Source organism: Erythrolamprus reginae, chromosome 1 (genome assembly GCF_031021105.1).
Source record: "Erythrolamprus reginae isolate rEryReg1 chromosome 1, rEryReg1.hap1, whole genome shotgun sequence".
In the NCBI taxonomy this organism is placed as follows: Eukaryota; Metazoa; Chordata; class Lepidosauria; order Squamata; family Dipsadidae; genus Erythrolamprus; species Erythrolamprus reginae.
In genome coordinates this window covers 35065664-35188869 of record NC_091950.1, presented here as the reverse complement: position 1 = coordinate 35188869, position 123206 = coordinate 35065664, and the positions used below count along the sequence as shown (strand labels likewise).

Here is a 123206-nt window from a genome sequence, read left to right as displayed (position 1 = left end):
TGTCACTTACCACTTTGGGAAGACAACATGGCAACCGTTTTGCTATTGTTCTTGTTCTTAAAGGGAATTGTATAAACACAGAGCATTATTTCTTGACAATGTTTCTAAATAAACTACGGGGATGGGGGAAGTATCTCTTGAGGTGTTTTTTCCCCCCTGTTTCTGTAAGCAAACTATTATATGGGTATGATTTTCTCTTGATTGTACACTGGCGCTTATCACACGTCCCTTCTCCCAGACATAAATGTGAGCGTTTTGTCGGCCATTTTAAGTAACAGCATTTTTTCATAGCTATAGTGAAAGTGTTGCATCTATTAAAACAAAAAACCAGGGCATGCTGTATCCAACTGAACACATGTTCGTGGCTAATGTATGGAAGAGCAACGAGACCTCCTCTGCGTGTCCTTCTTTTCAAGAAATGAACTCTGCCATGGTAATATTTCAAGATTCCTAACTGTGAAACCAGGCCAATTCATGTTGGGCCATCAAAAGATGCTCCATGACTTTGTTAATATTCTCCTTTGTCTTGATCTTTGTCTTATTTCCATAATCCTGACATTGTTAACATTTTTCCAATTGTAACGCTGCAATCCTAAATTTCTGCTGGTTTAGAATGAATGGTTTTTGCAGAAGACCCACGTTATGTCTGGCTATAGTGCAAAATGGGAGAAGTAATGGTGCCCAATGTAAGCGGAAATTGGTGCACATTTAATTCATTAGCGTGAAAAATTAGTGATGGCCTAGGTCCTCGTACAGTTGTATGTATTCTGTGTAACTTTGCTACTTTCTTTGGAAGATCTAGAGCAGTGATGGCGAACCTATGGCACGGGTGCCACAGGTGGCACACGGAGCCATATCTGGAGGCACATGAGCCGTTGCCTTACGTGCATGTGTGTGCCAACCAGCTAATTTTTGGCTTGCACAGAGGCTCCAGGCATAGTTCCCTCTAAGCTGAGCAGTGAGCAATCGCTCACTTAAAAATCATCATCAACTCAGAGTTTTCCAAACCTGCCCAGAAGCCGAGAGGGAAATTTTATTATTATTTCTGTGCCGCCCAGTCCCGAAGGGACTGCCGCTCAGACACTATACTTTTCCGCCCACCCCCCCAAAAAATTAGAGACAACACTGGCTCCAGGAGGGCGTTTTTGGCTTCCAGAGAGCCTCCCGGGGAGATGTGGGAGGGCAACTTTACCGGGGAAGCTCTTGGAGCCTGGGGAGGATGAAACACAAGCCCACTGGGCCCACCAGAAGATCAGGAAAAGGCCGTTTCCGGCTTCCAGAGGGCCTGCAGGGGGTGGGAGAAGCTGTTTTCAGCCTTCCCAGGCATTGAATTATGGGACGCATGCTTTTTTGGCACCCAAGGAAAATAAGGTTCGCCATCATTTATCTAGAGCCATGATGGCGAATCTATGGCATTGCCGTATGTCAGCTCCAGTGCACATGTGCGTCCTGGCCAGCTGATTTTCAGCCTTGGGAAGGCCGTTTTTGCCATCTGGAGGCTTTAGTGTGAAAAATGGCTCAACCATCAAACCAGAAGTTTGTTTTTTCAATCTTCTGTTTTGCTCATTAGGCCATTTTTTGCACTCTGGAGGTTTCAGGGGAGCCTGAGGCTGAAAAATGGCCCAACCAGGGAGGAGCATGTAAAGTGTGGCGCACATGGAGGGGGTTGTTGTGGTGGCACATGCTAGTGCCCATTTTTGGCAGGCAAGAAGGAGAAGGTTCACTATCACTGATCTAGAGGCTTGCTTGGCAATGCCATAAGATAATGGTTTGTTATAAGTTTACATCCAGCAATGAACAAGGTAGCAAAGCAGTAAGTTAATATAATTGGGAGAGTTTGGAGACAGCTAAAATGTTGTTCCAGCAGAAGACAAAGTACAGATGGGCCCTGGTGTTTTGATGGTGTAGACCTGAGTTCTCCTGGAGTCCCTCAACTTGGATCGAAGGACCTGAAAAGAGACAGACTTCTTGAAACTTAGTAGTTTCATGGCAGTTAGAAATAGTTAAAGTTGTATGGATTGGTCTAGCTCAAAATGGGATTGTGCTGCCCCTGTAGGCTGTGGGTTTTAGAGTTTGACATCACTTTCATGGAGATTGTGGTGGATGGTCGTTCACAGGTTGGGACTTCCACTGCTTCTATGTCAATGCACGTCACCCATTTGGGATATTCCGATTGGTGCTATTTTAGAGGAAGTCACCTCTGGAAATTATGTTTATCACTCTCTGCTAATGGATCTTGCTTCCCCATTGGAGGTGACTGATTATTTAGGCTAATTATGTACATAATACATTTTCCACATTTGTTCATTATGGTTGCTGTCATTATATATATATTTTTAATCCAACCAAAGAAAGCATGCTGATCTCCATAGTGTTTGCTTTCAATTTTTCTCTCTCTTTCTCTCTCTCTCTTTCTCTCTTGCTCTCTCTCTCTTTCTCTCTCTCTCTCTTGCTCTCTCACTCTCTCTCGCTCTCTCGCTCTTTCTCTCTCTCTTTCTACCTCTCTCTCTTTCTTTCTTTCTCTCTCACTCTCTTGCTTTCTTTCTCACTCTCTCTCACTCTCTCTCTCTTGCTCTCTCTCTCTCTCTTTCTCTCTCTCTCGCTCTCTGACACACACACACTCCAAACAGTTGTGTTTCACAATGGAAATAGGTTTTTTTCCCCTTTACCACTGTATCATATCATTAAATTACTAATGACTTCTTTCATTCTGTTAATGAGGAGTGGAGATAAGCCAAGAAGGAGCTGAAGAAAAAGATCATGTGTAACAACAGGACAATATAAATAAATAAATAACCCTCCAAAACAAAACAAGAAAAGACATGTCTGTTAATAGGTTGCTGGTTCCCACCAAGGTTTCCTTCCCTGTAGAACTCATTTTTTTCCCTCTGTGGTGATGATATTCTTGATTTGTTCGCCTTTGTTTATGTCTGCCTGATTTATTCAATGGGCGCCATTTTGCATTCATGTTGTTGATTTTCTTTGCTGCAAAGGAGTCAGGTTCCAAGATGACACATATCTCCTTACCGTTTTACATTTCTAAAGAGGCTGGGTGGCTGGGCCACGACAGCCTTGTTTTCCACAGACATCGGCGCTGCTTTCCTTACAATGTTCCTGATGCTTAGAATAGATTCCTAGTGATGCATAACATGTCATTGGCAATTGTTACCTCTAAACACCTACCCTCCAGGCCCACCGGGGTCCTATGTATTGTTCTAATAAAAAGAATAGGTGGAGAACTACAAATTTCTGCTGCCTTTTGGGTGTATATTTAAGGAAGTGTGTGTGTCTGTGTGTGTGTGTGGATGTGTGTGTTGGATTTGAACAGAAAAGCTATTATATCAGCAATATTCAATTCAAGGTATAAAGTCCCATATGGCTCAGGGCCAGACTATATACGGGACCGCATCTTGCCACACACCTCCCAGAGACCAATAAGATCACACAGAGTTGGCCTCCTCCAGGTCCCGTCAACTAAGCAATGCAGGTTGGCGGGCCGCGGGGGAGGGCCTTCTCTGTGGCTGCCCCGGTTCTATGGAATCAACTCCCAGCCAAGGTCCATACTGCTCCCACCGTAATGGCTTTCCGTAAGGCCACAAAGGCCTGGTTTTGCTGGCAGGCCTGGGGGCTATGAATTAACAACTATCATGGCCAAATTGTATGAATGCTATGTATGTATGCTTTAATATACATTATTTAGTTTATTATGGGTTTTAACCTGGGGTGGTTTTTTTAATTAAATGGTATACAGTGATCCCTCGATTTTCGCGATCTCGATCTTCGCGAAACGCTATATCGCGATTTTTCAAAAAATAATAAATTAAAAATACGTGCGGAGGGAGGGAGGGAAGGAAGGAGGGAAGGAAGGAAGGAGGGAAGGAAGGAGGGAGGGAAGGAGGGAGGGAGGGAAGGAAGGAGAGAAGGGAAGGAAGGAGAGAAGGGAAGGAAGGAGGGAAGGAGGGAAGGAAGAAAGGAGGGAAGGAGGGAGGGAAGGAGGGAGGGAAGGAGAGAAGGGAAGGAAGGAGGGAAGGAGGGAAGGAAGGAGGGAAGGAAGGAGGGACGGAAGGAGGGAGGGAAGGAGGGAGGGAAGGAGGGAGGGAAGGAGGGAGGGAAGGAGAGAAGGGAAGGAAGGAAGGAGGGAAGGAAGGAGGGAGGGAAGGAGGGAGGGAAGGAGAGAAGGGAAGGAAGGAGGGAAGGAGGGAAGGAAGGAGGGAGGGAAGGAGGGAAGGAGGGAGGGAAGGAAGGAAGGAGGCGGGCATTCTAAAAGCCGAGAAGCCGTTGCCACAAGCACTGCTGAAGGAGGACTCGTGCCCCAAGAAAGCTGGTGAGAGGGGCGAATCGGGCGGGCGGGGGGTAGCGGCGAGGAGCCCGGAGGCGCTGGGGGGGGTGGCCGGCATGAAAAACAACCATTGCCAGCCTCCGAACTTTCGTCGCTCCACCATCTGCGCATGCACGGCCATGGAAAAAGGGCGTGCATACGCAGATGGTGTTTTTACTTCTGCACCGCTACATCGCGAAAAATCGATTATCACGAGAGGTCTTGGAACGGAACCCTCGCGATAATTGAGGGATCACTGTACAGTATTTGACTTCTTTTTAATTGTTTTTGTATTTCATATTGTTGGGATTGGGCAGGATAGAAGTATAAATAAATAAATAAACAAACAAACAAACAAACAAACAAACAAACAAACAGACTGTGCTGTCCCCAGTGATGGGCTACCAAAATTTTCACTACCATACTGTGGGCGTGGCTTATGCATTTTGTGTTTCAACAACTTTCAGTGCAAATTGGGTGCTCTGGGGTGGAGCTCTATTTTCGTCACCCCACTGCGTTCCCCCTGTGCGGGCACTAGCCCACTCCTGATTATCTAGTATATAAAGTGTATGTACACAAACGCACGCACAGCTCTTCTAAAAATATACACATTCAACCTCATTTACTGTGATAGGAAAAACATATCTAGAGCCCAGAAGGGAAAAGCGATGGAGGAAGAGTAAGTCCAAATCCGAGCAAACACTTGTAAGAGCTTTTATTAAGACTTACAAAGTGGCGCTCAAGGTGGCAAGATGCGCGTATCATGCCGCCTTGATTGCATCAGCGGAATCCCGCCCGGCCGCTCTGTTTAGGGTGACCCGCTCCCTTCTTAATCAGGGGGGAGTTGGGGAGCCCTTGCAGAGTAGTGCCGAGGAATTTAACACGTTTTTCGCTGATAAAATCGCTCGGATCCGAGCAGACCTCGACTCCAATTGGAATACAGAGTCGACTGACAACGAGTCAGTTGGGGTGACTGGGGCACGTACTTGTCCACCTGTCTGGGAAGAGTTTGATCTGGTGACACCTGATGAAGTGGACAAGGCCATTGGAGCTGTGAGTTCCGCCACCTGTTTACTGGATCCGTGTCCCTCCTGGCTGGTTTCGGCCAGCAGGGAGGTGACACGGAGCTGGGTCCAGGAGATTGTCAACGCTTCTTTGGGGAGGGGGTCCTTTCCGGATCCCTACAAGGAGGCACTTGTGCGCCCCCTCCTCAAGAAGCCTTCCCTGGACCCAGCCATTCTCAACAACTATCGACCAGTCTCCAACCTTCCCTTTATGGGGAAGGTTGTTGAGAAGGTGGTGGCGCTCCAGCTCCAGCGGTCCTTGGAAGAAGCCGATTATCTAGGTCCTCAACAGTCAAGATTCAGGCCCGGCTACAGCATGGAAACTGCTTTGGTCGTGCTGATGGATGATCTCTGGCAGGCCCGGGACAGGGGTTTATCCTCTGTCCTGGTGCTTCTTGACGTCTCAGTGGCTTTTGATACCATCGACCATGGTATCCTTCTGCACCGGCTGGAGGGGTTGGGAGTGGGAGGCACTGTTCTTCAGTGGTTCTCCTCCTACCTCTCCGGTCTGTTGCAGTCGGTGTTAGTGGGGGGTCAGAGGTCGACCTCTAGGTTACTCCCTTGTGGAGTGCCTCAGGGGTCGGTCCTCTCCCCCCTACTATTTAATATCTACATGAAACCGCTGGGTGAGATCATCCAAGGGCATGGGGTGAGGTATCATCAATATGCAGATGATACCCAGCTTTACATCTCCACCCCTTGTCTAGTCAGCGAAGCAGTGGAAGTGATGTGCCTGGAGGCTGTTGGGGTCTGGATGGGTGTCAACAGGCTCAAGCTCAACCCGGATAAGACGGAGTGGCTGTGGGTTTTGCCTCCCAAGGACAATTCCATCTGTCCGTCCATTACCCTGGGGGGGGAATCACTAACCCCCTCAGAGAGGGTTCGCAACTTGGGTGTCCTCCTCGATTCACAGCTCACATTAGAGAAACATCTTTCAGCTGTGGCGAGGGGGGCGTTTGCCCAGGTTCACCTGGTGCAGCAGTTGCGGCCCTCTTTGGACCGGGAGTCACTGCTCACAGTCACTCATGCCCTCATCACCTCGAGGCTCGACTACTGTAATGCTCTCTACATGGGGCTACCTTTGAAAGGTGTTCGGAAACTTCAGATCATGCAGAATGCAGCTGCGAGAGCTATCATGGGCTTTCCTAAATATGCCCATGTTACACCAACACTCCGCAGTCGGCATTGGTTGCCGATCAGTTTCCGGTCACAATTCAAAGTGTTGGTTATGACCTATAAAGCCCTTCATGGCACCGGACCAGAATATCTCCGTGACCGCCTTCTGCCGCACGAATCCCAGCGACCAGTTAGGTTCCACAGAGTTGGCCTTCTCCGGGTCCCGTCAACTAAACAATGTCGTTTGGCGGGCCCCAGGGGAAGAGCCTTCTCTGTGGCGGCCCCGACCCTTTGGAACCAACTCCCCCCAGATATCAGAGTTGCCCCCACCCTCCTTGCCTTTCGTAAAGTTCTTAAGACCCATCTCTGTCGTCAGGCATGGGAGAACTGTCACATCTCCCCCGGGCCTATACAGTTTATACATGGAATGTTTGTGTGTGTGTTTGCTTTTAATAATGGGGTTTTTAGTGTTTTTTAAATTATTAGATTTGTTTTTTACATTGTTCTTGTTATTGTTGTGAGCCGCCCCGAGTCTACGGAGAGGGGCGGCATACAAATCTAATAAATAAATAAAATAAATAAATAAATAAAAAAATCAGGAACCCAACATTGGCTGTCCCTCTCCTTTTTTCTACACAGCAGAAAGAGGCAGAGATTAGAATGGGCAGTTACAGCCATCATCTTCCCTTTTTAAAATCTCCTCTATGGAAATCTATTGTTCTGTTCCAGCACCGAGCGCCCCCAGGAATCAGATGCAGACCACCGGGTTTAAATAATAAAGGGTTTACTATGTACAAGGAATATTTACAAGTAAAGTCTTTTCAAAATGAATCTAAAGTCTCTAAATGGCTTTGCCAAAATGAGTAGAGTCATATCAGCTGAGTTCCAGAAAGAGGTAAGCATGGCAATAACTACCCAGCTGGAACAATGTTCAGAAATAGAGACGTACAGACGTTAGCTTGAAGTTTAGAGCTCTTCAAGAAGCCAAGATTGTGTCCTTTTAAAACACAAGCTGCAATAACTAGAAACTAGATGCTAGAATGAAACACGTTGTTCTCTGCACCAGAGTGACAAATGCTTCCATCTTAAACATAGTTCCCTCTAAGCTGAGCAGTGAGCAATTGCTCACTTAAACATCATCATCAACTCAGAGTTTTCCAAACCTGCCCAGAAGCCGAGAGGGAAAGAGTGAGAGGGAAGGAGAGAGAGAGGAAGAGAGAGAAACAGATAGAAAAAAGAGAGGAAGGAAAAGAGAAAGAAAAAGAATGGGAGTAAGGAAGAGAGAAAGAAAATCAAAATCTAGTTTGAAACTAGCTCAACTATTTAAGTGGCATTTTGATATTGATAGAGTTGCCCTATTATGAGCTCACTGTTTTAGACACACAGTACAGTATTTTATTTTGAAATTCTCTGAGGCAAAACAGGGTGGGTTGTTTGTTTGTTTGTTTGTTTGTTTGTTTGTTTGTTTGTTTATTATTTCTGTGCCGCCCAGTCCCGAAAGGACTGCCGCTCAGACACTATACTTTTCCGCCCACCCCAAAAAAAAATTAGAGGGAACACTGATCTTAAATACCCTGAGGGCGTGGCCCAGTGATCAGCAGTGTGACTCACGAGTAAACCTCCTTCTATAGAGCCAGTCCCGCCTGCTAGCTGCCCTACGTGCTCTTGCATCAAGAGGAGGCTCCTCATCTTCTCCTCGGTCACTTATCTCAGGAAGTGCAGAAGGCCCTGATTGTTCTCAAGACTTTGACACCACATTTTCTTCATTGTCCATCTCGGGCGCTAGGAACACAGGATGCCTCTACCGCACCTCCACAATCTTCTAAGTCCATGACTAATTGTGCAGAATGCAAGCAAACTACAACACCCATGCTGCTGAAATTAGATTGGAGTAAGTATTGGCCTCTGATGATTGCCTGGACAGTGGACAAGTTCCTGCAGTTTTCTTCGTAAAAAAACTCAAAAGTGATTTGTCCATACCTGTTTCCTAAGGCTGAGAAAAACTCTGCTGGCTTTGTTCCTAAGTCTGGACTAGAACATATGACTTTCCGGTTTCTAGCCTGAAGCCTTAACCACTATGTCAAACTGGTTTTTCACACGAATACTTTAGCTGTGTTTCAGTTTTACCTGTGAGAATAGCCAGCATCAAAGCTTCATAACAGATTTTTTCTTTAAAATGGTAAACATCAAAACGAATAGGAAATAATATTTGGAGGCATTAACTGGCAATATTCAGTCGCATTCATTTCAATAGTCATCATGAACTCAGCGTTCCCCCATACAATGAAATGGAGAAATCTATAGGCCTGTTCATTTAGCTCTGGCTCCATGTCTTGTTACTTTCCACATGATGGCAGTGTAATCATGCCTTATTTATTATTACAGTATTTATTTATCTATCTATCTATCTATCTATCTATCTATCTAATCTATCTATCTATCTATCTATCTATCTATCTATCTATCTATCTATCTATCTATCTATCTATTTATTTATTTGATTTGTATGCCGCCCCTCTCCAGAGACTCGGGGCGGCTAACAACAGCAATAAAACAGCATATAATAATAATAATAATCCAATACTAAAACAGTTAAAAACCTTTATTATAAAACCAAACATACATACAGACATACCATGCATAAAATTGTAAAGGCCTAGGGGGAAAGAGTATCTCAATTTCCCCATACCTGGCAGCCGAGGTGGGTTTTAAGCAGCTTACGAAAGGCAAGGAGGGTGGGGCAATTCTAATCTCTGGGGGGAGTTGGTTCCAGAGGGCCGGGGCCACCACAGAGAAGGCTCTTCCCCTGGGGCCCGCCAACCGACATTGTTTAGTTGACAGGACCTGGAGAAGACCCACTCTGTGGGACCTAACTGGTCGCTGGGATATAGGTGGTGTTCTGCAAAGAAAATGTTGCTTTCTTCCAAAGCTTTATACCATTTTTACTGCATTCCAAATTAGAACCCGGATTCACATGATCACTCAAAACCACGATTCATTTAGGTTTGATTAATGGCATGAATTTTAAATATGCCGAGTTTGCATTACTTGCAACAAAAAAGCCAATGAAATCACATTCTATCTTGGTCAACTACTAGTTTGCATCTCATGGTACGGCAAGAGTATCAGATGAATATATACTGCTCAAAAAAAATAAAGGGGGCACTCAAATAACATATCCTAGATCTAAATGAATGAAATGTTCTCATTGAATACTTTGTTCTGTACAAAGTTGAATGTGCACAACAGCATGTAAAATTGATTGTCCATCAGTGTTGCTTCCTAAGTGGACAGTTTGATTTCACAGAAGTTTGATTTACTTGGAGTTATATTGGTTAGTTTAAGTGTTCCCTTTATTTTTTTGAGCAGTGTACTATAGATATACTGTATAGAATTTATTTGATCACGTGACCCCCAGGAGACTGAAATCATTACAAATACACGCCAGTTAGCAAATAGCCACATTTTGTCCCTCCATGCTGGCTCGGGAATTCTGGGAGTTGAAGTCCATAGATCAATGGTGGCGAAACCTTTTTCTCTCTGGTGCCAAGAGCACGTGCACTATTGCTCATGCATGAGTGCCCACACCCATAATTTAATGCACGGGAAGGGTGAAAACAGCTTCCCCCACCCCCTGGAAGCCCTCTGAAGGCTGGAAGTGGCCTCTTTCCCAACTTCTGGTGGGTCCAATAGGCTCGTGTTTCACCCTCCCCAGGCTCCAAAGGCCTCCCTAGAGCTAGTTGAAGTGTTGGCTCTCCAAAACTGTCTCTTGGTTTAATGCCAGAAAACAAAGAAGTCAGATCTTTTCTCTGTTCCCTCTCTGTAAGTGACAAACAAACATTTGTCCTGCTATCTCAACTTCTCCCCAACTTGTTGCCTACCAGACATTCTAGTAACTTCCACCAATTGCCAATATGATCTTCCTGGCTTGATTTACCAGGAGTTGCAGTCTGGACAGCATTGACGGTCTCTTCCTTGCCCTTCCCTGGCAACCAAGAACTCCTATAACGGTGATGGCAAACCTTTTTTTCCTCGGATGCTGAAAAAGCATAGGCATTTGCTACTGTGCATGCATGAGTGCCCACACCCATAATTCAATGCCTTGGGAGGGTGAAAACAGCTTCCCCCACCCCTGGAAGCCCTCTGAAAGATGGAAATGTCCTCTTTCCCAACTTCTGGTGGGTCCAATAGGCTCGTGTTTCACCCACCCCAGGCTCCAAAGGCTTCCCTAGAGCTGGGGGAGGGAAATAAAATCCTCTTCCCTCCCCCTGGAGGCTCTCTGTAAGCCAAAATTGCCCTCCCAGAGCCTCTGTGCAAGCCAAAAATCAGTGACCAGCACACACAAGCACGTTGGAGCTGAGCTAGAGCAATGGCTCGCATGCCAGAAGATAGGGCTCCATGTACCACCTGTGGCACCAGTGCCATAGGTTCACCATCACTGCTATAGGTTGTAAAGGTGTCATAGCTGCCCAACCCAAGGCCAAAGTAACTGCTGAAGTGAATGTTTTTTCCAACATTCCAGAGTTCTGCTCCCCATACTTCCTGTTGGCATCCATTCAAGTACGAACCACGTCAGATCCAGTTTATTTCCAGTCTTCTGGATGATGCTACCTGGAAAGACTACTCATACTCATCTTAGCAGGTTTTCCTCTGGCAATTAATTCAACATTATGTTTATCTCATTATGAGCTAACTAATTGTCACTACATTCTTTTATTACTTATACAACCAACTATTATTAACATTTCCAAAGGATAAGAAAAGAGCATATTGTAATACTTTAAAGAACAGCAAAAAAAAATCAGATGTGTCTATAAAAGCTTTTGTCCTCAGTTTAAAGACTCTTCAGACTTTTTCTTTCTTTCTTTCTTTCTTTCTTCCTATCTCTTTCTTTCTTCCTATCTCTCTCTCTCTTTCTTTCTTTCTTCCTTCCTTCCTATCTCTTTCTTTCTTTCTTCCTATCTCTCTCTCTCTTTCATTCTTTCTTTCTTCCTTCCTTCCTTCCTATCTCTCTTTCTTTCTTCCTTCCTATCTCTCTCTCTCTCTTTCTTTCTTTCTTCCTTCCTATTTCTTTCTTCCTTCCTTCCTTCCTTCCTTCCTATCTCTCTCTCTTTCTTTCTTTCTTTCTTTCTTCCTTCCTATCTCTCTTTCTTTCTTTCTTTCTTTCTTCCTTCCTATTTCTCTCTCTTCCTTCCTTCCTTCCTTCCTTATCTCTCTCTTTCTTTCTTCCTTCCTTCCTTCCTTCCTATCTCTCTCTCTTTCTTTCTTTCTTTCTTTCTTTCTTTCTTCCTTCCTATCTCTCTCTCTCTTTCTTTCTTTCTTTCTTTCTTTCTTCCTATTTCTCTCTCTTCCTTTCTTCCTTCCTTCCTATTTCTCTCTCTTTCTTTCTTTCTTTCTTCCTTCCTATCTCTCTCTCTTTCTTTCTTTCTTTCTTTCTTCCTTCCTATCTCTCTCTCTCTTCCTTCCTTCCTTACCTCTCTCTTTCTTTCTTCCTTTCTTCCTTCCTTCCTTCCTATCTCTCTTTCTTTCTTTCTTTCTTTCTTTCTTCCTATCTCTCTCTCTTTCTTTCTTTCTTCCTTCCTATTTCTCTCTTTCTTTCTTTCTTTCTTTCTTTCTTTCTTCCTTCCTATCTCTCTCTCTCTTCCTTCCTTCCTTCCTTCCTTATCTCTCTCTCTCTTTCTTTCTTCCTTCCTATCTCTCTCTCTTTCTTTCTTTCTTTCTTTCTTCCTTCCTTTCTCTCTCTCTTTCTTTCTTCCTTCCTATCTCTCTCTCTTTCTTTCTTTCTTTCTTTCTTCCTTCCTATCTTTCTTTCTTTCTTTTGATTTCTATGCCGCCCCTCTCCAAGTACTCAGGGTGGCTTACAGAATGTAATATAAACAGTAAAATACAAAGACAAATCTAATTTAATTAAAACTACAACGTAAAATCCCAATATTTAAAAAAAAAACAATCATACACATTCAGATCTCAACCGTAGGTCACATTCACTAGCCAGGGGACCAAGACCTAATTGCCCCAAGCTTGGTGAAATAAGTGAGTCTTAAGACTTTGTTACATATTGTATCAGTTATTAACTGCAACTGAATTTTCATTGTCCCTTACTTCTGTTTCTCCTGGCTCCTGTATAGATACACATTATCGCTTCATTAAACCCCACAAATCAGTTCTGTGCTCAGCGAGGCCTTTATTCCCAGAAGTAACGCATGAAATGAAATGGTCCTAATAACCTTTGCTTTCCAGTTTCTTCCCTGAACTACATTTTCTGCCTTTTGGTGCCAGACAGAAAAGACACAAAAGGATGGGGGCGTATTATGAATTTTATGACGAGCGGGACGGTCATGTTAGACATTTATAGTTTTAAAAAAGTTATCAGAGAGATGCTATCATGCTAGTAAAGCCTATAGGCGGTCTTGTAAACAAATAAAAGTTGGTGTTTCGAAACATTTCAGTTCCCCAACCCTTTTCTTTTTGGTTAGTTATGTTTTAATGGCTTCATTGGGTCAAGAAGCCTGGTTGCAGGAGGGGGTTGGGGTGAGGGGTGCGGACAGCTTGACTTTTCGCTTCTCATCCATCTTCGGCTCACCAGACAGAGGCAAAGAAGCTTCTTGTGAATGAGAAGCAAAATGCCTTCAAAAAAAACCCAGAAAGTCCAATTGACTCTTGGGGGTAAAAAAGGCACCTTTGGGACAACCACAGCCTGGATGACTGAGAATCTCCCTCGACGGTTCTTCCCTTTTCTCGCAACCTTCCTTTGCCCTTGGAGGAAGGAAAAAAAATCGCTCTGAACTACACCTCGCCAGCAGGGCTCGCTGCTCCTCGCCTTCTTATTCCCCGAGGCTACATTTGCTCCCTCCTAGGCCTTTTTTCCTTTCCTTCCTCTGCTTCAGCTCTTCTGATTTCCGCAGTCCCGTCTTTTTCTCCCAGCTGCTCTTCCTACAGAACATGGCAAGATCCTGCCATCCTTCCCAGTTGCGGACAAAGGCAGAAGCCACTTAGAACAAAGGAGAAATTTCCTGACAATTAGAACAATTAATCCCTGGAATAGCTTGCCTTCAGAAGATGAGAATGCTCCAACACTTATTTGCTAGTATACTTATTTATCCATTCATTCATTCATTCATTCATTCATTCATTCATTCATTCATTCATTGCATTTATATGCTGCTCACTCTGAAACGGACTCTGAGCAGGCTCTTATAACAATGGTTATAAATATAAGTAAAAAACATTAAAAACATCACTAAAATCACATATATATTAAAAAAAACATACTATCAATCTTACTTCTTACGGTACTTACTTACTTACTCACTCACTTACTTTACTTACTTGCCTGCTTACTTACTTTATTTGTTTATTTATTTAATTTGTCAAACATATATAGGATAGTACTGTAATAATTTAATAATAATAATAATTTATTAGACTTGTATGCCGCCCCTCTCCAAAGACTCGGGGCGGCTCACAACAACAATAAAACAATATAGGTACAAATCCAATAATTAAAACTATGACTAAAACCCATTATCTTAAAAAACAATCAATATTACACAATCATAACGATACATAACTTTTAATAGTCAGAGGGGGGGCATGTACTAATAGTAGTTTATATAAACATAAGTAAAAAGTAACGATAAAAGAGGACAATAGGACAATAGGGCAGGGTAGCCACAGTGGTGCGCTTATGCACGTCCCTTACAGACCTCTTAGAAACAGGGAGAGGTCAACTGTAGACAATTTAAGGTTAAAGTTTTGGGGGTTGGGGGAAGAAATCACAGAGTCAGGTAGTGCATTCCAGGCATTGATCACTCTATTGCCGAAGTCGTATTTTCTGCAGTCGTGTTTGGAGCAGTTTACATTTCGTTCAAATCTATTACGTGCTTGTGTGTTGCTGTGGTTGAAGGTGAAGTCGTCATTAACAGGAAGGACATTTTTAAAGGACATGAAACAGGAAGGACATTAGCCAGAATTGAAAAAGATAGCTGCTAAGGTGGAACGGTGACGTGTGCTCGCCCCCGTGGCTCTGAGTGCTAGCAGAGAAAGAAAGGAAGGAAGGAAGGAAGGAAGGAAGGAAGGAAGGAAGGAAGGAAGGAAGGAAGAAAGAAAGAAAGAAAGAAAGAAAGAAAGAAAGAAAGAAAGAAAGAAAGAAAGAAATTTCCTGACAGTTAGAACAATTAATCAGCGGAACAGCTTTCCTCCAGAGGTTGGGAATGCTCAAACACTGAAAGTTTTAAAGAAGATGTTGGATAATAACCATTTGTCTGGAGTAGTGTAGGGTCCCCTGCCTGAGCAGGGGGTTGGACTAGAAGACCTCCAAGGTCCTTTCCAAACTCTGTTATTCTATTCAATGCTTCCAAACGGGCCCATCTCTGGAGCTAGAAGAAACGCAGGCTGGGCGCGCCCTTCGTGGGCACCGAATCCACCTCCCGCTTTCCCTCCCTGACCGCCCAGGCTCGCCTCTCCACGGTCCCTTCCCTCCCCACCCCGCGGGCAAGAAAAAAACTTCCCCATCCAACGAGGAGAAGGCGGCGCCAGGCTCCGGACAGGCGTGGAACCCGACGAATGGCAATCTATAAAACCGTGGGCCTTTTTTTGGGTCTGCCCCTTTCCTGGCGAGGAAACCACTTCGGCTGAACTCGAGCTCCAAGGGAGGAGGAGAAAAAAAAAAGATCCCCCCGGTCCCAGGATCGAGAGCAGGTAGAGTTTGGGGCGCCTTCGCTCTTTAAACCCCGATCGGGCTCTGCGTTTCCTCGCGTGGACTTCGGTCTTGCGTGGCTAAGGCGCAGGCAGGGGTTGGATCAGGGGACGCGCCCTGGAACGCGGAAGGGTTTCGGAGTAAGTTACCTAGCATCGGTCTCTCTCTTGCGAGGTGCAGGAGGAAAGCCAGGGAAGAAGCCCACCCCCTCTCCGGACCCCGGATCCCTTTCTCGCCCTGTAAACGGAGAGTCAAGGGAGGCTCTGCCCCCTTCCTGCCCCTCGCCCCCAGGTGGAAGTCGGAGAGTAGGAAAAGGCGCTGCGTAAAAAGTGACAGGCAAATAAAACGGCTTGTGCAACGCGCCACACCTCTGCAGGAAGAAAAGGGAAAACGCTCTTTGGCAATAAGAAGCTAGTCCCTAATGTGTTGCCTTGGATCAAAAGGTGGGAACGGATGGGCTTGTTCTTGGGCAACCAGGTTTGGTGATTTAAGTTTGAGCATATCCACCAAGTTCTGCCGCAGGTGGAAGAACGTGGTGAAATAAATTATGGATGCGGAGAGGGGTGGAATACAAATCTAATAAATAATAATAATAATAATAATAATAATAATAATAATAATAATAATAATAATTATTATTATTATTATTATTATTATTATTATTATTATTATTTATGTATGTATATATGTCTGTATGCAGTGAAGGGCTACCAAAAATTTTACTATCTGTGGGCGTGGCTTACGGGCGGCATACAAATCTAATTAATCATCATCATCTTACAGTGCAAATTAGGTGCTCTGGGGTGGAGCTCCATTTTTGCTACCCTGCTGCATCATCTCCCCATCCAGGCAGTAGCCCACCTCTGTATGTATGTTTGTATGTATGTATGTATGTATGTAGGTAGGTAGGTAGGTAGGTATTGATATATTAGATTTATTAGATTCATCCCTTCCAGCCGCAGCTGTATGTTGTTGCTCAATGGCCCCAGGCCTGGCAACAAGACTGTGTTTTAGGGCCTTTCAGAAGGCCAGGAGGGTGAGGGGCAGTGCGGATCTCTGGGGGAAGTTGGTTCCAGAGGCCGGAGCCTCCACAGAGAAGGCCCTCCCCGATGGTCCCGCCAGCCAACACTGTTTGGCTGACAGGACCTGGAGGAGACCAACTCTGTGGGATCTGATCAGTCGCTGGGAAGTCTGAGGCAGAAGACAGTCCCATAAATAATCTGGTCCTAAACTATGTAGGCTTAGAACCAGATTGTTTCTTTGCTAGTAAATAAATCTCATTGAAGGTTTATTAAAGGTAGCCCCAAGGTCATGTGATCACCTTTTGTGACCTTCTGATCAGCAAAGTCAATGGGGAAGCCAGATGCGCTTGTCAACTGGTTTATTAACTAATGAACTGTAGTGATTCACTTAAATTGAACAGGTCCAAAGACGGGCTACAAAAATGGCGGAATGTCTTAAGCATAAAACATATCAGGAAAGATTTAAAGAACTCAATCTGTATAGTCTGGAGGACAGAAGGGAAAAGGGGGACATGATCGAAACATTGAAATATGTTAAAAGGTTAAATAAGGTTCAGGAGGGAAGTGTTTTTAATAGGAAAATGAACACGAGAACAAGGGACACAATCTGAGGTTAGTTGGGGGAAAGATCAGAAGCAACATGAGAAAATATTTTACTGAAAGAGTAGTAGATGCTTGGAACAAACCTCCAGCAGACGTGGTTGATAAATCTACAGTAACTAAATTTAAACATGCCATATATCCATCCTAGTAAATAGTATACTGGCAGACTAGATGGACCATGAGGTCTTTTTTTGCCGTCAATCTGCTATGTTTCTATGGTTTCTAACAACTGTGGCAAAGAAGGCTGTTAAAATGGGGAAAACTCACTTAACAAATGTCTGACTCAACAACAGAAATTTTGGGCTCGGTAACTGGTCGTAAGTCAAGAACTACCTGTACTGTGTTTCTGCTGTGTCCCTTGTGCCAGAGGGGCCCCTGATCCATAAACTGGTCAAACTAGTTGTAATCTTATTTTTTCAATTTAAAAATCCTGCTGGTTTTGCTATATGTCAGATATCTGCAAACCAGCTTTAAAATTGTTGGGTTGTTCTCCCCACCCATCCCAGTTTTTACAGTTTGAGCAACTTTTATCGTTACTGTTGGGGATGAAGGGTGTTATAGTACAACATATTTGGAGGGCATCACATCAGAAAAAGAAAATCTACAATTAAATACCTCTCTTGCCTGGGAGGCCCTTTCAGTCACTGAATTGTGCCTCTTGTGGTGTTTATGCTGTGATAGTGTTGCCCCACACCAGGTAACAATATGAATGTGTGTTAAAACTAAAAGTCAGGAGTCTTGTAGCATTTTTAAAAATATCAACATTATTTTTTTTCAAAGGCATAAACTTTGATGTATGGGAGTTCTCTGTAGTCTCATGCTTGATCTTGCTCTTAAAAGTTTTTTCCCCCCAAAGAGATATTGAGATCTGTAATGGAATGTCTTAGGAGAAGAAAATGCCCTGATATTTTATGTATTTAAATACAGTATATACTTCTGAGAAAGGAACCTTAGCTTTCATCAGAATCTCGAAGGAGTCCATGGCACAAAACAACAGTTAAGTGATTTGGGGTATTAACCAATTTAATAGGTCCTTCCTTCTTATTTATTTATTTTTATTTATTTACTTTGTCCAATACACAATGAGGGTTTTAGTGGGTATATATTTATATACTCATAGTAAAATACATGATGAAGGTTATAGAGGAGATACTCATAGTAAAATATATCTAAGAAATAATAGAAAAGAAGGTATAGAATAGAAGAAGAGATATAGGAATAGAAGAAAGGTATAGGAGAGCAATAGGACAGGGGACAGAAGGTGCTCTAGTGCACTTGTACTCGCCCCTTACTGACCTCTTAGGAATCTGGATAGGTCAACTGTAAATAATCTAAGGGTAAAGTGTTGGGGGTTGGGGATAACACTATGGAGTCCGGGTAATGAGTTCCATGCTTCGACAACTCGGTTACTGAAGTCTTATTTTTTACAGTCAAGTTTGGAGCGCTTAATATTAAGTTTAAATCTGTTGTGTGCTCTTGTGTTGATCTAGCTGTGTTGTGTTATCATTGTTGAACTTGCACATATCACTATGAATGTGCTAACAAACATTTTCCAATGTCTTGGAAAATGTGGAATTTATAACCTGCCACCTGCGTTTAACTTGCACTGGCATAACCACTTTGCCCTCCCCTCCCTCACTTAAATGTTTATCTTCCATCAGTTTAACCATTCTGTGCTACTGGTGAAATGTGATGCAGCTGACAAAGCTTATACCTTTCATAAAATATGTTAGTTGAAAAGGTGCCTTTTCAGATTTCAATTTCCTCTTGATTTGTGGCCACCACAGACTTAACACAGATCTCTTCTAGTAGTGTAATCTTTTATTGAAGTGTTTAGTTGAACCAGGGGTGGGCAGCAGGCAGGACGGGGTGGAACACAGTTCCACCGGCAGAAATGAAGATGTGTGCGCAGCTCCAGCTGATCGACAGCTGTCACTTCCTGGATTACTGGTCTCAGCTCTGCTCTCCTTTTTCCCTGCTGCTACTGCATCTGCGCTCCTTGCTTTTTTCCTCTTTCCTCCTTCCTGGCCTCGAATGAGCTTCCCTCTCTCCTGCCCGGCTCCCCTCCAGCCTCACGCGGCCACCTCCCTCTTGAGGTTCAAGCAGAAGGTGTGGGTGTAAGCGGCACTGCAGCATTTATGCTTCTGGCAGCACCCGTTCACCTAGCTACCCAGTCTGAGGTGGGGGGGGGGGGCGACCCAGGAAGGAGAGCGTGGGAAATGCGAAGCAAATTGTCACCCCAGCGAGTGACACTTATTTATTTTATTTTATTTTATTTTATTTATTTTATTTTATTTTAATTTAATTTTATTTATATTTATTTTATTTTATTTTATTTTATTTTATTTTATTTTATTTTATTTTATTTTATTTTATTTATTAGATTTGTATGCCGCCCCTCTACGAAGACTCGGGGCGGCTCATAACAGTAATAAAAAACAATATAGTAGTGGAACAAATCTAATATTAAAAAACATTATAAAACCCTATCATTATTTTTTTTTTAAAAACCAAACAGCCACATTCATACCAAACATAAAACAAAGTATAAAAAAGCCTGGGGAAAGGTGTCTCAACTCCCCCATGCCTGGCAGTATAAGTGAGTCTTGAGTAGTTTACGAAAGACAGGGAGGGTGGGGGCAGTTCTAATCTCCGGGGGGAGTTGATTCCAGAGGGCCGGGGCCGCCACAGAGAAGGCTCTTCCCCTGGGGCCCGCCAAACGACATTGTTTAGTCGATGGGACCTGGAGAAGGCCAACTCTGTGGGACCTTATTGGTCACTGGATTAGTGCGGTAGCAGGCGGTTCTGGAGGTACTCTGGTCCCATGCCACTGGCAAGGTTGTAAGTCGAGGACTTAACAGTTCACTGAACGATGATGATTGTTCAAGCTATTCCCACCTGGTCACATGACCAGCAAGCCACTCCTACCCAGTCACATGACCATTAAACCCACAGTGTGGCAGTTAAAATTTTGACTGCCCATTACTGGTTGAACCCAGTTAGTTGAAGTGTTGGCTCTCCAAAACTGTCTCTTGGTTTAACGCCAAAAAACAAAGAAATCAGATCTTTTCTCTGTTCCCTCTCTGTAAGTGACAAACAAAATTTGTCCTGCTATCTCAACTTCTCCCCAACGTGTTGCCTACCAGACATTCTGGTAACTTACCCCAATTGCCAATATGATCTTCCTGGCTTGATTTACCAGGAATTGCAGTCTGGACAGCATTTACAGTCTCTTCCTTGCCCTTCCCTGGCAACCAAGAACTCCTATAACAGTGATGGTGAACCTCTTTTTCCTCAGGTGTTGAAAAAGCATAGGCATGTGCTACTGTGCATGAGCGAGTGCCCACACTCATAATTCAATGCCTTGGGAGGGTGAAAACAGCTTTCTCCACCCACTGGAGGACCTCTGGAGGCCGGAAACAGACTGTTTTCCAACTTCTGGTAGGCGCAGTAGGCTTGTGTTTCACCCTCCCCGATTTCAAAGGCTTCCCTGGAGCTGGGGGAGGGTAAAAACGTCCTTCCCCACCCCCCTGGAGGCTCTCTGGAAGCCAAAAACTCCATCCCAGAGCCTCTGTGAGAGTCAAAAATCAGCTGACCAGCACACACATGCACGTTGGAGCTGAGCTAGGGCAACGGCTCGTGTGCCAGCAGATATGGTACCGCATGCCACCTGTGGCCCCCGTGCCATAGGTTTATTTATTTTATTTATTTATTTATTTATTAGATTTTTATGTCGCCCTTCTCCTTAGACTCAGGGTGGCTTACAACATGTTAGCAATAGCACTTTTTTTTAAACAGAGCTAGGCTATTTCCCCCACAATCCGGGTCCTCATTTTACCCACCTCGGAAGGATGGAAGGCTGAGTCAACCTTGAGCCGGTGATGAGATTTGAACCGCTGACCTTCAGATCTACAAGTCAGCTTCAGTGGCCTGCAGTACAGCACTCTACCTGCTGTGCCGCCCCGGCTCATATTACCCAGGTTACCCATCACTGTCCTAAACATTGTTCCTCATAATAAAGAAGAGATTCTAACATCCTTGCCATGAAATTGCTCATCTTTTTGTATGTACATGACATATGTTCTGTCCTACAATCTCTTCGTAGTGTTGTAGGCTGAATTCAGGATTCTCTTTGTTTTGGAGGAAAAACATTTTCGATGGATGTTTTGTGTGTGTGTGTGTTTGCCTCTCTTGACCTCTTTGAAAAGGGTTGGCATTCAGATGTGGCAAGTTTCTTTGAAGGCATTTCTTTAAACGTGGTTTTATTTGCATTTCTAATATAATATGAAGAATTTGATAATCTGAGTTGGACCCAGCTTGGAGCATTTGAGTTTGACAGTAGATCTCTCTCTCTCTCTCTCTCTCTCTCTCTCTCTCTCTCTCTCTCTCTCTCTCTCTCTCTTTCTTTCTCTCTCTCACTCTCTCTCTCTCTCTCTCTCTCTCTCTCTCTTTCTTTCTCTCTCCTCACTCTCTCACTCTCTCTCTCTCTCCCTCTCTCTCTCTCTTTCTCTCTCTCTCTTTCTCTCTCTCTCTCTCTCACTCTCTCTCTCTTTCTCTCTCTCTCTCTTTCTCTCTCTCTCTCTCTCTCACTCTTTCTCTCTCTCTCACTCTCTCTCTCTCTTTCTCTCTTTCTCTCTCTCTCTCTTTCTCTCTCTCTCTCTCTCTCACTCTCTCTCTCTCTCTTCTCTCTCTCTCTCTCTCTTCTCTCTCTCTCTCTCTCACTCTCTCTCTCTCTCTCACTCTCTCTCTCTCTCTCTCTCTCTCTTTCTCACTCTCTCTCTCTCTCTTTCTCTCTCTCTCTCTTTCTCTCTCTCTCTCACTCTCTCTCGTCTCACTCTCTCTCTCACTCACACACACACACACACACAAATATTTCTTTGGAGAGAGGTTGTGTTTCAGCTTTGGAGGCCTGCTTAAAGCTGGACACTGTTGCATTAAACTCCTCCCTTCGAGCAGTGCCTAGTCCCAAGAAAGGAGGAGAGAATCTGGCTGCAGGAGGACCGAGAGGTCAGTGCTCTGTTGGTGTCTGAGAGCAGATCAGTTTAAAATCTTTCTGCTCTGTTTCTCCAGATCACAGCCTTGGCAGCCATGTCCCGGCCCCTCACCGACCAGGAGAAGCGTAAACAGATCAGCATCCGTGGCATCGTCGGAGTGGAGAATGTGGCTGAGGTGAAAAAGGGCTTCAACCGACACCTGCATTTTACCCTTGTTAAGGACCGCAATGTGGCCACCCCTCGGGACTACTACTTTGCCCTGGCCCACACTGTGCGGGATCACCTGGTGGGGAGGTGGATCCGCACCCAGCAATACTACTATGAAAAGGACCCCAAGGTGAGTGGGAGAGACTGGGAAGCTAAAAATTCATTAGTTAGCTTAAATGGTCAAGCATTTTATGTAAGTCTTCATTCAGCATGGAAAATGTTCCATGTAGCTCTGAGGGGGCATGCTCAACCATGTTCCATGACTGACAGTAGGAGTTCCCTCTGTTGTTATTTTTATTATTGTTGTTATAATTATAATTATATTATATAATTATATTATAATTATATAATAATAATAACAACAACAACAAAACAACAACAACAACAAAACAACAACTATTATTATTATTATTATTATTATTATTATTAATTAGATTTGTATGCCTCCCCTCTACAGAGACTCGGAATGGCTCACAACAGCAAAACCCAGTATAAATCTAATGATTAAAAAATAGTTAAAACCCTTAATATAAAACAGTCATACATCCCAGACAAACCATACATAAAACGGGACGGCATGGGGGAATCAATTTCCCCATACCTGATGGCAGAGGTTTTAAGGAGTTTGCAAAAGGCAAGGGGGGTAAGGGCAATCCTGATCTCCGGGGGGAGTTGATTCCAGAGGGTTGGGGCCGCCACAGAGAAGGCTCTTCCCCTGGGTCCTGCCAGATGACATTGTTTCATCAACGGGATCCGGAGAAGGCCGACTCTTTGGGACCTAATCGGTCGCTGGGATTCGTGTTAACATTTAGAACGAAGAAGAACCTTGACCCAAATCAATATAATGAGATTTTTTTTAAAAGAGAGTTGGAGATAGCAAAGTAAGTACTATCCTTCCCAAGGCTTTGGGAAAGAAAAATAGAGTTCTTCATCCAAGACAGAAACAATATATTAGTCACGTTTCAAATATCCGATGTCTACCAGATTAGAAGGTATTAGCTTCTGGTCTCCTCAGTGTCGCGGGTTTACAACTGAAAACAGCTTGCAGCTTTGGCTCTAGTGGCCGGGAATTCTGGGAGTCGTAGTCTCATCCCAATTGGAGGTGGAGACAAAATGGCTTTTTTTTTTCACAAGAACAAGCCATGTCTTGTAAACTTCTTCGAAATACCTATCTGGCTAATGCAAGTGTCTGGTTTTTATTAAAAAATTGCTTGTTTGTTTGTTTAATTACTATTAGATCAGAGGTCTACAAACTTGGCAACTTTAAGACTTGTGGACTGAAACTCCCAGAATTCTCCTGCTGGAGAATTCTGGAATTTGAAGTCCACAAGTCTTAAAATTGTCAAGTTTGAAGACCTCTGTATTAGATGAACTCAATCTGATTAAACAAGATCCCCCCATGTAGATAGAAAATCCTTATGTGTTCAACTGCTATAGAGAGAACACAGTTACTCTTAACATTGTTTTTCCCTTCCTTGCCCTAAATAATGAAAGGAATTCATTTATTCTAAACAAATAATATGTGTTACTACTTGTATTTAAAAAAAAACAACAATTTCATCACACAGAAAACACTGGCATATCTGGAAGGGGGGAAAGCCAAGACAGGAATGTATAATTTGTCATAATTTATTTATAAATATGCCCGAAAAAGAAATACATATTACTGTATCAAGTAGAAGAGCTGCTCCTTTTTCATTGATTTAAGGGTCGATGTTACTCTTTCTATAATTAGTGGATTCAAGGACAGCCAATGTACCTGCCATACAATACAGCAGGTATACATAGATAATAACCCAGTGAATCAGAGAAACAGTGTACCGTATTTTTTGGAGTATAAGCCTCACCAGAGTATAATGCAGCTGCCAGAGCAATCATGGGCTTCCCCAGGTATGCCCATGTTACTCCAACACTCCGCAGTCTGCATTGGTTGCTGATCAATTTCCGGTCACAATTCAAAGTGTTGGTTATGACCTGTAAAGCTCTTCATGGCATCGGACCAGAATATCTCCACGACTGCCTTCTGCCGCATGAATCCCAGCAACCGATTAGGTCCCACAGAGTTGGCCTTCTCCGGGTCCCGTCGACTAAACAATGTCGTTTGGCAGGGCCCAGGGGAAGAGCCTTCTCTGTGGCGGCCCTGGCCCTCTGGAACCAACTCCCCCCGGATATTAGAACTGCCCCCACCCTCCTGGCCTTTCGTAAGCTCCTTAAAACTCACCTCTGCCATCAGGCATGGGGGAACTAAGATAACTTCCCCAGGCCTGTATTGTTTATGTATGGTATGTTGTGTGTATGTTTTCTTAAATTATGGGTTTTTAGTTTTAATTATTAGATTTGTATTGTACATTGTTTTTTCTATTACTGTTGTGAGCTGCCCCGAGTCTACGGAGAGGGGCAGCATACAAATTTAATAAAAAGTAAGTAAGTAAGTAAGTAAGTAAGTAAGTAAGTAAGTAAGTAAGTAAGTAAGTAAGTAAGTAAGTAAATAAGTAAATAAGTAAATAAGTAAATAAATAAGGTGCAGCTCATCTGACTAGCGTCTTTAGTCTGCTCAGCTTCAGCACATAATTTTATCCCCTGGTTAGGGCTAGAAAAAATTTTTTCAGAGGACATAGCAATGAAAACAAGCCTGCAAAGACTTAGGGCTGGAAAAAAGTTCTTCGGAGGGAATGAAAAAATCCTGCAAATGGGAAGTTCATTAGCACCTTGTTAGGGGTGGGGGGGAAACTTTGAAAAGCTACATTCAAAGTATAAGACACACCCACATTTTCAGCCTCTTTTAATAATATAATATAAATATAATAAATATAAATATAATATAAAATGCACTCTGAAAAATACGGTACTTAAAATTAGCTTCCGCAAACTTTAACCCTCCAAATTAAAATGCAGATTTTGAATTGATTCTGTACTCTCCCAGTTCCTAATATAGAGCCGAACAATATACTGATGGAGTCAATCAATAGGTTCTGGGAGGATTGAAGTTAAAAATGGTTAAGGCAAAAAAGGAAACAGGGTGAGATTATGTCACATACTGTGTGGTAAGATTTTTTTGGGGGGGGGAGAGTTCACTTTGGCTTTGTGGGGAGAGCAAATTCCATATTTTATTTCAAAATCTGTACTGGGGGATGCAAGGAAATGCTCATCCTTGTCTTTCATCTGTTGTCTTTGTACTGAATGTTCAGGACATCAAGAAAAAAAAAAGCACACACATTTGAGTAAATTAAGTTTAATCGAACCCTGTATTTGTTGAAGAGCCTGGGCTTGCTCCTTTATTTACTTCAGTTAGGCCAGCCAAATCTATATATTACTGTTAGATGTTTGACTCCTGAAATGATTTAAAAAAAACCATTTGCTTACTAAACAGTGAAAAAGCAAAGCTAGCAGGAGAAATGCTTTCAGAGGGCAACATACAGGGCTAGGAATGAATGAATTGCATTTGGTTTTGCTAGGCTAATCCTTGAAAGTGAAATAGAATCATCTGGGCCAAAGGTGAGTTTGAGACAATTTCACAATCTGATAAAGCGGTCTGTCAAGTGAATCTGTGTCCTTTCTAGGTAAGGTCCACCAAGTTCAACATTCTTTGTACTCATCCTAGAAATGAAAAAGCGAGTCCACAAGTAGGCCATAAAAATTCTTAAACACACCCAGGAGCATAGCCGCCCCATATCTTCGGAGAAGGGGGGCATACACATCTAAATAATATTAATTATTAATTAATATTATTTATTATTATTTAGATTTGTATGCCGCCCCTCTCCGCAGACTCGGGGCGGCTCACAACAAAGTGAAACAATAATAATAATAATAATAATAATAATAATAATAATAATAATAATAATATCCTGAAGGACTCAGGGCGGCTTATAACATAATAACAATACAAAAAGATACAGCAATAAAAAAAAGAAGTCGAATCTAAACTCTAAAAAACCTAACCCCAATAAAACCCATTTATATAAAAGCCAATCACATCTTATGCATGCGCACCATTCATAAAATAAAATTTGGCCATGAAAGATGGACAATTCATGGCCCCCAGGCCTGCCGGCAAAACCAGGTCTTTGTGGCCTTGTGGAAGGCTAGTAGGGTGGGAGCAGTATGGACATCGGGGGGGGGGGGGTAGTTGGTTCCATAGAGCCGGGGCAACCACAGAGAAGGTCCTCCCTTACAGTCCTGCCAACCTACATTGTTTAGTCGACGGGACCTGGAGGATGACACATGCAAGCGGCAGCAAACAGCCGTAGAAGTGGGCCAGCAGTGGCCTCCTGCTGGGCGGGGGTGTTGGTGCCACTTCTGCAAGGTGAGTCAATAATTAGACCCGAAAAGAAGCCCTAGACTAGTGATGGCGAACCTATGGCACGGGTGCCACAGGTGGTACACAGAGCCATATCTGCTGACACGTGAGCTGTTGCCTTAGCTCAGCTCCAACATGCATGCGTATGCTGGCCAGCTGATTTTTGGCTTGCACAGAGGCTCCGGGAGGGTGTTTTTGGCTTCCAGAGAGCCTCCAGAGGAATAGAGGAGGGTGGTTTTATCCTTCCCTGGCTCCAGGAAACCCTTTGGAAGATGGGGAGGGCAAAACACAAGCCTATTGGGCCCACGTGAAGTTAGGAAACAGGCCGTTTCTGGCCTCCAGAGATTTGGGAAAACTGTTTTCACCCTTCCCAGGCCTTGAATTATGGGTGTGGGCACTCGTGCATGGCCAATAGCGCACACCCATGCTCTTTCGGCACCCAAGGGAAAAAAGGTTCGCCATCACTTCCCTGGCTATTTTTTTCAGCGGTCAAAAGAAAATAACACCTTGTCTTATTTTCGGGGAAACATGGGTATTGTCTCAGCCATATAGACTATTGTTTTAAAGAAGACCCCCAGCATGCCACTCAGTAGCCAAATGAAACTTAGAAACTTGGTCCCTGAAGAGCTTTTACACCCTGATATGGGCTCTGCATTCCAAAGACTTAAATTCTTTGGGGTGCCATTGACTGAGATCATTCCAAGGCATTGTTCCATTGGTGAACGTAAGAACTTAAGAAGAGCCATGCTGAATCCGGCCAAAGCCCATCGAGTCCAGCATTCTGTGTCACACAGTGGCCCACCAATTGTCCATGGGGATCTTGAGCAGAAAGAGAAGGCAAAACCCTCCCTTTCCCTTGACCCCCAACAAATGGTACTCAAGGGAATCCTGCCTGCCTCAACCAACATAGAGGCGGCACATGGACATCCATGGTGGGTTTGTTTTGCTTGTTGGAGGAGGTTCTCTTTAGGGTCCTCCAAATGTGGACGAATTGCAGTCGTGGAATCAGGAGTCCCAGGCTGAGTGAGATTTTATTATATACTGTGATTTTTTCTCTCCTAGAGAGTCTACTACCTTTCCTTGGAATTTTACATGGGCCGGACCTTGCAAAACACCATGATCAACCTAGGACTACAGAATGCCTGCGATGAGGCAATTTATCAGGTAAAGAAAGAAAGCTGCTAGCCATGTCCTTCTGAAGGTGCAAGTCACAGTCTCTCTGATAAGCTACCTATTCTGACACCTGTCTAGTTGAGATGGTGATACGGTTGTTCCAGTTTGCAATAGCACTTAGATTTATATACCTGTCTACAGTGCTTTACAGCCCTCTTTAAGTGGTTATACAGAGTCAGTGTTTTTCCCTCAACAATCTGGCCCTTCATTTTACCAACCTTTGAAAATAGAAGGCTGAGTCAGCCTTGAGCCGGTGAGAATCAAACTCCTGGAGTGAGCAATGAGTTAGCCTGCACTACTGCATTCTAACTATTGTGCCACCACAGCTCTTACAGTTACACTAGATTACAGTCTCGCTAGAGGACATAGTGAAGTAAAGTTTTCTTGAGCACTATTGATCAAGATGGCATCTAATTTCATTGTGTGAGGTGTGAAGACAATAAACTAAACTGAACTGGAGGGAGGGAAGGAAGTGTTTTTAATAGGAAAGTGAACCCAAGAACAAGGGGGCACAATCTGAGGTTAGTTGGGGGAAAGATCAGAAGCAATGTGAGGAAATATTATTTTACTGAAAGAGTAGTAGATCCTTGGAACAAACTTCCAGCAGACGTGGTTGGTAAATCGACAGTAACTGAATTTAAACATGCCTGGGATAAACATAGATCCATCCTAAGATAAAACACAGGAAATAGTATAAGGGCAGACTAGATGGACCATGAGGTCTTTTTCTGCTGTCAATCTTCTATGTTTCTATGTTTTTAACTAAACTAAACTAAACTAAACTAAATCGCTCCAGTCTCCGGAGAGGGACAGCATACAAATCTAATAAATTATTATTATTATTATTATCATTATTGTAAACTAAACTAAACTAAACTAAATTAAACTACTTTCCAGCTGTATTTGATCTGCATCTCCCTTAATACCAGGTAGAGGAATAGAAGTAATACAGAGTATAGAAATTATTATAATAATAGTAATGGCAATAGCACTTAGACTTATATACTGTTTACAGGTCTCTCTAGGCGGTTTTACAGACTCAGCATACATCGGAGATTTTACTCCATTGAAAAATAAATCAGAAGCTCTCACAGTTGACTGCCTTTAGCTGAATCAAATAACCTCTTTATAATCCTATCAAAAATATTTACAGTACCATATTTTCTTCATTACAGCAAGTTGAAAGCACACTTCTTGCAGATACCTCATGGAGAGAGACATAACATAATGGAGATATAGCAAACTGAGACTAGCACAATAGAGACTTAATACTGTTCTGTCGAGCTCTCTGGTGGAATCCTCCCAAAAATGCACAGATACAATTTCAGACACACACACGTTTGAAAATTCAAAACAATGTTCTTTATACCGAAAATGCAAATAAACCAAGCCCTCTTTTGGTATAGCAAAGAGCACTGGTCTCCAAATAAACTGGTAATTTGTACAAGTCCCTTATCAGTTCTGTGATACTTAGCTTGCAGCTGTGAGGCAATTCACAGTCCTTCTTCTTTCACAAAGTGAAACACACTTTGCTCTGGTTTAGTTTCAAAGCGGGGAAAAATCAGCACACAAAGGTCAAAGTCAGCAAAGCAGGCACGAAACACAAGGATCAGATAATCCTCCACAATGGCCAAACCCACAGGCTGCTATTTATAGCAGCCTCACCAATTACCACAGCCCCACCCAACCACAGGTGGCCTCATTTTCTTTGATAATAATCTCTCAGTTGTTGCTGCCTATGCATCGCTCTCCACATGCGTGGCTGTATCATTAACTCTTGTTCTGAATCCAAGGAGGATCTAGATAATTGATCTCCTTCTGAGCTGTCTGCCACACTCTCCTTCTCCCTGTCACTCATGTCTTCTTGGTCAGAGAAGCGTTCATCAGCAGATTCCACCGGGGGCAAAACAGGCCTGCAGCATGTGGATGTCTCCCCCACATCCACAGCCCTTGGGGCAGGAGCGGGGCCAGAGCTAACCACAACAAATATAGACTGCTCCAAGCTTAGTTCCTGTACATAGCATAGCAATACTGATAGCACTTAGACTTATATACTGCTTCATAGTGCTTTTACAGCCCGCTCTAAGCGGTTTACAGAATCAGCATATTTCCCCCAACAATCTGGGCCTTCATTTTACCCACCGAGGAAGGATGGAAGGCTGGGTCAACTCTGAACCAGTGATATTCGAACTGCCAAACTGCCAGCAGTCAGCAGAATTAGCCTGAGATATTGCATTCTAACCACTACACCACCACGGCCCAGACCGTAATAGCATAGAAATGATAGCAAAGAAAAGAATATGGGATAAACGTTAATAGGAATTACTCACATGTAGGTTTGTTAAGTTTCACATCTCGCTTTTATATCTTTATGTCGCAAAATAAAACATCTTCCCAGCCCTTACAGGAGATATTTATATAGCCATCAAGTCCAAGGAGATATAAAGAAGCCACCAAGGATCCAAGGCTTTTATGTCTCGCTTGATTCTGAGTTAATATAATTGGCTATGATTTTAAAAAGAAACTATGGATGGATACCTATGAGATATAATTTAATTTGTTACATTTATAAAGCACCCAATTCCTGTTGGATTCTGGGCAACAAAATTAAAAACAATATTAAACAATTTTAAAAACCCTATAAAACATTCATCAATTCTAGAAGAGAAGACAAGAGAATTAGAAGAGAAGAGAAATAGAAGAGAAGAGATGAGAATACAATTAGAATAGAATAGAATAGAATGGAATGGAGTGGAGTGGAGTGGAGTAGTGTAGAATAGAATAGAATAGAAAATAGAATAGAATAGAATAGAATAGAATTTTATTGGCCAAGTGTGATTGGACACACAAGGAATTTGTCTTGGTGTATATGCTCTCAGTGTACATAAAAGAAAAAGATACATTTGTCAAGAAACATGTGGTACAACACTTAATAATTGTCATAGGGGTCAAATAAGCAATGAAGAAACAATATTGATAAAAATCTTAAGGATACATACAAGCAACACGTTACAATCATACAGTCCTAAATGGGAGGAAAAGGATGATAGGAATGGTGAGAAAAAACTACTAGAAATAGAAATGCAGACTTAGTAAGAAGTTTGAGGGAATTATTCGTTTAGTAGAGTTATGGCGTTCGGGAAAAAATGTTCTTGTGTCTAGTTGTCTTGGTGTGCAGTGCTCTGTAGGTCAGAGATAGATGCTGTTGCTCAATGACTCCAGGCCTGTTGGCAGTGCCGGGTTTTTAAGGCTTTCTGGAAAACCAGGAGGGAGGGGGCAGTACGCATCTCCAGGGGAAGCTGGTTCCAGGAAGTTGGAGCCGCCACAGAGAAGGCCCTCCCACCCCTACTCAGATATGACATTTTCTGCTGATAATGTACCTGCCATCATCTCTTACTAGTGAGCTTGCGAACTAGGGCTGATATTGATTGAAATTCAATAATAACTTCTCCATAGTTTTCCTGCTTATGATCTAATCTAGATCATAGTCTATGGAGAGGGGCGGCATACAAATCAAATCAAACAAACAAACAAACAAATAAACAAACAAACAAACAAACAAACAAACAAACTTTCCTAGATTGGAATTGTGTCCTCTTCAAAAATTTCTATCAAAGCTGGATTCTGCTAGCCACAGGACATGTAATCACACGTGAGCATTGAGGTTTAAATCGGAGCAAAGGCTGTTCTGGATTTTGGGAGGGAGGTACAGTGATACCTCGTCTTACAAACACCTCGTCTTACAAACTTTTTGAGATACAAACCCGGGGTTTAATATTTTTTTGCCTCTTCTTACAAACTATTTTCACCTTATAAACCCACTGCCGCTGCTGGGATGCCCCGCCTCTGGACTTCCGTTGCCAGTGAAGCACCCATTTTTGCGCTGCTGGGATTCCCCTGAGGCTCCCCTCCATGGGAAACCTCACCTCCGGACTTCCGTGTTTTTGTGATGCTGCAGGGGAATTGCAAAAACACAGAAGTCCAGAGGTGGGGTTTCCCATGGAAGGGACCCTCAGGGGAATCCCAGCAGCGCAAAAATTGGCGCTTCGGCTGGCAAAAGGGGTGAATTTTGGGCTTGCATGCATTAATTGCTTTTTTCATTGATTCCTATGGGAAACATTGTTTCATCTTACAAACTTTTCACCTTAAGAACCTCGTTCTGGAACCAATTATGTTTGTAAGACAAGGTATCACTTTACTTATTTTCCATTTGTATCACTTTTCATGCCTTGGAGCCTCTCTTAATTCTAAGGCAGGGTTGGGCATCCTGTTTCCTTAGCATGTGGCTTCTAGATCCTCTTTTTGTGGCCCGCTGATGCCACCAGCCATGATTACTGAAAACTGCTAGCAAAATTTCCTGTCATTTTCACTTGGGAAACAAATGAGAAATCCAGTGTCAATTCTAGAATGAGGCATAGAAAACAGTTAAAACAAAAAGCAAAGATCTTTTCAGTTCTCTAAAAAAAATTACTCTTCAAAAAATATTCTCCCGCCTCCCCAAAATGTTAGCAGTAAATGCGGCCATCGGAATATTATCCACCACTGCTGTAAAAGGTATTATGTTTTCTGTGAACTTGTATGTGAATGTGTTTATTAATAACGGCGTTGTTAGAATGCTTGAATAGAATAGAATAGAATGGAATAGAATAGAACAGAACAGAACAGAATAGAATAGAATTTTATTGGCCAAGTGTGATTGGACACACAAGGAACTTGTCTAGGTGCATATGCTCTCAGTGTACATAAAAGAAAAAGATACATTTGTCAAGAATCATGTGGTACAACACTTAACGATTGTCATAGGGGTCAAACAAGCAATGAAGAAACAATCAATATTAATAAAATTCTGTGCTACACTTGATGTGTAGAATCCAACATTCCACGCAAAAGAAATCTATGCAGGTTTCCTCTCTTTTTCTTCACATCTTCAGGGTAGCCAGAAGAAAAATATGCCCCCATGTTCACACCCAGTCAGTTAATGAGAACTTGTTTTGGTTACCAAATAGCCAAAGAGGATACTGTGGTTTATAGAGTAATTCTGCAATAAGGCCTTCTGGGGAAATGGCTGCTTTTCTTTAAATTGAGGGTAAATGAGCTTGACTTTCTCTAAGTGGCAACTTTTCCTAGCTCACATGGGGCAATATATGTTGCAAATTGGCACCATGCTGTGGTTCTTCTTTCATCATCAACCTAATTAATTCTCAGCACTTCTTTTGATTTTGCAGATGTCCCCATTATTTGTAGATCTGTTGAAGAATTAAATCCAGTCTACATTTCATTTCTTTTTCTGCTTGAATGCCCTCTGGAGTGATACCGTTATTTGTAATGAACCACTTTGTGAAGCAATGTTTCAAAATAAAACTTTAGAAATATGCAAGTGATGCATGCAGTTAAGCTATGTTGCCTTGCAGAAATTTGATTAATCCACAATAAAATTGCATTTCTCTTACAAACATTTTCCCATTTCAAACCTGGCCAACTGTGGTGAATACCTTCAGAACCACTGTGCAGCTCTCTGAAACTGATGCTATGAAAAATTGAGCAAGCTTGGACAATTGGAAAAAGCCTTTCTCATGTTCGTTATTTGTATTTATCCATTTTTGAAACTGTATTTATACTAGTACGGTGTACTGCATATAGTCTTTTGGGATTGGGCGGCATAGAAGTTGAATAAATAAATACATAAATAAAAAAATATATACTGTATTTACAGTAGATCTTCCAGCCCTCTTTGACTTTTACATCTGAGCACAATTTTGGTTGGATTTCATTTGTCTCTTTGTATGTGTGTTTTTTTAGCTAGGGCTGGACATAGAAGAGCTGGAAGAGATTGAAGAAGATGCTGGTCTGGGCAATGGAGGTCTTGGCAGGCTGGCAGGTAAAGCGGTCCTACTTTGCATACACGTCATTGCTAGTATGTGAAGTGTTAATATCACTTTATAAGGCCTTGGTAAGGCCACACTTGGAATACTGCATTCAGTTTTGGTCGCCACCATGCAGAAAAGATGTTGAGTCTGTAGAAAAAGTGCAGAGAAGAACAACAAAGATGATTCAGGGACTAGAGGCTAAAACATATGAAGAACAGTTGCAGGAACTGGGTATGTCTACTTTAATGGAAAGAAGGACCAGGGGAGACAGGATAGCAGTGTTCTAATATCTCAGGGGTTGCCACAAAGAAGAAAGAGTCAAACTATTCTCCAAAGCACCTGAGGGTAGATTAAGAAGCATTGGGTGGAAACTAATCAAGGAGTGAAGCAATTCTTAAGGAGAAATTTCCTGACAGTTAGAACAATTAATAAGTGGAACAGCTTGCCTCCAGAAGTTGTGAATGCTCCAACACTAGAAGTTTTAAAGAAGATGTTGGATAATCATTTATCTGAAGTGGTGTATGGTTTCCTGCCTAAACAGGAGGTTGGAGTGGAAAACATCCAAGGTCCCTTCCAACTTTTTCTCTTCTCTTCCCTTCTCTTCCCTTCTCTTCCCTTCTCTTCTCTTCTCCTCTGCTCTGCTCTGCTCTTCCCTTCCCTTCCCTTCCCTTCCATTCTTATTGTATTCTTATTTTATTCTGTTCTATGTAGCAGTGGCCTGTCAACCGCCTGTGCCTACTTTTGCTTTTCTTTTAAAGTCGAATTAAGATTGCAGCAGGGATGGACAAGGCAAGCCATTTTGGGGGTTCATGACTCCCATGATGCCTTCTTCATTACTAGTCATCCAAATTTGGAAACAATATTCCATTTGAGCGATTGTCATGCTTTTGGAAAGAAGGGATAAAATGTGTAATGATCACTCGCCCCCTCTCTCTTTCTCTCCTTCCCTCCCCCCCCCTCCAGTGATGGGCCACCCAAATTTTTACTACCTCACTGTGACTGTGGCTGTGGCTTATGCATTTTGTTTCAACATCTTTCAGTACAAATTGGGTGCTGTTGGGTGGAGCTCCAAATTTTGCTACCGGTACTGCGTACCTGACCATACCCATAGGAGCCCATCACTGCCCCCCTCCATCCTTTCCACCCTCCTTCCTTCCCTCCTTCCCCCCCCCCCTCTTTCTTTGGCTCTCAGATTTGTCTTGGCCCTGCCCATTTTTGATTTAGTTTTATCCACTTTTTGATTAGCACAATTCGGAGAGTTGAAGTCCACAAGTCTTAAAGTTGCCAAGTTTGGGGACCCCTGCTCAAAGGGCTTGACTCCGCATTGAAATTGCTACATCCCCCTATATTGCTTATTTCTCCCCACTCCCATTAAATCACCCTAGGGCCTAGACCCAATTTCTCCCTAAACACTTGGTTGAATGAACCGGTGTGGAGGTATGGTGGTGGTGGATGCTGCCCAAGGAGCTGAGCCCAATTTTGTTTCCCTTCCATAGCCTGCTTCCTCGATTCAATGGCCACTCTTGGGCTGGCAGCCTACGGTTACGGGATACGCTACGAGTATGGCATTTTCAATCAGAAGATCAGAGAAGGATGGCAGGTAATTACAAAGCCTTAAACTATTGGAGGTGGTTCCCATCCAACTCCAAGTGCTGGACAAGAAGGCTATTATTTTATGGCACTTGAAGATTACAGAAATACTTATTTATTCATTCATTCATTCATTCATTTATTTATGTATTTGTTTGTTTATTTGATTAATTGATTAATTGATTGATTGATTGTTGATTGATTGATTGATTGATTGATTGATTGATTGATTGTATTTCTGTGCCACATAGAAACATAGAAGTCTGACAGCAGAAAAAGACCTCATGGTCCATCTAGTCTGCCCTTATACTATTTTCTGTATTTTATCTTAGGATGGATATATGTTTATCCCAGGCATGTTTAAATTCAGTTACTGTGGATTTATCTACCACGTCTGCTGGAAGTTTGTTCCAAGCATCTACTACTCTTTCAGTGAAATAATGTTTTCTCAGGTTGCTTTTGATCTTTCCCCCAACTAACTTCAGATTGTGTCCCCTTGTTCTTGTGTTCACTTTCCTATTAAAAACACTTCCCTCCTGAACCTTATTTAACCCTTTGACATATTTAAATGTTTCGATCATGTCCCCCCTTTTTCTTCTGTTCTCCAGACTATACAGATTGAGTTCATTAAGTCTTTCCTGATACGTTTGATGCTTAAGACCTTCCACCATTCTTGTAGCCCGTAACTCCTGAAGGACTCTGGGCAGCTTACAACAGGATATAAAATTAATTTTTTTAATTATTATTATTTATTAGACTTGTACGCCGCTCCTCTTTGAAGACATTTAAAAACATCATAAAAGATGAAGGAAAAAAACCAGTTTAAAAAATCATATACAAATATATAATTCAAGGCCGGACCTCGTAAAATTGCGCGATCAATGGTCCCAAGCCTTCCAGAAAAGCCAGGTCTTCAATGCTTTCCGGCAGGTCAATAGAGTGGGGACAGTCCGGATCTCAGGGCATAGTTGGTTCCAGAAAACCAGGGCAGCCACAGAGAAGGCCCTTCCCTATGGGCCCCCCTGCTGACACTGTTTAGCTGACAGGACCTGCAGGAGACCAGCTCTGGGGATCTTCCTGGTCACTGGGAACCAGTAAGGAAATAACCAACACTTTGAATTTAGCCTGAAGGCCAATAGGGAGCCAGTGCAGCTTGTGGAGGACTGGTATAATGTGAGTGTACCTAAGTGTACCCACAACCACTCACATGGCTGCATTCTGGACCAATTGTAGTTTTTGGACACTCTTCAAGGGTAGCCCCATGTAGAGTGTGTTGCAATAATCCAAATGTGAGGTGATAAGGGCATGAGTGACTGTGCAGAGAGCCTCCTGATCCAAGTAGGGTTGCAATTTATTTATTTATTTTTATTTATTTATTTACAGTATTTTGTCCAATACACAATGAGGGTTTTAGTGGGTATATATCTATATACACATAGTAAAATACATGATGATGGTTATAGAGGAGATACTCATAGTAAAATATATCTAAGAAAGAATAGAAAAGAAGATATGGTAATAGAACATATCAATGAAAGAATAGAAGAAGAGATATAGGAATAGAAGAAAGGTATAGGAGATATAGGAGAGCAATAGGACAGGGGACGGAAGGCACTCTAGTGCACTTGTACTCGCCCCTTACTGACCTCTTAGGAATCTGGATAGGTCAACCGTAGATAATCTAAGGGTAAAGTGTTGGGGGTTTGGGGATGACACTATGAAGTCCGGTAATGAGTTCCATTCCATTACATTAGTGAAGTCATATTTTTTACAGTCAAGTTTGGAGCGGTTAATATTAAGTTTAAATCTGTTGTGTGCTCTTGTGTTGTTGTGGTTGAAGCTGAAGTACTCTCCGACAGGCAGGACGTTGCAGCATATGATCTTGTGGGCAATACTTAGATCTTGTTTAAGGCGTTTTAGTTCTAAACTTTCTAGGCCCAGGATTGAAAGTCTAGTCTTGTAGGGTATTCTATTTCGAGTGGAGGAGTGAAGCGGTCTTCTGGTGAAGTATCTTTGGACATTTTCAAGGGTGTTAATGTATGAGATGCGATATGGGTTCCAAACAAATGAGCTATATTCGAGGATGGGTCTGGCAAAAGTTTTGTAAGTAGTGTGAGATTGCCAGAGCAGAAGTTACGTAGGATTCATAGTTCCCTCTAAGCTGAGCAGTGAGCAATCGCTCACTTAAAAATCATCATCAACTCAGAGTTTTCCAAACTTGCCCAGAAGCCGAGAGGGAAAGAGTGAGAGGGAAGGAGAGAGAGAGGAAGAGAGGAAGAGAGAGAAACAGATAGAAAAAAGAGAGGAAGGAAAAGAGAAAGAAAAAGAATGGGAGTAAGGAAGAGAGAAAGAAAATCAAAATCTATTTTGAAACTAACTCAACTATTTAAGTGGCATTTTGATATTGATAGAGTTGCCCTATTATGAGCTCACTGTTATAGACACACAGTACAGTATTTTATTTTGAAATTCTCTGAGGCAAAACAGGGTGGGTTGTTTGTTTGTTTGTTTGTTTATTTATTTATTTAATATTTCTGTGCCGCCCAGTCCCAAAGGGACTGCCGCTCAGACACTATACTTTTCCGCCCCCCCCCAAAAAAAAATTAGAGGGAACACTGGTAGGATTAGGTTTATATTGTTGCAATGGGCTTTGGCACTTAAATCTTTTGTTATTAGTATACTAAGGTCTTTAACCGAGTGGGGATTATCTGTGATAATTTGATTATTCAGTTCGTATTTGGAGTTCAGATTCTTCTTCCCAATGTGTAGGACAGGCATTTGCTAGTTGAGATTTGGAGTTGCCATGTGTTAGACCACTCAGGTCTTTTTGGAGAGTAGTTGTGTGATCGGTGGTGTTGATGCACCAGATGAACCCGTGCAAAGGTCCCCATAGCCACAGCTGTTAGATGTTGGTCCAATTTTAGCTGAGGGTCTAGGAGGACACCCAAATTGTGAACGCATTATAAGGGGGACAATTTCTCCCTGCCCTCCATGAGCCAAGGATGGACAGTCAATACAGTCGATGCCATCATACTGCAGCCAAATTCATTTCCGGCTCTACTTTTGTTCATTTAAGGAATATATTTATTCAAAGAACTATATAGAAAAGAGTGAACGTTCACAGTAAAGTTTGAATTCTTAGATTACAAATAAGAGAGGGAAACCTGTAAATGGTTAGATTTATGCTCTGTCTTTCTTTCAAAGGCTTCAAGGGAGGTGGATCAAGATAATGATTAACAAAAAATAAGTAGACAATAAATTGACAAGTACATCACTGGTGTTGGGTGAAAGGTTGCAACATGCATTGGCTAATTCTTGATTCAGTGAGGCAACTTTCTTCAGGTAACAGACAGGAAGTTCTGTTGGATCATCAATGTACAGAAGTGAGGTTCTCAGTGTAAAGAAGAAATGAAATTATCTGTTCTTAAGCAAGGAGAGGAAAACTCCATTTTTATTTTTATTTATGTATATTTTTATTTATGTATATTTATATATGTGTCACGTGTTTTGGCTGAATTTGAAAATTAAGGGAGACTAGGATAGATCTATTTTGGCCTTATTTTGGCCTCATCAGCTAGCCATACCCTCACTAGGACTTGAACCTGCAACCTTTGCCTTGTAAGGCAGAGAATTCACCTCTAGGCTACAGTATCCAATCCCTTCAGCTCTGTACCAGGGAAGGGTTACATATTTTTGTGTCGAATCACCCTGGTATATTGAAGGAACATCACAGCTCCTTTTTTGCCTCTCAGCCCAACCCAGGGCCATTCCCAAGGCAGTTAATTTATTAATAGCTGACAAACTATATTCTGTATGTGTTACGTGAATTTGAAAATTAAGGGAGACTAGGATAGATCTATTTCGGCCTTATTTTGGCCTCATCAGCTAGCCATACCCTCCTTGGGACTCAAACATGTATAGGATAGTAGTAGTATAAGTAGTATAAACAGTTTATAAGTAGTATAAACTACTACACTGCTCAAAAAAATAAAGGAAACACTCAAATAACACAACCTAGATCTGAGTGAATGAAATATTCTCATTGAATACTTTGTTCTGTACAAAGTTGAATGGGCACAACAGCATGTGAAATTGATCGTAAATCAGTATTGCTTTCTAAGTGGACAGTTTGATTTCACAGAAGTTTGATTTACTTGGAGTTATATTCTGTTGTTTAAGTGTTCCCTTTATTTTTTTGAGCAGTGTATTATAGTCGTATAAACATAACATAAGTAAAAAGTAACAATAAAAGAGGACAATAGGACACTGGGACAAGGACGGTAGGCACAGTGGTGCACTTATGCATGCCTTTGTACATATTGTACGTATTGATGTACAAAGTTTTCTCAACTTTGTACATCAATATTCAACTAATGAGTGCCAATTAGCTGTTCAAGAGAGTTTAAAAGAGCCAGTGATTTAAATTGAAATTTGCGCTTTCCATATAAGAGTTCCATCCATGGAGGGTTGCTACCAGTTGGGACCAGTTCATCCGAACCGTCAGCTCCGACTCTAAGCCAAGAGCAAACCAGTTCTCTGTCTGTGAAAGTGGGTCCACCTACCCATCCCTGAGTTATACTGACCTTGATCTCTGCTTCCAAAGCCCAGCTGATCAAGGGAAGCAGATTGAATTGCTGCTCTGCAGCTGTTTTCCTTGCTCCTTGTCTAGTTTGCAATGCGGAAGTTCTATTTCCTCGGAACTGCGCACGCATGCACTCAGCGAACTGGTTGTAAAGCTGGAAGCAACCCACCCCTGAGTTCCATCCCTGATCATGTCCATGAAATGATACGGCTGCACCGGCTAAAAAAGCCAACACAATCCTAAGCTGCATGAACAGGGGGATACACTCCAAGACCAGAGAGGTAATAATACCACTCTATAAAGCCCTGGTCAGACCACACCTGGAGTATTGCATCCAGTTCTGGTCACCACACTTCAAAAGAGATATAGAGACTCTGGAAAGGGTGCAGAAAAGAGCAACTAAAATGATAAGGGGACTAGAGACCAGGCTATACGAGGAAAGGTAGCTGGAACTGGGCATGGATAGTCTAGTAAAAAGAAGGGCTAGAGGGGACATGATAGCTGTATACAGGTACTTAAAGAGTTGCCATGGAGAGGAGGGGGGCACACTATTTTCCAGGGCACCAGAGGGTCAGAGGAGAAACAACGGTTGGAAGCTGACCAAGGAAAGTTTCAACCTGGAGATAAGGAAGAATTTCCTGATAGTGAGAGCGATCAACCAGTGGAACGGCCTGCCAGCGGAGGTTGTGAACTCCCCAACTTTGGACATTTTCAAAGGGAGATTGGACTGCCATTTGGCTGGAGTGCTGTAGGATTTCCTGCTCAAGCAGGGGGTTGAACTTGATGACCTGTAAGGTCCCTTTCAACTCAACAAACAAACAAATAAATGAGTGAGTGAGTGAGTGAGTGAGTGAGTGAGTGAGTGAGTGAGTGAATGAATTAATGAATTAATGAATTAATGAATGAAAAAGTAAGTAAGTAAGTAAATACGTAAATAAGTAAATAAGTAAGTAAATGAATGAATGAATGAATGAATGAATAAGTAAGTAAATAAGTAAGTAAGTAAGTAAATATGTAAATAAGTAAATAAGTAAGTAAATAAGTAAGTGAATGAATGAATGAATAAATATAAATAAATAAATAAATAAATAAATAAATAAATAAATAAATAATTTCTCCTTGTCCTGTATAGCTTGAAGTATCTTACTAATGCTTGGCCTTTTCTCGTTGCAGGTGGAAGAAGCCGATGACTGGCTAAGACATGGAAACCCCTGGGAGAAGGCTCGTCCGGAGTACATGCTTCCTATTCATTTTTACGGAAGAGTGGAGAATACAAAGACGGGTGCGAGATGGGTGGATACTCAGGTAATGTCTCTTGGAGAAGGGAAGCACATTTCAGTCATGATAGTTGTGGGGCGGGAGAGTTTCAGGTGTTCCCTGCAACCGGGGAACAGTGAGCTGGGGTGGTTCAGAGTGCAGCACTGCAGGCTACTTCAGCTAACTGTGAGCTGTAGTTCAGCAGTTCAAATCTCACCACCGGCTCAAGGTTGACTCAGCCTTCCATCCTTCCAAGGTGGATAAAATGAGGACCCAGATATGTTGGGGGCAATATATGCTGACTCTGTAAACTGCTTAGTGAGCGCTGCAAAAGCACTAGGAAGCGGTATATAAGTCTAAATGCTATTGCTATGCTATTGCTACTAACTACTATTGCTTCATTGGGCAAGCTTAAGCAGATAATTCTTTTTTTTTAAATTCATTTGTCCAATACACAATACATATGGAAGAGAATAGACATGAAGTCATATATATAAAGATAATATGTAAAAATAGAGGAGAAGATATATGAAAGGAAGAAAATATATATGATATATGAGATAAAGGAAAGACAATTGGACAGGGGACGAAAGGCACACTAGTTCACTTATGTTTCAGTTTCAGTTTATATAGATTTGTATGCCGCCCCTCTCCGAAGACTCGGGGCGGCTAACAACAATAAAAAACAATGTAACAAATCTAATATTAAAAAAGTAATCTAAAAAACCCCAATTTAAGAAACCAATCATACCAACAAACGTACCATGTATAAATTCTATAAGCCTAGGGGGAAGGGAGAGGTCAATCGTGGAGAGTCTAAGGGAGAAATGTTGGGGGTTAGGGGTTGACACTATTGAGTCCGGTAATGAGTTCCACGCTTCGACAACTCAATTGTTAAAGTCACATTTTTTACAGTCAAGTTTGGAGCGGTTAATATTAAGTTTGAATCTGTTGTGTGCTCTTGTGTTGTTGCGGTTGAAGCTGAAGTAGTCATTGACCGGTAGCCAGATTGCAGAGGAGCATCGTGCCTGATGAGCCATATACTTTGTATAAATAAGATTAATATCTTAATGTATCACAAAACCTAAGTTTCTGTTTAAAATCCATATACCACTTTTGTTTTCATTAAAATGCTTAAGTAGCTTAGAACAATGGTCCCCATTCTTTTTGGCACCGGGGGCTGTCTTTGTGGAAGACAATTTTTCTTTTTTCTTTTTTTAAAATAAAAAATAACTTTTATCCCAAAATAAATGGTGCAATCTCTGTCTTTAGGTTGTTTTGGCTTTACCCTACGATACTCCCATTCCTGGTTATATGAACAACACTGTTAACACAATGAGACTCTGGTCTGCTCGAGCGCCCAATGACTTTAACCTCCGTGACTGTAAGTATCGTCAATGGCGGGCTTCTTTCTTCTTCGTTCTGTGCCTGGAGGAATTGTGAGACAAAATTGTTCTCTTCAGACGTAGGCAGACCTACGTTTTGCAAGCCACTAAGGCCCACTTTGATCACACTACCAAAGTCTGAAGGTAGTTTCCCCCATTGGAAAACAATGATGGAAGAATGGAAGAGCTCATGTCTACAGCATTTGTTTAAAAAGCATCAATTGAATGGTTAATTTGTATTAAGTTGATATTCCTGGAGGCGTCTGTAATATGGTAAATGATTTAGCTTTACTACAGAGGTCCCCAACCTTTTTTGCACCAGGGACCGGCTTTCAGCTAGACCAGTTTTCCATGGCCCGGTGGGGGGGGGGGGGGAGCTAGCTGTCAGCGGCGCCGTAAAAGGGGCGATCAAGAGAGGAATGGGTGAATGAATGGACGGAGGGTGGGAAGGAAGGAAGGAAAGAGGGAAGGTACAGGAACAGAAGAAGGGTGCAAAGAAGCAAAGAAAGGTGTGAAAGGGGAGAGTAAGAGAGGAAGGAGTGAAAGAAGGGAATGAGGGAGGAAAGAAGGGAGGAAGGAAAAGGAAAGCAAGAAATGGAGGGAGGAAAGGAAGGGAGGAAAGGAAGGAAGGAAGAAAGAAGGAAAGAGGGAAGGTACAGGAACAGAGGAAGGAAGCAAGGAAACTTATGAAAGGGGAGAGTAAGAGAGGAAGGACTGGAGGGAGGGAGGGAAGAAGGTAGGAAGGAGAAAGAAAAGAAATAGAGGAAGGAAAGGTAAAAGAGAGAAAGAAAAAGAGCAAGAAAGAAAGAAAGAAAGAGAAAGAAAGAAAGAAAGGCAACTTCAAAGAAAGGCTCACTGAGCATCTCTCACTCTCTCTCTCTTTCTATCCCTCTTTCTTTCTTTCTCTTCCTTTCTCTCTCTCCTCTTCCTTTATCTCCTCTTTCTCTCCCCCCTCTCTCCCCCTTTCCCTCTCTCTTTCTCTCTCCCTCTCTTGCTATCTCTCCCCCCTTTCCCTCTCTTTCTCCCTCTCTTTCTCTCTCTCCCCCCTCTCTCTTTCTCTCTCTCTCCCCCTCTTTCTCTCTCTTCTTCTCACTTTCTCTCTCTTGTTTTCTTTCTGTCTCTTTTGCTTTCTCTCTCTCTCACTCTTTCTCTCTTGTTTTGTTTCTCACGCTCTTTCTCTCTCTTGTTCTCTCTCTCTTGCTATCTCTTTCTCTCCCCCCCTTTCTCTCACTCTCTCTTTCTCACTTTCTCTCTATCTTGCTGTCTGTTGCTTTCACTCACTCTCGTTCTCTCTCCGTTCTTCTCAGCGGTGACGCGCGCACGCCCTGCCCGCCTCACATTTGCCGAGAGGACTTTCGCCCCGGGCTCTCAGCAAGGGGGCTGCATGAGAGGCGGGGCCGGCAGAAGGTGATATTCAATGTCGGGGGCGCACGGGCGGTTTTGCGCGCGCTCCCTATCTCCCTGCTAGCCCCGGGCTCTCAGCCGGCAAAGGCTTTTCTTATTTTGAATACAGTATTCCGAGTGGGCTAGCAGGGAGATAGGGAGCGCGCGCAAAACCGCCCGTGCGCCCCCGACATTGAATATCACCTTCCGCCGGCCCCGCCTCTCATGCAAACCCCCTTGCTGAGAGCCCGGGGCGAAAGTCCTCTCGGCAAATGTGAGGCGGGCAGGGCGTGCGTTCCGGGTGCGGGAGGAGCTGCGGTGAAAGGCAGGAGATGGCAGAGGAGCAGAGGGGGCAAATCGGGCGGGCGGTGGGCAGCGCGGAAAGGCCGAGGGGACCCTGGCGCCGCGGACCGGCTGAAAACCCCCAACGGCCCGGTCCCGGTCCGCGGACCGGCGGTTGGAGACCCCTGCTTTACTAGATAAATGGTCTAAGCAATGGAAACTGCAGTTTAATGTTTCCAAATGTAAAATAATGCACTTGGGGAAAAGGAATCCTCAATCTGAGTATTGTATTGGCAGTTCAGTGTTGGCAAATACTTCAAAAGAAAAGGATGCTTGGCTGCATAGCTAGAGGTATAACAAGCAGGAAGAGGGAGATTATGATCCCACTATATAGAATGCTGGTGAGACCACATTTGGAATACTGTGTTCAGTTCTGGAGACCTCACCTACAAAAAGATATTGACAAAATTGAACGGGTCCAAAGACGGGCTACAAGAATGGTGGAAGGTCTTAAGCATAAAACGTATCAGGAAAGACTTAATGAACTCAATCTGTATAGTCTGGAGGACAGAAGGAAAAGGGGGGGGGACATGATCGAAACATTTAAATATATTAAAGGGTTAAATAAGGTCCAGGAGGGAAGTGTTTTTAATAGGAAAGTGAACACAAGAACAAGGGGACACAATCTGAAGTTAGTTGGGGGAAAGATCAAAAGCAACATGAGAAAATATTATTTTACTGAAAGAGTAGTAGATCCTTGGAACAAACTTCCAGCAGATGTGGTAGATAAATCCACAGTAACTGAATTTAAACATGCCTGGGATAAACATATATCCACCCTAAGATAAAATACAGAAAATAGTATAAGGGCAGACTAGATGGACCATGAGGTCTTTTTCTGCCGTCAGTCTTCTATGTTTCTATGTTTCTATTTTTTTTTAAATATATTTTTATTGGTTTTGCACATTGAAATTAACATAAACAAACATAAAACGGTGCACAGTGCATGTGCCCATCACCCGACTGACAATTCCACCACCATCAATTGCGGGGGGTTCAAATATTTACTAGTTTGTATTCTTTTATTTCCTTAGCTCTACTTTGCATTTGTTTATTATTGAAAGAGTGATTGGAGTTTGTTTTTCACATTTTCATCACAAATTCTACTCAGCATATAACCTTTCACCTTATTCCATCGTACCATCAGCTTCTCCAATTTATTTTCGTCAAAATTGTTTAATCTTCTTTCCATGATTTCAAAATGAATGTGATCCACCATGTACCAGTACCAATTCTGTAATGTCTATTTTTTAGACTCTTTCCAACCCAATACCACTACCGCTTGAGCGCTTTCCGATGCTGCAGTTTTTATTTCTTTGAAGTCTCTTAATTCTCTTCGGTTAACTAATATCACTATTTCTTTTGTAATTATCCATTATTGTATTTTGAAGTGACTTTTCCATTGATCTTCGTATTTTCATTATAAGCCCATCAGGCAGGGATTGCCACTCCTGGTGCCCTGCGTATGCAGCTCCACGACTCTGGTGGGCTCGGACACGTGTCCAAGCGAGATTTTGCTTCTTCACAGGAAAATCTCATGAGGGGATGCGCTTGTGAGATTTCGGTGATTTTTTTTTGCTTCTGCGCATGCACAGAATTCCGTAGAATTCCGCACATGTGCAGGTTCTCCGAATTACTCAAAAGTTTTGCTACCAGTTCTCCAGAACTGGTCAGAATCGGCTGAAAACCCCTTTGTATGTGACTAATGCTTGAAAGTTCTGGAAGTCCCAACATCCGCAGTCTGCATTGGTTGCCGATCAGTTTCAAAGTGTTGAATTCAAAGTGTTGGTTACGACCTATAAAGCCCTTCACGGCATCGGACCAGGTTATCTCCGGGACCGCCTTCTGCCGCACGAATCCCAGCGACCGATTAGGTCCCACAGAGTTGGCCTTCTCCGGGTCCCGTCAACTAAACAATGTCATTTGGCGGGACCCAGGGGAAGAGCCTTCTCTGTGGCGGCCCCGGCCCTCTGGAACCAACTCCCCCCAAAGATTAGAATAGCCCCCACCCTTCTTGCCTTTCGCAAGCTTCTTAAAACCCACCTTTGTCATCAGGCATGGGGGAATGAAGATATTTTTCCCCCCTCGGCTTCCACAATTTATGTATGGTACATTTGTATGTATGATTGGTTTTTAAAATAAGGGTTTTTAGCTTCTTTAGTATTGGATTGTCGCACGTTGTTTTTATTACTGTTGTTAGCCGCCCCGAGTCTACGGAGAGGGGCGGCATACAAATCCAATAAAATGAAAATGGAATGAAAATGAAATACCTGAAGAACACTAGGTTGAGGAGAACTGGGACACAAGACTCCCTTTGAAGAGCTGAAAGGAAACTTGAGAGTTCACATAGCAAATTTACTTGTAAAAGTTAAGCCAAGGCCTTGTTTTGGGAAGAAGAAAGGCCAGAACATTCTTAAAATAAATCTGTGCTAAGTAGATAAGGGAAACATTGTTTTTTCAACTCTCCATTCCCGTCTCCCACTGATGCTAAACAGCCATGCATGCTTTATTTCAACTTCCCCGTGCAGTTAATGTTGGTGATTACATTCAAGCGGTGTTGGACAGAAACCTGGCAGAGAACATCTCCCGCGTCCTCTATCCAAACGATAACGTAAGTTCCAAGCACTGTGAAGTGTTGCCTGTTGGTGGGAGGGAACGGAAGAACTGGGGGGCTATGGCCAGTTTAAAGGGGAACCGTTGCTAATCAGTCAGAACCAAACGTGGTAGCAAGTTGCCTTTTTTTGCATGTGTTGCAGAGCTAGTTGTCTGAAGTCATTGAGTCCATAACTAAGGGGGGGGGGGGTCCATCCTTATTCTAACAAAGGGAGACCAATCAGGACTTAAAACAGTTTATGAAAGGTCAGAAGGTTGGGAGGAGTGTGAATATCCAGGGACATATCATTTCAGAGAGCAGGAGCCATCCCTGTAAAGAAATGCTTCCTAGGTCCAAATTTTTAATATTAGATAAGCCAGTGATGGTGAACCTATGGTACAGGTGCCACAGGTGGCACGTAGAGCCATATCTGCTGGCATGGAAGCCGTTGCCCTAGCTCTTCTCCAACATGCATGTGTGTGCTGGCCAGCTGATTTTTGGCTCGCACAGAGGCCCTGGGAGGGCATTTTTGGCTTCCAGAAAGTCACTGGGGGTTGGAAGAGGATGTTTTTACCCTCCAGTGAAGCATTTGGAGCCTGGGAAGGGCAAAACAGGAGTTCGGAAACAAGCCATTTCCGGCCTCCAGAGAGCCTTCGGGGGGCAGGGGGAGCTGTTTTTGCCCTCCCAGGCATTGAATTATGGGTGTGGGCACTCGCACATTCATGATCGCACATGCAAATGCTCTTTCAGCACCTAAGAAAAAAAAGGTTCACCATCACTGAGTTAGACTATATAGGGAAGTGATGGCGAACCTATGGCATGGGTGCTACAGATGGCACACGGAGCCATATCTGCTGGCATGCAAGCCGTTGCCCTAGCTCATCTTCAACGTGCATGTGTGTGCTGGCCAACTGATTTTTGGGTCGCATAGAGCAGTGTTTTTCAACCACTGTGCCGCGGCACACTAGTGTGCCGCGAGACATGGTCAGGTGTGCCGCGAAGCTCAGCAAGAGAGAAAGAGAGAGAGAGAGAGAGAAAGAGAAAGAAAGCAAGAGAGAGAGAAAGAAAGAAAGAGAGAGAGAGAGAGAAAGCAAGAGAGAGAGAGAAAGAGAGGCAGGGAAGGAGGGAAAGATAGAAAGAGAGAAAAAAGAGAGGAAGGAAGAAAGAGGGATAGAGAGAGAGAGAGGAAGGAAGGGAGAGAACGAGGGAGAGAAATAGAGTGAAAGGGAGGAAGAGAGAGAGATAGAATTTTTTGTCCAAACTTCCCCCCCCCCCCGCTAAAGGTGCCCCATTATTTTGTATATGTAAAAAATGTGCCGCATCTCAAAAAAGGTTGAAAATCACTGGCATAGAGGCTCTGGGATGGCATTTTTGACTTCCAGAGAGCTTCTGGGGAGGATGAGAGTGGGTGTTTTTACCCTTCCCCAGCTCCAGGGAAGCCTTTGGAGTCTGGGGAGGGTGAAACACAAGGCTACTAGCCCCATCAGAAGTTGGGAAACAGGCCATTTTCAGCCTCCAGAGGGCCTTTAGGGGGACAGGGGAAGCTATTTTTGCCCTCCCAAGGCATTGAATTATGGGTGTGGTCATTTTTGCATGCATGATAGGAATAGCCCGCACACTTTTGGAACCCGAGGAAAAAAAGGTTTGCCATCACTGATATAGGGGTTTTTAGTTTCTAGAAAAATGTGTACAGAGGTAGGAGGCACTTTGATTCAGTATTTAATATGTTAGAAATATTGTTGTTATATACAGTATTTGAGGGAACATTAAGGAGGGAATCTAATCCAAAAATCATTGGTATAGCTGGATGACAAAATTACAAAGTTCTGCAACAAGGAAAAATGATTTACATAGAAATTAAATAGGTTTGAATTGAGATATTTTTTTTGTGATTATATATGAATTACTAACAAAATATTGCATTTTATTGTACTGAAAATAGAAGGTATATTGTACGGGATCAATGAGAGAAAAAAAATTACCCCAAAAAAGGAATGCTTCCTATGTCTAGAGGTGAGGTAAATGCAGAGCCCGCACGGAGGCTTGGAGAGGGGTGGAAATGGACTTCCAGAAGGCCTCCAGAGCCCAGGAAAGGTAGTTTTTTACCTTTTTTTAGGCTAGAGGAAAGCCTTTGGAGCCTGGAGAAGGCAAAGAACACCCCTCACTATGGTGCAGGAAGCTGACTAAGCCACACCCACCATGGCCCTGCCCACCCAGCAACTGGGCAGAGAACCAATTGCTGAAATCTTTGAAGCCCACCCCGCCTAGGTCCCACCAGATGACTCTGATTGATAGGTGGGACATGAAGCATACATGGTTTATTTGCATGCACAGAAGAAAAAAACAAGATGCCGCTGATAGAACCAGCTCAGGGGTATGGCAGGTCTGGTTCGAGACCCAGGTTGCCAAGTTACTATCAGTTCTATAGAACTGGGAGGAACCCATCTCTGGAACAAGTGCTCTCTCAAGTAACTAAGCTAAAGCGCACCCGTCTGGGAGGCTTATAGATGATAATCCACACCTTGAATTGTCCCAGAAGCCAACTGGGAAATCATGTGAAACTTGTGAAACAATGTCGTCATGTGACACACCCATCAGAGCCCACTCCAATGCATTTTGGATCAGCTGTAACTTCTGAATGGTCTTCAAGGGCAGTCCTTATGTTAAACCGAGTCTGAGGAGAGGGGCAGCATACAAATCTAATAAATAAATAAATAAATAAAGTAAAAAACCAATCAAGGCATGAGTGACAGTCTGAGCTAAAATCCCTTTAGTCTGTCAGCAAAGGGTCAAGTTGTATTCTTTATTATTTTATTATTATTATTTATTAGATTTGTATGCCGCCCCTCTCCGTAGACTCGGGTACTTGGGTATTCATCAGCATGTAGATGATCTCTGACTCCAGACTGATGGATCAACAGTGTTCACATAAAAGTTGAACACTTGTTAGAGGAAATGTCACAACACTTCCTCTAGCAAACCCACAATAGAACTACAGTTTATCTCACTATATAAAGAGGAAGTTGAAACAGAGAGGGACTTATGCAAAATTACTTGCTTTCTACCAATGGCATTTAGAGATTTAAAATATTTCAGTTATTCCTAGAATAACAAAGAGCCATTGATTGCCCCCTTTCTCCCCATAATTTATCTAACTCTCTCTTCTTAAGTTATTAGAGGTAGTCCTGGACTTACAATGACAATTGGGATGAGAATTTCAATTGCTAAGCAAAGTGGATGTTAAGTGAGTCCAGACCAGGCCCAACTTTATCATCATTTTTACTGTAATAATTAAATGAATCACACAGTTAAATTATTATTTATTTATTTATTTGTTTGTTTGTTTGTTTGTTTGTTTATTTATTTTGTCCAATACACAATGAGGGTTTTATTGGGTATATATCTATATACACATAGTAAAATACATGATGAAGGTTATAGAGGAGATACTCATTGTAAAATATATCTAAGAAAGAATAGAAAAGAAGGTATAGTAATAGAACATATCAATGAAAGAATAGAAGAAGAGATATAGGAATAGAAGAAAGGTATAGGAGATATAGGAGAGCAATAGGACAGGGGACGGAAGGCACTCTAGTCAAAAACCAGCTGGGAAGATTACAAATTATTGTAGGATACCACAACTCGGGACGTGCATAAGTGCACCTTTGTGCCTACCGTTCCTGTCCTAATGTCTTTTTTTATCTTTTCTATCTTTACTTTATACTTATATTATGTTAAGCATACTACAATACAATACTATATTTGTATGACAAATAAAATAAATAAAATAAACTAGTCATAAATGTGAGCACCTGTATCACATGACTATCGGGTTGCACAAACATCCTAAAGGCCGAGACAGGTTGTAAATAATTTTTTTCTGAGGTTGTCGTAACTTTGAATTCATGTTAAATGAATAGTTGTAAGTTAAGGACTACCCATACCTCCTTTTGAGAATTGAAAGTCTTAGAGAAATGAAATGATACTGGCGAGATAGCTTTTGTCTGGTCCATGGGTCAAGACACATTAGAGGGACAATTACACCATAGAATCCCACGAATGCCGCACGAATCCCAGCGACCGATTAGGTCCCACAGAGTGGGCCTTCTCCGGGTCCCGTCAACTAAACAATGTCGGTTGGCGGGCCCCAGGGGAAGAGCCTTCTCTGTGGCGGCACCGGCCCTCTGGAACCAACTCCCCCCGGAGATTAGGATTGCCCCTACTCTTCCTGCATTCCGTAAACTCCTTAAAACCCACCTTTGTCGTCAGGCATGGGGGAATTGAAACATCTCCCCCTGGGCATGTTTAATTTATATATGGTATGCGTGTGTGTATGTCTGTTAGTATATGGGGTCTTTTAAATCTTTAAACATTTTAAAATTGTTAGATTATTTATGATTTGTTGTTACATGTTGTGAGCCGCCCCGAGTCTTCGGAGAGGGGCGGCATACAAATAGAATACATAATAATAATAATAATAATAATAATAATAATAATAATAATAGAGGTGGGTTCCTCCTGGTTCAGACCGGTTTGCACAAACTGGTAGCAACCTGCTGGTGACATCACAATGACATCACAGAATAGGTTCTGTCAGGGCCGGTCTGTGGATGCTGCCATCTTTTTAAATAAAAAATAATTTGGTGTGTGTGTGTGTGTGTGTGGAAATTGTTTCTGTTTTTTCTTTCTTTCGTGCATGCGCAGAAGCTGAGTTTTCAGCACTGCGCATAGGTCGCCATCTTGTTTTCAGCATTTTGGGGTGGGGGGTTGGCACTGCGCTTGTGTAGGCCTATGCAGCACGGGAAGAGCGAACCATCAGCAAGGTAAGTTAGAACCCACTCCTGGACAATTACTCTAATCAATTTCTCCCAGGTTTTGTCTACAGCTGTAATAAAGATTTGATTTGTGGGCTCACCATTGGATGAAGGAGGCAACCTCATGCTGGCTCACTGCAAGGGAATGGGAAATTGCTGAAATCAAACAGATGGTGCCACCTTTTCTTCAAGCCTCTCCTTATCCTTGTAGCTAAAACTTAATTTGAGGGCTTTGACTCTACCCAAACTGCTTTTCTTATCTGCTTATACAATGTCATAGATGCCTAGGCCAGTGTTTCCCAACCTTGGCAACTTGAAGATATTTGGACTTCAACTCCCAGAATTCCCAGCCAGTTGCCAAGGTTGGGAAACACTGGCCTAGGGGACCAAGAAGAGTAATGGCAATTTAAGGAAATGTAGCGTGCAGTCAGGTACTTTATTTGCCACGATAAACATGTGATTAATACAATTAATGGAATTTGATCTTCCTCAGATTCACTTTGTATTTTTTTTTTACCAAATTGACATTCTTTCTTCATCTGGTAGTTTTTTGAAGGCAAGGAGCTGCGTTTGAAGCAGGAATACTTTGTGGTAGCTGCCACCTTACAAGACATCATCCGACGGTACAAAGCCTCCAAGTTTGGGACTACCGAAACTGTCCGGACTGCTTTTGATTCATTCCCAGACCAGGTCATTGCTTTTGGGGTGATATATCTGGGGGGAATTGGATTGAAGCATATCATGATCTGGCAAGCAGAAACATAGAAACATAGAAACAGCAGAAAAGACCTCCTGGTCCATCTAGTCTGCCCTTATACTATTTCCTATATTTTATCTTAGGATGGATATATGTTTATTCTAGGCATGTTTAAACTCAGTTACTGTGGATTTACCAACCACGTTTGCTGGAAGTTTGTTCCAAGGATCTACTACTCTTTCAGTAAAATAATATTTTCTCACGTTGCTTCTGATCTGTCCCCTAACTAACCTCAGATTGTGCCCCCTTGTTCTTGTGTTCACTTTCCTATTAAAAACAGGAGTAGAACCTGGTAGTGAAGAAAGATACTATCTTGGGTGTAGAAAACCAGTGGGATGTAGTCAGGAAGTATTAGGCTAGGAAACAGGAAGACCCATAATGATATCTTGACTCACTCAGCCTTAGAAGCTCTTTGGGTGGATGTTAACCAGATACTGTCACCCCACTCAATCTCACAAGTTTATTTTGGGGATACAATTGGAGATGGGAGTGTTAAGTGGGCCAACTTAAGTCCTAGAGCAGGGGTGTCAAATTGGTGGCCCAAGGACATGCGTCACATGCAGGCCATGCCCACCCCACCTCCATGGATGGGGAAAATATCACGAAATGTCACATGGCGGCAACATGACGCAGCAAGTTTGACACCCATGTCCTAGAGGAAAGGGAAGATGAGAATCTAACAAATAAAACAAAAGTAAATTGAGGATACCGTATTTTTTGGAGTATAAGACGCACCTTAGTTTTGGAGGAAGAAAATAAGGAAAAGAATCTGCCTACCAGATATTCATGTGGCTAGCATCCTTAGTCTGGTCAGTTTCAGCACATTGTTTTATCCCCTGGTTAGGGCTTTAAAATATATTATTCAGAGAGAGCAACAATGAAAGAGCTTGCAAGCCAGTAAGAGCTGGGAAAATCATTAGCACCTGTTTAGGACTGGGAAGAAACAATCGGAGCCAGTAGAGCAATGAAAAATAACCTGCTTAGGATTTGTAAAACATTCTTCGCAAAGAGTAACAATGAAAGAACCTGCAAAATAAGAGCTGGGAAAATCGTTAGCACCAAGTTAGGGCTAGGAAAAAAAGCTTTTAAAAAAACCTACATTCAGAGTATAAGACGCACCTGGACTTTCAGCCCCTTGTAGGGAGGAAAAAGGTGTGTGTTATACTCCAAAAAATATGGTAATTTGACTACTTACACAATTTAATCAGGGCTTTTGCCCAAAAACCTTTTTATTAAGTTCCACGGGGAGATATGTGATAGTAATAATGAGGGCATGCAATCATGTATTTATGCATTGGTTTCCCTAGTTGCACTTAACTTTTAGGTCCTTACTTCCAGCGAGTTGATAGATTCAGTTCCATTTTCCTGCTTAAACTTTTCCCTCTGAGAGTTTTTTAAAATATTTCATTTCTTGGTTTTCAACAGGTCGCAATCCAGCTAAATGATACACATCCCTCCATGGCTATTCCTGAGTTGATGCGTGTCTTCTTGGATATAGAGAAGCTGCCCTGGTCCAAGGTTGGGGTCACTTTTCTGTTGCCACTTCTATTTCTAGGGTTTGCAAGACCACTCTGTTGTCCAGGGGCCTTCATTTAATTCAGCTTCCTGCCTAATTCTGTAGTCTCTGTGCCATGGCTTCAAGTCTTCTTTGCTTCCTATTTTCTATTTCCAGTTTTCAGACAAACACAAGTTGGCTTACAAAATATGCTGAACCCTAAATCTAAAAAAAAAAAGCTGTTGTGTGAGGCCCAAACAAATAAAATGCTTAATTTGATGACATGGTTCATGCAACACATTAAACCACATTTTGGCCTAGTCTAGCATACTGTGTAAACTGAATCATATAGTCATTGTCTTAGGTTTCAAAATTTGGAGAATAGGAGTACTATCTAGGTGAGACCTGAATGTTTGAATGTTAGTAATAGGGTTATTGACTGTTTTTATATTTTATTTTTGATACTGTAATTTTTACATTGTTTATATGTTGTTAGCCACCCAGAGTCCACTGGAGTTCGGCGGCATACAAATCTTGTTAAACAGTAGATAGCAGTGGCATGTCCGGAGCCTTAATGCGGGAGTGGAGTGCCCCTCTACTTGCCTTTGTGCTTTGATACTTGATATTGTGCAGATATCAAATGAATAATAAATAAGGCAATTGACAAAGTTGACCATAGCCACCGTCATGATAACATGCTATAATGTGAAATGGATGGTCTTGTTACCAGATGGATTTAGTTGGTCAAACAATATGGATCTATGTCTACATTCAAGGAGGTGTGTAGTGAGGTATTCCAAGGTTCTGCCCTGGACTTACTTAAGTTCAACATTATGAATATGATTTCAACAAGAAAGATAGGATGCTTATCACATTTGCATATAACAAAAAAAAATGGGAGAGTTGGCTGACACTACAGAAAATAGTCTTGAGAAGAATCTTGATATCTAATAATATGCATAATTCTCAGCAGTAAGAAATGTAATGTAATATTTCTGCATTTTGGTAAGAAAACTAGATATCCTCAGATACAAAGTATGTGGCTTAGGAGTAGTAGTTAGGGGAGGATGTATAAGAATAATCACATAAATTGTTTTTCTCAGTTTGCCTTATTGTCTTTCTCTTCAAAAACACAAGGCCTGGGATATCACCACAAGGACCTTTGCTTATACAAACCACACAGTTCTTCCTGAAGCTCTCGAACGCTGGCCAGTCGAACTGGTGGAGAAGCTGCTTCCAAGACACTTGCAGATTATCTATGAAATCAATCAGAGGCATTTGGATGTAAGTAGGCTTTCATTAAACCTTCTCTGACAGCTCTTAATTTTCTAGATGAATTTAAGAAAAGGTAAAGCAGGAGTCTCCAAATTCGGCCATTTTAAGACTTGTGGACTTCAACTCCCAGAATTCTTCAGCCAGCAAAGCAAAGCTGGCTGGGGAATTCTGAGAGTTGAAGTCCACAAGTCTTAAAGTGACTGAATTTGGACACCCTTGAGGTAAAGGAACGGTTTTATAAAAACTGACTCCTCCCCCAAGTCCCTTTTCAAGCTGGAAAAGTTGGGTTGAGCTTTTGATTCAGTCAAGAAATCTCTGTTCTGGTAGCCATGTTGAAATGGAAAAAAGTTCTCCCAGTAGCATAGCATTTGCCTTTAAAATGTGGTTAGTCCAAGGATCCTTTCTTGCTAAAATCCAAGATTGAATTGGATAATTGAGAATGCACTTGAACAGGATTAACTGATGTTGCTTTTCACCTTCACACATATTCAGAAAATCAGAGCCCTGTTTCCCACGGATGTTGACCGCCTCAGGCGGATGTCCTTGATTGAAGAAGAAGGGGTCAAGCGCATTAACATGGCCCACCTTTGCATTGTTGGCTCTCACGCTGTGAATGGAGTTGCAAAGATTCACTCAGATATCATCAAATCTCGAGTGTGAGTAGTGGTGTGTGTTTTATTTGTGTAGAGCAACCTGGGATAATTTACTTTTACTTTTGCCAACAGAAAAGTTTTTGATTTGATTTAGACTTCTGAATGTTCTACTGTGGGATCAAGTTTGAGATTTAGGCTGAATTCTGGGTGCCACTAAGTTTGTGCTAATATATAATTTTGTTCGTTGCTTCGATAATTTTCTACCTTCCCAAACTCTGTATTCTATCTGGGGACAGCAATTTCATTGTCTTAAATCTGTGATTTGTTTCCAACTAACTTTTGACCTCTGGATCCAAAAATAACCACAGTTTTTTCTATCACGTCAACTTTTTAAGCTACAGGATACCCTCAAAAGTCATACAAATTGTGCATATAAACGAAAGGAAAGTAAAAACTTACCAAATATACTGTTTACAAAGAATAATTTTATTTATACAAAGGCTGTAATAGTTACTGCAAGTTAAATTGTATTCACACAAATAGTAGTTTTTTTAAATCAAATGGTAATTGAACTTATTAAGGTAAAAAAATTTGCTTATACCTTTTCTGGAGTATTTAATTCTCACTTGATGCTCCAACAATAGTCAGCCATCATATGTACATCCCATCTACCTTGATACCGTGCCTCCATGAACTTCAAATCTTGGTGGATTTGCTCACCCTCCTCATCACTGACTGCACCAAGATTTTCCAGGAAGTTAGCAAGATGGCTATATAAAAAATGCAATTTGATGCTCATGTTGCAACCTCATAATTATCATAAGGTGTAGAGAAAAACTTGATGTGGTAAAAGAAAACTAACTACAGTTTTGAAACCAGCATGCCTAATTAACTATAAAAAAGCTCAAAAATCAAACTCAACAGAAATTGTATTACAAATTGTTCCCCAGTGAATTAAATTCTTGACTATTGCCATAAACATTCCTTGCTGACAGACAAATTTCCTCAAAGTTACCTCATCTCTAGTATTTTGACACCTTCATTTTCAATTTACTTCAGAGTTTGTGGGGAGTATCACAATTAAACGTCCATACGAATAATTTTAGGCATTTATATTCACTATTAAGATTCACTATTAAGGGCCACTTTTGTTCTTCTGTAATGAACTGGATATTCAACATACTTTACATAGTTACTGAATTAACCCATTTTCAGTGTACCTACAATATACTGAATCATATTCTATTCAAGGTTAAAAACGAAGACTCTGCATGTATTCCCATTAAATCTGCTAGTTCTTTATTTAAATGACCTAATTAATCAGATCACGTGAACATAAACATTAATTGTGAAATGATTTTGTGCTACATATAACATAAAGACACAAAAACAGGATGCTGTTGCTTTCAGACTCGCTATTTATGCAAAAATTAAGTTTATTTTTTTAAAAGTGTGGGGTAGTTGTTGTTGTTGTTATTATTATTATTATTATTTATTAGTCTTGTATGCCGCCCATCTCCAAGAACTCGGTATTATACAATTATATACAATTAGTATTAATTGAAAATTTAAAAAGATTGGATGGCCAATGTTTTCCGGCACATCTGTTTTAACTAGTAAATCTTGAGGGTTTTCCATGAACATATTCTTATTTTTTGTTCAGGTTCAAGGACTTTGCAGAATTGGAGCCAGAAAAATTTCAGAATAAAACAAATGGGATCACTCCTCGTCGTTGGCTCCTGCTTTGCAACCCAGGACTTGCAGAATTAATTGCAGAGGTAAAAAAAATGTTGTTGTTCTGCTTAGCAAAATGATTGTTGTAATAATTCGTACGTGCTTTTTTTTTTTTTAAATGTTTTTAAATCGTTCCTGATGTATAATCAGGCCGTTTCCATTTCCTTTCAAAGCTCTGAAAACACTTTGTAAGTAGGATATATGCTTCTGCTGACTACTCGTCCGCTATCGTTCTGGTTAAATATATTTTTAGGTGTCTGTGGAGATTCTCAGTCATACAAGTCATGGTTGTCCCTAGAGCAGTGATTTTCAACCTTTTTTGAGCCGCGGCACATTTTTTACATTTACGAAACCCTGGGGCACATTGAGCGGGCGGGGGGGGGGGGCTAAAAAAAAGTTTGGACAAAAAAATTCTCTCTCTCTCTTCCTCCCCTTCGCTCTATTTCTTTCTCCCTCCCTCTTTCTCTCCCTTCCTTCCTCTTTCTCTCTCTCTCTCTCCATCCCTCTTTCTTTCTCTTCCTTTCTCTTTTTTGCTCTCTTTCTCTCCCTCCCTACGTCCCTCTGTCTCTCTCTCTCTCCTTCCCTCCCTCTGTTTCTCTCTCTCTCTCTTGCTTTCTTTCTCTTGCTTGCTTTCTCTCTCTTTCTCTCTTTCTCTCTTTCTTTCTCTTGTTCTCTTTCTCTCTCTTGCTTTCTTTCTCTCTTTTGCTTTCTTTCTCTCTGAGCTTCGCGGCACACCTGATCATGTCTCATGGCACACTAGTGTGCCACGGCACACTGGTTGAAAAACACTGCCTAGAGTGCTTTTTCAAAAGGCAACTTGGACTTCATTTTTCCTTGAAGATGCTTCGCTCCTCATCCAAGAAGCTTCTTCAGTTCTGACTCAATGGTGGAGGATGGAAGGATTGCAGTCATCTGGTTGTTTGCACTCTAAGAGTCATTGAGGCCACTCAGAGGTTTATCTGTGCCCTCCGGGCCCCTTGAATAGTTCAGATTAGTGTGGAACCTTCTTGGAACTGCTGAAAGGACTGTGGTATAAACAGGATATAGATGGTGGCGTTTCCTTCCCCTTCGTTGACAGAGGGTGTAATCAGGAATTTTGCTTCTGCGCCCATGCAGGTAGCAAAATCATGCACGGAGACACAGGTGCGCCCGTGTTCTGGCGAGTTTTTTTGCTTTAGTGCATGCAACATGGGTACACCTGCATCTCCGTGTGCGATTTTGCTACCTACCTGGGCGCAGAAGCATAATTCTGCTCCAACTCACAGTACCTCCAGAGCTGCGAATGTGAGCCCAATTAAGCGTTTTGGCTAGCAGCCCACTCATGGCTGTAATGTAGATCTGTGATTTTCAACCTTTTTTGAGCCACGGCACATTTTTTACATTTGCAAAATCCTGGGGCACACCACCAACCAAAATGACACAAAATGACACTGTAATACAGTGTTTCCCAACCTTGGCAACTTGAAGATATTTGGACTTCAGCTCCCAGAATTCCCCAGCCAGCATTCGCTGGCTGGGGAATTCTGGGAGTTGAAGTCCAAATATCTTCAAGTTGCCAAGGTTGGGAAACACTGCTCTAATAGATAACATTGTGATGCATTGTATATCACCCTCTGTGGGGGCCTCTTATAAAAAGAAAAAGGTCAAATATCTATATACACCATCAGGATAGACATAACTAGCTGAGCCTGAGACTTCATCTAGCGGTGGCAACATTTACCTCCAGTCCTGACCAGGATTAGAAATCAGAGTAGCAGCTTCAACTACTTGCCGCAGCTACACAATGACAAGTGCATGGCAGCCCGGGGACCTTCCTGAGTGTGGATGAGAAGCGGCCTGCTATTGGTTCATCACCAGTGGTCGGGATGAATCCTAGAAAGTGATTGGTCAGTGAGCGTTCCCTATGCCTCCACTCTTCCTGTTGCTGATAGCTGGAGGGATTGTGAGAGGAATGTTTATGTTTGGATGGAGGCAGCTGGCTGTAGTTTGGGGACCCATGTTTAATTTTCCCACGGCACACCTGACCATGTCTCACGGCACACTAGGGTGCCACGGCACACTGGTTGAAAAACATTGATGTAGATGACCTCTTTGACTTCTTTTTCAAACCAGTGGTCCTACCTGTCCAGAATGTGGACTTGGCTGTCTTCAAAAGAAAGGTCTTTGTCCTTCATCTTTGGGTAAAAAAGCACCTTTGGGACAATCTTTGTAGGTCTTTGTACCATTTCACAACCTGCAGAACTTGTTGAATCATAAAAGGAAAGATGGCGGGTTCTCTCGAGTGTGCTTGGTTGGTTTTTGCAGACATTTCATTACCCAACAAAGTAATGTCATCCTCCATCATCCAGGTATTGATAATGTTACCTGTTGGGCAATGAAGGGCCGTTCTTCTTACCTGCTACCAGAGCTCCCTCGGATCTGCATGAGCAAGCCAAATCTCACGCAAGAACGTGGACGAGAGCGAGATTTCACCTATTTTCGCCTATATTTTCGCATACAAATCTAATAAATAAAAAAAATAATAAAATATTTTTTTTGCTTTCATGATTGCACGGAAGCAAAAAATCAGTGATAATAGCCAAAATCTCGCTCTCGTGCTCATTGTCATGTGAGATTTGGCTTGTTGCGCATGTGCAGATGCCAAATCCCACATGGGATGCATTGGGGGGGGCGCAGCTGCGCACGCATCTGGGATTTTCCTACCGGAGCTGCGCACCTGGAAGCACCGGCTACTGTCCGTCAGTGCTGTTGGGTGATGAACGTAACCTCAGAGAGAATGAAGGATTTCACAGTTCAACCCTGAGCCTAAAGTAGCAAGGCTGGCTGAGGAATCCTGGGAGTTGAAGTCCACAAGTCTTAAAGTTGCCAGGTTGGAGACCCCTGGCCTAAAGTATCTTTGAGAGATCGGTATGCTTAGATTTATTTGCAGAAAAAAACAATTGCTGCCAACCTGCCTTCCATTGAGGATCTATATACTGCACGAATCAAAAAGAGGGCGGGGAAAATATTTACTGACCCCCCACATCCTGGATACAAACTGTTCCAACTCCTACCCTCAAAACATCGCTACAGAGCACTGCACACCAAGACAACTAGACACAAGAACAGCTTTTTCCCCGAACGCCATCACTCTACTAAACAAATAATTATCTCAACACTGTCAGACTTTTTACTAAATCTGCACTTCTATTCTACTAGTTTTTCTCATCATTCCTATCATCCTTTTCCTCCCACTTAGGACTGTATGACTGTAACTTGTTGCTTGTATCCTAAGATTTTTATTAATATTGATTGTTTCTTCATTGCTTATTTGACCCCTATGACAATCATTAAGTGTTGGACCACATGATTCTTGACAAATGTATCTTTTTCTTTTATGTACGCTGAGAGCATATGCACCAAGACAAATTCCTTGTGTGTCCAATCACACTTGGCCAATAAAATTCTATTCTATTCTATTCTATTCTATTCTATTCTATTCTATTCTATTCTATTCTATCTATCTATCTATCTATCTATCTATCTATCTATCTATCTATCTATCTATCTATCTATCTATCTATCTATCTATTTGACTTCTATGCCGCCCAATCCCGAAGGACTCGGGGTGGCTTACAGCAATAATAAAAATACAATAAAATAGATACAAAAGATAAAAGAAGTTGAATATTTCTAAGTCTAATATGTTATAAAACAAAAAAACCCATAAAAATATAAAAGGTAGTCACAGTCATACACATGCACACCATTCATAAAATTGGCCAGCTAGGATGTAAACATTTATGGTGCCCAAGCCTGCAAACACAGCCAGGCCTTCGTGGCCTTACGAAAGGCCAGCAGGGTGAGAGCGGTACGGATATCGGGAAGAAGCTGGTTCCATTCTTTTTTGAGACGATGCATATGTGAAACCTCTTTCATCTTTGTACAGAAAATAGGGGAGGAATACGTGAAGGATTTGAGTCAGCTGACAAAGCTGCATCGGTTTGTGAATGACGATGTTTTCATCAGAGAGGTGGCCAAAGTCAAGCAGGTAAGCGGAACGAAAGGTGGGGTGGCGATTTCCCCTTTGCATTTCCAAAGTGCTGTACAGATAATATTTCATTGCATTTTGTTTATATGTGGCAAATACAAGAAGATTCAAATGACAAATACTGCAGAGCCGAGTGATGGTGAACCTATGGCACAGGTGCCACAAGTGACACGCGGAGCTATATCTGCTGGCACGCTAGCTCAGCTCCAGTGTGCATGTGTGGGGTGGCCAGCTGATTTTTGGCTTGCACAGAGTCTCTGGGAAGGTGTTTTTGGCTTCCAGAGAGCCTCCGTGGGGGTGGAGGAAGGCATTTCTACCCTCCCCCGGCTCCATGGAAGCCTTTGGAGCCTGGGGAGGGCAAAACACGAGCCCACTAGGCCTACCAGAAGTTGGGAGAAAGTCCATTTCCAGCCTCCAGGGGGCCTCCAGGGGGCGGTAGAAGCTGTTTTAGCCTCTACAGCAGTGGTTCTTAACCTTTCTAATGCGCGACCCCATAATACAGTTCCTTGTGTTGTGGTGACCCCCAACCATAGGTCTAGTGCCAATTCTCCCAACAGCTTGAAGCTGATTTGCAGGAAAGTCAGAGGGACACCCCCACTGTAAACGCCTGATTGGTCAGATTGTAAAAATATGTTCCAAGCCGCCAGAATAGAAGCTTTAGTTCTTAACACCAGAGGAAATTGGTCTTTTCCCATGGTCTTAGGTGACCCCTGTGAAATGCTCATTCGACCCCAAAGGGGCCCCAAACCCCACTGCTCTACAGGCATTGAATTATAGATGTCGGCACTCGTGCATGCACGATAGCATGTATGCACAGTCTTTCGGCACCCGAGGAAACAAAGGTTCGCCATCACTGGTATAGACCATCATTTTTATACCCAGCTGCTGTGGCCTAGAGGTGGAGCTCTTGCCTCACAATCAGGAGGTTGTGAGTTTGATCCTAGGTAGAGGCAGATGTAAGGGTCTCCTGCATGGGCAGGGGGGTTGGACTAGATGACCTGCAAGGTCCCTTGCAACTCCGTTAAATCTGAAGTAATGAATCATGCCAGGACCAGCTTAGGCTAAAATAGTGATATAGAGAGCTGAAAGTGATATAGGGAGCTCTCTCTGCTTAAGTAGTTACTTGAACCCAGTACTCTGGGAAATTATTGTGTAGAGAGAGAATTGGGAGATAGATGTATAAAGGTTATCCAGAAAGTAAGGTTAAAAGGCATATAATAATTAAATAATAATAATTTATTAGATTTGTATACCACCCCTCTCCGCAGACTCATAGCTCTCGCAGGGAATGTTCACAGGGGAAGTTAGTATTACTATCATGTAGTGGGAAGCCAGCAGAAGAGAACGAGCAGAGCCAATGGTCAGTAGATTTATTTATTTATTTATTTTAGTTTTATTTATTTATTTTGTCCAATACACAATTTATTTATTTATTTATTTGTTTGTTTGTTTGTTTGTTTGTTTGTTCTATTTTCTATGCCGCCCTTCTCCTTAGACTCAATGAGGGTTTTAGTGGGTATGTATATATATATATACAAAACTATGCGAAACGTCGCATAGACATGCAAAACATTACACAGGGCAAAACCCGAACTCAGAACAATCTACATATATACATATACATACATACATACATACATACATACATACATACATATATATATATATATATATATATGTCACATGTTTAAGCTGAATTTGAAAATTAAGGGAGACTAGGATAGATCTATTTCGGCCTTATTTTGGCCTCATCAGCTAGCCATACCCACTGGGACTTGAACCTGCAACCTTTGCCTTGTAAGGCAGAGAATTATCCTCTAGGCTACAGTATCCAATCCCTTCAGCTCTGTACCAGGGAAGGATTACATTTTGTGTCGAATCACCCTGGTATATTGAAGGAACATCACAGCTCCTTTTTTGCCTCTCGGCCCAACCCAGGGCCATTTCCAAGGCAGTTAATTTTATTGATAGCCGACAATTCTATCTGTATGTGTCACATGTTTAAGCTGAATTTGAAAATTAAGGGAGACTAGGATAGATCTATTTCGGCCTTATTTTGGCCTCATCAGCTAGCCATACCCACTGGGACTTGAACCTGCAACCTTTGCCTTGTAAGGCAGAGAATTATCCTCTAGGCTACAGTATCCAATCCCTTCAGCTCTGTACCAGGGAAGGGTTACATTTTGTGTCGAATCACCCTGGTATATTGAAGGAACATCACAGCTCCTTTTTTGCCTCTCGGCCCAACCCAGGGCCATTTCCAAGGCAGTTAATTTTATTGATAGCCGACAATTCTATTTGTATGTGTCACATGTTTAAGCTGAATTTGAAAATTAAGGGAGACTAGGATAGATCTATTTCGGCCTTATTTTGGCCTCATCAGCTAGCCATACCCACTGTGACTTGAACCTGCAACCTTTGCCTTGTAAGGCAGAGAATATATATATATATATATATATATATATATATATATATATATATATATATATATATATATATATATATATATATATATATACACACACAGTATACACATAGTAAAATACATGATGAAGTTTATAGAGGAGATACTCATAGTAAAATATATCTAAGAAAGAATAGAAAAGAAGGTATAGTAATAGAACATATCAATGAAAGAATAGAAGAAGAGATATAGGAATAGAAGAAAGGAATAGGAGATATAGGAGAGCAATAGGACAGGGGACGGAAGGCACTCTAGTGTACTTGTACTCGCCCCTTACTGACCTCTTAGGAAACTGGATAGGTCAACCATGGATAATCTAAGGGTAAAGTGTTGGGGGTTTGGGGATGATACTATGGAGTCCGGTAATGAGTTCCACGCTTCGAAAACTCGATTACTGAAGTCATATTTTTTACAGTCAAGTTTGGAGCAGTTAATATTAAGTTTAAATCTGTTGTGTGCTCTTGTGTTGTTGTGGTTGAAGCTAAAGTAGTCACCGACAGGCAGGATGTTGCAGCATATGATCTTGTGGGCAATACTTAGATCTTGTTTAAGGCGTCTTAGTTTATTTATTTTATTTATTTCTTTATTTTGTCCAATACACAATGAGGGTTTTAGTGGGTATATATCAATATACACATAGTAAAATACATGATGAAGGTTATAGAGGAGATAATCATAGTAAAATATATCTAAGAAATACAGTAATAGAAAAGAAGATATAGGAATAGAATATATCAATGAAAGAATAGAAGAAGAGATATAGGAATAGAAGAAAGGAATAGGAAATATAGGAGAGCAATAGGACAGGGGACAGAAGGCACTCTAGTGCACTTGTACTCGCCCCTTACTGACCTCTTAGGAAACTGGATAGGTCAACCATGGATAATCTAAGGGTAAAGTGTTGGGGGTTTGGGGATGACACTACGGAGTCCGGTAATGAGTTCCACGCTTCGACAACTCGGTTACTGAAGTCATATTTTTTACAGTCAAGTTTGGAGCAGTTAATATTAAGTTTAAATCTGTTGTGTGCTCTTGTGTTGTTGTGGTTGAAGCTGAAGTAGTCACTGACAGGCAGGACGTTGCAGCATATGATCTTGTGGGCAATACTTAGATCTTGTTTAAGGCGTCTTAGTTCTAAACTTTCTAGGCCCAGGATTGAAAGTCTAGTCTCGTAGGGTACGAGTGGAGGAGTGAAGGGCTCTTCTGGTGAAGTATCTTTGGACATTTTCAAGGGTGTTAAGGTCTGAGATGCGATATGGGTTCCGAACGGATGAGCTGTATTCGAGATCATCAACTGGCGTTGTGGTGAAGGATAGAGAGGAGTGTCTGGGAGATGAAGTCCACAAGTCTTAAAGTTGCCAAGTTTGGGGACCCCTGACCCAGAGCAAAAAAGGGTTTCGGCTGCTTCCATTTTCTTTTCACTTGGTTATAAAAAGAAAAGAATGGTCACACCTCCCTTTCTCTTCACAGGAAAACAAAGTCAAATTTGCCCAGTACCTAGAGCAGGAATATAAAGTGAAGATCAACCCAGCTTCCATCTTTGACGTGCATGTCAAGAGAATTCATGAATACAAGCGGCAGCTCATGAATTGCCTACATGTGATCACCATGTACAACCGTAAGTAAAGTTGTGGCTGGTACATAGCAAACAGAGACACTCTGCTTATAGGTTTTCTGCTTGCATAAATTTAACGGCGCTGCTTTAAAATAGAATCAAACGGTAAACAAAAATACCTCCTCATTTTTAAAGAATTATAATCTGAAACAAAAACTATGCCTGTCCATGGGAATAACAGAACATTTTGGGGTGCTCATTTGGATTAAAGTTGGTTGCCAAATCAGAACCAGAAGCACACAGAGATGACTGGATTCAGCTGGATTCAATAACTTCTTTATAAACACGATAACAGATGAATTCGCAATACCATTATCATTATTTATTATTATTATTATTATTATTATTATTATTATTATTATTATTATTATTTATTAGATTTGTATGCCGTGACTCGGGGCGGCTTAGCAGATTATTTCTTAATAATAATTTCTTAATAATAATAATAATAATAATTATTATTATTATTATTATTATTATTATTATTATTTATTAGATTTGTATGCCACCCCTCTCTGAGGACTCTCCCAGTTTCTTCCAGTAAACACAAGCAGGAGTTAGTTTCATTTCAGCAGAGCAGACAAGCACAGAGTACAGAATGAGCAGTGAGTGGAAAGTGAGCCACGTCCAGCATGGACCCTCAATTTGCAGCTTTCCAGCTCTGGAAAGGCCTACCTTGAGTTGGCTGAGAGTCACCTTGGACTGGCATGACTTGATTCCCATTCCTCCCCCCCCCCATTCCTTCCTACATTCCAAACTCCCCCCCCCTCCCAGTTACTAATGTCAGGCTATCAGCTTGTGATGCAAGGTTAGAAGAATGGCAGCCATGACACTTGAAGAAAATGTTCATAACTTTATCTGAGAATTCCAGAGGTGTCCATCAGCACCCTTAAAGTTGGGAACATCTCGGCAAGAAAGGGCAAAGGAAGCCAAATTGGATGCAGTTGTTCAAGAAAGAGCTGACCTGACATGATGGGTTTCAAAGAAAGCAACCCCAGAGAAGAGGAGAGAAATGAGGGCTGGAAGAGGCAAATATGATTAGCTTACGCCTGGACAGAAGTCAAACTTAGGATCTCTTGTCTTTCTCCTTTGCAGGCATTAAACGAGCTCCAACGAAGCCATTTGTGCCCAGGACTGTGATAATTGGAGGAAAAGTGAGTGATGAATTTGATTCATCTCTTGGGTGTCCTGCAAAACAAATGGCAACATTGCTGGAAATGCCACTTTCTATCTGAATTCTCATTACTAATCTATTTTTAATTACCGTACTCAAATAGGTAGCATTAAGAGAGCATTTCTTGTTTTCTCATCAGGTTAAAAAGTGTGTGCGCTTTAACTCATCGGGTTAAAAAGTGCACTTGTTTATGTACATATGGTCTAGAGTAGATATGAATGTATCTTATAAAAAGATTATCCAGGCACCTTCAGAATTATGACCTTTTAGCTTGCTTCTGATGGAAATGTCTGCCATTGCCTTCTGGGATTTAAAAAAAAATCCCTATCGAACCTACAGCCTTGAAATTTCCTGATATTTTCCTATTGAACTACTAACTAGATTTGCAGCCATTTAATATTTAAAGAGCGGTGAAGATGGAAAGAATAGTTATCTAGCTATATCTCTATCACCAGTCTCTCTCTCTCTCTCCCCCCGCCCCCGTATTTTTAATTAAATGAAAGTTATTTCCCCTTAACTATATGAAGATTTTAATATCCCATTTTCCCCTGCCACCTTTCCCTCCATGAAAAATCCCATGCATTCTAGCTCACTTTTTCCAAATGGTGCTTTCTAGTTGCGCTGAAGTTATGAAACTCTCCAAATTCTTTCAGGTCTCTTTGAAAATTGTGGAAGTTGTAATCCCTTTTCATTTGAAAGCATAGCTGGTTGGCTAAGACTGCTCAAACACTTTCTTAGATGCTAGTCAGGAGTTGCTTGCTTGATTAATGTTGGTTTTCTGCAGCTTCTGCAGGTTTTATTATTAGGATTACCATAATCTCAATTCCTAACTGCTGCATTGCTTTCTTCCTTCCAGGCTGCTCCTGGGTATCATATGGCTAAAATGATAATAAAGTTGATCACTGCTGTAGGCCATGTAGTAAACAATGACCCTGGGGTTGGAAGTAAGCTGAAAGTCATATATTTGGAGAATTACAGAGTCTCACTGGCTGAAAAAGGTAATACAATCTTGAGGTACTGTTCTGTCGGGCTCTTTGGTAGAATCCTCCCAAAAATTCACAGGTACAAATTTCAGACACACACACGTTTGAAAATTCAAAACAATGTTCTTTATAATGAAAATTCACTTAAACTAAGCCCTCTTTTGGTATAGCAAAGAGCACTCATCTCCAAACAAACTGGTAATTTATACAAGTACCTTATCAGTTCTGTGATACTTAGCTTGCAGTGTGAGGCAATTCACAGTCCTTCTTCTTTCACAAAGTGAAACACACTTTGCTCTGGTTTAGTTTCAAAGCAGGGAAAAATCAGCACACAAAATGTCAGTCAGTAAAGCAGTCATGAAACACAACGATCAGATAATCCTCCACAATGGCCAAACCCACAGGCTGCTCTTTATAGCAGCCTCACTAATTACCACAGCCCCACCCAACCACAGGTGGCCTCATTTTCTGTGATAATAATCTCTCAGTTGTTGTTGCCTATGCATTGCTCTCTGCATGCGTGGCTGTATCATTAACTCTTGCTCTGAATCCAAGGAGGAGCTAGATAATTGATCTCCTTCTGAGCTGTCTGCCTCCCTGTCACTCATGTCTTCTTGGTCAGAGGAGCCTTCATCATCAGATTCCATCGGGGGCAAAACAGGCCTGCAGCATGTGGATGTCTCCCCCACATCCACAGTCCTTGGGGCAAGAGCTGGGCCAGAGCTAACCACAACAGACACCAGGTTGCGATATGTAGGAAAGAGACCAGTTTGGTGTCCAATAGTCATGCTGTGCCTAAGAAACTAATGAATGGGGTTCACCAGAATTTCAGATTTGATTCCAAGAGAGGGTCCAGAGCATTGAATATTGGACCCATCTACAGCTTTGTGAAGCAGCTTCAACATTTCCTATGAAAGTGTGCCTGCCATGCAATCCTAGGACTAATGCAGCTGTTTTAAAGAATTAATGGAGAGATGCTCCTTTTATGCCCCTGTGAACTCCAGAATATGTCTTTGGAAATGAATCTGTAGTGCTTCACAGCCCAATACCATCTACACAGAAGAGTAATCAGCACACTGGAAAGTACCAAGGTTTTTCAGAAGGGTGGGGGGACATTATAGTTAATGAACTCAGAGTGCTGAATGGTGAGTATAAAGAATAGAGTAGGATGTTCAGTTGGACGCTTAAAAGTTCTTGAATAAATAATTAAGTTGGGTGCCCCTGTGGTATTCATCCCGTGACAGATTAGGAAGGATCCTGGATGCATAGATTTTGAACTGAAATAACTCCTGGGATTTTATAGATTTTATACATATGTTATAATTAATGACAATAACAACAAAGAAATATTTCCTAACTCCCTATACGGCAGTGTTTCCTAACCTTGGCAACTTGGAGATATCTGGACTTCAACTCCCAGAATTCCCCAGCCAGCATTTGCTGGCTGGGGAATTCTGGGAGTTGAAGTCCAAATATCTTCAAGTTGCCAAGGTTGGGAAACACTGCTATACGGAACCTCCTCCACACCACACCATTCATGGAAGCAGGTTTTTGAAATTAAAGCTCCATGATTATCATGACTTTTTTCCCCCTTCACTAAACCAAGCATAGTTGTGGCCAGTGAGAGATGAATCCTGCCTGCGGGCTGGGAGTTTGACATCCCTGCCTTAAATCATTTGCGGTTTAAAGGATTTGCTTCCAAAATCTTCTAGACTGCTTCAGTTAGTTGAAGGAGAGCAAAATACTCTGGCATTTTCTGCAAGGTTGTATATCAGATTGATAAGCCTTATGCATCTCTTCTACTTGTGTTACATTTATATGCTTCTTTTTTAATATTAGATTTGTTTCGCTATAATATTGTTTTTTATTATTGTTGTGAGCCGCCCTGAGTCTTCGGAGAGGGGCGGCATACAAATCTAATAAATTATAATTATTACAATTATTATTACTATTATTATTATTATTATTATTATTATTAATATTAATATCACAATTATTATTATTACTATTATTATTAATATTAATATTACAATTATTATTAATATTATTATTAATATTAATATTATTATTATTATAACCATCCATAACAACAATTTGTCTTTTTTACTAATTCATAAAAAGGGAATTAAAAGGTCTCATTTTTGTGCACCTGAATTTGGACCCATAAATGAGATTTTAAGGGTGAAACAAATATACAAGCCTACCTAGATGTTAAAACTGGCGTTGAAATGTAACATTTTTCAGGATGCTGAATAATAACCTCCTATGAACAGAAACATCTCTTTCTTAGATCTTTTCCAAACTAATTGGCAGGTTTTATTATTGTCATTCTTACCGGCTATAATGTGAAGGAGTCTGGCACCTACCACAAGAGATTTTGTCTTTTTGGTGGGCTTAGTTCAAAAAGTGCACAAATCAACAACATTGCTACATGGCCAATCAGTTGGGCAATCTAATTCTCTCATCATTAGCTGCAGTTTACTCCTGGTTTCATCGGAATCTCAACTTGTCAAGTTTCCTATGTAGAACTTTGCATCCATCCCCATAAAATTGAAGCCTTCACTCTGCAGTTTAGAAAGTGATTCATCTGTTACACTGGGTTCAGATCAGTTTTAAATAAATGAATAAATAAACGCTGGGTGGTTATCTCAAGTATTCTACAATGATAGGTTTTGTTGCAAATTCTGCTCTGCCAGTGCATGATTTATTCTTCTATTTAGGGACTATTTAGGGGTGTGTAATTTTATTGCTTATCTCCACACTTTAAAAAATAAGATTAAAATGCAAACGAGGGAAAAAGGAATGTCAAAATACTAAGATACTATTTTCTTGGCAGTGATTCCTGCAACAGATTTATCAGAGCAGATTTCGACAGCTGGCACCGAAGCCTCGGGCACTGGCAACATGAAATTCATGCTCAATGGGGCTCTCACCATCGGAACCATGGATGGTGCCAATGTAGAAATGGCAGAAGAAGCTGGAGAAGAGAACCTTTTCATATTTGGCATGAGAGTGCCAGATGTGGAAGAGTTGGACCAGAGAGGGTAAGACTGGTTAGCAGCTCAACTGGAGCACAAGTGGTTGTAGGAAAAATTATCAATTGTCCAGAGTGAAAAGGACTTTCAAAACTTGAATGGAGGAGGAAGATACAGAGTAGACTAATGGTGTTTGTGTGGCCTCACATTTTAATGGCATAAGATTTAGCACTATGAGTGCTATGAATTTATATTATTGGGATGAAACATGTATGGGGTTCTATTCATGCCTTAATACACCTAGACCTGGAGATAGAATTTTATTTATTTATTTTGTCAAACAAGTATAGAATTGTACAGTGGTACCTCGTGATATGAACCCCTCGTGATACAAACCTGGGGTTCGGAAATTTTTTTCCTCTTCTTACGAACTTTTTTCAGCTTACGAACCCACCGCAGATCGCAAAATGGCGCTCCGCTGGGCGGCGCCGCCCGGCTGTCACCTTCTGAAACAGCCGGGGGGCTTCTCAGCGTTCTCCTGAACGCCGAACCCGGAGGTTCGGGTTTAGGTTCCGGAAGCCGCCAAGAAGCGCCCGTCTGTTTCAGAAGGTTACAGCTGGGTGGCACCGCCTGGCGGAGCACCGTTTTTGCGATCAGCGGCGGCGTTGTCGGCCAATCTGGAGGCTGGAAAGGAGGTGGGGAATCCCAATAGGGAATTCCATGGGCGGAGCTTTGACGTCACGAAGACGTCCTTCCTGGAGGCCGAAACGTGGTCACCCCCTGCAGTTGTCATCTACTTGGGGATGCCAGGAGACCTCCGAGAGCTTGTGATGGCTCCATTACTGCGGTTAACATCATCTTCTGTTATTGTGCTTTTAATATATTTTTTTAGAAATGAATGTTTTTATATGTGTATTGTTTTTAATTAAATGTGACATGCCATCCAATATTGCTTTTTTGTGAGATGGGCAGCCATGCAAATTTAATCGATTAATAATGTAAATAAATGAAACATCTTGTGGGTTCATTGCCTCCACCCCACCCAAAACAGGCTCTGATTCTTTCCCATGATGCCATCCTGCATCTCGCCTCCATTCTCTGTGTTCACCTTTCCTACTCTGCTCTCAAGATGAATATTCTCTGAAACCTGTTGCTCTTCTAATAGTGATGACTCCACTTTCTTCCACCAGATACCATGCTCAGGAATATTACGACAAGCTTCCTGAATTGAAGCAAGCAGTGGATCAGATCAAGAGCGGCTTCTTTTCACCACAACAACCTGACCTGTTCAAAGATGTAGTCAACATGTTGTTCCACCATGACCGGTGGGTAAAGATGCCTTATAGATTTGCTCTTTAAATGGCCATTTGTGTCCTTATCATTTGTCAGAGAGACATTTGAGTCCCAATAAAGTCACTTTTCTTTGGTCCATGTAATTAAAAAGCACCAAGAAACTTAAATCCAGTATGATGTTCTTCCCTTAAATCATTTTGCCATGCCAATGAAATTAAGGGGTGGGAGAGTTTCACAGTTTTAATGTTTAGGATCACCAATTCTTTAAAAAATGTGTTACTCCCCACCCTAATGGTGACTTGTCAAAGGATTTTTGCAGTATCCTCTATTCTTGGAGTTGGACTACATTCAGATGAAATGCTCTTATGGACCAATGGACTAATTCTAAATTTTGGTGAAATACTTTTGCTTTGCGCACAAATTAGATGATATAGGAGTGGCTTATTATCATAGAGCACCCAATTATCAGAAACAGACTGATGTGGTTGTTCTCCACCATTCTCTCTTGCTTTCATGGATGCCTTTTAAAGATACATTAACATTTATTGTTCTGGACATTTCTGTAATACAGTATTTGTTCCGAACCATTCTGATATAACATGATCTGGTAGTTTCCCCAAAGTTAATCCTTGGAACAAAAATTAAATTGTGGTGTTCCAAAGAGAGTGTTCCAGACAGTGAAGGGCTACCAAAGTTTTTACTACCACACTGTGGGTTTGGCTTATGCAGGACGCCCTGCATTTTCTTTCAACATCTTTCAGTGCAAATTGGGTGCTCTGGGGTGGAGCTCCATTTTTGCTACCCCACTGCGTTTCTCCCCATCTAGTAGCCCACCCGATTCCAGAATAATGAATTTCAAGACTAATCAGTGGTCTAGGGGTAGCAATCTAAAACTCCAGTGGCCTTCAAAGCATTTTACATTTTTTGGTTTCTTTCTTTTGGATAGGTTTAAAGTGTTTGCAGACTATGAAGCTTACGTCAAGTGCCAAGACAGCGTCAGTCAACTCTATATGGTAAGCTGGGTGTGGAGGATGTTTACAATGTTTATTTGATAAGTATTCAGACTAATAATCGAAGTACTAATCCATCAGTGTTCTGGCCCTGTGTATCCCTAACCCAACAAATTAGCTATCTGATTTACAATACATTTGTGCAACACACACACCCAGTTAAATTAACCATGTTAATTTAACTGGGGGGGGGGTTTAGCAAAAAAAAGATCATTTTTCTCCCTCTTCCTCCTTCCCTTTCTCTCTATTTCTCTCTCTTTCACTCTCCCTCCTTCCCTTTCTTCCTTCCTCTTTCTCTCTCCGTCCTCTTTCTCTCTTCCTTCCTCCCTCTTTCTCTCTCTCCCTCCCCCCTCTCTTCTTCCCTCCCTTTCTATTTATCTTCGTCTGTCTCCCTTTTCTTTCTTCCTTTCTTTCTTTCTCTCCTTCCTCTTTTTTCTCTTTCTATTTCTCTCTTCCTCCCTCCCTTTCTCTTTCTCTCCCTCCCTCCCTCCCTCTCTTTCTCTCCCTCTCTTTTTTCTTTCTCCCTCTCTCTTTTTTTCTCTCTCTCTCCCTCCTTCCCTCCCTCTCGCTTTTTAAACATATATCCATCCTAAGACAAAATACAGGAAATAGTATAAGATGGACCATGAGGTCTTTTTCTGCTGTCAATCTTCTATGTTTCTGTCTGCAAGCAAACAGACAATAAAGTACTCCTATTGTTCTTGTTTCCTTGGGCCTGGCAGGACATGAGCTATGAATTTGAACGTTTCTTCTCCGCTAGAGTATACACTTAGCTCGTAAGATATGGTTTTATATTTACTGCCAAGAACAGTTTTTGGAAGCCATTGGAATATGCTAATGTTTGTGCTCTTCAAAGTTATTTAAATATCTAGCTAACCTACAAAATGAGCATGACTACTCGGGAATGGAAAGGTCAGGTTGCTCCAGTTGGAATTCCAAATCTGTAGCTGTCTAGCATATTGCTTAACCCCAGTTAGTATTCAGTCATACCCCATCATCAAAATGGCCTCTCTTGAAAACCCATAGTGTTGCCATTTTGGGGTAGAGGTTATTTTTTCCCATTTTGACTTATAATTATCTGCAATTCTCGGAGAGAGTCCTCAGAGAGGGGCAGCATAAAATTCCAATCAATCAATCAATCAATCAATCAATAAACAAATAAACAAACAAACTGAACATAATAATGATACCCAGTTGGTCATGCACTCATATCTTCTTTAATCATACCTGTTTCCTTGTTTAGTATTATTCTAGGTCAGTGGTTCTCAACCTAGGGGTCAGGACCCCTTTGGGGGTCAAACGACCATTTCACAAGGGTTGCCTAAGACCCTGGGAAAAGACAAATTTCCCACGGTGTTAGGAACTAAAGCTTCTATTCTGGCACCTTGGAACATATTTTTACTATCCGACCAATCAGGCATTTACATTGGGGGTGTCCTTCTGACCTTCCTGCCAATCAGCTTAAAGCTCTGTTGGGAGAATTGGTGCTAGACTTATGGTTGGGGGTCACCACAACAAGAGGAACTGTATTAAGGGGTCGCGGCATTAGAAAGGTTGAGAACCACTGTTCTAGGTACATATGAGGTATCTTAATATACAGTCCTTAAAATTTGCTTTGAACTGGGGCACTGAAAGCTTATTTTTCAGCTAATTTTTGTGACCACCTCTTCTGCATAGAATAAGCTTGCATTGTGTCTGTTAGCTAGTTTGGGGAGAACAATGCCCAAATTTGGCCACAATGCATTGATGAACAAATTAAACACCAGGAGGCCAAAATATATTCCTGCCTTAGTCCAAGTTAGAATTTCTTTATATATAATGCAAAACTTTAATCCAGAATTCTGAAAAAATTATACATTAGCAGAATAGCTGTCTGGATGTGCTTGTTAATTTATGCCATTGCTTATTCTGGAAATGAGATCAAATACAGAGCTAAACTCAGTAAATATGATGTATAAGGCAAAGCCTGGTTCAGATGAGTATTTTTCAGCCAGATATTGCAGCATATTGATATTGTCCAAAATAGAGTGTCCAGTGCTAAAGCCTGCCAAAGTAGACTTTATGTAAATTGATCTAGTCTAATAGTTTATTATATAAATATTTGGGATTGAGTGTACTTATTGTGCTTAAAAGACTAATTGCTCTACTGGCTCCAAATGTTTCTTTCATGATGTTCCCAACATTTATTTTTTTATTTATTTATTGGACTTATATGCCACCCTTCTCCGTGGACTCGGGGCAGCTTACAAAATGTCAATTAAAAATGCAATATACAGTATAAAACACTTCTAATCCAATTAATAGAAATAATTAATTTAAAAATTATCTTAAAAAGCTAAACATTTAAAAATCAAACATTCACATGCATACTACCATACTATTGATGAAGTGGACAAGGCCATTGGAGCTGTGAGTTCCGCTACCTGGGGCAGTGGTTCTCAACCTTGGGGTCGGGACCCCTTTGGGGATCGAACGACCATTTCACAGGGGTCGCCTAAGACCATGGGAAAAGACAAATTTCCAATGGTATTAGCAACTAAAGCTTCTATTCTGGCATCTTGGAACATATTTTTACAATCCAACCATTCAGGTGTTTACAGTGGGGTGTCCCTCTGACCTCTTGCCAATCAACTTAAAGATCTGTTGGAAGAATTGGCGCTAAACTTATAGTTGGGGTTCACCACAAGATGAGGAACTGTATTAAGGGGTCACGGCATTAGAAAGGTTGAGAACCACCGATCTAGGGTAAACAGGTGTTCCATTACCATTTTCTTCACTATTTTTAACTTGTGTTCCTAATATGTTTTTTTGTGATGCTGTTTTTGATGGGTTTGATTGATTTTTCCCTTTGTGTAAAGACAGATGCAAAAAACGAGTTAAAGTAGCTCTGCTTTCTCCCTGTTGCTTGTCACCTTCTTGCCACTTAATGCCTGCAATGGACCAATTGTTTCTTTGACTTTTTTTTCTTGTTTTTAATGTTGGATCCAATCTAGACCAGAGGTGTAGTCTTCTGAGCTTTCAGACTCATGTCGGAGCCCATACTCAGGAAACATCTCTCTAAGCGGAGTATTTTTTCTCTCTTCTTTTCCGTCTAACATTCTTTTCATCATAGGATTTATCAGCAAAACGAAAGGAACAATTTATTTCTCGTCCCTGCTGCAGGATGCAGAGGACTTGACAGTGACATGTGCCATCAGAGAAAGTTTTAGAAAAATATTATTTTTGGTAATGCAAAATGGATGTCATTGAGCCTTGGGGAAACGTTTTGCACTAATTTTACCTTTTTCCATCCAAAATCAATAACTGGCCATATTTTTAATGCATTCTTGAAGGACTGCAAAAAATGGGTTGGGGTTGCCTCTAGAATGTTATTTGCCTGCTCGTGATCTAACATGTATTGCTTCTTAGGAATTTGAGAGGGGAATTATAGTGTGCCATCCAGGTTCAGTAGTAATCTTGAATGTACAGTGTTCCCTCGATTTTCGCGGGTTCGAACTTCGCGAAAAGTCTATACCACGGTTTTTCAAAAATATTAATTAAAAACTACTTCGCGGGTTTTTTCCCTATACCACGGTTTTTCCCACCCGATGATGTCATATGTCATCACCAAACTTTCGTCTGTCCTTAATAAATATTTTTTTAAAATAAACTTTAATAAACAAACATGGTGAATAATAATCTAAATGGTTGCTAAGGGAATGGGAAATTGCAATTCAGGGGTTTAAAGTGTTAAGGGAAGGTTTGCGATACTGTTCATAGCCAAAAATAGTGTATTTACTTCCGCATCTCTACTTCGCGGAAATTCAACTTTCGCGGGTGGTCTCGGAACGCATCCACCGCGAAAATCGAGGGAACACTGTAATTGTTATGCAAGAGGAGCCGGGTTCACATAATCTCTTTGTTACAGAACTCCAAGGAATGGACCAAAATGGTCATCAGGAACATTGCAGCCTCTGGGAAGTTTTCCAGTGACAGGACCATCAAAGAATATGCCCGGGATATCTGGAATATGGAACCTTCTGACCTCAAGATTCCACCACCTAATGTTCCTCGCGATGTTGCTGATGAGATGCTGGCCAATGACTCGGCTGAAAAGTTGCACGTGTCTGAATCTGAGAAGATTTAACTGCAGGGTTTAACTCCTCAGGGATAACACACAGTGCCCTACATTGGGGAAAGCATGGGTAGATTTGTTTAGCAAGTAGCGGTAATTAAATGGCCTCTTTTTTCTTTTACTTACAAGCACCGAGAGCATTTGTCTGTTCTCTCCCTTTTCCTTCCTTGGGAATGCTGAGAATTGTTACCAAAATTTTTGCTCTAATACTGTGATGGTAAACCTATGGCACGGGTGCCAGGGGTGACACACAGAGCCCTTACTGGGGGCACATGGGCCATTGCCAGCTGATCTTCTGATTTCCAATGCACATGCCAGTCTTCGCAGGCACTGGAGCATTGGAAAACAGCCTGGCAAATGGTGCAGCAAACAGCCAAAAGAAAGACAGGTTTCAGGCTGCTTTTCAGACCAAAAATGACCTCAAAAATGGCCTGAAAATGGCCAAAATAGGCATGTGCGTGCTGGCCAGCTGGTCTTTGGGCTTTTGATACTCCAGCGTGTACACCTCCATGCACATGCATTCCAATTTGGGCACTCAGTGCCGAAAAGGTTCACCATCACTGCTCACATTCTATTTCATTCCATCACATTCTATTTCACCTGATGGATCCTAAGTGTACCAGACTATTTATCTCTCATGCTAGCCAATATTCTCACTGTCCATGGTAGGTCCCAGTCCCAGCACAATTATAGGGCCACACCAAGATTTCAAAGGGCGTGTTTTTTTTATTAATTTATAGTGGGTGTCATAAAAATAGCAAATCAAATAATCTGTTTACTCAATTATTGTCTTTTAAAGAAAACGAAAGGGCTTGTCCAAACTGTATATTCATAAAGTGAACTATTAAAAGAAATAATACATTTTAAGAGAGGAAGGTGTCAATGAAGAATTCACATAGTTTCATATAGAATTTGGATTACCTGTTCTTCCTCCAAAGGTGAGCATGTGCTCCTACCTAGCAACGATAATTCAAATAATGATAATTATCTGAAGTATTCTGAAGAATACCTTGTAGTTTTCAGCAGATATAAGACTTGTGGACTTTAACTCCCAGAATTGGGAGTTGAAGACCACAAGTCTTAAAGTTGCCAAGTTTAAAGACCTATGACCTATATAGTACCCTATATATCAAATTGATTCAGCTGTGACTTAAAGACAGAAAGGATGTTTTGCTGAAATAAGGCTTACAGTAAACAAGAGGTGGTGCATTCATAGAAAAAGAAGAAACTTATTGCTAAACTCAAAAATTCCTGTGTTTTTGTTCAGTAATGTTGTTCTGTAATGCACACCTGCAATTTCACATGATAAAATAAACTGAAATCCACTTTTTTTATCTTCCAACTGTTCGTTGATTTAATATCCATGGCAAGAACCGATGTCTCCTTGAAGTTGCTATTAAATCACTGTCCGTTTGATTGTTGATCTGCCGCAATGCTCTTGAGGAAGTCTCTGTTACAGAACACACAGAAATAATGTATGTTTCTTGGATTTAGTGCCATATAAAATCAACCTGCTGCTCAAATTGTCTGATTTACTTGGCCAGGGTTACATAGGCTATTTATGTAGCAAAAGGATGAAACTATCTGCAAACTGCAGCAGCAGAAACTTTATCCACATATCCTTCAACATAATACCCTGCCTTTCTACACATAGGGAACTCGAGGCAACTAAAATGTAATATACTGCTCAAAAAATTAAGCAATTATAAAACAACAACAACCACATATCTGAATACAATATAATGCTCAAAAAAATAAAGGGAACACTTAAACAACACAATATAACTCCAAGGAAATCAAACTTCTGTGAAATCAAACTGTCCACTTAGGAAGCAACACTGACAGACAATCAATTTCATTTTGTTGACAGCACATTCAACTTTGTACAGAACAAAGTATTCAATGAGAATATTTCATTCATTCAGATCTAGGATGTGTTATTTGAGTGTTCCCTTTATTTTTTTGAGCAATGTACTTTAAGTCCTGGGATGCAGTGGTTAAACTGCAGTATTGCAGGCAAATTCTGCCTATAGCCTGGAGTTTGATCTTAAAGGGGAGTTCAAGATTGATCTACGAGGTCAATAAAATGAGAACCCAGATTGTTGGGAGCAATATGCAAATAATGCTTCTACAGTGCAGAGTGCTGTAAAGCATTATGGGGCAATATATAAGACTAGGTGCTATTGCTATTACTTTTTAAGCTAGGGCTAGAATAATAAATAGCCCACTGACCACTCAGTGATGGTCAACTGGACTTTCCCATTCATTGAGGTTCATTGTCCCCAATCCCATCACAGCAGTACAATATGTAGCGGTAACAACTGGCCAATTTGAGCATGCGTGGAACAGAAGCATTGCATGATAATTTTTCAGCCATTCCTGCTGAAAGTAAGCACTCTCTTAAAATCTCATAAAAGCACTAGCTCACCTACAAAATAAACCTACTCTTAATTAAATAAGAAGATATCTACATTTTGCCACTAAAAATGGATTTTCTGTACTATGGCCTAGTTTATATATAACATAAACCTGAAATTTATATTTTTGGACTATATTTTTCTCTATTAAAAGAGACTGAAAATTTGGGTGCGTCTTATACTCCGAAGGTAGTCCCACCTACCCATTGGCTCCCAACTTTCAGATATTTTCAGTATCTGCGCATCACGTTTTTGGGCAGTTCCAAGCAGCGGGGATCGGCAGCATCCTCACTGCCATTCGGATTTTGATAACAAGCAGCACAGATTTTTAAAAAATCCATTAAAAACAATCCCTATCACTCTACGTACATTTAACTGGAGCGGGTGATGGTGGTGGTGGATGATTTTCATGGGGGCAGAAGACGAAGGCTCCACTCCTGAGACACCCCCGTCTTCCTACCTATTGCCATAGGCATTGAAAGCCTGCTTTCTCACAGCAAGGCCCGATAGAGACACAGCACCTCAGTCCTCCTGGACACTGCCATCTTGTAAACAGAGTTCTGGGCTTCCCAGTAAGCCCCTGTGCCTTTGCTCCCTCGGTCGGAGCCTGATTCTGCAAGCGGCCTGGGAAGCATGTTGAAAGCCTGGCTTTCTCACAGCAAGGCCCAATAGTGATGCAGCACTTCGGCCCTCCTGAACGCTCCCATCTTGTAAACATAGTTCCAGGCTTCCCAGCAAGCCCCTGTGCCTTTGCTCACTAGGCCGAAGCCTGATTCCGCAAGTGGCCCAGGAAGCACGGAGGTTGGGACTCATTTGGAGACGTCTGTGTGAGAGGCATAAGGCAAGGCAGCTCACCGCTTGGTCTGCCCCTTCTCAGACAACCCAGGCGGAGGGTGGTCGGCTTCTGCTCCTGTCCTGGAAGATGGATTTGGCCAGGAGCAAAGAGAAGGTGACTCTGCGGAAAAGGAGGCGGGCACGCAGCTCTGCGAATTGCATTGGGGGATTAGGGAGGAAAAAAACCCTCGTCTCCATGCATCGCCTTTTTGGGTGTCAGCGTTTCCTGGAACCGCCTGTGCACAACAATACACTTTTTTGGCCTCCACATGCTCCATTTTTGGAAATGGAGAAGAATGCAATTTGGGGCAGCAGTGCCACAATCGTCTCCCCATTTCCAAAAATGGGGCATGTGGAAATGCTTTCCTCCCCCGGGTTCCCAAAATGGGGCATGTGGAGGCCAAAATAGAGCATCGTGTTTCAGGTGGTGGGCAGTTCCAGCTGGCGCTGACACCTGAAAATGCTTTCCTCCCCGATTTCCTGATGCACATCACAGAATCACACACCCTCCCCCTCCTTCTCTGCAGACTCGCCTTCTCTTTCCTCATGGCCAGACCCATCTCCGGGGCCAGGAGCAAAGCCAACTGCCCTCTACCTGGAGAAGAGGCAGGCCTATTGGCTAGAATGGCTCTTCCACAGTACGTGCCGCACATGACCTACGCACTTCCCAGGGACGCTTCAGGAATCAGGATTTGACCGAGGCAGCAGAGGTGCAGGGAGCTGGCCAGGAAGTCCAGCAGCATTATTATTATTATTATTTATTAGATTTGTATGCTGCCCCTCTCCATTTGTAACATATATTTGGTCGATCTCAAGCCACTGAAGCATCAAAAAACCTTTGATTTTTCACAGATATCTTTAACAGTAGCATAAACTTGGCTCAGTGTGCTTACTTGAGAATGGAAGCGAGCTCTGGATGAGAGGATATGTGGTCGTGCCCCAAACCCATGGACGAGGGGAAGGAAAGAAACGTGATGTTGTCTTTCTTCTCAGTAGCACCGCATGTGATCTCAAAAAGCTGTGCATGTAAAAAAAGAAGAATGAGCATGAATCTCCAAGTGGATTGTTAAGTACTGCTGCACATATGATTATTTTCCCCCTAAGAATGGAATTAAAGACAGGTAATTCTCGACATATGTTCGCAATTGAGCCCAAAATTTTTCTTGCTAAGCAAGATGGTGAGTTTTGCTCCATTTTTACCACCTTTAAGTGAATCACTGCAGTTCAGTTAGTAACGTGGATTGTTAAGTGAATCTTATTTCCCCTCTGGCTTTGCATGTCAGAAGGTCAAAAAGGTGATCACATGACCCCAGGACACAGCAACTGTCATAAAGGGATGCCAGTTGCCGAGGGTCCAAATTTTGATCACTTGATCATGGAGATGCTACAACAATCGTAAATGTGAAAAGAAAGTCATAAATCACTTTTTTCTGTGCCATACTTTGAACAGTCACTAAATGAATATTTGTATATCAAAGATTACCTATAGGATGATTGCGCTACACTGGTTACTAAAATCCCAGCTTTTCTTGTCCTTAGCTAAATTGTTGGGGGCCACTAATATCTCCGAGACTGCCTTCTATCACACGAATCCCAGTGACTGGTCAGGTCTCACAGAGTTGGCCTTCTCTGGGTCCCATCGATGAAACAACATCATCTAGCGGGACTCAGGGGAAGAGTCTTCTCTGTGGAGGCCCCGACTCTCTGGAATCAACTCCCCCCGGAGATTAGGATTGCCCCCACCCTCCTTGCCTTTTGCAAACTCCTTAAAACCCACGTCTGTCGTCAGGCAAGGGGAAATTTATTCCCCCGGACCGTCTCTGCTTTATGTATGGTTTATATGAGATGTATGATTGCTTTTTATATTAAGGGTTTTTAAATTTGTTTTAATTATTGGATTTGTATTGTTTTGCTGTTGTGAGCCGCTCCGAGTCTTCGGAGAGGGGTGGCATACAAATCTAATTAATTAAGTAATTAAGTAATTAAGTAATTAAGTAATTAAGTAATTAAGTAATTAAGTAATTAAGTAATTAAGTAATTAAGTAATTAAGTAATTAAGTAATTAAGTAATTAAGTAAATGAATGAATGAATGAATGAATGAATGAATGAATGAATGAATGAATGAATGAATAAATAAAGTGGCTTTGTACCAGGGGTGAGTTCCACTTATCTTCACCACCAGTTTGCATCGCGATGTTTCATGCGATCGCGTGAGCGCACATCCCCTCATGCAATTTAGCTTCCAAACATGCTCAGTAGCAGGAATCAGCCCGAAACACAGCTGAGCAAGCTGATCAGCTGTGCTTCCGGCGAACAAATAAATGTCAGTATTAGCCTGGATGCGGGCAGAGTCAGCCTGCAATATTGCATTCTAATCACTACCCCACCACGGTTTAGCAGGGTTTTCTTCTAATATCTCCCTTTAAACCATGGTCCTAAATCCTTGATAACATAGCCATATCCTGAACAAAGGTGGGGTTTCCCAGCGAGTGGAGCCCCAGCGAAATCGCAGCATCGCAAAAACACCAAGTCCGGAGGTGGGGTTTCAAGGACTTCCGTGTTTTTGCGATGCTGCGATTTCGCTGAGGCTCCCCTCGCTGGGAAACCCCACCTCTGGACTCTCGTTGCCAGCGAAGCGCCCATTTTTGCGTTGCTGGGATTCCTCTGCAGCATCGCAAAAACACGGAAGTCCGGAGGTGGGGTTTCCCATTGAGGGGAGCCTCAGGGGAATCCAATCAGCGCAAAAACGGGTGCTTCGACTGGCAAAAGGGGTGCGTTTTGGGCTTGCACACATTAATCGCTTTTCCATTGATTCCTATGGGAAACATTGTTTCATCTTATGAACATTTCACCTTACGAACCTCGTCCCCGAACCAATTAAGTTCGTAAGACACTGTATTTGGTCTCATTCTCAGTACGCTCCAACTTTGAGAGACCTTAAGTCAGTGATGGCGAACCTTTTTTGGTTCCCATGCCAAAAGAAGTATGTGGGGTATGCTAGCACACCCCTTCCCTCCCCCGCGCTGCCCTCCACGCATGCGCACTGAAACCTGGTAAATGAAAAAAAATGCCCAAGCTGGCAAACCTGAAGTTCAGGGAAACGCACTTCCGGTTTGCCCATGGTGCTATTTTTTTTGTACTCTGGGGCATCAGGAAGCTTCCCTGTTAATATATGCAGTGACTTTCCATTTGTATAGATTATAGAGTGATCTCTGCATTTTTTAATAATTATCTCTTTATGTGTACATACAGTAAAACCCTTTTAAAAGTGTAATTGACTGCAGATACTGTTTAGTTTACCTTTTTTCCATGGTGTATAGGTATCACATTGTCATCTTCTGAATGCAAGATCAAAATAGGACTAGATAACACTTTGACACTAGGGGCAAGAAAAATAATGTATTAGCTCGGTGCAACTGTTTTGGATATCTTCATCCTGCTTTTCAATCAAAAATGCCTTTCAAATAGTTGAGCAACATTTCTAACTATTAATGAAACCTGAAGTCATTGTGGGCTGTCATCCTTTGATTCCTGGCAAAATATCCCATGAAATCATAGGACTGCACAGCTCTCCTACTCCAAAGATGGAGGGAGACCCACTTTTTTTAGGAGCAACGAAGGACAATATTTGTAGCTCAGGGTTGAAATGAGGGGTCCTTGCAGACAGTTCATTACCCAAATTACTGTATTTTTCAGAGTATAAGACACATTGGAGTCAGGGATGGGTTGCTACTAGTGCGCTAGGCAAAATGTGGTGGGTATGATTGTGGAATGTTGATCGTGTTTTAAGATAATGGGATTTTAGTCATAGTTTTAATTATTAGATTTATACATATATTGTTTTGTATTGTATGTTGTGAGCCCCTCGGGGTCTCCAGAGAGGGGTGGCATACAAGTCTAAATAATAATAATAATAATAATAATAATAATAATAATAATAATAATAATAATAATAATAATAATAATAATAATAATTTGCGTGTGATCACTCCAAAGCCAGTCCTATGGGTGCTGCCCTCTTTTTTCTTAAGAAACCCAGGGGGAATGGCAAGAAACTGGCCAGGCCTTCATGCCGCTCTCAAATTTCCTGGGAAAATTTTCCGGGCTCGGGTTCTTAAGTAGAAAATGGTTCTTAAGAAGAGGCAAAAAAATCTTGGAACACCTGGTTCAAATCTAGAAAAGTTCTTAAGTAGAAGCATTCTTAAGTAGAGGTATCTGAAGACCTTGTTGCTTGTCACATTGATGAAAGCAGGCATAGAGAAGGGATAGGACTGGCGTACTGCATAGTAACACTGTCAATCTCTCTCTCTTTGCAAATGCCACTGGATCCACCATTTTGAAAGAAGCAAACCAAACCTAACATTTGACTGCAGCACAAAGTCAATTCTAAGGATAGTAAAAGAGCAACTTATTCCAGAACCTGACATATTCCACAATTTGTGATTGTGGTAACTCTGAACTCACTTTTCGTTATTCAGAAAGAACATTTCAGCTCGGGCCATGGTATCCAAAATTAAATATTCAAAGCCAGGAAACTTGCGGTAGATCTGATTAAAGAAAACAAGAAACAATATTTTTCATTCCTGGAAATTCCTTTGTCAACTGTTGTAAGAAATACCTTGATTTAGTTGTTTTTTACAATGATTATGTGCTACGTCAATCAAACTAACTCTGAGCAGCATGCAATTCTCATCTTCAGAGATTCAGATGAAAAACTAAATTAAACAAAGTATCATTGAATAACAAAAAAAGGAATGAAAAAAATCAAAGTATCATGCTGAATGGAGCAATAATTAAACCATCATTCCTCACCAGAAGCTTGTTTTAATGGAGTTTCTAATTGTCAGGAGGGATGAGGCCTTTTGGATGCTTGTGTGCAAGATATTCCAGGAGATGGCATCCCAAAATGAAACATAGAAGACTGACGGCAGAAAAAGACCTCATGATCCATCTAGTCTGCCCTTGTACTATTTTCTGTATTTTATCTTAGGATTGGATATATGTTTATCCCAGGCATGTTTAAATTCAGTTACTGTGGATTTATCAACCACATCTGCTGGACGTTTGTTCCAAGGATCTACTACTCTTTCAGTAAAATAATATTTTCTCATGTTGCTTTTGATCTTTCCCCCAACTAACTTCAGATTGTGTCCCCTTGTTCTTGTGTTCACTTTCCTATTAAAAACACTTCCCTCCTGGACCTTATTTAACCCTTTAACATATTTAAATGTTTTGATCATGTCCCCCCTTTTCCTTCTGTCCTCCAGACTATACAGATTGAGTTCATTAAGTCTTTCCTGATATGTTTTATGCTTAAGACCTTCCACCATTCTTGTAGCCCGTCTTTGGACCCGTTCAATTTTGTCAATATCTTTTTGTAGGTGAGTTCTCCAGAACTGAACACAGTATTCCAAATGTGGTCTCACCAGCACTCTATATAGTGGGATCATAATCTCCTTCTTCCTGTTTGTTATACCTCTAGCTATGCAGCCAAGCATCCTACTTGCTTTCTTTACTGCCTGACTGCACTGTTCACCCATTTTGAGACTGTCAGAAATCACTACCCCTAAATCCTTCTCTTCTGACGTTTTTGCTAACACAGAACTGCCAATACAATACTCAGATTGAGGATTCCTTTTCCTCAAGTGCATTATTTTACATTTGGAAACATTAAACTGCAGTTTCCATTGCTTTGACCATTTATCTAGTAAAGCTAAATCATTTACCATATTACAGACGCCTCCAGGAATATCAACCCTATTGCACACTTTAGAGTCATCGGCAAATAGGCAAACCTTCCCCTATGTCACTCACAAACATATTAAAAAGAATAGGACCCAGAACGGACCCTTGTGGCACACCACTTGTAACCTGTCTCTGCTCAGAATACTCGCCATTAACAATAACTCTCTGATGTCTACGCTTCAGCCAGCTGCAAATCCATTGAACTATCCAGGGATTGAAAGGCTCAGTTACAACATCTCTACAATGGGGAAGCTCTGAGAGAGGGGACTCAGAGTGAATCTGCCTTACTTGATCTTATTGAGCGGGCAAATGTTAGTGGGAGAAGACAGTCTCCCAGAAATCTTGCTCTCATCAGCTGGCCATACCCTTACCGGGACTTGAACCTGGGCAGTGTGCCTGTAAGGCAGTAGCTTTAACCTCTAGGCCACAGATTCTCCTCCTGTCTCAGCTTGTACCAAGGAAGAGTTATATGTTTTTCTTTCTTTCTGCCCAATCACCCTGGTATGCCCAAATATGGGAGGGAGCAGACTGCTTCTTTTTTGCCACTTGGTCCCTCCAGGGACCAATCAGGGCAGTTAATTTTTATAGTCGACAAACTATATTCTACATGTGCAACATATTTTTGCTGATAATGTAAATAAAGGGATACTACTAGAGATCGATTTCAAGCTATTTTGCTCTCATCAGCTAGCCATTCTGTTTTGACAAAATTAAGCCTCCACCTGTTCTTCCTCAACCAGATCCTAACAATTTCCGGCACATCAACAGCATCATTTGATTGACCTGAGAAGCAAAGAAATAAGCTTGATATCATGTCAGTAGATGACCTCACCCAGCTCAAGCAACCCAGAAGAGTGTGAATCCCCCAAGCCAGTTTTGCAAGTACCATGTGTGATCAATGTGGTCTCCATGCTATACCCAGATCTGAAACCTGACTGAAATAAGTCTGTATAAACCATTTCTCCCAAGCTCCCTGTAGTTGCAACTCCCACTGTTTCCTCAACAATTTTACTCAAGAAATAAAAATTAGGATATTAATTGATAATAATCTGAATTGAGCAATGGTACTACAGGACAAGGTGCAGCGTTCCCTCATTCAGTGATATGTTATCACCTACATGCTTGAAAACCTAGTGCCTATTTTCTTTCTAATAAACAAAAGTAAGAATAGTAACAGAGAAATATATATCATTCTTGTTGGGCATAGCTACTTGGCCTATATAACCTGTTGGGCAGAGAGAGTTTTGCGCACACGGAAGTTAACTCACCAAGTAGCTACAGTTAACCACTATACCTAATTGAAGTCTTCAATGAAACACAGCAGCAGGCTTTCTTGTAAAATATATTTTTTATTTCTCTTTTATCAAACTGCTTCACTAAATAAACTATCATACAATACTTTCATATAACTCTTATAATATCCACCACTGCAACCACTAAGCACTAACTACTAAACTACAAACCACTCTATAACAAACCATTCTGTATCAAACCACTCTCTGTAACAAACCACCCTCTGTAACAAACCACACCCATGCAAGGGTGTTCCTCCTTATATAGGATACAGCCAATCAGGTTGCAGCACAATTAGCAAACCCATGATCACATGCTGATTATGGCTTACATCGGCCTCTCCCGTTGTTACAAACCATTTACTTGCATTGTGATATTGCCTTCAGAAATGAACTGATTTCTGACAATTCTTCCTATTGGGAATCTTTTTTCTTTTGCTAATAGTGTTTCATCCACCATGGAAGATCCGTGGAACATAAATTTGACCTTCTAATTGCAGCTGAACTACAATTTTCACAACAGCTTGGCAGGCTGTTACACAAAGTATGCAAAAAGTAAAGGTGGAACTAAAAATAAGAGTGCCAACTTACTGTTGTAATTGGGATGGTGGCAGCTGCATCCCGGATGGTGGTATAAGCAGCCTCCAGGATGACTGCATCCACTATGATACCTTCTAGAGGGGACAAAAAAAGAGGATTATATTAGAAAAACAAAAAAATCAATGGAAAGGAACAAAAGGGGGCAGGTTGTTTAATGAGACTAAGGCTATCATCCTGAAAAACCAGAGAAACAAGATACACTTGGTCTAACAGAGACCAAATCCATCAAAGTCTCAAGGCTGAATATATAATTCACAATTCTCAACATCAGATTAATTTAACAAGATTTGGGGAGAAGGCCCAATTAATCATCTAAAACAATCCCATCAGGGGCTGAGTCTTCCTTCCTTCCTTCCTTCCTTCCTTCCTCCCTCCCTTCTTTCCTCCCTCCCTCCCTCCCTTCTTTCCTTCCTTCCTTCCTTTATATTTACACAAACACACATAATAATAATAATAATAATAATAATAATAATAATAATAATAATTTATTAGATTTGTATGCCGCCCCTCTCCGAAGACTCGGGGCGGCTCACAACACGATAAAAACAGTATTATACAGGCACAAATCTAATATTAAAAGAAAAACTAAAAACCCTATCATAATTAGAAACCAAACAGCACATACATACCAAACATAAATTATAATAAGCCTGGGGGAAAGGTGTCTCAAATCACCCATGCCTGGCGGTATAGGTGGGTCTTAAGTAGTTTACGGAAGACAAGGAGGGTGGGAGCAGTTCTAATCTCCGGGGGGAGTTGATTCCAGAGGGCCGGGGCCGCCACAGAAAAGGCTCTTCCCCTGGGGCCCGCCAGACGACATTGTTTAGTCGACGGGACTGGAGAAGGCCAACTCTGTGGGACCTTATCAGCCGCTGGGATTCGTGCGGTAGCAGGCGGTTCCAGAGGTATTCTGGTCCAATGCCATGTAGGGCTTTAAAGGTCATGACCAACACTTTGAATTGTGACCGGAAACTGATCAGCAGTCAATGCAGGCCACGGAGTGTTGTAGATAGGTGGGCGAATCTGGGAAGCCCCACGATGGCTCTCACGGCTGCGTTCTGCACGATCTGGAGATTCCGAACACTTTTCAAAGGTAGCCCCATGTAGAGAGCGTTGCAGTAATCGAACCTCGAGGTGATAAGGGCATGAGTGATTGTGAGCAATGACTCCCTGTCCAAATAGGGCCGCAACTGGTGCACCAGGCGAACCTGGGCAAACTCCCTCCTCGCCACAGCCGAAAGATGATGTTCCAATGTCAGCTGTGGATCGAGGAGGACGCCCAAGTTGCGCACCCTCTCTGAGGGGGTCAATAGTTCCCCCCCCAGGGTAATGGACGGACAGATGGAATTGTCCTTGGGAGGCAATACCCACAGCCACTCCGTCTTGTCTGGATTGAGTTTGAGTTTGTTGACATCCATCCAGTCCCCAACAGCCTCCAGGCACCGGCACATCACTTCCACTGCTTCGTTGACTGGACATGTATGTGTTTGTGTGTTTGTGTGTGTGTTTGTGAATATATATGTGTATGTTTTTATTTTATTTTTATATATACATCAATATCAATACATGAATAGTGTGGCATCTGGGTATCATTCATTTTGGTACAAATAATAATACCAATATCAATAATATTTTTTACATTGGTTAAGCTTATATATTCCTAACATTAATACTCATATTTGCACTAAGATATAGTCCATTATTTATTCAATAGTTCAATGTACCATTCTAATGCCAATTACACTATTATTTAAGCATGCATACTTAATACCATCTTTCAATTTAATTTAAATGCATACTGACACATTCAAATTCATACTAATATCTTTCAATTTATTTATTTTTTTCATTTATTCTGTTTAGTCAGGCCATCCCGACTAATCCTAATGTAATACACATACTGGTAAATAGGCAGAATAAATAAGTAGGTGGGGCTAAACCAAACAAAATATGTTTGTATGGAATTAATTCAATGCATTTACTACAATTACACTCTGGGAATGTCATGATTTTCCCATTTGAGCATCCTGAAAACTACAATTTGATGGCACATTTTACAAGAGCTCTGAAAAGGACTCCAAAGGCAACAGGTTGCACACTTTAGTTTGAAACACTGGGGCAATGGAAAGCATTCCTGGCTCTTCCCCATTATTTCTCCACTCAATATTGATAGAGCCAGTGAGAAAAATGCATTGCAACTATCTTAACATGCTCAAATAGCAGAAGTAAGTGATATGGGTAAACACTGCTTGTCCTATTCTGGCAGAGGTGACTGCCAGAAAGTGTCAAAAAAGTCAAGATGGCAGCCATGATCACACAATAAATCCTTGCCTGCTACGCACTTGCAAATTGCACATGTGAATGATATAAACTACAATGCAGATAACAAAAAGGTGCATGGGCTCCTAGGGCAACTGGGCGCACAGAGAGAGAGACACAAACATACAAAGACAAATACACACACAGTCTTTGGGTGTATTTGCAACAGGTAATGGACAATGCAAACAAGAGACAGAACCTTGCACAACAACTCAATGAGATATAAGAACATAAGAACGTAAGAAAAGCCATGCTGAATCAGTCCAAAGCCCATCGAGTCCAGCATTCTGTGTCACACAGTGGCCCACAATTGTCCATGGGGATCTTGAGCAGAAAGACAAGGCAAGACCCTCCCTTTCCCTTGACCCCCAACAAATGGTACTCAAGGGAATCCTGCTGCCTCAACTAACACTGAAGCTGACTGTAGATCTGTAGGTCAGCGGTTTAAATCTCATCACCTGCTCAAGGTTGACTCAGCCTTCCATCCTTCCGAGGTGGGTAAAATGAGGACCCGGATTGTGGGGGCAATATGCTGGCTCTGTTAAAAAGTGCTATTGCTAACATGCTGTAAACCGCCCTGAGTCTAAGGAGAAGGGCGGCATAAAAATCGAATGAATAGATAGATAGATAGATAGATAGATAGATAGATAGATAGATAGATGGATGGATGGATGGATGGATGGATGGATGGATGGATGGATGGATGGATGGATGGATGGACGGACGGACGGACGGACGGACGGACAGACAGACATAGAGACGGCTCTTGAACATCCGTTTCAATAACCACCGATATACTTGACATCCATGAATCTGTCTAATCCTGCCTTGAATAATAATAATTTAAATAAATAATAATAATAATAATAATTGCCTTGAATAATGCCTTGAAGCTATCAAGGCTGACAGGTGTCACGACCTATGTTACTTTGTCCATTCATATAATAGTTACCTTGTTCTTTCAGCCTTCTGGCAGCATTGGTAGCAATCCTACAAAGAAAGAAGAAAGAAGTGAGGACAGAAAAAGTGTTAATATTCTTTATTCTGAAGCAAGTCCCATCCATGTTGTTGGTTTTGGGATAAATCAGGGAACAGCTATTGCCTTGATCAAACATTCTAAGCAGGTGGGGTTTCCAATTCGCCGGTTAGTTAGTTAGTTTATTAGATTATAGTTTATTAGAATTGTATGCCGCCACTCTCCGAAGAACGCAACCGGTGACTGGTGTGAGTACACGCGTGTCCCACAGGCAGGCGGGTGGGCTTTGGCATTAGATTTGGTTTCTGCGCATGGGCACGAGCAGGATTTCTATTAATCCCAGCGACCGGTGAGGTCCCACAGAGTTGGTCTCCTTAGGGTTCCATCGACCAATGTCGGCAGGCAGGACCTAGGGGAAGAGCCTTCCCTGTGGAGGCCCCAGACCTATGGAATCAGTTCCCCCCCAGAGATTTGCACTGCCCCCACCCTCCTTGCCTTCCGAAAGAGTCTAAAAACTCATATTTGCCGCCAGGCCTGGGGGTTTTTAGATCTTCCCCGCTGACCAATGAATGTTTCTTAAATGAATGGTAAATGATAGTTTTATTTAATCAGAATTTTAAGGACTGTTTTTTAATGTATTGTTAATTGGATTGTTTATAACTGTTTTCTGTATATGCTGTGAGCCGCCCCGAGTCTTCAGAGGGGGGCGGCATACGAATCCAATTAAATCTTACATCTAAAATTTTTGCCAATATTCTTGCTTCCGTCAAAATCTTCGCTGAAATCTCGCTCTTGCACGCATCCTCACATGAGATTTGGTTTCCGGCGCATAAACATAAGCTGAATCTCGTGCCCATACATGTGCCCGCCTGCCAGTCAGCTGGAACGGCACACACAGCTCTATTTTCGCTACCAGGATGCCATATTGGACCGTACCGGCTGCAACCTGCTACTAATTTTAAGTCAGTGGTCCTCAACCTGTGGTCTACAGAAGCCTGGGGGACTGCAATATTATCCCAGAGAAATATTGTGATTTAAATGTTAAGACTTGGTGACCTGCGGCCACAAAAGGTATTTAAAAGGGGTCCAGAGTGAAGAAAGGTTGAGAACCATTGGCCTAAACCAGGGGTAGGCAAAGTTGGCACTTTTATGATTTGTGGACTTCAACTCCCAGAATTCCTGAGCCAATCATGCTAGCTCAGGAATTCTGGGAGTTGAAGTTCACGTGTCTAGAAGAGCCAACTCTGCCTATCCCTGGCCTAAACAATCATGAACTTCTTTCATGACTGCCACAGAAGCCCCTTCTCAAAATTACTGAAGGCTTCTGAAATCTGTGCTTATAGCTATTTTAGTGTTTTAGAGTTCAAAAAGATTAATTTTAAAATACTACTGAAATGAAAATTCAACAGGATTTGCACTGCTGGTCTATAGCAGTGTTTGCCAACCTTGGCAACTTGAAGATATCTGGACTTCAACTCCCAGAATTCCCCAGCCAGCATTTGCTGGCTGGGGAATTCTGGGAGTTGAAGTCAAAATATCTTCAAGTTGCCATGGTTGGGAAACACTGGTCTATAGCTTATAGAGTCTCTTCTCACAGTTGCTCGTGCCCACCTCACCTTGAGGTTCCATTACTGCAATGCCCTCCACATGGGGCTACCTTTAAAGAACGTTCAGAGACTGCAGTTAGTGCAAAATGCAGCTAAACGAGCCATTATGGGCCTTTCAAGGAGTACCATATTTCAACACCACTCCACGAGCTGCACTGGCTACCAATTGGTCTCCAAACACAATTTAAAGTGTTCGTTATGACCTATAAAGCCCTACATGGTTTAGGATCAGGTTACTTACGGGACCATCTCCTGCCTCATAAATCCCAGCGACCAGTCAGGTCCCACAGAGTTGGCCTTTTCCAGATCCTGTCAGCTAAGCAATGCCGCCTGGCAGGACCTAGTGGTAGAGCCTTCTTTGTGGCAGCCCCGGCCCTTTGGAATCAACTCCCTCCAGAGCTTTGTACCGCCTCCATCCTCCTGGCCTTTCGTATGGTTCTAAAAACTCACCTCTGCCAGCAGGCTTGGGGCCGTTGAGCATTGGCATCCTGCTCCAGGTACATATATGATTGAAATGGAATGAATGTGGATCTGCTCTTTTAATAATTGGGGGTTTAGATTAGATATGGATTAGTTTTAACATTTGGGTTTCTCGCATTTGTATTTATTCCTGTTTTGTAAGCCGCCATTGAGTCTACAGAGAAGGGTGGCCTGGAATTCCAAATAATAAAATAAAATAAAAATATTCCTTTCAAGTCTTTGATAAGTGACTTGGTTTGCAAAAGAAAAAAGAAACAAATTAAGAATGTACAGTATAAGGAACGTGCACTCATGCGCATATACACATGTGCCAATGTCCAAATCATAGTCATCAACCTTCAAGCTATCAGTTGGAAAGAGACATTTTCTCTTGCACTGAAGGTCAAAGTAACAAACCTACCCGGTGCCCAGGGAATGACCCCAGAAGACGACCGCGCTGTTTCCGCTCCTTGCTTTCACCCAGTTGTAAAGGCAGAGAACATCTGTTGTAAATCCTTCTTCACTAGGATTACCCGTAGAGTCTGCGTAGCCTTGGAGGAATCACGAGGCAAATTAGAGGAAAATATACTGCTCAAAAAAATAAAGGGAACACTCAAATAACACATCCTAGATCTGAATGAATGAAATATTCTCATTGACTATTTCATTTGTGTTGGTACAGGGTACATGTTTGTTAGGGTTTGCCACTGTAAACTTGTACTATCACTTTAACTGTTAAATATTCTAGGCTGGTTCGTCATAAGAGGGCGCCAGTACTCCTTCCCTCAAATGACGCTGTAACGCTCATTTCTGCTCAGTCATTTTTACTTTGCCTTGATGGGGGGAGTGTATTTGCTTAGTGCGTATGTTACTGTATTTGCTTAGTGCTTATCATCTTATATTTGCTTAGTGCTTCTTATGGAATGTTTCTATCTTTTATCTATATGTAAATAGTACTTATTAAGCATAACTAAGTCTGTGTCTTTGTTTCTTTGGCTTTATCACACACCCACATTCTGTTAAAATTCTCTGCTCGGTGTATGTCGAAGGTCTCATAGCCTAGCTATACCGAGACATACCAACATTTTGCACAACTATTCCATTTGCACAACAGCATGTGAAATTGATTGTCAATCAGTGTTGCTTCCTAAGACAGCTTGATTTCACAGAAGTTTGATTTACTTGGAGTTATATTCTGTTGTTTAAGTGTTCCATTTATTTTTTTGAGCAGTGTATATCAACGCTTAGAAACCAACTTTGCCTTGAAACTTACCTCTGTAGTCCACGGCCAAGACATGAAAGCCGCCGCCACTCATTGCCTGTATTAAAAGTTAGACAAATTTCAAACACAACTTTCTAAAACTGAAAAAAGTCAATCCAGACACAAAGTTCACAAAACACTGCCACTAAGACATGACATCAACCCTTCCAGAAGATCATACTAGGAAGTTAAGTGTTGTGTACATCCAGAGGTGGGCTGCTAAGGTAGAACGGTGATGTGTGCTCGCCCCCGTGGTTGAGTGCTAGCAGAGTCCGGCACAATTCTGCTACTGCACCCGGGTGTTCTGTCTGGGTGCCCCCAGACTTCAACACCAACTGGAAAAAGCAGCCAGACACGCTGGTAAAAGCAAAAGCACTTTATAGTTTGAAAAATAAACACAGAGAAAAACCTGTTCTTCCCAACAGGTAGGCTATGAGACTTCACAGCAGAGTCCTGATGGCCAGACAATACAGCAGACTTCTTGCTGGCACACCCACCACTGTAGAGAATAAGACCCACACCTTTTCCCCCCAAGGTTTCAGTATTCAAAGTCACAAACCAGAATTCCAAGACGCCAAAGATCACAGCCAGGTCCCAGGACTCCCAAAGATAATACTCCACAAGCCAGGAAGGGTGGGTCTGCCTTTTCAGCCTTTCCAGAGAGCACCACACCCAAACCCAGCTGTTGCCTCTTTAGTGCTGAAAGTACCTGGCTAATTGTCCCCTTCGTTGTGTTGCTCTTCTCTGCCGGAGATTGATGATTGCTTGTGCATTTTCATCTAAGGAATCCAGGCTGCTTGCTGGAGAGAGCTCCCCCTCGGGGGACTCTGGCTGTCCTCCCTCTCCCTCAGCCTGAGATTCCTCCTCCCCGTCTGCCTGAACCTCCTGTGCCTCATCCTCCCCCTCTGAGCAGGAAGCCGGCAGAGGATCAGCCGTTCCCTGAGGGGCCTCAGACGGAATCACAACACCGGGCAGGTAGCAAAATCGCGCACGGATTACTTTTACTCATTGGTTCACAAAAAGAACTTCCCTGTACATCAATGAGCAGTCTAAAAAAAGTCATCTTGCTTTCTAACTGCATTGATGTTTGTGGATATATAAGATATAAAGGGTATTTCTCCCTATATGTAATCAATTTCAAACTGCAAAATGTTGACAATTTAGTTCAAGCCATATGCAAAAATTCTAGGGAATCCAACTTGTTATAATTGTTTTAAATGTATTACAGTGTTCCCTCGATTTACACAGGTTCGAACTTCGCAAATAGCCTATACCACGATTTTTCAAAAAATATTAATTAAAAAATACTTAACAGGTTTTTTTCTATACCATGATTTTTCCGGCCCGATGACATCATACGTCATCGCCAAACTAATAATTTTTGCAAATAAATAACAAAAAATAATAATTGTTAATAAATTATTATGTTTATAAATATCAGGATCACTAAGTGTCTTATTCAATGGTGAGTAAATGGTTGTTAAGGGAATGGGACATGGTAATTTAGGGGTTTAAAGTGTTATGGGATGGCTTGTGATACTGGCTTGTGATGGTGTATTTACTTCCTCATCTCTACTTCACGGAAATTCGATTTTCGCAGGCGATCTCGGAACGCCTCCCCCGCGAAAATCAAGGGAACACTGTATAGCTGTCCACTGCATATAGACTCTTGGCAGCCTACAAATATAAACACTAAAAATAATTAAAAATATTTATCATAGGCAGCCCAGATTATAACGATCAAATAATTTTTTAAAACCCCACTAGATGACGCCAAAGAGATGATATCTGCATCTCTTTGCTGCCACCTACTAGCCAGCTTCATTTGTGAGGACTAGGCATTGAAGTGCTCTATAGCAGGGGTCTCAAGCCCAACACCGGTCTGCAGCATGCCAGCAACCAGGCCATGCAAACAAGCGAAGCCTCATCCATGGGATGCAGGCAGCATGCAAAACCATGCCCCTCTGGTCTGCAGAAAAACCTCTCTATGGTTTTTCCTATAATGTTGACCCATTCACAAATAAGCTAGCCAATCTAAGAATACAATGCAAAGTGAAAACAAAAATCCAGGCAAACTTTACTAGTAAGAGATTCTTTAATACATCCCTGGTGCCATATCTATAGCACTAGATATGCTCAAATAAGTATCTGCAATAGAAAGGACAAATTTTTGCAGAGACTATAAATTATTATTGTCGTGTAGTTTAAAAATAACAATAAAAGTATCCCTATTTGCAGATTTAGCAGTAGGAAGTTCAAGGTACAGTATATAATTTGTTATATAACTGCTAAGAATAAGGCCTTCAGTCCCAGAGAATAAAAAGAAATGCACAGAACAGGCAGCTAAAGTGGAGGCATTGGGCTATTAAGAAAACTATTATTGCTGCCCATAATGTTGGCCCATTCACAAAGAAGCTAGCCAATCCAAGAATACAATGCAAAGTGAAAACAAAGACACCATAGTCCAGGCAAACTTTACTAGGAAGAGATTCTTTAATACATACCTTTAGGAAATTAATTCGGTGACTTGTTGCCCTGAAAGAGAGTTTAGAAATTAGCTACCACAAAATAGCTAATGAACAAGGATGCTGTAGCTGCCTACTTCATTGCTTCCAGAAGCAACTACCCTATTTTTCAGAGTATAAAATGCATCTTTTTACCCTCAAAAATTGGGTGAAAACTTGGGTGCATCTTATACACCAAATGTAGCCCCAATCAGCCACCCCCACTCTTTGGCCTCTGCCTCCCAGCAATTTACTTCATTGTAGCAAACAGTGCAGAGCCTGATTACAATGCACAAGCAAGTGATTATCAGCCACTCAACCCACAGCTGATTCAAAACCTTGCAGGCAAGCCACCTGCTCAAACTGTGAGTGAAAGTAGCTGCAAGGAGGCAAATTGCTGAGAGATAAAAGGCAGAACCACAGGCAGAATTTTATTTTCTTGTGCTAACGTGACTGCTTAAACTGGATGCAAGGAGGTTAGTCAAGAACTATCAATGTCTATAGAATGTTCAAATTATTAGACTTGTTTTTTAAAGATTGCTTTATTGCTGTTGTAGACAACTTAACAAAATGAAGCTTTTTAAAATAAATGCTTGATTTGAAGAGGCCTGGTGCTATTGTATCTTCTTTTAAATAGCAGAGAATAATGTATATTTCCAGAAAGCCAGATCAATTTTAACAGCACCTGTACAAGTATAATCTGAAATGTGACAGTGTCCTGTTTAGTATTAAGATAAGGCAGCTGAGTTAAACCCTGACTTACTCATGTTTGGAGTAGATCTATTTAAACAATTGGGAGAAGTTAGTATGACTACATTGAAGAAAACTTTCTGGCATTAATATACTGCCATAATGTACATATCTCCAATTATTTGCTATTTCTATGGATCAGGCACAGATGCACAGAAATACACAGCAAACAGAGTATATCATCTGCACTGGTTGCTGGGAGGCAGAGGCAGGATTTTTTTCCCCTTGTTCTCCACCCCAAAAATTAAGGTGTGTTTTATACTCCAGTGCATCTTATACAGTAATCCCTCGCTGCTTCACCGTTCATCTTTCATGGATTCGCTATTTCACAGGTTTTCAAAGGGGGCTTAAATCCATTAAAAAATTTAAATCCGTTAAAAATTCATAAAATTATTCTACAGTACTACTGTACTCTATTAAAGAAACTGGTAGGACATCACATGTAGTTCCAGCTAAGAAGCATAATAGAATGACTGTTTAATGCAAAGGATGGGTTTTAAAAGTCCAAATACTCGTTAAGTACATTAAAAATATATATTTTTCCTCTACTTCACGGAAATTTGTTTTTCACGGGTGGTCGTGGAATGCATCCCCAGCAAAAAACGAGGGATCACTGTACTCTGAAAAATATGGTAGTTAACTCTTATGATCATCAGAATCTGGTCTAGGTACCCTGTTTCCCTGAAAATAAGACGTACCCCGAAAGTAAGGCATGTCAGAGGTTTTGCAGAATTTGCTAATATAAGGCACCCCCCGAAAATAAGGCGTAGTCAAGTTTACATACGGTACGGTGGAAAAACATACGGTACCATTCAAAGCTGTTCATAGCGGTACCGTAATAATGTGGCGTCCCCTGCTGGCCCCTTCCATCGCTTTGTACCATCCAGTACAGCAGACAGTCTGCTGCTGTCTCACCGCCATTACAGTCTCCACTACAGTATGTAGACTGTAGTTCCTCTGATGGCCGGAAGCTGCAATAGCGGGAGTATACTGTTGTACCATATAAGTGCCGTCGTTTGTGTGTGGGAGTGCCATATTGACAGGTACCGTACCGTAATCAGTGTACCATACGGTACACTTTCTTTGGGGGTGTCAGCTTTTCTGCCTGTGAATTTTTCTTATTTGAGAAATATAAGGCACCCCCCCCCCTCCGAAAATAAGACGTAGCACAACTTTTGGAGCAAAAATTAATATAAGACAGTGTCTTATTTTCGGAGAAACACGGTAGGAATTTAGTCTGATTCAGCTCTTCGGATGTTCTTTGATAGCCTAACATTAAAACTTGTGGACTTCAAACTCTCAGAATTATGAGAGTTGAGGTCCACAAGGCTTATAGTTGCCAAGTTTGAAGACCTCTGTAATAGATGATACTGATTGACTGGCATCCGTAATATCATCAAGCTATTTCTCCCCACATCTATAGAGCGGTTTTTGAATTATTTTTATATTGGTTTTAATATTGTTTATTTATAAGGAAGAACAAGCAGTTCCCGGCTGTTTCAAAAGAACAAAACCTGTGGAAGAGATTGAAATAATGGGAACTTTACTCTAAAGTTTGCATTGGAAAGAGAATCTTCTACAACTCCCCTTTAAATTCTCCTTCTCGTGGATGGGAGTTATGAAGTTTCTCTAATTTCTATTTCCAGTTGGAAAATTTGAACTGATATTCTTTATCGCTCCACTTGCATTTAAATAGTATTAAAGTGCATCATAAATAACACAGTAATTAAACAACTGAAAGAAGCCATTAAAGGCTTTTACAAAAAAATAAAACCCTAAATCTGAGGAATCAGTTGACTCACACTATTTGCAAATATGAGCAAGTGGTATGGGAACCTCTGCCAAGACAGACAAGGTTTTTGTTTGCCAACACAGAGATAATGAAAACCTCTGCAAGGTAAAGGACGATGAACCATCTCTTTCCTCTTCCTTTTTTTTTAACATGTCAATCATGACTCCTGTTTATGCAGAAAGAGGTCTCTGGGTATTCCCATCTCAGCTGGATGATAAACCGGATGCGTTTCCCAGACTAGGCTGTGAGGGAATTCTTGCAAAAGAAGCTGGAACAAGGCTTGAAGAGGGAGAAGTCTGGCTCAGTCCTCCTCCAGACAATAAAAGGCCCTAATGAGTATAATTCCAGCTTTTTCTTAATGATTATGAATGCCAAATCATGGCTGCCACTATTCCCAGGGTTATAATTTTAAATGCAAATGTACTATTAGCCTTGTACAAGACCTCAGATTTCACAAGAGGTTTGCGGCTGAAATCATTGCTCAACTCCTCCAAAGCTTTTCTTGCTTAGTCGCAGGGCAAATGCAAACTCTGAGAGAAAATCAGCAGTATACTGAACATTATTTGGAAGCAGGGAGATTCTGGGGTGGAAGGAAATAATAATAATAAGAACTACAGAAAAAACAATTGCTGCCAACCTGCCTTCCATTGAGGACCTGTATACTGCACGAGTCAAAAAGAGGGTGGGGAAAATATTTACTGACCCCTCGCATCCTGGACACAAACTGTTTCAACTCCTACCCTCAAAACGTCGCTACAGAGCACTGCACACCAAGACAACTAGACACAAGAACAGTTTTTTCCCGAACGCCATCACTCTACTAAACAAATAATTCCCTCAACACTGTCAGACTTTCTACTAAATCTGCACTTCTATTTCTACTAGTTTTTCTCAACATTCCTATCATCCTTTTCCTCCCACTTAGGGCTGTATGACTGTAACTTGTTGCTTGTATCCTAAGATTTTTATTAATATTGATTGTTCCTTCATTGCTTATTTGACCCCTATGACAATCATTAAGTGTTGTACCACATGATTCTTGACAAATGTATCTTTTCTTTTATGTACACTGAGAGCATATGCACCAAGACAAATTCCTTGTGTGTCCAATCACACTTGGCCAATAAAATTCTATTCTATTCTATTCATAATAATAACAACAACAACAACAACAACAACATGACTTCAGTAACCAAGTTGTCGAAGCGTGGAACTCATTACCGGACTCCATAGTGTCATCCCCAAACCCCCAACACTTTATCCTTAGATTATCTACGATTGACCTATCCAGATTCCTAAGAGGTCAGTAAGGGGCGAGTACAAGTGCACTAGAGTGCCTTCCGTCCCCTGTCCTATTGCTTTCCTCTATCTCCTATACCTTTCTTCTATTCCTATATCTCTTCTTCTATTCTTTCATTGATATGTTCTATTACTATACCTTCTTTTCTATTATTTCTTAGATATATTTTACTATGAGTATCTCCTCTATAACCTTCATCATGTATTTTACTATGTGTATATAGATAATATACCCACTAAAACCCTCATTGTGTATTGGACAAAATAAATAAATAAAATAAATAAATGATTGTCCCAAAGGTACAATTGGACTTTCTGGGGTTTTTTTCCCTTTGAAGTTATTTCGCTTCTTATCCAAGAATCTTCTTGGATGAACTGAAGAAGCTTTTTAGAAGAACTGAAGAAGCTTCTTAGATGAGAAGCGAAATGTCTTCAAGGAGAAACCAGAAACTCCAGTTGCCTCTTGAAAAAGCTCCTTTTGGATATGATTATGCTGAGTATGGGAAGCCCCAATGATTCCAAAACAATGAACAGATTTCTGCTACCAGTTCTTCTGGCAATACTGCCATCATGTTATAGACACTCTGCAAAATGCAAGTTATGGTGGTAACCAGGGATGGGCAGCAGGCAGGATGGGGTGGAACACAGTTCCACCAGCGGAAATGAAAAGCTGTGCCCAGCTCCAGCTGATTGAAAGCTGTCACTTCCTGGATTACTGGTCTCAGCTCGGCTCTCCTTTTTCCTCCTGCTGCTGCGTCTGTGCTCCTTGCTTTTTTCCTCTTTCCTCCTTCCTGGCCTTGGACGAGCTTCCCTCTCTCTTGCCCGGCTCTCCTCCAACCTCATGTGACCACCTCCCACCTGAGGTGCAAGCAGAAGGCATGGGTGGAAGTGGGCCTGGCAGCATTTATGCTTCTGGCAGCACCCATTCATCTAGCTACCCAGCCTGAGGCCGGGGGGGGGGGCAGCCCAGGAAGGAGAGCACAGGAAACGCAAAGCCAATTGTCACCCCAGCAAGCGACACTGGGAAGGTTGTAAGTCAAGGACTAAACAGTTCACTTGAATGATAATGATCGTTCAAGCCACTCCCACCTGGTCACATTTATTTATTTATTAGATGTATATGCCGCCCCTCTCCGTAAACTCGGGGTGGCTCACAACAGCAATAGAACAATTCATAACAAATCTAATAATTTAAAAACATTTTAAAACCCCATTATTAATCAGACATACATGCAAACATAACATACATCATTTGTATAGGCCCGGGGGAGATATCTCAACTCCCCCATGCCTGGCGGCAAAGGTGGGTTTTAAGGAGTTTACGGAAGGCAAGGAGGGTGGGGGCAGTTCTAATCTCCCGGGGGAGCTGGTTCCAGAGAGTCGGGGCCGCCACAGAGAAGGCTCTTCCCCTGGGACCCGCCAAATGACATTGTTTAGTCGACGGGACCCGGAGAAGGCCAACTCTGTGGGACCTAATCGGTCACTGGGATTCGTGCGGCAGAAGGCGGTCCCGGAGATATTCTGGTCCGATGCCATGAAGGGCTTTATAGGTCATAACCAACACTTTGAATTGTGACAGGAAATTGATCGGCAACCAATGCAGACTGCGGAGAGTTGGTGTGACATGGGCATACCTGAGGAAGCCCATGATTGCTCTCGCAGCTGCATTCTGCACGACCTGAAGTTTCCGAACACTTTTCAAAGGTAGACCCATGTAGAGAGCATTACAGTAGTCGAACCTCGAGGTGATGAGGGCATGAGTGACTGTGAGCAGTGAGTCCCGGTCCAGATAGGACCGCAACTGGTGCACAAGGCGAACCTGGGCAAATGTCCCCCTCGCCACAGCTGAAAGATGTTTCTCTAATGTGAGTTGTGGATCGAGGAGGATGCCCAGGTTGCGGACCCTCTCTGAGGGGGTCAATAATTCCACTCCCAGCGTTATGGACGGACAGATGGGATTGTCCTTGGGAGGCAGAACCTACAGCCACTCCATCTTATCCGGGTTGAGTTTGAGTCTGTTGGCACATGGCTAACAAGCCACTCCTACCCAGTCATAGGACCATTAAGCCACACGCACAAAATAAGTCACACCCACAGTGTGGCAGTAAAAATTCTGGCTGCCCATTCCTGGTGGTGGCTCATAAAATATCCACCATCAACAGACAAATAGATAAAATAACCGTCCATCATTTTCTCAACTACCTCTGGCTTTTCACTAAGCACAGAAATTCACTTCTAAACTGAGCACTGGGCCATAGCCTTCAATTATGTTTTCTTTCTAATAACATCTCTGGAACTCTCTCTAGAAACTTTCTTGGAAAGAAAGATAATACTTGAGATTGATTCTAAGCTCAGTGGAATGCTGGTTTTCCATCAAACTATTTCAGGGATTTCAACCTGTTGTTTGGTATTTTCCATTGATCACAGACAAGTTATAAAAATGTCAAAATGTTTTTTTCCCTCCCAACCTGGCTCTAAGCACATGAAGACTAAACTCCAGAATGAATTTGGATAGTTAAACTACAATGGACATTTGACGTATCACGAGGTTTGAGAAATTATACAATATAGATCAAAATGGCATTTTTACTTCTTCAACAACTCTGGCGCTGCTTCTTAATAAAATTGTTCTTGAAATAAAACTCTAGTATTAATGAAATTATTAGTATTAGTCACAGCAGAGTCGTATCGCTGACCTCCCAGGGGAGGGGGGATGGAAAAAGAAGATAGTTCCATTAAAAATAGGGCAACTGCAACAGAATTAAAGCCAATGAGCAGATAGAATCTTTGAAATTCTTCTCTGGGCAAGGAAAGGACTTGAGATCACACAGAAGTGTTCCAGATAATTGCTTCTCACAATAAAGACTGTAAGAAAGCAATCTGCAGGGAATTTGGTACTCTAGGAGAGTTTTCCCAACCTTAGCAACTTGAAGATATTTGGACTTCAACTCCCAGAATTCCCCAGCCAGCAAACGCTGGCTGGGGAATTCTGGGAGTTGAAGTCCAGATATCTTCAAGTTGCCACGGTTGGGAAACACTGCTCTAGGACAGGGGTCTTCAACCTTGGGGACTTTATGACTTAGGGACTTCAATATGCCGGCTGAAGAATTCTAGGAGTTGAAGTCCACAAGTCGTAAAGTTCGCACGATTGGAGACTGCTGCTCTAGGAGATAAAGAAATGCCATCTCACCTAAACCATGATTGGAATATTTATGGACACAGAGTTCACCTACTTTCTTTTCTAATCACTTTTGGAAATTGCTTGTTGATTGCTTTTCAAATATTAGGAGCTTATAGATTGACAGGTAGTTTTCCTTCAATCCTTAGTGAATGAAGTTTCAAATATAAGTATAAGGACTTTTTAAAAATCATGTTTTGCAAACAGGTAATTTTAGAAATGGACTAAGGATCCAGATGGATTTGAAATAAGATTTGAAATTAATTAATTATAAGAATCATTCCCATTCAAAACAACAAATGTTGTTTGATAAGATGGAACTTTGAACATTGGACACTGTAAGGAACTAGAAGGAACTACTGTAAAGATTGAAATGGATCACTTAAATTCTTTATCATTGGAGGATATTTTTAATGGAATCCAAAAGTTTATTTTAAGAGTATCTGTTTGAAACATAATATAGAAGAGGAACAATTTTTACTGGATAAGACTGTGAGTGATTTGCATATAACTTTAAAAATTACAGGTTACAAGAATTATATGGAAAAAGAATTTTTGTAGGATATAGTGTATGAGTGAAATAAGCTAATTAAAAGGAATATGTATATTCCTTGGATAACATTCCTATAAGTTTCTATAAAAGAAACACATTAAAGCTTTGAAAAGTTTTGTGACAAGGGAGAAAGACAAAAGTGAAAAGAAATTATGTTCTAGGATATTATTTGAAGTTATTAGAAAACAAGATTGTCAAAAGTAAAAAGAAGGAATATAAAGTTGATTTATTTGATCAAAACTAAAACAGATAGATTAGCTCTTGAAGCCCTACATGGTCTTTTGTTAACCAGGACTAAACAACTTTAAGAATCCATTTATAGATAAGAAATTATAGATAAGAAAAAAAGAAGAGAATCACCCTTTTAACAGAAAATGAAAAGTAACTAAAATTGTTCATACTTGTCATCAGTGAGGAAGTATTTCTCATACGTTTTTTTAATTATTCTCCTTTTTCTCCCTTTTCTGTTTTTTTTCTTTTCTGCATTTTTACAGTTTTATTGAATTAGTTTTTAACTTTTTAACTGAATTATTTAATGATATTACTACAAAAATGAAATGTCATACTTCATAATTCATCATTTTATGGGATCACCATATTGCAAGTTAAGAATACTGGTAACTAATGGTAAAGAAAATTAGCCCATGATAAAGGAAGTGTGAAATTCTTGTTTCTCAACCCAGCAGAGACTTAAAGTCACTTTCTCCCTCCCTGGATTGCTACCCCAAAATAGATCACATAGGATAATCTCAACACTAATGTTTCTGCTGAGAGTATGAAATTTACCTGGTACCCCCATTGCCATGGAGATAGATGATGATGGGATTATCATCTGCAAGGGCCTCCTCATACCAGCTGAAGTCTTTTCCTTCAGCTTCCTCCCATCTGTTGTCTGCCAGAGTATACCTAAGACAGAAAGCCAACAGATCAGAAAGGCCTCTTTTTAGTCTTCCAAGATAAGCCAGACAAGCCAAACTCTGAAGTAGTAACTTTATGTTTATTTTAAGATTACATTAAGAGAATCTTGCAAGTCTGGAAATATTTCTCTCTTTCTTTCCTTGTACTCTCCAGAAAAGTAGATGGGATCATTTCTGAAATATTTCCCATGCTTCTTCTGCAGCTGAGATTATCCTTTACATGCTGGTTTTTATTTTATTTTATTATATTATATTTGGGTCATTCCGTGTGAAGTGAACCAGTGGTCCCCACCTCACCATCTCATATTTTGATGAAATTTGGTACAATTTATATCTTAATGATATAAAACTATGCTGTGCAAAATTTTAGTTCAAAAGACTAAAAATTGGGAGTTCTAGGAGACCTCAAATAAAGGGTTGCAAAATGCTGAGTCAGCAAAAATGACATTTTGGGCCAACTTCTAGAAACTGTAAATGCGGCCAAATTTCATCAAAATCTGAGATGGTAAGGTGGGGATGATCTTTAAAATTGGTCCACTTGACACGGAATGACTCATCTGTCAAGTACGTATTGGTGGTATACAAAGAAATAACAATAATACATGATATTGGTATTAATAAGAGAGAACACTTAGGACAGGGACGGTAGGCATGCTGGTGCACTTATGCACGCCCCTTACTGACATCTTAGGAATTGGATGAGGTCAACAATGGATAATTTCAGGGTGAAGATTTGGAGGTTTGGTGATGGAGCAACAAAGACCAGTAGTGAGTTTCATGCATTCTTTGGTTGTCCAAAAGAGGTAAACTACCTTTGTCCAAATTACTTAACAAACCACGTCATTTAACTAAAGTAGCCTACATGTTTATTTTTTTAAAAAAATTAGATTCATACCTGCACCAACTTAAACAAAGAAAAAATTGGAGAATACTGATCTAGCCTCCCTACTAAGGATATCATAGAAGATGTCAAAAAGATCAATGGGACAACTTCAGTCATGCAATCAAAGATGCTTTGTGCATGCATAAAAGGACAGGGGTCAACTGTACAGTTGTGGACACCATCTGGCCTTTGTTTACTTTTCCATGAATGCCCCACTTTGCGATTCTGAAGTAGAACAGAACATCTCACAGCAGCCAATTCTTCCAGGTCGACTCATCATAGCCAACTCAGTCCCACCAATACACTGCGGGACAATTCAATGTGGGATAACTCAGGATTAAGTAAATTGCAGTGGGCCTTGTCTCACTTTAGGTTTGAACCTTCTCATATTAGAAGTCCTCGAGGCTGGGGTGAGCTGCAAGTCACTTGTCCCTCTCTTGAATTATCCTGCGTTGAATTGTCCTGTGCCTAGTTGGCTGGAGCTCATTGTCCTAGGCCAGTGATGGTGAACCCTTTTTTATCTCGGATGCCGAAAGTGCGCACTCATGTGCTATCACAGATGCATGCGTGCCTACATCCATAATTCAATGCCCCTGCTCCCTACTCCCCGCATACACATGCAGGACTCCCCCCCTACTGCCCCATCCCCTACATATGATGCCCCCTGCTCCCCGACTTCCAGTGGGCCCTGTAGGCCTGTTTTCCACCCTCCCCATGTGCCAGAGGCTTTCTTGGAGCCAGGGAGAGTGAAAACGGTTTCTCCCGCTGGCCTGGAGGTCTTCTGGAAGCCAAAAATGCCCGCCCAGAGCATCAGCGCAAGCCAAAAATCCACAGGAGCTGAACTAGGGCAACGGTTCATGTGCCGGCAGATATGGTACCACGTGCCACCCTGTGGCATACGTGTCATAGGTTCACCATCATGGTCCTAGACCTACTTTGAAGTAGTGGTCTCTTGGTCACAGATCTGATCTCAAGTCAGCTTGACCAAGGGAACTCCAAGTTGGACCTATATATTAGAAACATAGAAGATTAGAAACATAGAAACATAGAAAACTGACGGCAGAAAAAGACCTCATGGTCCATCTAGTCTGCCTTTATACTATTTCCTGTATTTTATCTTACAATGGATATATGTTTATCCCAGGCATGTTTAAATTCAGTTACTGTGGATTTACCAACCACGTCTGCTGGAAGTTTGTTCCAAGGATCTACTACTCTTTCAGTAAAATAATATTTTCTCATGTTGCTTTTGATCTTTCCCCCAACTAACTTCAGATTGTGTCCCCTTGTTCTTGTGTTCAGTTTCCTATTGATGGCAGAAAAAGACCTCATGGTCCATCTAGTCTGCCTTTATACTATTTCCTGTATTTTATCTTAGGATGGGTATATGTTTATCCCAGGCATGTTTAAATTCAGTTATATTTATTTTAGGAAATTTACATTGCCGCTTATTTTTGCACATAGTGACTCATCTCAAGGAGGCTGATGGTACTTACTCACCAAATGCCAAAAGTGACTCCTGGTTCAGAGGTAAGGTAGAAGTTTTTGGTGCTCCTTAGAAATACCTCAGGTTTCTTATAATCTACTCCAAATGGGTACACCACTGCAAAAGAAAATAATGATGATGTTTGCTTTCAGTGAAGTCACTTGACCGCTCCTCCCATTTCCAGCTCTCTATGCCATGACAAAGACTCTGAAAACTTCAAAAATTGCTTTAATTGGTTTATTTTCCCTGTACTCACAGCATGCTAGGATTTAATAATATTGTGATGGACAGAACCACATTCTCTTCAGAGAGAATAATCCACAGATTTTATCCAACCTCAGTTCTGATATTTTAGATCAAGGACCAATAAAATTTTCACGAGCCAAGCACTCTTGTGCAATTTTCTTCAATAGGATGAAAATGAATTTAAAGGGATCAAGATCTCACCCAAGATCAACAAATCTCATGTCAGATAGGTGGAAAAGTATACTGCTGCCTATTTGCACATGGCAACTCATATAATCTATCCCAAAGGTTTTTTGTATGGAAGACCTGAAAGGAAGACTCAAAGGAACCTGTTTTTTGCAATAAGAGGAGAACTGGGCCATTTCTTCATTTAAATTTATGTTTATTGAAATGGATATAATCTGAAGCCGTCCCCAGCTTTGGAAAATAAGAAGATCAGTTGGAAACAAGTGACAAACATCTTAAAATCCCTGCCCCGTGCAGTAATTATTAAGCTAGTAAAAATGTTCTTTAAAACAGAAAAGAGCATTAAAAATATCAAGGAGAACACTTCCCCATTTACTGTATGTTTTCTCGTGGTTACCCTGCCTGGTGGAGTATGTTTAAAAATGACTATATTTTTCAGACTATAAGATAATAATAATAATTATTATTAGTAGTAGTAGTAGTAGTAGTAGTAGTAATAGTAGTAATAGTAGTATTGTTGTTGTTGTTTTGTTGCTGCTGCTGTTGTTGTTGTTGTTGTTGTTGTTATTATTATTATTATTATTATTATTATTATTATTATTATCTATTAGATTTGTATGCCGCCCCTCTCCGAAGACTGGTGTATAAGATGTACCAAGATTTCAAAGAGATAAGTAAGTAACCTTCTGCATGCCTCATTTTTCACAAAAATGGACCCATTTTTCACCCATTTTGCAAAAAATGGGGCACACAGAGGGTTTGGCAAGCCCGCAGAGTGCTGCAGGGAGATGGGGGAAGGCAAAAATGCCCACTTTTCCATCTGTTTCTTTGCAAAGGGGTTTGGCAGAGGGTTTGGCAGGCCTGCAGAGCAGTAGTATTGAAATGGTAAAGGACACCACACTGGTAGCAAAAGTTGGGCTGCATGCGCAGCTTTGTTTCTCCTGTGTGCACGAGTGTTTCAGCGTTTTTCGTTTCTGTGCATGCGCAGGGAATAAATTTTTTCAAGGGGATGTGCAAAAGAGAGAGATTTCGGGCATTTTTTGCTTCCGTGCATGCCTGGAAGCAAAAAAAATAACCGAAATTTCACACACACACATACACATGTCCCCCTGCAAGATTTTGCTTCCTGCGCATGCACAGAAGCAAAACCACGCTGGGATACGTGTTCACGCACACAAGAGAAGTGAAGCTGTGAATGCAGCACACCAGTAGTGGCGGGAATTGGAATCTGTCCCTGCTGCAGAGGGCTCCTACGGGCTGGGAGAAGGCAAAAATGTCCCCATTTTTGCAAAACAACTTTGCCTGTTTTTTCACAAAAACTGAGCTGTTTTTGCCTTCTCCCTGCCCCCAGGAACAGCCTGCTGGCCTCCCCAACCCTCTGCGCACTCCATTTTTATTATTTTTATTTATTTATTTTGTCCAATACACAATGAGGGTTTTAGTGGGTATATATCTATATACACATAGTACAGTAAAATACATGATGAAGTTTATAGTAAAATATATCTAAGAAATAATAGAAAAGAAGGTATAGTAATAGAACATATCAATGAAAGAATAGAAGAAGAGTTATAGGAATAGAAGAAAGGTATAGGAGGTATAGGAGAGTAATAGGACAGGGGACGGAAGGCACTCTAGTGCACTTGTACTCGCCCCTTACTGACCTCTTAGGAATCTGGATAGGTCAACCGTAGATAATCTAAAGGTAAAGTGTTGGGGGTTTGGGGATGACACTATGGAGTCCGGTAATGAGTTCCACGCTTTGACAACTCGGTTACTGAAGTCATATTTTTTACAGTCAAGTTTGGAGCGGTTAATATTAAGTTTAAATCTGTTGTGTTCTCTTGTGTTGTTGTGGTTGAAGCTGAAGTAGTGGCCAACAGGCAGGACTACAAAAATGGGACAGAGGGGAAGGGCTTCAGGAGGCCAAAAATGGCTGTATTTGGTGTATAACAGAAAGGTAAGACGATATATGGCGAGTAGGATCCGAGAAAGAAGAAACAAGTTGGAATCACTCTATAATATGTAAATAAATATTTCACTCTTGGGTTTAAATGATTTATACAAGAAATACCCCCAACTGGTTGTGGGGTATGATTGATTGTCTGGTGATGGGCACAGTCACTGAGCACATGTTATATGTTATATGTTGTGTGTGTGTTTTATATTATAAAAATCAATTAAAAATATTAATATAACAGTAATGGCGAACCTTTTTTTTCCTTGGGTGCCGAAAGAGTGTGGGTGCGTGCTATTGCACATGTGAGTGCCCACACCCATAATTCAATGCCCGTGGAGGGTGAAAACAGCTTCTCCCACCCCCCAGAGGCCCTCTGGAGGCAGGAAACGGCCTGTTTCCCAACTTCTGGTGGGCCCAGTAGGCTCGTGTTTTGCCCTCCCCAGGCTCCAAAGGCTTCTCTAGAGCCGGGGGAGGGTAAAAACGCCCTCCCCCATCTCCACAGAGACTCTCTGGAAGCCAAAAATGTCCTCCCAGAGCCTCTGTTCAAGCCAAAAATCAGCTGGACAGCACACACATTCACGCTGGAGCTGAGCTTGCGTGCCAGCAAATATGGCTCCGCGGGCCACCTGTAGCACCCGTGCCATAGGTTCGCCATCACTGGCATATAAGATGCACCGACATTTCCAACCTCTTTTGAGGAGGGGGGAAATGTGCGTCACATACTCCGAAAAATATGATATGCTGTGCAATTGTTAGCTATTTATCGACCTTTATTTAAACAAGCTTCTTTTAACTATCAGCATGGCTTTGGAGAGCTTGCTAAAAGCACTAGTCTTAAAACTGGAAGTTCTAGTCTTGGTTTAGTCATGGTTTCAGCTAAATGCCTTCGTCCACCCACCTCTCAGTTGCCAAGATACCTGCAGGCTCTTGTCCACATATCTGCCAGAATCAAGACTGATTCAAATGAAGAAAACAGCATTTTTTTAAAAAAATTATCTTTATTTGATTAAAACAGGAAAAGAGATAACAGAGAGTGTGTGATCTTCCTTCATTAAAATGTTTATGTAAAAATTATATATTCGTCACTTTAACAACCTAGTAATTTAGAAAGCTTAGGGACACTATTAAGTTGATCTTTTGCAACAATATTTTGAATGGATTTTTTGAGCAAGAAGCAGATCCACCCTGTGTTTGAGTTACAATTGCATTATCTGACATTTTCAATAAAGAGTAACGCAATCAACTTGATAAAAATACATATATATATTTTAGTGATTTCCAACAAGTCCTTAATCTGTAACTGATCTGTGAATTATTACAGGCATACAGGAAGAAATGTATAGAGCTTTCTATTTTCAATTGAGATAAGTGGATAAAACAACAGGAATACTTACAAAAGTTGAGGTAGACAAATTTTCTTAATAGTGGAGGAAATAGTCGAATAGTCAATGGTATAGAGACATATATAATAAATACATACAGTAACACCGCCGTGGCTATAGAGATATAATCCAGAAATTTCCTAGAGAAAAAAAAATTGGAATAAGTTTTAAAATATTGTTTTTATTTAGTTTATTTATTTATTATTTGGATTTGTATGCCGCCCCTCTCTGAAGACTTGTTGCTTACAATAATTATATTGCTTACAGTGGTAATCCAAGAAGGCTAATAATTGTGATGGTTCAGGTAGTCCCATAACCACAATTGAGCCCAGAATTTCTGTTGCTAAGCAAGGCAGTTGTCAAGTGACTTCCACTCCGTTTTAAAACCTTTTAAAGCACGGTTAAGCGAATCGGCGTAGTTGTTAAGTGAATCAAATGGTCATTAAGCAAATCCCACTGATTTTGCTTCTCAGAGGCTGACTAGGAAGGTCATAAATTGGAGTCCCAGGGATGCTTCAAGTGTCATAAACGCCAGTGACCAAGTGCCTGAATTTTTGCTCATGCTACCATTGGGAATGCCGCAACGATTGTTAAATGTGTAAAATGGCCGTAAGTCACTTCTTGCAGAGTTATTATTATTATTATTATTATTATTATTATTATTATTATTATTATTTATTAGATTTGTTTGCCGCTCCTCTCCGAAGACTTTTGAACAGCCACTTAAAAAATGATTGTAAGTCCAGGACTACTTCAGGGACCGCCTTCTGCCGCACGAATCCCAGCGGCCAGTTAGGTCCCACAGAGTGGGTCTTCTCCGGGTCCCGTCAACTAAACAATGCCACTTGGCAGGACCCAGGGGAAGAGCCTTCTCTGTGGTGGCCCCAGCCCTCTGGAACCAACTCCCCCCAGAGATTAGAATTGCCCCCACCCTCCTTGCCTTTCGTAAGCTACTTAAAACCAACCTCTGTCGCCAGGCATGGGGGAATTAAGACTTCTTCTCCCCCTAGGCCGTTACAACTGTATGCATGGTATGTTTGTGTGTATGTTTGGTTTTATATATTAAGGGGTTTTAATTTGCTTTTAGTATGGGATTTATTGTATATTGTTCATGATTGTTGTTAGCTGCCACGAGTTTTCGGAGAGGGGCAGCATATAAATCCAATAAACTTGAAACTTGTCTCTCTGCCTGCCTGCCTGCCTGCCTGCCTGCCTGCCTGCCTGCCTGCCTGCCTGCCTGCCTGCCTGCCTGCCTGCCTGCCTGCCTGCCTGCCTATCCATCCATCCATCCATCCATCCATCCATCCATCTATTGGATTTGTATGCCGCCCCTCTCCGAGGACTATATTACATCCGGTACTGGAAGCTTGGGACCTTAAACAACGAGAGAGCTGGTTGAATGGTTTAGGGACTTAGGAACCAGCCTCTTACAAACTGTTGGAAGTTATGAAAACCTCCTCACCCACACGCCTCCAAAAAGTTACCTATGGCCTAGTTTTGAAGTTCTGGTGGCTGGGCTCTTCCTGCAGTCCTGTAATTGCATTTCGGATGCTAAGTAACCTGCCCCAATTAATGGCTTCCTGCAACGTCCCGCTGTCACATTGACCATGAATTATGTTTGTGTTAGAAACTGGCATAGGTTTCTGGCAAATAGCAGCCTTTGTGACCAGTAGGTTAGTTTAGCAAATGTATTATTTGCTTAGCAATCACAGTGGTCACTTTACAACTGTGGCATTTGCTGCCATAAAATCGAGCATGATTGTGCATTGATCTACCTAATGACAGCACAATTCACAAAGAGAGTTCTAGGCTCATTTAGGTTCGTGAGCAGTGATGGGCAGCAGTCGGTGCGCCCAATGCGCAGTTCTGGTAGATTGGTGGCTGTGCACATGCGCAACCGGCAAGATACCGATGATTTTTGCCTCTTTTTTTTGCTTCTGCGCATGCGTGGAAGCAAAGAAATAGGCAAAAATTGCCCAAATCTCGTGTGCATGAGTGTCCACACGTGAGATAATAACTTAATAATAATTAATAATAATAATAATAATTAATAATAATAATGATAATGATAATAATAATAATTTATTAGATTTGTATGCCGCCCCTCTCCGAAGACTCAGGGTGGCTCACAAAGATTTGGATGATTTTTGCTGCTTTTTTGCATCTACACAGGCACAGAAGCGAAAACATGGTGAATATTGCCAAAATTCCATGCAAGAATGCTTGCACACAAGAGATTTGGTTGATTTTTGCTTAATTTTTGCTTCCGCGCATGTGCAGAAGCAAAAAAAGATGAAAATCGCCCAAATCTCACATGCGCAAGGTTGCTCATGAGAGATTTTGGTTCAAATCCCCCTTCAGTAAAACAGGGGTGGTCATTGCCAGCATGTGAGGCATCCGGCCTATGGGCCCCGAATTTGGACAGTCAAACTGTTTCTCTGTTGAAGAAAATAAATCAGAAGCTTTCACAGTCACCTGCATTTAGCTGATTCAAATAACTTCTTTATAATCATATCAAAGTACAGTACCATACATACTTCTTTACGGTAAATGGAGAGCATCCCTCATACAGATATCATATTTATTTGTTTGTTTGTTTGTTTGTTTGTTTGTTTGTTTACTTACTTACTTACTTACTTACTTACTTACTTACTTACTTACTTACTTACTTACTTACTTACTTACTTATTAAGTTTGTATGCAGCCCTTCTCTGCAGATTCGGGGCGGCTCACAACAGCAACAGAAAACAATATATAATACAAATTCAGTAATTAGAAAGCTAAAAATCATAGCCCAATGAAGACTCACACTGGAGATCCCGCCCAGCTCCAAGCTCAGTTCTTTGCACATGTTCAAATCCTTGACGTTGAGTGACATCAAGTTGGCCACCTTTAAGCCAATCACATGACCTTTAAGCCACCCCTCCGGTCACACGATCGTCAAGCCACTCCTACCTGGTCACATAGCCAGCAAGCCACCTCCACAAAATAAGCTACGCCCACAGTGTGGTAGTAAAAAATTGTGCAGCCCTTCACTGCCGATGAGGTTTAACACCTCTAAAGAACTGGGATCACACAGGCAGACTCAGAAAGGGAGCGATTTGTGAGCCCTGCCAGTGAAGGAAGGAAAGATGGCACTCCAGCAGGGATAGAGGTTGCCAGACTAGGTTGCTTCAGTTGCAAAATGTACATACGGATACATTTCTCACTGTTTTCATTCAACCACTCTAATCCTAATAACCATTGTTTTGGTCATCTTTGGCTTGCCAAATATACTGTGACTGATCATTATTTTCTTAATTGTTCAAAGCAGCTTTAAATGCTTGTATCATATTGGATAAGTGTCTTAATACAAACTGTGCTTGTATTCAGAACTCTTATCTCACACACCTGGGCACACCAGCTAGCTAGCTGTCTATCTATAGTCTAAAAAGTCTATGATTGGACATGCCTTCCCATCTTGTATTTTGCAAATTTTCTATTCCAAATAAATATATGAAGTCCCAAATCTTGGTAGGTAAGATTAAAACAGGACAGTTTTTAAATCCACAGTTTCCTCCCAATTATATTAAACTGTGAATTCAACTGAGTGCTGCCAGGATATTATGGGAATTGAGTGCACTACATTAAGGAAGGCTAAATTTTGGGCACTTTTATTACAGTGCCACAAGCATATCCACTATATACTGGAAATTAGTATATCAAATGTCATGTTAAACCATAGTTTGTTTCAACATGCATTGTGGAACAAGTCACAGTTGAGTAAATTTCTTAAATAAACTAAAATGGAAGGGGAAATAAATCATACATTTATCTACACACTAAATTTATATATATACTGGTGAATAAAATGAATGAAGACTAAAATAAAAAATTCTGCTTTTTAAAATGTTCTGTTCCACAAAACCCATGTCAATTGTGCTCAGTTTTTCTCAATGTTGATTACTTTTAAGATATATGGACTTCAACTCCCATAATTGCCCATGCTGGCTGGTGAATTCTGGGAATTGAAATACATACATATTAAGGTTGCTGAAGTTGCAGGAACTCTGTACTGGAGGAGCAACAGTTTATTTATTTATTTATTTATTGGATTTGTATGCCACCCCTCTCTGGAGACTCGGGGCGGCTAACAGCAACAATAAAGCAGTGTACAATAGTAGTCTGACGTTAGAAATAATTAAAAGCCCATTAATATAAAAACCCAAACATACTTACATACATACCATGCATAGAATTGTAAAGGCCTAGGGGGAAGAGGGTCTCAATTCCCCCATGCCTGACGACAAAGGTGGGTTTTAAGCAGCTTACGAAAGGCAAGGAGGGTGGGGGCAATTCTAATCTTTGGGGGGAGTTGGTTCCAGAGGGCCGGGGCCTCCACAGAGAAGGCTCTTCCCCTGAGTCCCACCAAGAGACATTCTTTAGTTGACGGGACCCGGAGAAGATCCACTCTGTGGGACATAACTGGTCGCTGGGATTTGTGCAGCAGAAGGTGGTCCCTGAGATAATCTGGTCCGGTGCCATGAAGGGTTTTATAGGTCATAACCAACACTTTGAATTGTGATCGGAAACTGATCGGCAACCAATGCAGACTGCGGAGTGTTAGTGTAACATGGGCATATTTGGGAAAGCCCATGATTGCTCTCGCAGCTGCATTCTGCATGATCTGAACATTTTTCAAAGGTAGCCCCATGTAGAGAGCGTTACAGTAGTCAAGTTTCGAGGTGATGAGGGCATGAGTGACTGTGAGCAGTGACTCACGGGCCAAGTAGGGTCGCAACTGGTGCACAAGGCGAACCTGGGCAAACGCCCCCCTCGCCGCAGCTGAAAGATGTTTCTCTAATGTGAGCTGTGGATCGAGGAGGACGCCCAAGTTGCGAACCTTCTCTGAGGGGGCCAATGATTCTCCCCCTAGGGTAATGGACGGACAGATGGAATTGTCCTTGGGAGGTAAGACCCACAGCCACTCCGTCTTGTCTGGGTTGAGCTTGAGTTTGTTGACACTCATCCAGGCCCCAACATCCTCCAGGCACCGGCACATCACTTCCACCGCTTCGTTGGCTGGACATGGGGTGGAGATGTATAACTGGGTATCATCGGTGTATTGATGATACCTCACCCCATGCCCTTGGATGATTTCACCCAGTGGTTTCATGTAGATATTAAATAGTAGGGGGGAGAGGACCGACCCTAAATTTGAGGCTATAACCTGTTCTATTTTCCATCAGTAGTTCTGGGAGGATGTATTTCAGCACAGTAGTAAAACAGTTGCAGTTGAGTGAGATCTATTGCCTAAGTTTAAATGACACATATAACCAGCATGTCATTAAAACCATCTTAACCAGAACCGAAGGAACCATTTCTGATCGTGTTAAGAGTCCACCTGCCAAAGTCAACTTAACTTAACGGCAGAAAAAAAAGAGCACTGGTGCATTTTGGGCACTTTGTGTATTTCAAATGATGATCACAACAGCTGACTTAGAGATAATTCAAGGTTGACTCAGCCTTCCTTCCTTCCCATGTAGATAATATGGAGGACCCAGATTGTTGGGGGCAAAATGTCTGATTCCGTAAACCGCATAGAGAGGGCTGTAAAAGCACTTCGAAGCTGTGTACTGTATAAGTCTAAATGCTATGGAGATTGGAAACCTCTCAGCCTCAGAAAGTTCACCCGGTAGCCTTGACTCAGCTTCCACCACGCAGCCCATTTAAGAATCCTTTATCCTGATAGCGGCAAGGATCATATATGCCCAACATTGCAAAATTGAAAAAATACCAGAAGAAGGGATGGTAATTTAAAAGGTGATGGATTGTGCAGAGATGGATATGCTAGAAGGGAAGGAGGATTTGGGCTATTAATAATAGCCTATTATAAAAATATGGGAGAACTTCTATAATTGGCTAAAAGAAAGGATAATAGAAAAGAAACTATACAGAAAGACAGTTTAAAAGATTAAAATTTCAATTTGTAGAAAAGTAAGCAAATATGTAAATATGCAAAGCAATACGCCAACTAAAATATGCTAAAAATGTATATATCTCTGACTGAAATTCTGAATGAGAAGGGGATGTAAATATCCCAAATGTATGTTTTATTTACGTCTGGGGGGGTTTCTTTCTCTCTTTCTTATTTGTTTTTGTATTTCCTTTTTCTGTTCTGTTTTTTATTTCCTTGGCATTTATAATGTTTATACAAATTTATTGAAAGTTTTTAAAAAAATAAGAATCCCTTCCGTTTACTCTAGCCCGGCATCAGGCTGAGGTTTTCACTGGAGTAGTAACCAAGTAGTAACCAAAGGGAAAGCCCCCTCGGGAGCGAGCGTCGGGAGCGCGTTTCGGTCTTTTCCACACACGCTTCTTAAAGCGCGCTGCGCTCTTTTTAACTTAATTCGTTTTATACCTTCGGAAACCTGCTTGGGAATTTTAATTCTGAGAACGGCTCGGGGTTCTCCACGCGCCCTTTATTTTCCCACACCAGCGACGGATGACATTCGGCAGCCAAAAAAAAAGGAGCCGAGGTTCCAGCAACGCGGCGGCGAGCCGGCCAAAGAGGGAATCTCAAAGGGGACCGGCGCCGGAGGCAGAGACACCCGGTTCCCGTCGGCTCGCCAAGCCTTTCACCAAGCGCCTTACCCGTCAGCCAACTCGGAGGAAGCGGCGTCGCCCATGCCAGGCACCCAAGCGAGCTCCTTTTTATCCGACAAGCAGAGAGATCGAGCGTGGATACCGGCACCTACGCGCCTCGACCGCTTAGATAGTCCGCGGAATAAAAGATGCAACCGGCGACTACTCCGCCTTCGCGGCCAAAGGGGCGGAACGGAGGCCGGGAGGTCAGCCGAACGTCGCCTCCGCAAAAGCCGGCACCGTATAATTCCACGCCCTCCACGCGGGTTGAATTGCGTGGAGGCGGAGCCGATTGCTCCAAGCCGCGCTCGAGTGGCGCGGTGGCTTTTAAAGACGTGCGTAAAAGCGCACACAAACATCATACGCAGCTTCTTCTCTGGCAATGTTACACTGCTAACCGGAGCTTGCAAAGCCATTGGATAGGCCAGTTCTGGGATGCAGCTCACCTGTCTGGAAGTCGCATTGCGTATTAGGCATTCATACAATCGGGAGGATCCAGAAATATTTCACGCCTCCGCTAACAAAATGTCTTATTCCACCAGACTTGAAATACTGGGATAAGACAATTTATAATTACCTCGCCTCTGATCTTATGTAAATGTACCCTATTTTTCTGTGTATAAGATGCATCTTTTTCCTGCCTAAAAGAGGCTGATAATTAGGGTGCCTCTTATACTCTGAATGTAGCTTTTTCCCCCCCAGTCCTAACTAGCTGCTAACGATCTTCCCAGCTCTTACCTTGCAAGCTCTTTCATTGTTTCTCTCTGTGAAGAATGTTTTCCAAGCCTTAAATCGTTCCATTACTCTAGCTTGCTCTGAGTAAGTTTCTTTCCAGCCCTAACCAGGTGCTAACAATGTTCCCAGCTTTTACTGGCTTGCAAGCTCTTTCATTGTTACTCTCTGCCAAGAATGTATTGCAAACCCTGTCTTTGTAGGGGGTTTTTTTCATTGCTTTACTTGCTCCAGATACAGTGATACCTCATCTTACAAACGCCTCGTCATACAAACTTTTCGAGATACAAACCCGGGGTTTAAGATTTTTTTGCCTCTTCTTACAAACTATTTTCACCTTACAAACCCACCGCCGCCACTGGGATGCCCCACCTCTGGACTTCTGTTGCCAGCGAAGCGCCCGTTTTTGTGCTGCTGGGATTTCCCTGCTGGGATTCCCCTGCAGCATCGCAAAAACATAGAAGTCCGGAGGTGGGGTTTCCCATGGAGGGGAACCTCAGGGGAATCCCAGCAGCGCAAAAACGGGCGCTTCGGCTGGCAAAAGGGGTGGATTTTGGGCTTGCACGCATTAATTGCTTTTCCATTGATTCCTATGGGAAACATTGTTTCGTCTTACAAACGTTTCACCTTAAGAACCTCGTCCCGGAACCAATTAAGTTTGTAAGACAAGGTATCACTGTATTTCTTTCCAGCTCTAACTAGATATTATTAATGTACCCAAGCTCTTTCATTGTTACTCTCTGCGAAGAATGTTTTCCAAGGCCCAAGTCTTTGCAGGTTTTTTCCCCATTGATCTAACTTACTCGAAATGTTTCTTTCCAGCCCTAACCAGGTGCTAACAATGTTCCCAGCTCTTACCCGCTTGCAAGCTCTTTCATTGTTACTCTCTGCTAAGAATAATGTTTTCCAAGCCTTAAATCTTTGCAAGGTTTTTTCCATTGCTCTGCTTGCTCAGACTCTTTCTTTCCAGGTGCTAATGATGTTCCCAGCTCTTTCATTGTTTCTCTCTCAGAATAATTTTTTAAGCCCTTAACCAGGGGATAAAATAATGTGCTGAAACTGACCAGACTAAGGACTAAATTTCCAGTCCTTTTATCATTTTGGCTGCTCTTTTCTGTACTTTCTCTAGAGTTTCAATATCCTTTTTGTAATGGGGTGACCAAAATTAAATGCAGTACTCTAGCTCAGTGTTTCCCAACCTTGGCAACTTGAAGATATCTGGACTGCTCTAGCTGTGGTCTGACTCAATTTGGAAATGTGGAGGCTGATTAGAAAGATTGGTGACTGATTGGTATAAATGGTGAAGCAGAACCACTAGCGTTTATGGCTCTGGTGTATCTGGCCAATTGGTTTGATGAGTACATGAATTTTTATCAGTTTCAGAGATGCTGCTCGGAAGATTGGGCAATGTAGTGAGCTCTGTATCTTCTGCTAAATGGTAGCGGGTTACTTTATTATTATTATTATTATTATTATTATTATTATTATTATTATTTAAATTTGTATGCCGCCCCTCTCCGTAGACTCGGGGCGGCTCACAACAATAGTGGCAAAACAATGTAATACAAATCTAATAATTTAAACTAAAAACCCATAATTTAAAAACATGCACACAACACACCATACATAAACAATATAGGCCTGGGGAAGTTATTTCCGTTTCCCCATGCCTGATGGCAGAGGTGGGTTTTAAGGAGTTTACGAAAGACAAGGAGGGTGGGGGCAATTCTAATCTCAGGGGGAAGCTGGTTCCAGAGGGTCGGGGCCGCCACAGAAAAGGCTCTTCCCCTGGGACCCACCAGACGACATTGTTTAGTCGACGGGACCCGAAGAAGGCCAACTCTGTGGGACCTAATCGGTCGCTGGGATTTGTGCGGCAGAAGGCGGTCCTGGAGATATTCTGGTCTGATGCCATGAAGAGCTTTATAGGTCAAAACCAACACTTTGAATTGTGACCGGAAACTGATCGGCAACCAATGCAGACTGCAGAGTGTTGGTGTAACATGGGCATACTTTGGAAAGCGCATGATTGCTCTCGCAGCTGCATTCTGCACGATCTGAAGTTTCCGAACACATTATGTCCTGAAAGATCCTGCCATGTTCTTCTTAATCCCATCATCCCAGAGTTGAAGGTGTTTTGTTTTGTAGGTAAGCTGGCCCAGTCTTTCTTAATATCTGCTGAGGGCTATTAAGAAAGACTGGGTGTGCTTCCTCCCTCTAAAAAACACGTTTTTCAATTTCTCCTTTAGAGAAATACAATATTCTGCCTTTTGAAAATATTCCTCAAAATATTTCATTCTTCTAGAAGAGGGAGGCTTCCCACACCCAAGACTGACAGTGCTTAAAATACTCCACCTTCCTCTTTAATCTACTGTTACTAGTGGCGTTGACTGCATTTCAATCAGGCTGTTGGAATTTTAATCCTTAATGTGGTTAGTGGTTTGTTTGTTTTAATCTTTTTAATCTTGAGAATATATGGACTTGAACCCAAGAATTCCTAAGGAATTCTCCTGTCTTATTGCTGGCCAGGGAATTCTGGAAGCTGACGTCCACCCACCTTAAACTTGCCAAGGTTGAAAAGCACTGGTTTAAACCCCTTTGTAGATTTTTAATTGAAATGGGATACAAATGTGATATATTCTTAACCAGCCCACCAATCATATCTATCATTGCAACAGATCGTTCTGAGAATCCTTCCTCCCATGTTATACCTGATAATTTTCTGGGTGCTGGTACATCATGAAGGAGATTGACTGAATTACTGAGAGACTGGCAGACCAGTGATGGGTTTCAGCAGGTTATGACCAGTTCTGGAGAATGGTAGCAAAAATTTTGAGTAATTTGGAGAACCAGTAATGAAACTTTTGTGTAGTTCAGAGAACCGGTAGTGGAAATTTTGAGTAGTTCGGAAAACCAGTAATGAAAATTTTGAGTAGTTCAGAAAACCACTAGTGGAAAATTTAAGTAGTTTGGAGAACTGGTACTGGGAATTTGGAGTAGTTCGGAGAACCGGTCAATACCACCTCTGACTGGTCCTATCCCCATCTATTCTCTGCCTCCTGAGTCCCAGCGGATTGGAAGGAAATGGGTATTTCGTAGTATGTTCCCCCTGTTATGGCCACCAAGCCACGCCCGGAGAACCAATAGCAAAAAAAAATTGAAACCCACCACTGTGGCAGACTCATAGGTTTGTATGTTGTTAATTCCAGGTAGATTTCTGCCACTTGCAGCAAAAGGCAATGTAACAATACTGAGCATATTACAGGTGACTCTATAAGTATGCAATTATCATGTACGGGCTTGTTGTCTCATGAAGCCTTTTTCTCAAGTCAGCTCTAAGTTCTGATCTGGAAGATGTAATCAGGAAGAACATGCCTCTATTAGCTAATGCTGAATTTTTAAGTACAATATTTAATTTTAGCTATCTATTAAATAATGCCCCCTTAAGTCCTGCTATGTGGTCTCATTATGGCAGGAATATGTATAATTTTAGAAGAGCTGTGCATGTGTGTGTGTGTACATACGCATACAATTTATATAGTAGATAATGTATATTTTTGTGTGCCAGTGTGTAAAATGTATGTACACATATAGAAACATAGAAGACTGATGGCAGAAAAGACCTCAGGATCCATCTAGTCTGCCCTTATACTATTTTCTGTATTTTATCTTAGGATGGATATATGTTTATCCCAGGCATGTTTAAATTCAGTTACTGTGGATTTATCAACCACATCTGCTGGAAGTTTGTTCCAAGGATCTACTACTCTTTCAGTAAAATAATATTTTCTCATGTTGCTTTTGATCTTTCCCCCAACTAACTTCAGATTGTGTCCCCTTGTTCTTGTGTTCACTTTCCTATTAAAAACACTTCCCTCCTGGGCCTTATATGGCATATATACAAAGAATTAAACAGTATATTTTGGGTGTTCAGTAATAGTAAATAGACAGGGAAATTTTATCTCTTTGAGGCGAGGAGAGGCCAGGCGCCCTAACCCAAACCCTTGAGGTGAGTGACGTTAAGTTGGCCACATGACCTTTAAGCCACCCCCAGTCACATGATTGTCAAGCCACTCCCACCTGGTCACATGGCTGACAAGCCACACCCACAAAAATAAGCCACACCCACAGGTAGTAAAAAAAATTGCAGCCCTTCACTAATTGGAAGGGCATATTAAGAGCATACATGCCCACCTGGGTCACTCAAACTGTAAAGGTCATCCCAGCTGTCCAGCTAAAGCAAGCGGACATCGGCAACATTGGGTGGTAGCAACATAGACCATTGGACGATGCCAGAGGAAGATGTTCACTTTAGCAACAATCTCTTTTTAAAAAAATATCTTTATTAATTATTTACATTAGAAAAAGAAACAACACGAC

General features: G+C 41.6%; 2 protein-coding genes across 3 annotated transcripts; one reads left to right on the top strand and one right to left on the bottom strand.

The window, feature by feature from the left end:
• Positions 1 to 15088: 15088 nt before the first annotated feature.
• On the top strand, positions 15089 to 78165 carry PYGL (glycogen phosphorylase L). 2 transcript variants are annotated; one of them, XM_070749281.1, is made up of 21 exons: positions 15089 to 15198; positions 21892 to 22152; positions 27385 to 27486; positions 33295 to 33373; positions 34859 to 34962; positions 40708 to 40839; positions 42064 to 42175; positions 46430 to 46512; positions 51858 to 52001; positions 53494 to 53586; positions 54701 to 54847; positions 55331 to 55494; positions 57095 to 57209; positions 61094 to 61195; positions 65130 to 65277; positions 66370 to 66428; positions 67305 to 67446; positions 70268 to 70475; positions 71597 to 71731; positions 72646 to 72712; positions 76617 to 78165. In XM_070749281.1, exons 2-21 carry the CDS (start codon positions 21910 to 21912, stop codon positions 76833 to 76835), a joined length of 2598 nt encoding a protein of 865 aa, XP_070605382.1. In that variant the 5' UTR covers positions 15089 to 15198; positions 21892 to 21909; the 3' UTR covers positions 76836 to 78165. The 2 variants fall into 2 exon arrangements, with proteins under 2 accessions (XP_070605382.1, XP_070605389.1); XM_070749288.1 differs by lacking the exon at positions 15089 to 15198 and adding an exon at positions 15550 to 15639.
• ABHD12B (abhydrolase domain containing 12B) lies at positions 77530 to 118540 on the bottom strand. The gene is made up of 13 exons (XM_070749310.1): positions 118104 to 118540; positions 111483 to 111610; positions 107711 to 107813; positions 105197 to 105316; positions 96839 to 96869; positions 94347 to 94392; positions 93495 to 93624; positions 90984 to 91021; positions 87704 to 87786; positions 84540 to 84622; positions 83376 to 83454; positions 80968 to 81092; positions 77530 to 78273 (listed from the first exon to the last, which is right to left on the bottom strand). The coding sequence occupies exons 1-13, from the start codon at positions 118508 to 118510 to the stop codon at positions 78225 to 78227; spliced, it is 1422 nt and encodes a 473-aa protein (XP_070605411.1). The 5' UTR covers positions 118511 to 118540; the 3' UTR covers positions 77530 to 78224.
• Positions 118541 to 123206: the final 4666 nt, after the last annotated feature.

Bases quoted from the DNA above. Each gene is read 5' to 3' on its own strand.
- PYGL (XM_070749281.1), top strand. From the start codon at position 21,910: ATGTCCCGGCCCCTCACCGACCAGGAGAAGCGTAAACAGATCAGCATC. The intron at 54,848-55,330 runs GTAAGTAGGCTT...ACACATATTCAG, and splicing joins TCAATCAGAGGCATTTGGAT to AAAATCAGAGCCCTGTTTCC. The intron at 66,429-67,304 runs GTGAGTGATGAA...TCTTCCTTCCAG, and splicing joins CTGTGATAATTGGAGGAAAA to GCTGCTCCTGGGTATCATAT.
- ABHD12B (XM_070749310.1), bottom strand. From the start codon at position 118,510: ATGGCTTTGCAAGCTCCGGTTAGCAGTGTAACATTGCCAGAGAAGAAG. The intron at 111,611-118,103 runs GTAAGGCGCTTG...TTTTTTCTCTAG, and splicing joins TCCTCCGAGTTGGCTGACGG to GAAATTTCTGGATTATATCT. The intron at 81,093-83,375 runs GTAAACTAAACA...TTACATGCACAG, and splicing joins CTATACACCATGGAAAAAAG to CTTTTTGAGATCACATGCGG.